Source organism: Lissotriton helveticus, chromosome 7 (assembly GCF_964261635.1).
Source record: "Lissotriton helveticus chromosome 7, aLisHel1.1, whole genome shotgun sequence".
NCBI classification, from domain to species: domain Eukaryota; kingdom Metazoa; phylum Chordata; class Amphibia; order Caudata; family Salamandridae; genus Lissotriton; species Lissotriton helveticus.
Genome location: NC_136068.1, coordinates 865,482,056 through 865,626,234, shown reverse-complemented (window position 1 = coordinate 865,626,234; position 144,179 = coordinate 865,482,056).

The window sequence follows — 144,179 nt, the reverse complement described above, 5'->3', positions numbered from 1 at the left end:
AATGGACGCATACCATGTACCTGGATGCTTTTGGATTCTTTCAATTAAAGTAATGATATCCGGTACTGCGACAGTCAAAGGGGGCGTATACTTATTCAATTCTCGATAATCAACAGTCATGCGCCAGGAGTTATCACTCTTACGCACGGGCCAAACAGGATTATTCCAGGCAGAAGTAACCGGAGTTATAACTCCTGCATCCACCAAATCCTGAATAGTGGTACTAATTTCTTCATGACCTCCTGGAATACGATACTGCTTCTGGCAAACCACTTTTGTCGCCTGGGGAATCTTTATGGGGGGCATTCTTAAACTACCAACCCGTACGGGTCTGGACGATATATAATGTTTAGTTCCAAATTGATAACATCCATCATCCAAATGTAAAGTCATTCCTTTCAAAATATCAATTCCAATGATATACTCTACGAGGGGCACGACTAATACAGAATATTCTTTTCTAGGAATTCTGCCTATTCTCATTTCAATTGTAGTTTGTACTGCGGGAGTTTCCTTCCCACCTAAACCAGTAATTGTAAAAAATTGGCCTTTAAATTTCTTTGATTTTCCATGAATAAGAGTGGCCTCCGCTCCTGTATCTACCAATGCTCGGGCCCTTTGAATATTACGATGTCTCCAAAAAATTTCAATATCTACATAGGGTCTATTATCTCGGTGAGCCCATCTGTGTACGGGAGCTTGACCTACTTCCTAGTCATTTTTACTGCGTTCTATCATCCAGGACAAATCAGGATAAAGGTTCTCACGTTTCTCAGGTATCAATATATCATGTTCATATCCATCTCCCTTACGAAATGGATTCCTATCCTCCGCATTATACTGTGAATTTCGATCAGAAAATCTGTGTCGATCCTCCCTCCTCCTCAACTCAGGGGACTGATCTCTTTCATCTCTACGTCGGCTGTTACCATAATCATCTCTCTCCCTTTCTCTCTCCCCCTCTCTCTCTCTCTCTCTTCCATGACGAGGGGACGCATCACGTACATATCGTCGATCATCACGACGATCAGAACGCACACGTCGGTTGTCATCACCGCTGTCATCAGAATACTCACGATCACACTCATTCGTCCGCACACGCCGGGCACCCTCCTTTCGATCCAAACCGCGCTTGCGAAACAAGTCCCACAAACGAGAAGTAGTTTCACCATCAATATCCTCCTTCCTCACACCATCAGCCAAAAGTGCCATAAACATGTCACGTCTAGTAAGCTTATTGTCTCCAGGAGTACGAGTGTCAGGCCGAGACTGACGGTCAGGTTTAAACCAGTCACCCAGCTCACCGAGCTGGCGCACAGATTCCAGTACCATAGACAACGCATTACCAGTCTGATTGATCAATAAGGTCATCATGACCTGCTTATAAGCAACCGGGGAGGAACGAATAATACGATTCCGCACAGAAGACGTCAACAAACCATCAAGCAATCTGTCAGCAGTACTCAGAAAAATCGCAGTTTTCTTCACCTCCTCTTTGAGACGTTGTGCAGCATCGCGCAATGTATACCACGGCTTGTCATTCACAGGCCAGTCAGATTCAGTAGGGTACTTTTGATTACACCCCTCAGTCGCCAACTGAAGCAAACTGATTTGACAACCACCATTATAATTACGAAAATGATCTTGTACAGTAGAATCCGAACTCAAGGAACAGAATTTCAAAGAATCGCCAGCATCCAACATAATGCCAGCAGCGCCCAGTTCATAAAGGCGCACCATCCACGTAAGCAAGGTCTCACCAGCGCGCTGTCGAAATCGCTGCAAAATATCACTAATTTCCTGTTGAGTAAAATCCTCCAAAGAATCCAAAGGAATACCGTTCGGATTACCGGGAGCCTGCTGCAACTTTCTACGAAAAACAGGGTGTGCAGAGACCGCAGGAAGAGCACCAGAAGAAGCCTGAGCAGTAAACCCAGGGGAACAATCCGTGTGAGAAGTATCAACAGAATGCAAAGAGCGAACGCAGTCGCGGGACTCAACATCTGTAGCACAAGAAGCAGATTTAAAAGCCTGTCCGGAGCGAGAAGACTCGCGATTGTTAGACTCCTCATCCGAGGAACGAGAATCACTAGAATTCCAGATATTACCATCCCATTCATCAGGATTCCAATCCAGTCCGGCTTTCGCCACGACCAATCGCACTTTCCGTTTAGAAACGTGACCCCGACGAGTCTTGTATTTATAACGTGCAATCCGCACAGCCGCCCTTTCGGCGATAGTCTGATATGTCTCAAGCTTGTCGGCAAGCAATTTATTTTGACACCGCAACAAAGTACGATCATTCTGAATTTCAACAAACGTCCGTTCCATGTCTACATGCTCCTTCTGCAATGTCAACAACCTCTCATGTACAAGTCTGTACGCAGACAAGACAATCCAACCCCTGCGTCCCAAAATAGGAAGCTCATCACCCTTCGCAACAGGCGCCTTCTGCAAACAGGAAATCACATCATCCGGCTCCGCCAGCCCCAGACAAGAATTCCAATTTTCACTCAACCCAGTAGAATCAGCCCACTCGCGGGCCAAGGCCTCATAAGGCGTTGAATCCCAGCCGGGAATATCAACAGGCAACTTAAAAATAGATTTCGACTTTCTCAAAAACATTTCGACAAAACAAAACTACACACACAAAATAGAAAAAGAATACACAAACGAAAGCACGTACACGCCGAGGACAAATAGAAAGACAACAACGACGCACACAGGTTTCGTAAACGGTTCGTGACGCCAAATGTTCTGCTTGGGTTCTCAGATTAGATAGAACCAGCTCATCAGAGCCTTACTAACCCAGCCAGAACGTTACCCTCTGCCCCTCCTTAGGACCTATTCACGACAGGTATCTACCCCCTAAGGACAGGGAATTCCTAAGATGCATACCATGTACCTCCTATAATATTAGCAATCAGTGGCCTCGCGGTCCCATTCGAACCCAGACCTCTCTACCCAGACGGCAGTATCAGAATCGGCGATCTCGCGGTCCCATACGAACCCAGATCTCTCTACCCAGACGGCAGTATCAGAATCGGCGGCCTCGCGGTCCCATTCAAACCCAGACCTCTCTACCCAGACGGCAGTATCAGAATCGGCGATCTCGCGGTCCCATACGAACCCAGATCTCTCTACCCAGACGGCAGTATCAGAATCGGCGATCTCGCGGTCCCATACGAACCCAGATCTCTCTACCCAGACGGCAGTATCAGAATCGGCGATCTCGCGGTCCCACACGAACCCAGATCTCTCTACCCAGACGGCAGTATCAGAATCGGCGATCTCGCGGTCCCACACGAACCCAGATCTCTCTACCCAGACGGCAGTATCAGAATCGGCGATCTCGCGGTCCCACACGAACCCAGATCTCTCTACCCAGACGGCAGTATCAGAATCGGCGATCTCGCGGTCCCACACAAACCCAGATCTCTCTACCCAGATGGCAGTATCAGAATCGGCGATCTCGCGGTCCCATACGAACCCAGATCTCTCTACCCAGACGGCAGTATCAGAATCGGCGATCTCGCGGTCCCACATGAACCCAGATCTCTCTACCCAGATGGCAGTATCAGAATCGGCGATCTCGCGGTCTCATACAGACCCAGACAACCTACCCAGACGGCAGCTTATCCTATGATTACCATTATATAGAGGGATCGATCTCACTATTCATCAGGGTTATAGAACTACAATGTCCCAGATCACACAACGGTTGCCAATTTAGATAATGTGCAGCGGGGTCGTTAATTCAAGGGGCTCCTCTCTCCCTTATTCAGTTACCACTTACCTGATCAGGGTTAGCATCTGTTCACATAGCAGCATCTGACTAGAAGAATAGGTTACCCTCTCATGCAAGAACACACGGCACATGTCGGTTCACTAAGAACTGGGGTACTTTATTTCCCATTATGCAAAACAAACATATAACACCATACTACAACACATAGCCTGCAAAGAAAAGTAAAAGATTAGGTTGTACGCTCTACTAAGAAAGGGTCGACATCACCTTATTAATATGCAGTCCACACTCAGCAGTCATCTAGGTTCCCCTCTCGTCTGGGCCTTGGCTCGTCTTGAAGTCACACCTCCGCAATCACGGGTACACGGCTGCACCGCTATGCGCTGTTCCCTTCACCCTTCTCCAAGCCCCTGGGACCTTCCTCTCATCGGCTACTCTCCTTCCCTGGCTGTTCTGCTAGGAGAGTATCTGTCTCTCGATTCTTCTCCGCTTTTAGAATGGTGTCTGTCTTCCCTGGAATAAGTAATAGGTTTGCTACTAACGGCTAGATGCCGCCTACGAACTGACTGCACAACTATCTCGGGCTTTCACTAATATAGAAGCGTGTTTCTTCATGGAAAATTCCAGCCAGTAACCTGCCGCCCACCAAATTCTTGTACCTCCCCGTACCAAGGACACGTTCCCAGCCGGCCGGCCTGATGTTGTGTCTTCGGCATGAAGAAAAATACAATCCTTCGACAAGGGCCGGCCTGAACCGGTTCTCTCCAAGCGAACAACACCTCGTAACTAAAACATTACACTTGACCTAGAAGCATCCCAAGCTGCCGGGGCAGAAAGAAAGATGGAGTCTCTCCCGTTTGAGGCCTACCAGGCCCGAATCCAGCATAACTCCATGGAAAGTATAATAATACCCTAACTAACGGACGGATTATCCCTGATACTAGCGAATCTATCCCCCAGCCTATAGGTATAAGCTCTAATCTAGGGAGGAGGATGCAGAATTACATCAAAGTGCCTCGTAAATAGGCTCTATCCACTACTCTGACCCTTGCACTGGAACGATAAGAGACTGAAGTCACCATCAATCACCTTTCCTCAAAAGAGGGCTGGGAAAATCGAGCAGAACAGAGGTGTAATAGGCTGATTTTTCTGTCACGATAAGGTCTTTATATATCGAGAGGGCGCTTTTGTAGGTAATTTTTTCTGATTCGTTGTAGTGGCGGCGCCATCGTCTTTCAAGGTTTCTACACTGTTGACGCTGCAGTCGAAGGGCTTCTGTAAACCAAGGAGCTGAGGGGGAATGTCTAGTACGAAAAAAGATTTTAGGGGGAGCTAGGGTGTGACAGGCCTTATTTAGGTTGTGAAGGTAATTAGCGGAAGCTAGAGAAGGATCGTGTTCATCGGTAATAATACTCTCAGATAGCAGAGCAGAAAGATGTGGAAGATCAATATTTTTCCAATTTCTGATGGTGATTGGGGAGTTGGCTGGTGGGTGGGAAGTCTTCCCTGAAGCAAAAGCAGTATTGCATGTGTTTCACTTCTACAAAGTAGAGGATCATCCAACGGAATACGTTCCTTTCGAGGACATTGAAATTCCACTAACTTACCAAGAACACGCACTCTGGTTTAAAGGTGCCCTACAACATCAAAATCACATTACCAGGCTCGGTCCACTAGGTAGACCAGGAGCAACATGGCCGGTACTAGCCAGCTATACACCACATCCTGAAATTGAAGAAATGTCAAGTGCGGAACTATTAGTTCAACTAAAGCAACGAATAAAAATACATAGACAATTGGTTCAATATGTCATGCGACTCTAACAGTCCAAGCTCCTATAAGGATTCCACAACAAACCCCTCACCAGGGGAACACAAATAAATTCAAACTACAGACTATACAATCAGTCATTGGTAAATTGCCCGAAAAAAGGGAACAAATTCCATTCTGGTTAGCTCAAAAAATTACTCAAATCGAGGCAGTATTTCCTGACAGTACACCTCATGAGAAACACAGAATTTTAACACTCTGTTTACCAATGGGGATCACACCACATCTGGAGGACTGCGACACTTGGGGTACAGTCTTTGCTGCAACCTACACAAAAACACATGGTGTTCCGTCTATGGCGGTAATACCAGATGTCCTGAAACATATTCAAAATGAATACGGGGCAGAGCCTGCTTTGAATCTGGGTATGAAATTACTGAAAGATTTCAAACAGGTCTCAGCTATAATATTAGCTAATATTAAAGATGAAGCAACATCCGTGGCGATCCGCCAAAAAATAAGAGAAATTGATGTAACTGAGCAACCATATGAACTGGCCAGAATAATTCAAAAATCCTATGAAGAACTAGGTAGAGATAGTTTGGGTGGGAAACCAGTAAAGCCCCAACTAACAGAAAATCCTGAAAAGGTCTTTATTAAAAACACTCTCACTACTCCTAAAAAGAAGTGGTAAAATACTAAACAAACTTCTAATGAGAAGCGTTCTCAGTCCCGAGGAAGGTCTCCCCAAAAGGAGCCCTCTGAAAAGAGGTATAACATCAGGAACAGGGATAATTTGAGAAAACCTGATAGATATCAAGATACTGATACAAGTTCCTCTCGTACCTTTAAGACTTCTTCACAGAAATCGGAAAGACTGTCAGAACACAAGGAAGAACGGGTGAAATCCAAAGAGGATCAACACGTTCCCAAAAAATAAGAAAACTCAATTCACCAAAAAGAAGGTAGCAGGTCTAAAAAGCAAACATGCGAAGGATCTTGAGAACACAACTCAAGAACGGGTAGTGGGCCCAGACAATGCTGGACAGCGCAGCAGACGTCACCATAGCTCGCAAGATCTTGAAGGATCATCTGGAGACAGTGGACTTGAATGAGTACATTCAAGTTGAAACAGCTGATACCAGGGTTAGTGTACCCCATAAGTTATATGAAGTAGCGCTCCGGATGGAGGGGAACATAACTAGGAAAATAAGAGCACTCTTTTGGGAGAAGCTCTCCAAGGGTTATGACATTCTTCTAGCTGAAAAAGACTGGCCACCATAATTTGTCAGGAAGTGCTCACATGGCAAAGACATCAGTATGCCAGCCTTCTCTAATCATATTCCAATTCATTTAAAATACACCTATGCCAGAAAATGTGCAGTAGCCCAGGCTCCAGCATTATACAAAAATCACGTAGGATGGGATGAGGATTCTCCTCACCATAAAATCCAGTTAAAAACTTAACCAACTGCACAGAGGCAGTATTCAGTTAAGCAAGAAGCTAAAAAACAGGTCAGGGAGATATTAGATCAACTTGAATACCAAGGGGTGATTGAAACATGCACCTTGTCAATGAACAATCCTTTGTTTCCTGTCTCTAAAACAAGAGAATACATATCATCTAGTTTTGGACTACAGACATTTAAACTCTTGTTGCAAAACCTTTGCAGTACAAAATTCACATAGTGCAGCACTAATGAATAACATTGTGCGCAAAAAATATAAAACCACATTAGATATTTCTAACGGTTTCTTCTGTCAAAACATTGCACCTTAAAGCAGGAACTTGACCGCTTTCTCAATTATGGGGACACACCATCATTTCTGTTGTCTTCCCCAGGGATTCAAGAATAGTCCGGGGTTATTTTCAGCCAGAGTAACAGAGTTACTACAAACGTATGATGATGATGAAGCATTATCTTATGTCGATGACATCTATCTAACAGACGATGACTTGGACAGGCACTTGAACAGAGTGAATACCATTATACTTGGATTCGCCTCTAAAGGGTACAAATTCAACTTTAAAAAATCAAGAATTGCCCACCTCAACGTCCTTTTTCTAGGAAATTAGTTATAAAGTGAAGGCAAAAGCCTGGCAGCCAACTTTTTAGAAAAGTGAGCACTGCTCCAACCTCCAAAAAACGCTGAAAAACTTACAGTCAATTCTAGGTTTCCTGAATTTTGGAAGAACATACATTCTAAATTACGCAGAAAGTGTTACATCTCTCTATGAATTAATCAAACCTGATTTCAAAACAAAAATATTGGACTCAAAAACACACACAAATTTTGCGTTCAGTGCAAACAGACATGTTAGCAACATCACATTTACAGACATGCGTAAACGTACGTAACCTTGTAATCAGAATAATCCCAGAAAAATGCGGATCCACGTACTTAACTTTTAATGAAGGTGAAAAAGTACCAATTGCTTACAAATCACACTTACACAAGCTGAAATGAAATTCATTTCAACAGAAAAAATTCTGACAGCGGTTCAAACTGCAGTAGCACAAGAGAAAGGTCTTGCACAGGGTAAATGCATAATGGCCGTTACCCCTAGACCTGCCTTAGAGGCAGTGACAAAAGCAAGCATTCCGGATGCAAAGGTTTTACATCCAAAATGGATACAATGGGTTAACTCTCTTGCTGCAACAGACGTTGAATACGTTTTTGAACCTTATTTGAAAACACAAGAATTTCTACAATACGAACAAGACGATCCTCTGCCAACTGAGATTCTGTCTCTGGAACAGTACGAATGTGTAATTTATACAGATGGATCAGCACAACCCGCAATTGGGGGTAAACAAGCTTATAGTGCTGCGTGTGCGATTGTTAAAGGTCGCTGGTGCTATGGTAAATTCCGACCTATGGTCACAAAAACACAATCTCTTGGAGACTGTACAGCTCAGCGAGCTGTACTACAGGCTTTCAAGGTGGTGCTTGAAAATACCGATCGCGAATTCCCCACACTCATAGTGTGCTATTTGTATTACTGCGTTCAATCTAACAATGAATACTTGCAGAACTGGGGTCAAAACGGTTTCAAAGATGCAAAAGGTGGCACAATCAAGCATAAGTTGCTTTGGGATGAAGTAGTTCAATTACAGAAAGAACTACAAAAGACTCACGTGATCCATACACTGAGTCATCAGTGTGATGGCGTTCATATTGCAGGTAATTCATTGGCTGATGAAGCCGCAAAGGCAGCTGTGCAAACGGCTTCCGTAGCTGCAATCACTTGTTCGAAAACAAAAATAGGCAGAGAAATAATGCAGGCTGTCGCCGCTTCTAATAAAGACAGCGGTAAAAGGTTACCAAAAGGCTTTCCACTCAAGTACTTACATATAACTGATATAAATAATGTTCCTTTTGCTCAAATCCCTGGAGTGGGGAATAGAGTTTTTCCAAACATGGAACATAGATTAGGACTAATCTTAGCAGCACATGAAGGGCTCGCCTCTGCACATGCAGGTGTTTCCGCCACAGTGTCATTATTAAAACAAAGATACTGGTGGCCGCGCATGAGGAAACAGACCAGAAACTATGTTTGGAATGTGAAATCTGCCAGAAAATGAAGGTTTCAACAGTGAAACGCCCGGCGCAGACGCCCCTTTTAATTTTAGATAAACCATTTGCTTGCGTTTACCTGGACCACTGTGGTCCCTTACAGAGGGAAGGTAACTACAAATATATCATGGTCGCAGTGGATTCATGCTCAAGATTGATTTGGATGTAGCCTCAGCGCTCGGCTGACGCCCGAACTGTTATAAAAGATTTGCGAGTCTTTATCGGCACATACGCAGTCGGCACGCTACATTCTGACCAGGGTCCTGCGTTTAGCTCCAAAGCTTACAAGGATGCCATGGCTAATCTGGGCGATGCATTGCTGCATTCAAGTCCATTCCATCCTGAGGGAAATTCTGTAGTGGAAAGAAAAAAACGGGACATTAAGCAATCTATAACAGCTAGGGTATTAGGCTCGGGTGACGGTTGGGTCAAACATCTAATAAGTGTCCAACGTGCTTTAAATAATCTGCCAAAAAATTCTCTGGGTGGAATCACTCCATATGAAATCCTTTTTGGTACTAGAATGCTTGTCCAGGATCATGATCGTCACACTTCAGTGGTAGAACAAAAACCCTTTGATATCAAAGCCCGTTTGGCTGTTTTGCAGCACTGAAATGAGAAAAGGAGAAATCAAAGCAACACAATACAGAAGCCAACGACCACTGAAGGAGAACCACCCGTCCCTGCAAGGCCTGTCTGGATTCCAAAGATTGGGGATGTAGTCAGAGAAAAGATCGCGGATAAGAAGGAGTTTGGGCCTTCTTACAGAAAACCGATACCTGTGCTAGCAATCCACGGACCAAGAACAGTGTTACTGCCGCCCCTTGCTGGAAGAAAGGAGAACAGGTTTGTATCTATTGACCTGGTCAAACCACATCATGTGGCCAATAATAAGTAGTAGGCCCAGTGGACTCCAAAGATGTAGCAGATGACCAAATCTTGCTACTATCCAAGAAGTTCAAACTGAGAGACTCATCACCTTTGAAGAATCTGCAGTGAGAAAAGAAGGACTAAGCAATAAATCCATGGAACTTGTGCCTCTTGAGACCAAAATAACAGTACGTCAAGAAACTCCTGTCTACAATGATGTAGCATCTGACTATACTAATATGACAAAGGATCCGGTAGCTCAAGTGATTTCAAGTAATCCTGATGCAATTCCTACAATTGACAGAACTACTTCTGGCTATTTCATTAACTTTGATACGTTTTCCGAGGATCCCAGTGAGCCTGAAACAACGCCAACAAATATAACTTTTAAAGAACAAGTAGCAGAACTTTTTCAGCAACTTGACAAAACTTATCTGGTTTCACCATGGGTTGAATTTTGGATTGTGCTAGGCGTACTTTTTCTCCTACTTTGGCTAATCCTTGTATTGACTTTGGGAATGCTGATAAATGGAAGATATGGTAAAATGGACACAGCAAGTAAGAACATCAACTTGCTTCTCAAGCCACACAAATGATCTCATCGTGAACAAAGAGAGTTTACATCAGTGAACATCACAGCCGTTCCAATACCTGGTGATGTAGCATGGGACAGAACTGATTAAGACATCTTTGGCCCTGCAGAGCTGTTGAAGATTCCAGATCCATTCAAGGTTTCCTTGAGTGACTTTGTTTCACCCAACACATTTTCTGATGATTGGGACTTTGAGACTGTTAATAAGATGTCTGCAAAATTTACAAAACATGAATACTTAGAAGGTTCATCAGATTATGCTCAAATGTACTATTATAATCACTATGGTCATCATTATTTGCAAAAATCTGCAAACCTTAGAAATGTTTATACTTTTAATCAATGGGAACATTGCCCAACGCCACCAAAAGGTAGCTCAAATTCTATGATAAATTTCCATACTTATCAGGTTTTAATACCACAAATCCGGAAATGTTTTACTTTAAAAAAGTTAATAAGACAGGAATGAAAAGTATGTTAACAAATACAAAGCAAATTTATTCTGCCGCCTTTTATGCCCAGCTGTCCTCATTAGGTTTCGACTTTTGGAGTGACAATATAGAAACAAAAACTGTCTGGGGCTCAAAAGACTGGCAGGTACAGGGAATAGAAGCTTTATTTCGAGACTGCATTATCCCTGAACAAATAATGTTTTTAAACGACACTGTGCAGCAGACATCCTGCCTTGGTCTAGCCAAGATAAAAGATTTAAACAAACCGTCCATACCGACACCTACACCTGATATTAAAAACACTTCAGAAGGAGGGGTTGAAGTAAAAACTATTTTTCTTAAAAACAGAACTGATCCTGATTGGAAACAATGGTTAATCTGGCCCACAGACACGAATAACTGTCAAGATAGATTCCTGAACAAGACACAAGGCTTTACATTAACTAGGCCAGATCCAAGATATGTCCAGAGACAACATCCAGGGATAGTAACAACATACATTGTAGGAAAACTCTGCCTTGAGTGGCTACCAAAGTCCACACTTACAGAGGTTAAACAACACTAATCTTTACTTAAAGATGGCGTTGATTTAAGGGACTTCTTACAAGGTCCTGCGAAACAACGTCATAAATGTTTTTTATACGCAGTTATATATGCCATTTATAATGAAGCTTGGAAAGTGACACAAGCAGAGACTGCAGAACGAATACGAGAAATTGATTGTATTAATTTAGAGAAAGCTCTCTCTGTAGTTGACAATGGGTTAACGACTCTGTCATCCAGAATGTATTCTTTGAACAGCATAGTATCCTTTGCCATAGACATAATGGAACAGGACTTGCTCATGCTACAGCATGGACAGTCACAATTACGTTCTATAATGCTTTTAGGCTGGACTTTGCAAAATCTTTGTTCTGGATATGTGCCATGGCGTCTAATCAACACCACGTCATTGTTTTCTGTATTTAACCTTACAGATAAACAAATTACTTTGGCACAGAGAGGAGCAGACTATACCGTGCTGAGCATTGAGAAACTGGAAAGATTACCATTAACTGTTTCAGAAAAACCTGCAACACAATGGCTAATACATGGGATAATCACTCTGCCTGTCACAATTTTCAATTATCAATACTGTTTGAAACATATACCAGCTGGCGTGTATGAAAGGTTGGGTAAAGAATACATTAAGTCAACCTGGGAATTACCATATACACACAGATGTTGGAGTGGGGGAAAAGAAGTATTTCTTAGTGGTACACAATGTAAAAGCGCACTAAGCGGTACATTTTTATGTCAGGGTATTAATTTACATGGAGCCTGTGACGGTTCTTTGACCAACTTATTCTGCCACCTGCAAGGTTCTCCAGCAGCAGTTATAGATTCAATTTTTAGGCAGCTTTCTAACGGAAGCTATATAATGTTGAATGATCACAGCTGCTGTGGCATGTTGCCAGGAACAGCCTATCTTGTAAGTGTGTTAGCCAGGGTCACTTGTTGTATGCAAGTATTGTTTCCTAAAGCTAAGACAGATGGGGAGTCGCCGTTATGGCATTCACTGAACATCTCTTCTATTCGAATTGATACTTTAAGCAGAATGAAAGCCATTCTTTTACAAAAAATGGGTCCACTGACCTCGTCCAAAGAGATGTATGAACTACAAGTTGCAAGGTCCTCTGCAGAGATACATGCCCTATTATCAACAAACTGCCCTGTACATTTCGTGGAAATATCTTAAACATGTCTGATACCAGTGGTATTGTACATGTATTTAAGACAGTTTTTTCGGGACTGTTTGCACAATTTGAAGCAGTCCTCGGCATTTTTCCAAACTTCGTGTTCTGCGGCCTGCCTCTCATTTTGGGACTCGTAGCAGGAATACTATTCTTGTTCCTTCTGCTCCGATATGGCAAATCAGGTCAGCAGCAACACCCACATTACCATAGAGAACACTCTCCTGGCAATGAAGTGTCGTGAGCGCATGATACAGATTCTGGGCCTGGCTCGTTTAAGAGACCTGACTACCACGTGGTTTCTATCATTCCGACCAATCTGGCAAGATTGTATCTTACCTGTTCTACAATGCCTGCTATGTGGAGAAGAATGCGTGTTGGACATCTGTCTAACACGTCCATCAGCACTGCCAACGGATGTTGATACTTTGCATGGTTCAGTAACGGCCCATGCATTGTGTAGTCCCCAGCGGCTACCAATCCTGATGACGGCATTCGTTGAGGTCTCACAGACGCAATCTGCTGACGGTGAGATACGTGGATCAACAGGCACACAGGTACCATCTCCATCTCCTTCGAACATTGCTAATGCGGCTAACGATGACGGCGATGCTTCACATTTTTGTGCAATCAGTTTACTTAACAAAGTGGTCCAACTTTCACCTACTGTGGTAGACCAATTCTTTACCAGCTTAGAGGTGTTGATGTTTTCTCCAAACAACGAGAATTACTTTTGAAGTTAGCACACAGCGTTCTATGGGACTCTGTATTCGACCTTCACTTTTCAAAACAAAACTTCCAACTTTAGAACTCTATTTTTCTGCGATTTGACTTTTTCCAAAATTGAACTTTTTTTGGCACAACGTAATCTGCTTAAAGTAGAACTATTCTTAGAGAACAAGAATTCTTTGAAACGTTTCCAAGAGACAATATTTGACCCTGTCCACAACCTAAACAGTTTATATATTCTGTCATGGAATGGTCTCGACTTTTTTTCTGTATTTAAGAGCCGTTTCATAAATGTTATTTCATGACTTATTCTGATAGCATTTCCAATGTCACACTACATGCTTTGAATGACAACATTGCTTTTAAAATGCATACAGCACAAATGCTCATCTTTCGTGTAGAATCATTTTGAATGCATTTTATGTATTTTGGGAGGGATTTTTACACATCATGCTTTAGATATGTTTTAAATGCTTAGAATTTAGTAATATCGAACATAATAAAGTGTAATGGGTGTTGTATAGCGTTATGCCTACACTTGCCCTAGCAAACACACGGTGGTTCGGAGCACCTCGACTATCTACTTGCCCGACGCAGCGCGCTACAGCAAGTGCCGAAGGAAGCCGACCCTCCAGCTGACGCACTGATCAAGAGGCTGAATTTCTCACAGCGAGAATCCAGCTTCAGTGTTTCCAAGCTCCCCTCGCGGGGTGTTGGGAAATCGAATCCTGAGACAGAGATACCAGACCTTCGTCATTCGACCTAGGTACGGAGCTGATTAGACCCTAAGAGAAATCTTGGTTAGATTCTTGGCAAAGAAAAACGAAACCTATGCTACACCTCACTTTTTCCCACGAAGTAGACTTAGGCTAGGTACATTAGGGTAGGCGTATTTTAGAAGCACCAGTTGTGTACTTTTTGCCTTTGTTATTTATGTATGTATTTAAACTATGGTTTAGAAACCATACAATGCTTTTACAGTATTATTTTATAATACTCTTCTTACTGTAAAGCATTATACTATGCAACCAATATTATGATTGTAGCAGTTCACTTTACTTGCATGAGAAAGAAGACTGTTCAATAAATCCTTTTATCGAAAACGCCCATCTCTCTATTTCTCTGCACCTCTGTTGAAACGAAGCATGCACGATTGACTAGGTAAAATATCAATCTATTGTTTCCACGACTCTGAAGATATGTTTATTCTTGGGGAAACAAAGTTGTCATGTTTATGCGGTTGTCAGAAACGAATCCCTTCTTGTGTATTCAAGAAAGTTTCTTGTAACCTCTGAGCTAGCTGGCACTCAGAATTAAGTCTAATATATGCGATAGAGACCTAGTAGACATAAGTCCTACGTCAAATCTATAGAATGTATTATTCCAATGTGCAGAGCTTATTGGGAATATAGGAACTACACTACACTGCCAGGTCAGAACTCCCAGCAGGGAAGTTCAGGAGAGCTGGGGTTGAAGTCTTTGTACCCTTGAGACTTCAAAAACAGGAGACAAACTCTACTTCTACTTCAAGGCCTTGGAGGGAACACAGCACAAAGCAAAGTCATTGTCCTTTCCTTGGCAGAAACAGTCACTGCAGGCCAACCCCAGAAAGCACACAGCAAAGGAGCAGTACTTCTCCTCAGTTTCTCCAGCTCTTCTCCTTGGCAAAGGTTCCTCTTGAATCCCAGAATTAATCTAAAATTCAGTGGTCTGAGCCTCAACATCTATAGTCCATTTCTCTTTGTTATCTGTGGCAGAGAAGCTCTTTGCCCAGTCAAAACCAGTTCCGTCTACTCTGGTGCAGCTTCCTGGCATGAGGTGGAGACAGCATTGTCAAAGGCAGACCAGCCTATTCAGGTATGAAAGAAATCTCCTCTCCCTACTCTAAATGCAGCCCAGGTCTATTGAGCACAGCCCTATCTCACCCTGGAAAGGCAGGACACACCTCAAACCCCCAGGTGGCTGTGTGAACAGAATACACATCCCCAGACCCTGTCACCCCAAAACAAGACAGTCAATACACAAACCTAGCAGAAGCACCCAGGATGGCTAAGCAAGAACATACCTACTTTCTAAAAGTGGTATTTTCAAACACAGAATGTAAAAATCATCTTCACTAAAAGATGCACCGTTATATTTTGAGTTCAGGCATACTAAACATTATCTTCGTATCTTGTCCCAATGGGAAGTTATATTTATAGATGTTATAAATGAACTCCCATTCTATCCTATGTGACAGATAGCCTTACAATAGTGAAAAACGAAATTGACAGTATTTCACTATCAGGACATGGCATACAGGTAATGGCATGTTCTTCCTTTCACATACACTGCACCCTGCCCACAGGGTCTACCTTCGGGGTAATTCACATGCAAGAAAAGGGAAGGTTAGGGCCTGGAAAGTGCCCACGAGGCCTACCTTAGGCGTGACTCACATGCAAGAAAAGGGAAGGTTAAGGCCTGGCAAGGAGGTGCAATTACCAGGTCGAAATGGCAGTACCCAACTGCACACAGACACTGCAGTGGCAGGTCTGAGTTACATTTACAGGCTGCTTATATGGGTGGCACAATCAATACTGCAAGCCCATCAGCAGCATTTGATTTACAGGCCCTGGGCATGCACAGTGCACTGTAATTGGGACTGACTTGTAAATCAAATATGCCAATAATGGAATCACCAATCCATAAACACCATTTACAGGGAGCACTTGCAATTTGGCACTGGAAAGCAGTGGCAAAGTGCCCAAAGCATCTAGACCAGCAAAAACGAAGTCCAACACACAGCAAAATAACAGGAGGCAAAAGCAAAAAATACAGGGGAAACCCACACCAATGATGCCATGTCGAACACGTGTCCCCCCAGCTGAAATGTGGGGAGAACTACCCACCATCTTGGGAGTTCTCTTAAGTTAGGAGGAAAAATCTGGACAGACCATCTGCATTGACGTGTTCAGTACCAGGGCAGTGTTCCACCGTAAAGTCCATCCCCTGTAGGGAAATGGACCACCTCAGCAACTTTGGGTTCTCATCCCTCATCTGCATTGCCCATCTGATGGGCTTGTGGTGGGTCTGAAGCCGGAAGTGAGTCCCAAACAATTAGGGCCTCAACTTATTCAGTGACCAGACCACAGCAAAAACCTCATGCTCAATCACACTCCACCTCTGTTCCCATGGAAGTAACCTCCTACTAAAGAAGGCTACAGGTTTGTCTAGGCCCTCTTCATTTTGTTGAGAGCACAGACCCCACACCATGCTCTGAAGAATCTGTCTCCACCACAAATTCCTTTGAGAAGTTGGGTGCCTTGAGCAAGGGTGCCAAGGCAGATTTCAGTGCATCAAAAACTTTCTGACAGGCGTCAGTCCAATTCACCTTTCAGGGATGCTTCCTGTAGGTCTCCTCAGACAAGGGGCAACAATGGTGCCAAACCCCTTGAAAAATGTCCTGTATTATCCGTTGAGCCCTAAAAAGGCTCTCACCTTTGTCTGGGTTTTGGGGGGTTCTAAAGCCAGAATAGTCTCAATTGTAGTCTGTAAGGGTGCCACATGGCTGCTTCCTACCTGGTGTCCTAATTACACCACTGATCCCTGCCCGATATGGCACTTCCTAGCCTTGATCGTGAGGCCTGACCTCTGCAGGGCCTTCAACACTTCCCAGAGGTGGTGCAGATGTTCCTCCCAAGTGGCCCTGAACATTGTGATGTCATCTAGGTCGGCCGCACTGAAATCCTCCAGTCCAGCCAACACCTGCTTGACCAATCTCTGAAAGGTAGAATGGGCATGCTTCAACCCAAAGGGCATCACCCGGAATTGGTAGTGGCCCTCTGGGGTTGAAAAATCAAACTTCTCCTTGGCCTCATCAGTTAAGGCAATCGGTAAGTACCCAGACGTTAAGTCAAACGTTCTGCGGTACGGGCAGATCCTAACCGATTCATGAGCTCATATGCTCTGGGGATGGGGTGTGCATCAGTCCTGGTGACAGAATTGAGCCCTCGGTAGTGCACACAGAACCGAAGTTATGGTGTGGCACTGGATGTGGCAGCCTTTGGGGCCAAGACCACTGAGCTGGCCTAAGGGCTGTTGGAGGGCTCCATCACCCCTTGGCTAACATCTTGGGGACCACCTCCTTGATGCAAGCTTTGACCCTGTCAGTCACCCTGTACATTTTGTCCTTCACAGGAGGACTGTCCACAGTGTCAATATCATGGACACATCACCGGGTGACACCAGGGTCAGGGAGAACAGAGCAGCAAACTGTCCCAACAGTTGGCAACAATCACTGCTGTTCAGAAGTCAGGACGGGGGAGAGGGTTACACCGTCCACTGACCCATCATGTTCCTTAGCAGACAGGAGGTCAGGAAGAGGCTGAGTCTCCCCCTTCATTCCAGTATCTGTAGCTAGGAGCATGCCCACTTTAGACCTCTCCAAGTGGGGCTTAAGGCGGTTCACATGTAGGACCCGCAAGGGGTTCCTTGGAGACTGCAAGTCCACCAGATAGGGGACTTTACTCTTGCTCTCCACCACCTCAAATGGTCCAGCCCACTTGTCCTGGAGCACATATGACTCCACTGGGGCCATGACCCGCATTTCTGGCCAAGCTAAGACTCGATCAGAGTGGCATTCTGATCATACCACCATTTCATCTCTTCCTGGCTGGTTTCCAGATTCACCTCAGCGAGTTGTCTGAAGTGCTTAGTTTGGTTCCTGAAGGCCAGCATGTAGCTATATATATATATACTTGGGAGGTTTACTGGGAGCCTTCTCCCAGCCTTCCTTGACCAGACTTAGAGGCCCTCCTACAGGATGCTCATACAGGAGTACAAAGGGACTGAACCCTAAGGGCTTCTGCATAACCTCCCTGTAAGCAAACAACAGGTATGGTAAGAGGACATCCCACTTACATCTCATGGACTCACCAAGACCCATAATAATGCCCTTCAGGGTCCAGTTGAATCTCTCATTAGGTCTATTACCTTGGGGTTGGTAAGGAGTGGTGAACTTATCCGTAACAATGCACTACTGCCACAGGGACTTCATATACGTGGATATGAAGTTGGTACCTGTGAGGAAAAAAATATATCTATATGGTTGCATCAGCCAAATAAGTGAATCAATCCCATATTCTCTACCACACTATCTCAGACCCACTGAGCTAACTAGGTCTGCTCTGACTAAACTGCTTGCTCTGTGCTCCTGAACACCCCTCCCCTTGCAAATCTATTAAAGCCTGATCCCACGACCTGTATTGCCCTCTTTGACACGTCCTGGGTTAACAACTTTGAAAAGCCTCTGAATATTGCAGGTTTGCTTAAACTTGCTTTCTGGTCCCTTGTGCCTTTATATTGCTCTATGTCCTGGGCTTGCATGACACTTCTATTTGTATATGTACAACCGTATTTGGCCTTGTCCACATCTTATGATTTTACTGATGACTGCACTTTCTGCCCTATATATTCTCCTGTTACCATCTATGAGGGCAGAAGCTGGTTCCAAGACGTGACACTGTGTCTGCCTTCTGCCTTGGCATACCAATAAACGGACAAAGGTGCAAGAACATTTCCTGTGTTTTGTGGCAGCTGGGATCTGTTTGCTTTGCTTTGCTCTGAGAAGGGTTGGAGAATTTATTACCCAACTTAATGGATTTATTACCCAACAAAGTGGCGTCAGAAGTGAGAGGCATTGAAGGACTGTAATGTCACCAGTTGGTAAGTAGGCTGTAAAGCTAAAATAGCTTGCTGGAGTGACCTTTCAGTGTTTCAAATGCTCAGTTAGAACATAGCGATTTTTTTTAAAAAGAGAAGAGGTAGTAACTGGCATCTAATCTAACTAGGGGACTGTAGAGAAACATTGATTGATTTTATTTCATCATTGATTGATTTATTTTCCATCGGTGATTGAAATTTTTATCATCATTGAAATCTTTCTCTGTATCAATACCTTGGAGTTGATATGCGACAGGGGTCTATGGGACCCCATACACGCAACAGGAGAGCCTGGCAAGAGAATAATTTATGACCCAAGAGTAGAGGGACGAAGAAATAAAAACAACTCTTCCAGAGTGTAGCGTGGGAAGCATTGACTATTGGCTGGCTGCAGGACACAAGGAAATGATTTTCAAATTTGCACTGTTCTGTCATTGTTCAATGACTGTATTTAATTATGTTTATGTGTTGATCTTTAAAAGTATTGTCCCGCTATGTTTTTTTGAAATGCGACTTTAAGTGATATCAAAAGAAATTGCATCAGAGAAGTCAAATTGTCTGAGTGATTCACAGCTGCTGATTTTTTTCTCAAGTCTCTATATCCAAATCTTAACAAATCTTTCCTTCCAGGAGATAAATCTGTTTATCTTATAGGGTTTGAAATTTTGAGTGAAGGGCACAATGGGCACTAGCAATTCTAAAGGAACTATGGAGGTGGTAAGGCTTTGCATGGTGAAAAAGACAAAACAATTGTTTAAACAACTGTCATTAGAGAAGGATTTTAGATTACCAGCAGATAGCCCTGCAGCTCAGGTTGTAAAAGATACAAATTGTTTAGAATATGTAACTCATTTGTGCGCGCTAGTATGGACGTGGAAATGGAATGAAGGGCTGTGGCCTAGATTTGGTTATCTTGAGATAGATGATATTGAACGCTTGACAGAAAGTATACACTTAAAGGGTGACCCATCATGGGATTCACATTATGTAAAAGATTGTTTACAGCAGTGGCTTTCAATTGCAAAAAATAAAGCTCTCCTTTCAAAAAAGAAAGGCCAGGGGAATGCCTCCACTGAATATAAAGACTGTTCTGCAATAGCAATGGTGAATAGTGAGTGCAAGAAGCCTACTAAAAAGAGGTAGAATTAGCAAAAGATTGGCCCACATCTTATAGCCAGTGTTTATTGGAATTAAGTAACTAAGTGCAAACAGAACTGCATTTGTTGTCACTATGGCAAAAGTGTGCGTTTTCAACAATTGAAGCAGACCGGGTTAAAGAAATATCAAATGCCACTACTTATAGACGGGCTGCTGCTCTGCTATGTATTTGGACGCACCGCCAAGTACATATTGACATAAATAAGTTTAAAAAACTGTTTATCGCCTCCAAGCCTCAAGGCCTTTTTGTCAAACTGGGGGAGGGAACAGACAATGAGCAAATAACTAGTAGCACATTGACTGAGGAGGAGATTTTGTTGCTTACTGAGGAAGAAAGGAAAAGACAGAGAGTAGATGCAAATAGTGAATTTAATTCCAGGGTCTCAGATAGAGCCAGCAATGAGAATGGCCACCAAACATTGGGACAAAACATCCAGTCTGCAGGGCCTGTTTCTCCTGCACCTCAATTCTCTTCCCCTCCTCCAGCAACTTCAATTTACCCAACACTTTCAGACCCCTACATACAGTGTGAAAGACATAACACACCTGAGCAAGCACTGGCTTCACAACCAAGCTTAGCACGTGTACCTTATTTCCACATATCCATGGAAGGTGATTTAACTAGGGTACCTGACATACCAACTAGCCCCAGAGAAGGCTTTTTTAGAACACCAGTCCTGAATGGGCACTTATCCTTAGGAGGGGACATGCTACATGTTTTTGAATCCCCAGCCCAACCTTCCACTTTTTGTCTGAGTGAAAATTTAGGGCAGAGCACAAAAGAGAGAAAAGATGAGGAGGAGCATGAGCAGTTGACACACCTGAGGATAGAGGCAGATGAGTTACAAAAAGAAGTAAACACTAATAGGGAGGAAATACAACGCTCCATTAATAAACTACAGGATAAGCTAGAGAGGAGGGAATGGCTGATTCATATACGGTCACGAACACGGACCCTAAAGGGAAAGGGTGAGAACTCATATACTGATGACATACTATTGAACACCTATCTAACTGCACCAAAAATAGTGTTGGGGGGGACAGCCATGCTAAAGCCATGGACCCCCTTGGAGGCAACCCAAATGACTAAGGACGCGCCTGACCCACTCACTGCCAGTGTAAAATATTCTGAGTGGCTTCATAAAATATGTATTGCTTATACCCCCCTCCCTCGAGATGTAAAAATGCTATTAAAAATAGGATATGGGAGCAGATGGTCTTTAGTAAAAAGTGCATTCCAAATTCTACAGGAAACGGATTGGACCATACTGACTAATAATATGGATGTCACAGAAAATAGATTGATTAATTGGTTAGAGTCTATCAGGGACACAATTAATGGCCTAGCAGTTAAACATGGCGATTTTTCTCAAGTCACTGCCATGTTGCAGAAGCCAGGTGATTCAGTAGCTGATTACATCTTAAGGTACAATGAAGCATGGGATAATAGTGCAGGGGTACCGCGCACCACAGAGACCTATAAGGTATTGGCTATGCAAACCCTTATGAATGGATTGCTAGCTTCTGTGGCCCACAGTTGTAAACTACGCCACCCTGATTGGTCCACTAAAGAATATCATGAGTTGTGCACGCTTGGAAAGAGATGGTATTTTTAAGGTAAGGAAAGACATCTCTAAAAATGACAAAGGAATGATGTTGCAGCAAGTACAAAGAGAGGAGGAGCCGGAGGGAGTGTACTATCAGGGGGCACAGCTAAAACAGGATAATGGACAAGGATACCAGAGGAGAGACAAGAGTAGGGATCGGTGCTATAATTGCCAGACTTATGGGCACTGGGGACGCAATTGTAGAAATAATAGAGGTAGAAGGGACTGGAATGAGAGAAGTGACCAGTATAATAGAAATGATAGAAACAGGAATGAAAGGTTTGACAGAAATGAGACCCAGCCATCTGCACCACCCATGCCCAGAGACCTGAAGCAGACTCAGCACTCCCTAAGGAATTCTTTCCAGGAGCAACATGGATCAGCATAGGACCACGCGGAGAGAGAGATGGGAAAAACTGCAGCAACCAGAGCCCAGTGCTTTATGATGAAGGTATCAGAGACACCAGAGGAGAATCCCATTTTTCAAATTAAGGTAGGAGATAAAGAGATCGATTTCCTAATAGACAGTGGTGCAACCCTATCCGCAGTTAGAAACAAGTTGGGTCCTGGTAGTGGTGAAACAGTCACTACCATAGCAGTAAATGGAATGATGATGCATGAAGAATTGTCAGAACCCATACCAGTTTCTGTTGATAACTTCACAATGACCCATCAGTTTCTGCTGTCACCAGATGCACCCACCAGTTTGCTGGGGAGATACCTCCTCTGCAAATTGCATGCAACATTATATTTTTCACAAAATGGGATTTACTTACAAGTATCTGAGGACAGGTGAGAATTGGCTAATAGAGCACTTACTGCTTGCAAATTAAGGGGCCGATTAGGATGGCGGTTAATCCGCATCCCCGGGCCGGCCCGCCGGCCTGGAGGATGCGGATTAACCGCCGCAGCCACATATAACACCCACCGCCAGATTAGGATGGCGGTGGGATTGAGGTTGGACCAGCGGCAGACGGCAGGTCCGTACGCTGCTGATCCGCGGGGTGGGGAGGGCCATTTGGTGACGGTGTCTGCAAGACACCGTCAGCCAAATTAGGATGTTCACGGAGACATGCTTTTCCGCAGCGGCTTTTCTGCCGTGGAAAAGCATGTGGACTTTGGCTTTTGGGGGCCCGTTGCGGGCCCCCAGGGTGTCGGGGGGTGGGGGTTGCACATGGGCATTTACATGCACAAAGCGGCAGGCACCGCGCGGTGCCTGCCGCTTTGTGCATGTAAATGTAATTCATGCATTTTTAACATTGCGACGGGTGCTGCTAGAAGCAGCACCCGCCGCAATGTTAAAAATACAGGATGTGACCGCCAGGGTGGCGGTCACATCCTAATTTGCATGGAGGGACCGCTGCTGCCCCTGCGGACGGTCCCTCCACCTCTGGGGTGGCAGACGGACGAAGGTCCATCCGCCATCCTAATCTGCCCCTAAGTGAGGACTCTGTGTTACGTGCACCCCCGTCTTGTCTCTCTCTCCAACACGTTACCAATGGACTCCATTACATGGAGATTTTTAAGAAAACATATTTCAAGAACTGTTTAAATACAGCTCTGCCATGGAGAGTGAATTGGTCACTCATTTATTGCAGTTGACATTAGTACCTGAGCCCATGCACTGTACTGCAGCATTTTTCACAGGAGCAATGCCTGAATGGTATGCCTACATGGCAAACAAACATTTGCACTGGACAATGGAGTTGCTTGAGCACACATTATATGTAGGAAAAGAAGGGTGTGCAGTGAGCATTGAATAGGACCACAGGAAATGAGGTTATTTCAAGTGCCAGATTCTGAACCAAATGTATCCATAGCTGTAGCACCAGGTTACTACCCTAAGGATTTGGGCCCCATGGTCAAACGCCTTCAGGACTTACCTAGAACTAAGGATTTTACATTTCCTTTAGGAATGGTGTCTGTGTTAGGAGATGGAGAAGGGTGGTGTTGGACGTTGTGTATGAACAGAAAGGACAGGACTGCAGTTTTTGACAAACTTGAAGGGAATATGGCTTTACAGCTGACTAAAAACAAGGTCCTAGAGCAAGTGAACTCAGAGGTTTGGGCAAAACACAAAAATGAGGCAGGATTATTGAAAACATGCCCTCCCCATAAAGTGACACTTAAAGAGAATGCTGAATTACCTTATGTCCGTCATTACAGGCTGTCACCTCAGGCAGAGGAGGGAATAAAACCTGTGATTGAATCTCTCTTGCAACAAGGTATCATTAAAAAGACGTCCAGCCCCTGTAATAGTCCTATTTTTCCATTATCCTAGGGGAATACTGGGCAGTATAGGTTCATACAGGACTTACAACAGATAAACAACATTGTGGTTCCCTTAGCACCTGTTGTGCCTGACACCAATACTATATTATCTTCTATACCTGTAGAGGCAGAGTAGTTTTCAGTCATTGATCTCTCCTCTGCGTTTTTCAGTATTAGAGTCCACCCAGAGAGCGAGTACCTTTTTGCTTTCACAGTGAAAGATACCCAATTTACTTTCAGAAGACTGGCACAAAGCTATACTGAGAGTCCTGGATAGCCAACACCTGGAAGGAGGTAGCATCATCTTGCAGTATGAAGAAATCAAACTTCCTTCTCAGGGGTCTCACTAATACAAAGAAGAAGTTGACACAGAAGCTGGAATATAAAATAACATCTGTATTAAACTCAAATGAGTGAGACTACGTCACACAGAAGCCATAGTAACTGATTGAGGCAGTCTAAAGAGTACAGAACACTGGGGTCTTATATATGTGAGGGTTACAAACTCAGCATAAAAGTAAGGGGCAGTCCTAGCTCATGCAAGCATGCAAGCATGCAAAATGCCTAATATGGACATGCAAGATCTGCCAAATATTAGCCAATAGGAAAACATTTAAAACAAGGCATCATGTAACCAGAACATCCCCCTTGAGTCATGTTTTTGTCCAACCCCATAAGTCAATCAATGACAGCACCTATAGGTCAATCAGTAATGGCAGGACATGTCTGTATGCTCCAAAAGAAAGGTTGTGGAATAGGAAAACACAGGGAGAGAATAGCGAAGGCCAAAAGATAAGATACGGCACGAGAAGAATACTAAAGGCTAACAGATAGTTGATATAGAAATTAGGTAGTCCAGACAAGGATTAGTTTAGGCTGGCTGGTGTCTGAGATGGGTTTCAAGACAAGGACGGAGGGGGTATTTGACACGTTGCAGTCCAAGGGGCAGAGACACTTCGTTCATCAAGCAGCCTGTGTAAAGGCAACACAAAATGGCGGTGAATGTAAAATGGAGTCGAAATTAAAGAACCTCAGGCCCTCCTTTTGCCATTACGCAGGCAAATCCTAATTCATTGCTAGGTGAAATGGGAATATCCTTTATCAGAGTACGGACAGAACACTACTTCAGGACAATTTTGGATGAACATATCCAACACCCACTTCATACAGTGGCACTGGAAACACTTGTGCAACCACAACTATACCCAAAGTCCGTTCTAAGCCTCTCTGGTAGGCTTCTATCATCCATCAAATCTGCTTCTATTGTCGCATTGGGCCTCTTGATTCAGGCCTTCCATGAAAATAGTGCTTCTCAGTATCCGTTGGAGTGCCCTCCTGGCAAACACTCACAGCTCACTCGAAAGTCTCAATGTCTCAATGCAGTACACCAGTGTCTCTCCTCTGCGGCAGACACTACAGATATTGTGCTCTTCATTGATCGTGGGCACAGATCATCTCATGCAGACCCAAGTACTATTAATTGGGAAAGAGCAACAGACTTTCACACTCAGCAACACTTTCAGGCTCCAACACTCGTTATTTAGTGTCAGAGGACGCTTGGGCTGCTCTTTCATTTAATTTTTCCTTTCATCATGGGTACCACAATGTAGTGCCTTTTGCCAATCTTGGATCCTCTGGTGCACTGCCCTTCTGTTGGAGCAAAGAAAAGGGGGGCATGTGGCCAAAACTTAGGCCAAGGGGCTCAAGGGACTGCACACTGTCAGAGGTTACTAGCACATGACAGGTAGAAAATTGAAGCCTCTCTTTCGCTCTTTTGCACTGAAACTCTGGTTTTGTGATGTCCAATTCCGTCTGATGGAGCAAGTACGATGCTTTGGAGATACCATTGATGGCGCGCTGGCGATCGCTGTCCTGCCTTGCTACTTTCTGGGTGCTGGGACTGTAGGGCCAAGACGTCCAGCCCTCATCTGTAGCTGTCACTGATGGGAATTAGGATTAAATCAATGTTCTGCAGGTTATTATGACTTGATACCGCAGAACCTAGTGACGTAGGAAATGTAACACAGTTGTTAGTTTCCTTCAATTTAGTACAAAAATAGTTCATTGTATTAAACAATGGGACTGCAAGCAGGTGGCCTGCAATCTGCGAGGGAATGGCCATACGCCATGGAACAATTCTGGTCTAGAATACACTGTCATTCTCAAAGGCAATACTTCTAATCTCTTCAATTGGGTACCCTTCATTATCCTCTGCCATCTAAGGGTAGATAGTTACATGGGAATTCTATCTGAATGGATGTCCTCACATATGGTGGCATTGCCTAATGGGGTAAACATTTTTTTTTCCAATGATTATGTGTAGGTGTTCCTAAATTCCTTATCTAGAACACCTCAAAAGAGAAATCACATGATACAGATCATCAGAGACATGTAGATACCTCCCTTTAATAATTGTGCATCAGGTGCACTATACAATACAAAGGCTAATGATCAAAATGTGGAAACAAAAGACAAGAACTAGAGAGTCCTGGTATTTCCCTGTAAGTAATTTTGCACCTCCATCTTATCCCTTTGAAGTGATACAGATGGATTACATTGAAATGGAAAGGGTGAATAACCTTAAATACGGAGCTGTGTCTTGCTGATTCCTGATTTCATTGGACTAAGGGCATCAGGCAGACAGGGCTGCGAGCGAGAATACTGCAGGACTCCAACTCCCAAGAGTCCCAGCAGTTTCCTTCCTTCACCGAACCCACCTGGTGACGCTCTCCCTGTAGGCCACGCCCCCCTGCAAATCAGTGAAAAGACCCCGGCCTTGGAACTTCAGTGGATACCATTCCTCTGTTACTTGCGGTGTTGAAGTTTGTGCCTGACGCTGGAGGACTGTGGAAGCGTCTCGAGGCTCACCTTTAGTGCATTGCAAGGCGCTACCTTTCACCGGACCCGCTCCGCGGGTCCCGCTTCACGGAGCTGTGTCTTGCTGATTCCTGATTTCATTGGACTAAGGGCATCAGGCAGACAGGGCTGCGAGCGAGAATACTGCAGGACTCCAACTCCCAAGAGTCCCTGCAGTTTCCTTCCTTCACCGAACCCACCTGGTGACGCTCTCCCTGTAGGCCACGCCCCCCTGCAAATCAGTGAAAAGACCCCGGCCTTGGAACTTCAGTGGATACCATTCCTCTGTTGCTTGCGGTGTTGAAGTTTGTGCCTGACGCTGGAGGACTGTGGAAGCGTCTCGAGGCTCACCTTTAGTGCATTGTAAGGCGCTACCTTTCGCCGGACCCGCTCCGCGGGTCCCGCTTCACGGAGCTGTGTCTTGCTGATTCCTGATTTCATTGGACTAAGGGCATCAGGCAGACAGGGCTGCGAGCGAGAATACTGCAGGACTCCAACTCCCAAGAGTCCCTGCAGTTTCCTTCCTTCAGCGAACCCACCTGGTGACGCTCTCCCTGTAGGCCACGCCCCCCTGCAAATCAGTGAAAAGACCCCGGCCTTGGAACTTCAGTGGATACCATTCCTCTGTTACTTGCGGTGTTGAAGTTTGTGCCTGACGCTGGAGGACTGTGGAAGCGTCTCGAGGCTCACCTTTAGTGCATTGTAAGGCGCTACCTTTCGCCGGACCCGCTCCGCGGGTCCCGCTTCACGGAGCTGTGTCTTGCTGATTCCTGATTTCATTGGACTAAGGGCATCAGGCAGACAGGGCTGCGAGCGAGAATACTGCAGGACTCCAACTCCCAAGAGTCCCTGCAGTTTCCTTCCTTCACCGAACCCACCTGGTGACGCTCTCCCTGTAGGCCACGCCCCCCTCCACTCCCAACCTATATCTAACGTGTCATATTACCGCTGCGCGGGAGCGCGCGGGAAGCACCCGGGAGAAGCCCGGGACAAGGGCGGGCCCTCTGAGGCCCTCAGAGGCACGGGAAGGCTAGGCTAGGCCAGTCCTCTAACATCCGGTCATCTTTATATTGTTTTGACTTCTTTGACCTATTTGAGATATGTTATAGAATGTTTATTTTACTTATATTGATTCTGTAGACATAGACTGTTTGATATAGGATTTGTCTATTAAATTCAGTTCCCAGGAAAACTACCGAGTACTTTAGTTTGGGTGTACTAATAGTAATTTCGCCCATATTTCTTAACCTTTTTCCATTGTCTAATTGAGATGATGACAAAGAAATTAAGGTCTGGGAGAATACTGGTAGGAAGATCAGGCTCAAAAACCAGATCGAATCCTCTGCGAAATAAACTCAGTCAGGCCTCTAATTTGAAAAGCACTTGCCAGCTTTTCAATCTCTGGGAAAGGGGCAAGAATAAAGCTACAGGGGTGGACAAGAAGGCAGAGGATATTAAGGATTCTGGAACTATCCATTTGGACACTTTACCCGATACCTTGCGAGAGATGCCTGAAAACAACAAGGTAATTGTGGACAATAGTTCAGCGGTAACAAGAGTAGCTCCACTATCCTCCGAAGGTGGCTTCTCTCCTCCTCTATTCTCCACAATGAAAAATAATATTGACCTTGTACCAGAGGTAGTTATAAAAACAAAGAAAGGCATAGAACAAAATGATTTACATATAGGGATAACTCCACACGATGATGCCCATCATACAGTAAATATAACACCAACAAAAGCTTCGTTCAACAATGGGCTGTCTCCAATGATCCTAGATAAAGACCTATGCCAAAGGTATCTAGACACTGTCCCGGTTAAAGCTGAGATGGACCAGAATACTCCGGTAACATCAAACCATGCCGGCTTGCATCTTTATAGCAGTACTCCTTCCAAGTCCTCACACTCAAATTTCTCCATGAGCCCGAACTTAAATCTGACCGGGATAGGTGCACTACAATATAAGGGGACAGACAAACCCCTTTCTGATTCCCTTTTTTTACTAGAACACTTACTGTCGTCCATCTTAAAACTGCTGGAAAAATATGTGGGGGGATCTGATTGTGTACTTGATACAGTGACCCAAATTTTGAAAGTCTTACTGGGGACTCAAAAAGAGAAGGATGCAGCCCCAAAGGAGCTATCCTCACCCTCTTTAGCATCAGATGAGGTAGGAATAAAAGATCATCCATCCGTAGATAACAATGCTCCAAATGAAATACATGAGGATGTAAAAACAAATGCTACCCAGTCATCCCCCACCCTAAATCGTTCTTTAGTTAACGATTCTGAAATTAAAGTTTATGGGGAACTCCCGTTAAAAACTGGGAATGACCTCTTCCCTATTTTCAAGAGGCAACAGGGAGAAGGGGACAGAGAGGTGGTTGCTATCCCGGAAGAGAATGGTAATAAAGGGAAGTTTGAGATAATAAAAAAGAACGGAAAGAAAAAGAGGAAACTATTGAGACGGATAGAAAAAAACAGGCGGAGGAAAATTCTCTTTCGAAAACATCTAAATTCCCCCTTACAGTATGAGGTAAACCAAATTCAGGCGGCAGCTGAAAAAGATAAAAACCCCGAAAATAAGATTATTACAGAAAATATCGCCCCCCCGCCCCTGGCTACTCCAATATTATTATCTACTCCCACCCACCCCCCATCCCTAACAATGGATACAAACACCCTTTGTCAACAAGTCACCACTAATAGGGATATAATTGGGTCTAAAAATGTAACACCTTTAGGACAAGTGCAAAACCCCCTTGGTCAAATAGCTCCATTACTTAACCCCTTAGCAACACCTTTTCTGGGAACAGCAGCAAGAGGTGTCTCATCAATAGAATCCAAGGAAAAAAATATAGATACCGTATGGGTAGAATTCTTTCCACTCTTTGATGCTGAGTGCATCTTGAACAGATCCCTCCTGCTTAAATATTTTCAAGAATCTGCCAACCTGAAACTTATACAAACAGCCGATCTAGACAGGGTTCTATTATTAAAATCAGAAGCGGGGATGATATCCAGAGTGAAGTTTCACTCTAAGTTAGTAGCCAACCTAATTCTGCAACGTTCCGAAGATCTGCAGAGCAGAGGAATAGATGTAATTCCGGTACTAGGGCATACCAAACAAAACAATGTTCCTATATTCCAAACTAGACAGAAGCCCCCCTTTTCTCTGCTGCAAGCAGCAACAGGTAATACAAATAAGGTGGGTGAGATTTCAGAGTTAAAAATATGTAAGTCTAGGGATTTCCGTGCAGTAACCTATGTGAACCCTACCTTGCCAGCTTATCGATCTGATAGTGGAGAGGAAAATACCCAATGGAATTGGCTTCCTAGAGTACTCGCTGAAAAATCCTTGAACAAACAACTATCTAACCCGCATCTTTATCAAAGAACTATCTATAATATCCTGGAATGCAGCTGGCCTAAAAAATAGTTCGGAAAAAACAGCATTCCTTTTGTCCCTGGGGGCAAATATAATATGCCTCCAGGAGACATGGTGCCCCGACAAAATCCAAATAGGGAAAGACTATTATGTATTGGAAGGTAGCGCCACTTCAAATAAAAAAGGACATGCCAGCGGGGGGATAGCCTGCCTCTTATCAAACCGAATAAATTGGAACTATGAGCATTTTATGGACCCGAGTAACCTCTTTCAGGTAGTAACTTTATCTGGGCCTGGTAATCCTAAAGCTGGCAATTGTCTGGCCCTGATAAATGCTTATATACCTCCGGAAGTCGGTTTTAACACAATTCTAAAAAAGGTCTTCCTGCATATTCAGAGTATCAGGGAGAAAGATCCAAGGACGGCTATAATTATCGTTGGGGACTTAAACTGTAAGATCTCCAACTCTAGCATAAACTTATTCTGCGATAAAATCAGAGAAGAAACCCTCCATATCCCTCGGGCAACGTTCCCTGAAAATATAAAAACAAACAAACGTGGCAAACTATTATTAAACGAATTGGCAGAAATGGACGGGATTATTGCAAATGGGAGACTCCCCTCAGACTGCCCGGCTAATTTTACGCACAAATCCTACCAAGGAGAATCAATTCTTGATTATGTAATACTGGGGACCCAATCATATAAGTTGTTGAAGGACATCAATGTTATTGATACATCGCTAAGTGATCATAGAATCCTCTCCATTTCAATGAATGTAAAGTCTTCTAAATGTGACCAGTGGTCTCTGAACAGTGATCAAACAAACTTTGGTACCAAATCAGGAAGGTGCTACTGGAATGCAAGGGCACATCGAAATTTGGAAGCAATGCTCGATGTAGCAATATCGGAGCTTCCTTCCTGGTATGGTTCTGAAATTTAAAATTTCTCCCTGTTCTTGAAGTCAGTGATAACAGGGGCAAAAAAGCTTAATAAGAAAAAGTCCACTGGTATATTCCCTAGCCCTCTGAGGCTGCTCAACATAGAAATTAATAAATTAGTAAGGGCCCAATATCTAAATAGATCAGGTGTTACAGCACAACAAATTACAATGCTAAAAAGGAAAAGGAGAAGGCTTTTAGCCACATTACGTAAAGAAAAAGAGGATGTCATCTGGGTAAAAATAAGAGAAGCTGCTATTAATGGGGAAATGAGGCAATTTTGGTCCCTTATAGGTGAGGGTTGCGGACTGAGAACTAGCCCTCTACCCATCCCTATTGGGGAACAAATATGGAGGGATTTTGTCTCTAACCTTTATGCAAGCAACAATACGGTGACCCCTCAAGTATGGCCAATCAAAATGAGTTTGCCTTTGGAGTCATTTACAGAAAAGGACATAGACTTAGCTATCGGAGAAATGAGGCGTTCAGGAGCTATGGGCCCAGATGAATTGCCCATTAACGTACAAAAACAGAATAGGGCTAAATGGAGCACGCTACTTTGCCCAATATTCAATATTTGTTTACTAAGTGGTAAGGTCTTACCCTCCTGGAAGGGAAGTATCCTGGTCCCATTGTTTAAAAAGGGAGATCGCCTATCCCCTCAGAACTACCGCCAGATTGCATTGTTGGATGCAATCGGCAAAGTTTTTACAAGATGTCTGCTTAAACGAATAAACGATTGGGTGGAGTTTTCTAATATTCTCCCACTTGAGCAGACAGGTTTTAGGAAAAACCATGGGACCATGGACAACTTAACCGCACTCCAGGTAATAACCGACAAATATATTGGAGCCAGAAAGGGGAGAGTCTATGCGGCATTCATAGATTTCTCCACGGCCTTTGATAAGGTCGACCGACAAGTATTGTGGAGAAAGCTTTATGCCTTGGGAATGCCTCATAGACTCTTATGTTTGGTACAGGAATTGCACAATAACACGTGGTGCAAAGTGCTTTTGGGGGGAGAAAGGGGTCTATCCCAGCTCATTCCATCGGCGAATGGCCTTAAACAGGGCTGTCTTTTAGCTCCCCTCTTATTTTCCCTTTACGTTAGTGATCTCCCCTTTACCATATCTGCGTGTGAAGGAATTGCGCCACGGCTGGGAGATAGATATATCTCTTGTCTAATGTATGCGGACGACATACTTATTTTAGACCTTAACCCAAAAGGCCTTAATAATCGTCTGCACTCATTATACACTTTCTCCGAAGAGCATTTCCTGAAAATAAATATCTCCAAAAGCAAGGTAATGTGTATGGAGGGGCGAAAAAAACTGAAGTTGGAACACATTAGCTGGGAACTGGGAGGCCAAAAATTAGAAAGAGTAAAAGCATATGTATTCCTGGGCAAGGTTGTTAATAGCAACTTGAGTAACAAACCCCACATAGAAAACAGCTCCCGCAAGGCAAAATCACAGGGAAATGGTTTAAGAACATTGTATAAATCAACCGGCAAAAGACACTTTGGCTACCTGTTGGAGGCCTTTCGGGCAAAAGTCCCCCCAACTCTGCTTTACGGTGTAGAATTAATCGACTTAGTCGAATGGGGCTTTTGGACACTATCGAGGGCATCCTCTTGAGAAGCTTAACTTCGGTCAATAATAGTTGTAGTGCAGCAGCTCTTCGTTTAGAATTCGGTCTAAAAAGTAGCTGGGCACAGGGCCTAGCAGGAGTCATTCGCTGGGTTATCTGTCTGATCAAAGGGAAGCCAGCCACTCTAAGATCCCTAATTACAAAAGAGTTGATGGGCCCCCTAAAAGAATACTCGATCCTTATAAAGAATTACAGGAAGGCCATTACACTGTTGGACTTAGAGGAAGCCACCCTTTTAGACCTTACTATGCACCAATTAAAATTAACATTAAAACAAGCTACATGGAAGCTGAGCTACGAAAGGGATCGCAATTTGATTGTGCAAAAGAAGGGGGTTATGCAAGCGGTTGATTCCTGTTTATTTAGACAAATGCAACCTTATGTCTCCTGGAACATTCCCCATGGTTTGCGCCGCTTTTGGCTGCTTCTTAGGCAGGATCTCCTTCCCCTGAATAAGTTGTTGGCCAAATGGTACGGCGTATCCAATGTATGCAACTTCTGCAATGCCTCAGTTCAAGATTCTTTACATGTCCTGCTAGTTTGTCCAGCTTTAATGGCCCACTGCCGTCGCTGGGTAAAGCCCGTATGTGTTCAGTTTGGTATTTTATCTGCAAGATCTCTGATAGATGCTACTTTTAGTCCCCCAAACGAAATTTTCTGTAACAGAATCTTTAATTTTTTAAAATGTTTTTTAGAACTGTATTAGATGAACGGTATGACAATTTGCATATTCTTTGCTAATATAAGATGTTTATATGTGGTTTTATTTTATCATATTTTGCCTGTTTCTATGTAAAATGTGGATCTCCAAGGAGTTCCAAAATCATATTTAAATAAATTGAATTGAAATTGGTATTTCCATGATTTAGAAAACATTTGATCCCACCGAAAATTAAAGAAGCAGGAACAAAAGGGTAAAAAACCAAATTAAAATAGTCATTGAAAATTTGTCATGTTTAAAAAATAACTGTAAGGTATCTCCTATTGAGGAGGAAAACTTGTCTTATTATAGTATTGAGTCAGTTAACCAGTCTATCACTACCCTGACAGTCAGACTAGAAAACATCGAAATAGGCCTAAAGAAAATTCTTGAAAACCAGTCTGGTCATACAAAAGGGAATTATACATAATATGGGGGTCCCTGGTACATTACTGCAATCTGGAAGTGTGAACCTGAACAATACACCAACAATAATAAAAAGGCTGACTGGTGAAAGGAATACGGAAAAGGGAAACGGGACTAGGACACAGCTAAAATCCCCAATAACTAGGCATAATGCGACATAAATCAGGGGAGAAGCGGCAAAAGAAAAATCTATAGGAAGAACAAGAAATTACTCGGGTGATAGTCAAGTTTGTGACACAATACCAAGAGTATGGGTGATACACAAAAGTCAAAATAGTACACAAATTCTAACTCTATCTCTGGCCGCTACATCATATACGGTAATCTCAGCTAATGTTCCAGTTCCTTCTTTTGGGAAAATGAAACCTGGTTTCCTTTAAGGAACAAAGCCATACACTACTTAGGAAGCAGAAAAAAACTGACTAATGTAATATAGAAATTAGGTCACCATGTACAAGAGTCACAGATCTATAATTTATCCTTACGTCCAATCAGGATACATAAATCTAGGGCAGCCTGTTCCTTAAGGGAAGGGGCAGTAACGTGACTAACTGCAGGTGACACACTTTGATCCTGTATATCTCATTTTATTTTCCTTCAATACCATTATAGCCAAATAGACATGCACTGGTGAAGTGTTGTCTCTCATGTTCACAGCATGAAATATCATTATCTGTGGAATTTAGTATCAGACTAAGTCCAACCAACTGTTGCGCAGCGATATGCATCGGAAGCAACAACATAAAACAAAAACATGCATAAAATTTAAAAAACCACACATGTCAAGCCATCAGATATACTTGCTGTATACCAAGCACAAAAAGCATAGACAAACTACAATAGCATATGTAAATAAACGGTGACACACAACACCATGTCATGTACTTTATGCACTGTGAACCTGCAGCCCAAAACCCAATATTCGGGCCTGCTTAATTTGTCAGGCTTAAAATCAAAATTACAATCTTTTTTTACTTTCCTTACCCTCCTTTTGACAGCTGGTCACCGGTTAGTGGTGATCGGCTGTCAAATACAACTTACTGTGTCGCTTCTGACACACAGGACCAGCAGGAACAATTCATAGAAGGACAAAATGTAAAAACATGAAAAACACACAAACATTTTTTTTATCTCTCAAAGGAGTCATACAAAAAACTCATCTCGTTTCAACATACTGCTGATACTTCACATAACACACAAAATATCAACTATAACCAACCATCTTAAATGAAGGCAACTACATGGACATTATTTTTCAAAAGCAGAAATACGAATGTATCACCCCCTTTGAGGCCCTGCTTTTCCAAGCAATGATTTCTCCATCTGTTTACACTCACTCCTAACTCCCACCTTACTGACCTCAAGGTCAAAATCTGCCTCGCGTCCTCAGCCCTCTCTCTCTCCTCACCCTGAACCTGTCAAAGGCAAAAAGCTTTCCTAACTCTTTCTAACTTGCAATAATTAACCCTATTTAAAAACACATGTTATATATATTACTTCTGTTAGGGGCTACAATTTATTTCTATTCTTAGATTATTAAAACAGTTACTGTGAATAATTCACAGAACAAGATAACATACCATACTAGCTTTAGAACAAATGTGTGTTACTACCCTATGCAACAGTACTCAGTTCATCAACCTTAAATGAATGAACGTCTCAGTAGGTCCAGCTAGAGTTAGAACCTTCAACCCTGATATTAAACTCAAACCTCTGCACCGGGCACATTGGCTCACTGAGCCATTAAAAGCAACCCCAAATGGGAACAACCTGCAGATTTGTATTATACCTAAATGTATGCATTTACTGAAGCCTAAGGCACTTTAAAGCTATTGTAAATGGCAAGAATGCTGTTTGAATAGTCGTTTTTAACCAATGTCGACTTAGATATTTGAGGCACTTAAAAATAAATATCCTATAATTGTGTTACATATTAATCATCCTCAGAATGTACTTTACAGATTGCAGAGATTGGACATTAGACATATCTCATGTAAATCCTTAGAAAAAAATTATTTTTTACGCCTGCGGCAAGTGAAATTCCATATGCAAATGTCCTCATTATGCAGTACAACACAACTTAAATTAAATTATAATGCTAGGAGGTCACAGTATGAGTATTAAGCTTTATAAATAGCAAAAAACGAATTTAGAAGCACTTATTTTTAATAATTCTTTTTCATAATTAATAATTATTTTTAATAGACCCAATCATGTTTGATAATTCCACATATAAAACCAAGCTGCATACCTTGCCTATCATTTTAGACGCATTCATTTATAAGCCTAAGCGCAGAAGCCTAACTTGAAACATGACAAATTTTTGCGCCACTTTTTTTAAAAAAAGGACAATTATTATTGAGCAACAGAACCAAGAGTATGCTTACAAAAATGCTTAAAGAGAGGAAAACCCTTAATTGAAATGTCTTCCTGTAATACAAAATAATGAACCTTATGTTTGTAACCTTTTTTAAAACACTATTCTGAAATGCAAAGTTTTCACCCGTGTTTAACTGAGGGCGAAGTCCTGGCTGAGTAAATATTCCTGTTTATTTAGCTTGTCTCTCAGTGTTGTAACATGAGCACAGTGGCAATCTTTTTCAAACTAAGACATATCAATGCGTGTTCTATAATATGCGTTTGAATTCAGCAAAGATTTACTTCAGCTGAAGTGTTTGCCTGTTAATATCTAATACAATGTATGTAAGTAAAAAATGCTATAAGTTTATTTTTCTACAAAACACACAATTTCGTTTTTGAGGCCTTTTTTATTCCTAGTGACCTTGAGGTCAGTAAGGTGGGAGTTAGGAGTGAGTGTTAACAGACTGAAAACATAAAAAAAACACAAACACACATTGAGCTCATTTCAGACATAAACAGAAAGGGGTCAAACACTCAGGACACACAATACAGCGTGCTTTAGCCATTTATTTCGTAAATAGCGCCATCGCTATTTACTCACAGAAGTTGCACTAATGGGAAAACCACATAGACATTTAAACACACATTTAACCCACAGATCAATACTCAGGACAGAAACAAAGGACAGCCCACGGACTGTACTTAAACCAAACCATTTGTAAATACTAGTTGTAAGCCATATTTACAAGAAGCGCTTCTCAATAGTGTTCCAAAAGACTGCAAAAACAGCCCAACAGACTGCTGTATATCCAAGAAGCCAAAATACACTCAATTCACTAGCTTTGGCTGGCAGAACACCAAAAATCGCTCTGCATATCTTCATTCATAAGATTGCACTGAACAAAGGATCCTTGTATGTATTATGTCTATATTTTAATTCCCTGGGGATACAGAATCACCAAGGAAGAAATATGTTTTTAAACCTAAACCTATTTAGGTATTCCCTCTAGGGGAGCCGGCTAATTTACTTCACATCACACTATAGTACCTCCAAAAAAAGCAACACATTCTTCGATGTGAGCTTGAAACAGGCATGCCAAAAATATTGCAGAATATGCAAATATTATAATCAAAGTAGTGCTTAAGGTACTCGTCGTACGTGCACCGTTCAACAAAATCAGATAGAGAAAAATCTCCTCATTACCTGCCTACACAAATTGCAATTTGCATATCAAATCCATACATATCCAAAGTTGGCCAACACAAATTCCAAAATTCCAAAGCTACAGTAAGCGTTACTAAACTACCTTACTCTTACCAATCAAAAGGTTGTCCAAATTCTAACTGCCAAGTTCTGAATGACCTAACGGTCTTTTTTAGAATACTCACGCCAAAAAGGTTCTCAGTCAGGAGTGACATCATGTGGAGGATCAAAATCAGGAAGAACAGAAATATAGTGGGCTGCAGAGACAAAGAATCCCCAGAATCTCCGTGCACAGAGTACCTCCTTAGTAGAGTCTTGTCCTGTCCTCCTCAGTAGATTTCAGTCTCTTGATAAGATCACTCCCTCAGATAGTCACTTCTCTGACGAGGCCCACGTTGACGCGCCAATTGAAGAAATTAATCTTCCTTCTCAGGGGTCTCACTAATACAAAGAAGAAGTTGACACAGAAGCTGGCATATATAAAAATAACATCTTTATTAAACTCAAATGAGTGAGACTACGTCACACAGAAGCCGTAGCAACTGAATGAGGCAGTCTAAAGAGTACAGAACACTGGGGTCTTATACATGTGAGGGTTACAAACTCAGCATAAAAGTAAGGGGCAGTCCTAGCTCATGCAAGCATGCAAAATGCCTAATATGGACATGCAAGATCTGCCAAATATTAGCCAATAGGAAAACATTCAAAACAAGGCATCATGTAACCAGAACGTCCCCCTTGAGTCGTGTTTTTGCCCAACCCCATAAGTATATCAATGACAGCACCTATAGGTCAATCATTAATGGCAGGACATGTCTGTATGCTTCAAAAGAAAGGTTGTGGAATAGGAAAACACAGGGAGAGAATAGCGAAGGCCAAAAGATAAGATACGGCACGAGAAGAATACTAAAGGCTAACAGATAGTTGATATAGAGATTAGGTAGTCCAGACAAGGATTAGTTTAGGCCGGCTGGTGTCTTAGATGGGTTTTAAGACAAGGACGGAGGGGGTTTTGACACGTTGCAGTCCAAGGGGCAGAGACACTTCGTTCATCGAGCAGCCTGTGTAAAGGTAAAGGTAACACAAAATGGCGGTGAATGTAAAATGGAGTCAAAATTAAAGAACCTCAAGTACGCTGACGATCTACCCGTGACATCTCCATCACTTGAAGCCTGTGAAAAAGACACTGTAGCACTGCTGAATCACCTCCAGGAGAGAGGACACAAAGCTTCATTGTCAAAATTCCAGTGCTGCCAAAAAGAGGTGACTTACCTGGGTTATGTGCAGTGGCGGCTGGGGACATTTGAAAGTGGTAGGGCGTAAAATAATTTTCGTACTGCACTGTGGCGAGCGACCCCAAACAACCTACCGGGGGAAAATTTTGAAAAAAGAGTGGACAAATGGAGCATTTTCAAGCAAATTTGAGGTCACAGAAACCCCTCTCGACTAATTTGCAAATGTCCACTTTCACCTCGACAATGTTAACACCAATGAGTGGCTAAACAAAGTGCTGTGTCTGACCTGCACAATGACGCCGTCAGAAGATGCATCATGCCTTCCGTGGTTTTACTGCCCCCATAACAACAACATTTCAAGTGTTCAGTGACAAAGGCTTGCCTGAAATGCTCCATCTTCTACAGATGGGTGTCTCATAAAGTAATCAGAAAAACTCCACCTTGTGACTAACACAACTGAACATGTTGGTATTGTTACTAATTGCAATCAAACCGCACTGTCAGCTGCATCAACCAAAACTACCTGTTTATAGGCAAAAGCACAAACTAGGACACCCCGAACACAGCCCAAATCGGTTCCTTTGGATAAAAAGGGAAACCCACACCCTCCTCGACATTGCAATATCGACCTCTTCCCCAACACCAATTACTGTCAAATTTCTCACACACACACAATCGCCCCAGCTATCAATCACAATAGCGGAAACTACATGTTTTATAGGACTTTCTGTGTCACATTGGTTTACCGGCACACTCATGTTCCACCAGTAGCACGCTGCATATTTTTTCTTTTTTATCCGTTGGACCGCTCCCTGCACGTATCGCGTTACTGCCCCTTCACCCCTTACATTGTATCGGCCTCGTGCCGATTATCACTGGTTTTTATTCTTTACCCGCTTAGTTTCCTTTATTTACACATATACGCTTTCTGTCCGTGGTTTTCATCAGTAGAAGCATGTTGATTTCTGTTTCACCGGTTCTCATTTCTACTTTGGTTCGACCTCTTTCAACATTCACGTATTATCGGTGTGACCCCTTTTGAATGCGCATTTGTGCCTCCCCCAGTTCCTGCCCAGCGTTATATCTACTGTTATTTTTAATTTTCTTGCAGACACTCCCCTGATGAAGAGCACTGCTCGAAATGCATTGGGGATGCATTTGTGACTGTATTGTTCGACTATACCTTGTTGGAAAATGACTTCTAATATTATTCTTGTGAAACATGCTTCATATAAACTATCCAACATATGACGTAATATGTCCTGAAGATTGGTTTAAATAAATCTTTTCAAATTTGAACAATTTTGATTAACTATCTTGTATTTTACACTTATTAGCGCGTTCTGACGCGATTGGAGGATTCGAGATTCCTATCTTACATGGCGTAAGATTTTCTAGAATGAAACAGGTTATAAGGTCACTTTGTTGTCTAACACCAATATCACCATTAAAAGATGCCCACCTGTTAATTTGGCAACATTATTACCTCCACTAGATGATTCAGATGAGATCCCTAACCATGACTGTGTTGAAATTGTAGAGACATGCTCCACACCCAGACCAGATTTGCTGCAAACACCATTAGAAAAGACTGACTATGAGTGGTACACTGACGGTTCTTCCAGCAGACTAACAGACACTGATTACAGAGGAGGGTATGTGTTATATCCTACTTATGTGGAATGTTTTTACAACACAAACTTGTGACCATTTTCATGTTCCATGTTATTTATTTCTTCTTACAAGTCGCACTGTTAGGCATTACTTTGGGGCATAGGTTAATTCTCACGAGACTATGTGATTCAGTGTAATGTTACTTTGGCGAATATGGAAATGTAACTGTATGCACTCTTCAGCATTTCTTTGGTGGTATTGCATTTTTAACACATCTAGCTCTGTGGTTTGTACTATTTTGTTTTCTCTTTCTTATAGGAAAGTGTTTCCTAACAACTACTCGGGTGAAACATTGTTCACTGGCGTGGGTGCAGTTCAGCGGTGTACCACTCATATTTGTATTTTAGGTTTTTGTTGTTGCAATGACACAATTTTGTGCATGTTTAGTATAAGCTTATTATTTTTCTTCTACTGCACATTCAAATGTCGTGATGTCACAGGTTTACGTTTCGCTTAGAATGGTCTTTCCTTGTTTCCTATGGGTAGTTATCACATTGTTCCCTTTCACGGGTGATGGTTACGGTCTAACTCTTATTACTTTTGACAGTTTGATACTCCTACTTGGGGGTATGTAACCTCTGCAAGGGGTTTGGGACATGGGCTAGTTCCCATAAGTATGTACCTAGATAAACTCCTATGCGGGGTTGGAAGTGGGTTTTAATCCATTTTACAGTTGTGCGCAGTACAATAGTACATACCTTTACAGTTGGTTCTATGGGTGACGACCCATTCATTTTTGTTTCCCTTACTCTTGGGATTGAAGTTGCAGGGTATTCTACCTTTAGCACTATTCAATGTTATGCTCTTGGGCATTTGTGTTGTGGGGTCTTTCACCCTTGTGTTATAGTGCTTTACGTTACAGTATATGGTACAAAATGCTACGTACTGGAATATGTTAAAATTCTCTTTTTAAGGGGGATGGGGGATAGTGCTATTCTAATGTATGTATCTTTACCATCCTTTCTTTACTTGATGGTTCTGTCTCCTGTGATGTTTTGTCTCCATTGCTGCATTCTAGAGATTTGTACTATTATTGATTTTTTTCTTTACTTGATGGTTCTGTCTCCTGTGATGTTTTGTCTCCATTGCTGCATCCTAGAGATTTGTACTAATATTGATTTTTCTTCTTTCTTCTTTGATGCATTGTCCATTTGCTGCATCTTTGAGATTCGTACAATGTGTCTGTGCTTTGATCTATTGTTTCCTTTATGTTTTTGTTTAAGGAAAAAAGGATAATGTTATATCCTACTTAAATGTAAAACATGTACTCTAGCCCTGCTGCCTCTAGCTGCTCAGCCAGAGTGTGACTTGGTTTTAGAATGTTGGTGTGCCTGTGATGCGTGGAATGCCTGGGTGACTGAGTGGGATGAATGTGGCAGTTAGAGATGGGCTGAGCAACTAGGCAGGCTGCTCCTGGTGGGGCTGGTACCACACTAGGCTGGCTGGAGTCAAGAGAGATGCAAACTGAACTGGAAGATTAATAAAGAAGACCTAAATATACATCCTGGCTCCTGGTGTCTTTCTACATAGGACACAACAGTATGCTATAACAACAGTAGACACCATAGTTGAAAGTGCAGCCCTCCCCCTGGCTCATCTGCCCAGCAAGCTGAGCTGTATGCTGTAACAAGAGCATGCATCCTAGCTGAGGGGAAAAATGTTAATATTTACACTGATTCACGTTATGCCTTTGGAGTTGTCCACGAATTTGTCCCGCTGTGGCAGTATCGTGGTTTCATAACAGCAGCAGGACGCCCCATTCAAAATGGCCCCTCAGTAAAGAATTTGCTACAGGCAATACTACTACCCAACCGAATGGCAGTAATAAAATGTGAGGCACATACAGGAGCTAATACTGATATATCCAGAGGTAACGCGATGGCTGACACAGCAGCAAAAAAGAGCATGTTACAGCCAGTACAGATGGTGCCTTCAATGGCAAAAGGTACTCCAAAAATACAGCTGATTCAGAGACAATTGTTGCTAGCTGATGTGAAAGAAGCACAAAGGTCTGCACCTCCAAAGGAAGAAAGAGCGTGGATTGATGCTGGATGTGAGCCAAATTGTGAGGGATTGTAGATCCACCAGGATGGGAGGCCTGTGGCCCCACGCAGTATGTTCCTGCCCCTTACAAGGCTTGCCCATGGACCCACTCACATGGCTCAAGGAGGGATGAATACTTTGATTAGATAAGAATGGTTTGCATCAGGGATAACAGCTTTCACTGCACAATTCTGCTCTCAATGTCTTGTCTGTGCCCAACATGCTAAAGGTCGGTCCCCTGCTACCCATGATCACTTGCCACTACCAGAGGGTCCCTTTACCAACATTCAAATAGACTTTGCCTATATGCCCCCAGTGAATGGATTCAAATATTTGCTGGTATGTGTGGATCAATTTTCAAAATGGGTGGAGGCATTTGCCACTAGGAAGAATGATGCAGCAACTGTTGTGGGATGCTTGATGAAAGATTGAATACCCCGATTTGGGGTCCCCAGAGCACAAACAGTGACAGAGCGGGTGAATTTGTTGCTGCCATTGTGGAAAAGATGTGTGACTGTTTGGGAATAGACTAGAGTGGAAACTGCATGCCCCTTACCACCCACAAAGTTCAGGCCAGGTGGAGAGAATGAACGCCACAACAAACATAAATTAGCCAAAACAACTGATGCAACAGGCCTGAAATGGCCAGATGCGCTGCCTTTAGTGCTGCATGCCATAAGAGCAACACCATCTAGAACAACTCTCTTGTCCCCCCATGAGGTATTGATGGGGCGGCCTATGTCGGGGTTTGAGGTTGGCTCTCACAGCATCCCAAGCAGCACTACTGTGGACGGATGAGCAAATTTCTGACTATGCTGTACAATTGTCAGTGGTATTGAGGCATCACCATCTCCAGGTGAAGGAAGCTTTGCCCCATCCTTCCTTAGAACAAACACACCCTTTTAAACCTGGTGACATGGTCATGGTGAAAAAAAAAATGTTTCTCTTACGTCTAGGTGGACTGGACCCCACATTGTGCTCATGGTTACTAGAACATCACTAAAGGTGCAGGGACGTCCCGAGTGGCTGCACGGAACACGATGCAGGGCTGCACCAACAACGCCTGAGGCAGAGGCACCTTTAACAGATGAGCACCGGCCACAAGTGGAGCAGCGCGAAACACATGACAAGGGGGAGACAGACCAGACCTTTCCTAACAAGAACGCTGAGGGTCCATCATCCAGTGTCCCGGAACGGTGACACCAACTGATGCTGTTGAGTGAAACACGCAGGGCAGGTCCGTGAAACCGCCCCTGAACAAGACGACTACGGACCAGGAGAATAAGCAGAAGACAGCGCACCACAATAAGTTTAATTATTGACACCTACAAAAAGTACCCTGGAACTGAGACAGAAAGACACTGCCTAACAACATTTTAAATTCTGAAAGTGACATTTACCACTATCGAGAAAATGCATTACATTATGCTAACGATCTTTTTTAGTATCTTAATTATGTGTGTGGTACCTGTACTGCAACAACCTGCTGACCATCCCCTCATTGCAGTACAGGAGAAAGTTGCCCAGGCCTTTAGATCTTCAAAATTGCTGGATTTGTAGGGAATTATCCAGACACCCCAATGACCCAATTGGCCTTTATGAAACACCAGTACCTATACAAAATTATGCGCAAGGAATAGGATGCCTCATATCAATGTAACCTGGGATTGTGGAGAAGGAAGGATTGGATGGTACCCACGTTGTACCATACTGCCAAATATTCAAGCCCAATACCAAGTGTCTCCTACAGTAGAATACAAAGACAAGGAAAAAGCATTTCCTGTATGTTTAAAGCATCATGTTTCAGGATATAACCCAGCTTCGCGATACTTAGGACATTTAAAAAGTAGCCAGTGTCCTAACATATGAGAATTTGATAATATCACAGGAAATTGGAACATAAAAGACAGACAGTTAGTAAGTAGGAACTGGACAGCTAAGGTACGAGGAAAACAAGTAAACTATACTTTGCATTACTGGAACATCACTGTAGATGGAGAGACACTATTAATAACACCTGATGGTCTTCCATATGATCCATTTATTGAGCAAAAGAATAAGCATGCTAGGGCACCAAATGTGATGTCTAAAATATTAGAATACCCCTCATGGTCAGCCCGCTGCTCATACATGGCACCATGGGCAAATGTTACGTTTATAAATTCTTCATGGATTGATTACAAATGGTGTGATCAATTCCAAAACACTTTTCCTGGAGGGGTAGGCCTTCCACTCAGTAAATATCACACATTAGACACAAAGTAACAAGGCTGAATGTATTTTATTTGTGGCACTAAAGCATACAAGGTGCTTCCCTGGCTCTGGGAAGGCATGTGTGCTATTTCTTATCTTACACCAAACATTTCAGTCGTGCCACACATTGCAGCCCATGAGCCACTAAATTTGGGGAGTTTTGCTCATAGATATAAAAGAGATATACATGCACCTATTCTAGAAACTAGACAAGGTCTATTCTTTGAACTAATGCTTATATTTATCACTAGATATGGGGTATATGATTTATAATTGGCTCTAGTTAATATGTCTGCTGAGCTAGCTGTAGCATTCAATGCAACAAGAGATGCACTTCAACAGTTGCAGATGGAAATTAACTCAGTAGCTGCCATGACTATTCAACACCAAATTGCAATTGACCTCCTGACACTACAACAAGGAGGACTGTGTATTTTATTATATTCCTCTTGCGGTTATTTTTTTTAAAACGTGGAAACATAGCAAGTTACGTGGCACAAATTCTGAATGCAGTTCAAATATTCCATGGAGCAGGGAAAATTACAGATTCTGATGACTGGTCCTGGTTATGGTCATGGCTACCAACAGGATGGTTAAAGCACTTACTTTTAGCGCTTCTGTGTATCTTTTTAACAATAGTGATATTTTTGTGTTGTCTTCAGTGTTGCTGCTCCATGGTACAGCAATTGTGTAGTAAAAGCATCCATTCAATTTCCGCAGTTAAAATTCTACCTCCTACAGAGGAGGAGCTAGCCTACAAATATCTCCAAATACAACGGGATGTAGAGAAAACACACAAAGAAACATTTCAATTAATGGCTATAGATATATAATATAAATGCATTGAGTATTAGTATATGATTTTATCTATGTTGAAAAATGAATACCTCTTGGATGGGGCTACGCCAATATATGCATGTTATTTAAACACTGTGTAATACTAGTCAAAGATATGTACTTTTTCTATACTTTATATTCTACCATATGTATATATATATATTCATATTTTTCTTACAGTGGTATTTGATATTGCTATCAAAAAGGAGGGATATTGTGAGGAAAAAAATATATCTATACGGTTGCATCAGCCAAATAAGTGAATCAACCCCATATTCTCTTCCACACTATCTCAGACCGGATGTATGACGTTACAACGCATACTTTTACCACGCCTACCATTACCACGCATTTTTTACAACGCAGGATCCATGACAACGCATACCATTACCACGCATGTATTTACAACGCATATACCTTTACAACGCATACAATTACAACGTAAGTATTGGTAAGTATATAATATTTTTTAATATTTAATTTAATTAAAATTAATACAATGTAATTTAATTTAATTTAATTTAATTAATTTAATTTAATTTAATTTAATTTAATTTAATTTAATTTAATTAATTTAATTTAATCAATTTAATTTAATGTAATTTAAATTTAATTATATTTAATTTTTACACTGTACCCTTTTACCCAAAAACCCAAAACTGACCCTGAACCCAAAAAATACCCCTTTTACCCAAAAACTCAAAACTGACCCTGAACCCTAAAAATACCCCTTTACCCAAAAACCCAAAACTGACCCTGAACCCAAAAAATACCCCTTTTACCCAAAAACCCAAAACTGACCCTGAACCCTAAAAATACCCTTTTACCCAAAAACCCAAAACTGACCCTGAACCCTAAAAATACCCCTTTACCCAAAAACCCAAAACTGACCCTGAACCCTAAAAATACCCATTTACCCAAAAACCCAAAACTGACCCTGAACCCTAAAAATAACCATTTACCCAAAACCCCAAAACTGACCCTGAACCCTAAAAATACCCCTTTACCCAAAAACTGAAAACTGACCCTGAACCCTAAAAATACCCCTTTACCCAAAAACTGAAAACTGACCCTGAACCCTAAAAATACCCCTTTACCCAAAAACTGAAAACTGACCCTAAACCCTAAAAATACCCTTTACCCAAAAACTGAAAACTGACCCTGAACCCTAAAAATACCCCTTTACCCAAAAACTGAAAACTGACCCTGAACCCTAAAAATACCCCTTTACCCAAAAACTGAAAACTGACCCTAAACCCTAAAAATACCCCTTTACCCAAAAACTGAAAACTGACCCTAAACCCTAAAAATACCCCTTTACCTAAAAACTGAAAACTGACCCTGAACCCTAAAAATACCCCTTTACCCAAAAACTGAAAACTGACCCTGAACCCTAAAAATACCCCTTTACCCAAAAACTGAAAACTGACCCTAAACCCTAAAAATACCCCTTTACCCAAAAACTGAAAACTGACCCTGAACCCTAAAAATACCCCTTTACCCAAAAACCCAAAACTGACCCTGAACCCAAAAAATACCCCTTTACAAAAAAAACCAAATAATATTTTTAATAAAATAATATACTTACCAATACTTACGTTGTAATGGTATGCGTTGTAAAAGTACCTGCGTTGTAAATACATGCGTGGTAATGGTATGCGTTGTAATGGATCCTGCGTTGTAAAAAATGCGTGGTAATGGTAGGTCGTGGTAAAAGTTGCGTTGTAAAGGTTGTATACCTCTCAGACCCACTGAGCTAACTAGGTCTGCTCTGACCAAACTGCTTGCTCTGTGCTCCTGAACACCCCTCCCCTACAAATCTATTAAAGCCTGACCCCATGACCTCTATTGCCCTCTTTGACACATCCTGGGTTAACAGCTGTGAAAATCCTCTGAATATTGCAGGTTTGCTTAAACTTGCTTTCTGGTCCTTTGTGCCCTTATATTGCTCTATGTCCTGGGCTTGCATGACACTTCTATTTGTATATGTACAACCGTATTTGGCCTTGTCCACATCTTATAATTTTACTGATGACTGCACTTTCTGCCCTATATATTCTCCTGTTAATATCTATTAGGGCAGAAGAAGCTTGTTCCAAGACGTGACACTGCGTCTGCCTTCTGCCTTGGCATGCCAATAAACGAACAAAGGTGCAAGAACATTTCCTGTGTTTTGTGGCAGCTGGGGTCTGTTTGCTTTGCGTCACTCTGAGGAGGGTAGGAGGATTTATTACCCAACTTAATGGATTTATTACCCAACAGTACCCCTGTCAGACACCACCTCTCTGGGGAATTCCACACAGGAGAAGATCCCCATCAATGCCTGACCCACCACGTGGCCGTCACAGTCCAGAGAGGGATGGCCTCGGGGTACCGGGTGGCATAGTCCACCAAGACTAGGATAAACCTGTATTCCATGGCTGTCTTGGGATCCAGAGGCCACACAATGTCAATAATCACCCTCTCAAAGGAGGGTGCTGACTACAGGCAGGAAAATGTTGGAGAGGAGCCTTCTACTTTTTTCCACTCTTACCACTTGCCTGGCAAGTCTGGAAAGATCTACAATGGATGTCAGAGTTTCTGAGCATTTGGGGCCAGTAAAAGTGGGTGACAAGTCTTTCAAAGACTTTGTCTGGTCCCAAATACCCTGCCAAAGGCACATTATGAGCCAGACCCAGTAGGAAGGCTCTGAAGCACTGGGGTACCACCAGCAAAAGGGCTAATCCAGGCTGAGCAACCTTAGGTTCACTATACAGGAGATCATTCTCCCAGTAAATCCAATATGATCCAGACTAAACACCTGCTGCCTGGTTTGCAGCCTGCTGCCATAAACCAACAAGAGAGTGGCATTCCTGCTGCTCCTTGTAGAATTCCTGCCTGCCAATGGGTCGGCTCAGGTAGGTCCCCCAATTAGGTCAGTTGCTCCCCTGTAGGCTCCAGGGCATCCCCCTAAAGGTTTGCCGTCTCCTGTACGTGAGAACTTCAGGCTGGTTTCCTGCGCCCTCTGCCTCTTCTCTTTGCTCTCTGACACCTGGGCCGTTCTTTCAGGCTCCAGGTCTTCTTGATTGCCCTTACCGGCTGCCATAAGAAAAGTGGTCATTCACGCCCAGTCAGGCAGACCCAACATCTCCAAATGAGACTTATGCTCCACCTTCTCCCAAGAGGAACTTTCCAGATTGTTGCCTAGCAGAAGCACTCTGAGTTGTCATCTGCAACTACTGTGTAAAGTACATGGGGGATCACCTGCTCTTCAGACACCAGCCGACAACTGACAGCTGTCACACTGGCTCCAGTGTCTCTTAGAACCTTCACCCTATGGCCATTTATGGTCACGCACTGTCTGTATTTCTTAGTGTTAGTGGGCAGGTGGGTTCCTGGAACATCTCACTGTCTCCTAGTGAGACCAGGGTCAACTCTGCTGGCACCCACCCTTCCTGGGAACCCAACTCCTCCCCCAAGGCTACACAAGTTAACTCACAGGGCGGTGTACCTGTGGGTGCAGTGGTGGCCTTCTTGGGACACCTATGATTCCCTATGAAGTGGCCCAACTGTCCACAACCATAACATGCCATGGGGCCTTTCTGGGCAGGCTTACCTACAGGGACCCATGCTTTTTCTCACTGGGGTCTGGGAACCTTTCCCTTGGTTCCCTTGGGAATTACTTTGGGGCCCTTTTGGAACTCCTTCCGTTTACCCTTGTCCTCCCAGCTCTTCTGCTGGGGAACCTGCCCACCTTTTGTAGAGTCTCCCACATGACCTTTGTGGACCCTGGTAGTGACCCAGTGGTCTACCTCCCCTGCAAGCTTCCTGGGGCCAGTCAGCTTACTGTCAATCAAATGATGGTGTAGCTCTGAAAAACAACTACCAGACAAGTGCTGCCATGCAACAAAACCATAGAGTCCCTGAAAATCATTTACCTTGCTACCCTTCACCCAACCATCCAGTGCTCTGCACAAATAGGACACATACTCCACCCAAGTGTTTGACTCCAGCTTCTTACAGCCCTCAACTGCTGCCTGTAGAGTTCTGTGGTCAGCCCATACCTTCAGATCAAGGCCTCTTCCATGGGGGCATAAGACATTTGCTCCTCGCTTGGTAAGGCTAACAGAGTTTCCCTCTCCTCTGTCACGAAGCAGCTCCACAACCAAACTCCCCAGTCCTTCTCAGGGGTCCCGTGGAACCTCATTGATACCTCATATGCCTTAAACCACTGGCCAATACCCTCACTCTTTACAAAATCATTAATCACTTCCTTGGGGATGTATACCTTCCCTTCTCCAGGCACTGCCAACAAGCTGCCACCATTGGAACTGAGTGCCATACTCTTGGCTTTTATGTCCAGTTCCTTCAAACCTCTCTCATGCTCTAAGAGCATCCTCTTTTCTTCCTGGACCAATTTCTGCTTCTGTAACTCCAGTTCCCTATCCTCCTTCCCCATCCTGAGTTTTGTAAGCTCCAGTTCATGCACTCTGCTTCTCTCTCTGTCCTACAACTCCTCTCGAGGCAGCTCCTTTGAAGGCACACTGCATCCAGCCAGGGCGGTAACTTCCCTCCAGGCAGACCCACTAGTCCATCCTGCTGCCCATCTAAATTCTCAGCCTCCACCATAAGTTCCTCGGTATGCTCACTGGCATTCCTTGATTCCAACCAGGCCCTCAGTGCCTTTTGGTATTCCTCCTTTCTGGTGAGGCCTTTAACTGAGATTTTAAATTTCTTGCAGACAGCTTTCAGTTGTGGCACAGCGTAGGTTTCAACCCTATGCTCTTCAAATTCAATATCCACAGATGCAATTAATGCTGGTTTTGTCATGGCGAGAATTGGCAGCTCTCAAGTTGCAAAAAATTCCAAGAAAAAAAGCTCCACCAATTGTATGTGGTTGTGTAATGGCCTACACTATACTAGTAGTGCACAGCAATCACTGTATGTAAGGCACAAATGCAAGTCCGGATCCTCACCGCTGACCACCAATGTTAGAAATTGGGGTTTCTAGTTGGCAATGGCTTGCACCTTTGTCCAAATAGGGACCATTCGTCCTAGTCAGGGTAAGGGGGATACACTACTAAAATAACCCCTGCTTACCCCCTTGGTAGCTTGGCATGAGCAGACAGGCTTATCTCAGAGGCAGTGTGTAAAGCATTTGTGCACACACACAGTAATACAGTGAAAACACTACATATGAACACCACACCAGATTAGAAAAATATGTAACTTTATCTAAACCAAACAAGAGCAAAAATGTCAAAAGTCCACAATACAGTAATACAAATATGACTTTCAGAAGGTAGAAACAATTATGTTCCAAGCAAATTGCAGACGCACCACTTTTCACACAAAGTACTTTGGATGGGTCACCCGCACAAACAAAAACTGTCGCAGGGAAGGTTATGCGTAAGTTCTTTACACCCAGGGAAGGTGATGCGTTAGTTCCTTACTTCAGGGGAGGTGATGTGCCGGTGCCATACTGCTATGCATGGGCGGTGATGTGCCGATTCCTTACTGTGCGGGGAGGTGATGCGGCGGTCTCTTACTGTGCGGGAAGGTGATGCGTCGGTTTCTTACTGAGCAAGGAGGTGAAGTGTCCGTTGCTTACTGTGGCCCTGGAGTTCTTGCGGGCATGGTGCCCAGATGTGATGCGTGTGGATCGGGGATGAGTCAGTTCCTGCAGCCGGGTTCCCCCAATGCGTTGGTTCTTGCAGCCGCACAGCCGGACCTGCGTTGGTATCAGAACGATGATCTCGGACCCCATAGATCGGTGCACTCGATGTGGCATGCCGCAATTTCTCGAGCCGCGGCCAGGAGCTGTGTCAGTTTCTACATCGATGCTTCGGAAACAGGTGCGGATGCATTGCACTTCTCATCGTTGCGTTGCTTTACCAGCTCCCAACAACAGGAGCAAGGTCTAGAAGCCCAGAACAGCAGCAGGCACATCCTGGAAGGTCAGAACTCACAGCAAGGAAGTTCAGGGGAGCTGGAGATGAAGTCTTAAAACGCCACTGCAGGGCAACCTCAGACAGCACACAGAAAAGGGGCAGTACTTCTCAGTTTATCCAGATCTTCTCCTTGGCAACGGTTCCTCTTGGCTCCTAAAAGTAGTGTAGGGTTCAGGGGTCTGGGACCCAACATTTATAGTGCATTTATCCTTGTTCAGTGTGGCAGAGAAGCTCTTTGGCCAGCCATAACCAGTTCTGTCCTCTCTGGTGCAGCTTCCTGGCGGGATGTGGAGACAGCATTGTCAAAGGCAGACCAGGCCCATTCAGTTGTAAAAGAAATCTCCTCCCCCTACTCTAAATGCAGCCTAGGTCTATGCGGTCCAGCCCTGACTCACCCTGGCAAGGCAGGACACACCTCAACCCCTCAAGTGGGTGTTTGAAAAGAATGTACATGCCTTGCCAGCCAGTTAATACACACACCTAGCAGAGGCGCACATGATGGCTAAAATATCTACTTTCTAAAAGTGGTATTTTCAAACATAGAATGTAAAAATCATCTTCACTAAAAGATGTACCTTTATATTCTTCAGGCATACTACTTGTTATCTTCCTATCTTGTCCCAATGGGAAGTTATATTTATAAGATGTTGTAAATGAACTCCCATTCTATCCTATGGGACAGATAGCCTTTCAATAGTGAAAAACGAAATTGGCGGTATTTTCCTATCAGGTCATGTCACACAAAGGGCATGTCCTACCTTTCACATACACTGCACCCTGCCCAAAGGGTCTACCTTAGGGGTGACTCACATGCAAAAAAATAGAAGGTTGGGGCCTAGTAAGCGGGTGCACTTGCCAGGACAACATGGCAGTACCAAACTGTGCACAGACACTGCAGTGGCAGGTCTGAGTAACATTTACAGGCTGCTTTTGTGGGTGGCACAATCAGTGCTGCAAGCCCAGTAGTAGCATTTGATCTACAAGCCCTGGGTACACACAGTGCACTGTACTAGCGACTGACTAATAGCTTAAATATGCCAATCATGGATTCACCAATCGATAAACACCATTTACAGGGAGAATTTGCACTTTGCACTGAACAGCATTGGCAAAGTGCCCAAAGCATCTATACCAGCAAAAACGAAGTGCAACACACAGCAAAATAACAGGAGGCAAACGCAAAAAAATACAGGGGAAACCCACACTAATGATGCCAGGTCTAACTTTGACCACGCAGTAAGTGCCTTGAAGCGTTGGTATTGTTAGGCAAGCACTGCGCTTTTGCCATTAAATACAGTGGAATGCATCGTTGCAGTTCTTAAATGACCGCCCCCTCATAGCTTGTTTTTATTCAGAACAGTTGCTCTTTGCTCCCTCTTCAGTCTGCAGCTGCTTCCTCCTACCTCCTGCTTGTTGGCCACTTTTTAGGTTGAGCATAGTGCAGCACGCATGCACTGCTCTAGAAAATTACCTCTTGGAATCACTTCAGCTTTTCAGCAAACTCGTGTGTGTGGCTAAAAAAGCCACATGCACAAGTTTGCTGAAAAGCTGAAGTGATTGGCCATTGCATGTGGCTTTCAAAAATTTAAAGCCCGCAATTGGCCAAACGGTGGGTGCATGTCCCGCCTTCTCTCTAAACGTTAACTCTCCTGGCCTAGGGAGCTCTGGAGCAAGCAGCAGCGCGGTCGGATGCCATTCCTTGTTGACTTATACTTTACAAACATAGCATTGGAAGTGGATGTAACGTTAAAGTAAGAATTGTGTAGTTGGGGAAGCAGGTCAGAGTCTCGGCACTCCTAAATCCTGGGCACTCATACTGTGGTGTGTTTCAGAAAAAGATCATTTTAACGTAAATCCATGAGAAAGTTCAATTTTAATAAAGTTCGCAGAAGAGTTGTTTCTTGTTCTTTTTTATTTGATTCGCGTTGAAAAGCAATCAGCACAAAACAATCAGCCAACACCTGTTTTGTCTAGGAGGATACCCCCATGACTTCTTCAGGGCTTAGATCCTGGAAACAAAGCGGCGTAATTGAGATGCCGGTGTTAATTCAGAGTCTCGACTTCATAACAACAACACCTGATTCTGAACTACTTCCTTAATCTTTCTTTGCCTCAAAAAGTAAAGCAAAAATGATGACCTTGCGTAATGTAAGTGATGCTCATGTGAAGCGCTCAAATTTCGTCGGGTCGAGTTTGCTCTATATAAAACTATAAAAACACAGCAGTGCGCATGGGGTATAGTTTGATGTTTTACGTGTTATTTGTAATTTGGTTAATATCTAAGGTTTCGCAGCAAGTGTACATTAAAGCAGCTTTGGTTTGTACTGGCTTGTGTTATGGCATTTGTACTATGGAAACAGGCTTCAAGACCTCCCAGGAAAAAAAGAAGCTGCAAAGTGTTTCGCCTGACACTAAGATGGCTGTCACGCAGTTTAAAGATTCTTTATACAGAGAGCGTTTACTAGTTCGAGTAATGGGTGTCTAGAATCTTTCAAAGTGAAAGTGACAGTGGTAATGAAGAAAACAGCTGTGCTTAAACGGTTGGTTCATTAAATTGGTATGGCTTATTTATTACACTAGGATATCCCAGAGGATGCAACACTATTTGAACATAACAGGTGCCCACTTTGGAAGTGGAGTACTAGGATTGGCTTTAAATCCAGTGGTTCTTAAAAAATTGCTTTACCCCCCCACAACGTGCCTAAAAATGTGACCATGAGTCATGTAAACAGCAAACAAAATTGACGTGGTAATTTTATGTATGAGAATGCGGCAATACTGAACGATTTACATTGCATGTAGTATATTCTTTAAAAAGGCATACTTAAGCAAATGTCTGTACTGTGTTAAAGTTAACCGGACTCTAGTAGACTGGCTAACCATTGAGTTCAGAATGTGGGATAAATTGGAAGCTCTGTGCTTGTTAGTTGGACGATGTCCCTCTCAAATATGCCCGCCATGTAAAGGATACAAGTAACACTAGGTTCTGTCGGGTCAAGCAATTTATTTTCCAGTTTCAATGTTCAAATGAAAACAACGTGATTAATTCGGAATAAACAACATGAACACACCACAAAATAAACAAATTAATCTTGTTCAAAGAAAAAGATTTTACTTCATATTTGCACATTTTTATATAAAGTAAAAAAAATGTTATCAAGTCATAGAAGCTGTCCGATAAACCAATTAAAAAGCGGCGCATGTAGGCGTGATTATAGTGACAAGGTGAGTGAAGTGACAAAGTGACTGGATTTGTGTATTATACAACAAGGTGGACAAATACTGTACAAGTGATTACATAAAAAATACTGAAAAAACTGGTCCACTAATCTATCAGATAACGGCGGTCAGCCTAGCAGTGTAAATAAATTACATAAACTGGTGCACTAGGGGGCCTGAACCATGGACCAAAAGAACTGTCGAAGTTTCGACCCTGACAATCTGCATAAATTAACAATGTCAACGTGGGTCTTCTTCAGGACAATGGAACACGGTGGACAGCCAGTACTCCGTGTTTCTTGGGATGTACGACAAAGCTCAACCCCAAATCCTTGGGGAGAGTATACCAGGGGTCCAGTCCAACTGGTAGTGGGATTGGTGACCTGAAGAATAGGAATCCTTATTGTTCAACAAGTCAGGGGCCAGAGGGCGGGTACATTTGCTGTATAATGTTAGCCCTGGGGAAAAGGCAGGCGTTGGCTTCTGGGAAGTGCCAAAAGCAGCGTGGGGAAGGAGGAATTTGGGGGCATATTATCAAGGGGGTTTATCTCCGCTTTTTTGGCTTTAAAAGCCAAGAAAGCGGAGATAAAATTATCTCCTTATTACCTAGCTGTCGCTAACACCAGTTAGTGACAGCTAGTAGGAGATAGCGACCATCTTGGGCCCCACTTTGCATGTCAGTGATATTTATCACTAATGACATGCAAAGTGGGCTTGCCAAGATGTTAGCGACTGGAAACAGTCGCTAACATCGCTATCTCCTATTACCAACTTTTGGAGATATTCGCGCTAAGCGCGAATATCTCCAAAAGCTAACACCTGCCCTGAGCAGTTCTTAGCTATGTTATCCAATGGGAGGTGGATAACATGGCTAAGAGCATTAGCTCGGTAATGCATGAATATCGCTGACTTTTCAGCGATATTCATGCATTGCGGCCGTTTTTTATCGCATTTGCGATAAACCTTGGTAATACCAAGGTTTATCTGCGATAAAAATCGCCGCAGCTCAGCGTTAAAATGTTGTCTCTAACCAAGTGATAGGTTTTAGTTTTCTATGCCCCGCCCACTTCCATAGTGTGCTTATAAGTTAGCAGAGTGTGTCTAACAAATGATATGTTCGTTTATGCATTTTCGTTTCTATTCTAACGATAGTTATTCATTTATGCGTGTGACATTATTACAGTTGTTCTTAGCTTAGCCTGTGTGCCACCATTTTGAAGCATCTCTCTTTTCGTGCGCGTTGCACTTGCTCATTCCCCCTCCCGTAGGAATAGGAATATTCCACATGTCAGCATTTTTGCCTTTCGGCCCACTGTGACTGAAACTACTAGCGAAACCCCTTATCACTCTGTTCTCATGTGCTGGAGATGCTAAGGCCTGGCTCCGTGTCCTTGGATTTAGATAAGAAAATGTTGCAATTCCAGGTGCAGATGCCTACTGTATGAGACCATTGTTCACCATCTCAGGGGTCCAGTAATTTTCCACAAATGGGCGTGCCTTACTCTGCTTTTCGTATTATAATGTGTTACTGTAATGATATGAGTCAGTCCTTCTCGGCGCACTCTTAGGGGTGAGGTCGAACAGGGCCCTCTCATATGGGAGTTTGTGGCCTAATAAATTGTTTTCATTATTCTTCTCCACTGTCCGGCTGACTTATTATTGGGTAACTATAGGTGAGTGCGGTAAGTCACTCGGGTGGAATTGAGCCACGCTTATCAGATGGTGCCCGAATAGGGACTCCGCGATTAGGACCTTTCTCACCCGTAAGTGGGTAGCAGAAGGCCGGAGACCCTCTGGTCGGCACGGTGGGCTCGGGTACCCACTTGATGCCGAGCTTGGTTCTCGCAGCGCTGCCCCGCCCTGCTGATCGGAAGAGGTCCCGGTCCATGATTCTACGCCGGAGTCCGGAAGGCGGAACTTTGGAGCTGACCGTGTTGGTCCTGGCAGCCGGAGGTGGAGAACGGTAGAGGTCGGTACCGCGCATAGAAGGTGAGTGGTCCGACTGTTGCTTGGAGGAGCCGGAGTGTTCCGAGAGACCGGTGCGTCTCTGGTGATTGGAGGAGCCGGTGTGCTCCTGGGGCTAGTGTGCTCCGGGGAACTCAGAGTGCAAGTGGCGCTCTGACAGACTTGATGGAGATTGGGTGGACGTTGGTTTGTAATAATCCGACTGGATAATACTGCAGTCGGCGGGCAGATTGCTACGGAAGGATCTCGGGGCTCACCCGAACCCCTAGGGTGAGGGTTTGCGGGAAGAGCGCCGAGTCCCATGTGGTGTAGCGCATGCCGATCTGTAGTGTTGCCCAGGAGACGGATTTGTTCCCCAGTCTCGGAATAGCGGGTGTGCGCTGTTCGGTCTGCGGTGGAGTCCAGGTTCCCCAGGACTTGGTCGACGGGCCTTGTCCCATTTTGGTAACACGTGTTTTGGTACGGATTTCATGTAGCGTGCATTGAAGCTGTGAGTGTGATCTACCGGTAAGCGAGTAAGTGTGCAAGTGTGAGCCTTTATGTGAGAGTGTGATTGTGTGAGAGCAAGATGCCGTGTTTCAGTAAATTACGGTGTTTAGGGTGCTGTGGTGAGGTTTCAGACGTTAGACTGGCCGAGAGCCAACCTGCACCAGTGGAGGGTTCTCCGAATTTCGACATGTACGTTAAGCATGGTTTACCCCAGAGTTTGTTTTCTACTTTGTGGCATAAGTATACAAAAGATAATGTGGATTTGCAGTGGCCTTTGCTTGGCTCTTTTGATGGAGCAAAATTAGATTATTTACAAGACAGATTGTTTGCTAGGCGCAGCCGCCAGAGCATGTTCGATTCTTTGCGGATGTGGCAGAAGGAGGTACGAGAACGGCAAATGAGGGAGGAGAAGGTGGCTCAGAAGAGAGCGGTGCAGACCATGGCGCAGATGGCTAGGGAACACATTAAGAAAGAGAATGAGCTGCGAATTGAGCGCGCAGATAGACGTTTTAGGCTATTAGAGAATAAGAGTTATGTAGTGAGAGAAGACGACCAAGATGAGATGGAGGACATTTTGAACACTCGACCCCCTCCCCCATATGCCCCGCAGTCCTTGTACCCCGTGCTGGTGGATTCCGCCTCTCAGGCGGTGGTTTCAGTTCCCCAAGTCAGTGCCCCTCCCTTGTCCGGTACACCTGCTTCCTCCGTGGTTGGACGAACTTCCCCCTCTGCCACTGCACCCCTGCTCCCCTTCTCTGCGACGAGCCCAATTGCGTCAGCTGTGCTCTCCCCGGAGCACTCCGCTGGTCCCGCTATCCCCACTGTTTCTGCCAGTACTACCCCTCAGAGCGCGTTGCTAACTCCCACTAGAGGAGCGGGAGGAGGACTATTTACTCAGGTACGGAAGTTACTCACGCGTTCTAATGTTGGGTTGGATGAGAAGACAATGGTTGCTAATCAAGCTTGTCAATGGGCCAGGAATAACATTTATTCATTAGAAGACATTTGGTCTACCATGAAAGACTATGAGCCTTTGATGCAGCAACACGCTTTATGGCATATGTCGACGTCATTGATAGCGTTGTGGGAACAGGGATATGGTGGGGAGGCGCCGGCGATTCTTCGTGATATCAAGAACAATGCTTACAGGGCTAACACTGGAATAAAAGAGGTGTTCCGTAGTCTGAGGTTTTTGTTAGAATACAGAAACGAGTTGCCAGCAGCGGGTGAACCCCATTTCCCTGGGATACACCCGATGCATGAAGTGCATCCTGTATTTCACCCTGAGGTACCTGAAATAATAGACCCGACAACACAGGTTGTGACCCGAGCTCGTATCGACGCTCATTTCCAGGAACAGTGGGTGTATACACCCTGGAAAAGGAGCGAGTATTAGCTTTGAAGGCTCAGTTGCCTGACTCGAGAAAAAATCCAACGGCTTATTACAAAGAATTAACAGAGGCAGCTTCCTTGACGGTTATGACTTTGGCAGATATTGAATTATTTTTCGGATTATTGGTTCCTGTGGATGTGTGGAGACAGGTGAAGGGTTCGGATCATAGGGAGGAGCTGGGTGGTACTTGGGAAGAATTCAAGGATTTGGATAAAGAACGAAAGCCAGGTGAGAAGCCGAAGGCTGAGATACTAGCATTGCCAGGGCGTATAATAAAATACATGCACTCACTCATCCCACCTAAGAAGGTAGATTGGGATAAGTTAACGGCCTGCAGACGGATGAGGCAGTCTCTGATTTCTCTACTCGTTTTGAGGAAACGTTCATGGATTTTAGCGGGCACGATATATCTCAAGATGGAGGGCTGCGTCTTTTTGTTAACAGATTTGTAACGAATCTGTTGCCAGAAATATCAGCCCGATTGCAAGCGTCAGAGAGTACATGGACGACATCCACTCCTTCTGGGATTTTGAGTATGGCCCAATATTACGAGCATAGAGAAAATGAGAATAAGGACAGGCAAGAAAAGGAGCCTAAGGATTTGAAGACGAAGGTATTGTTGCAGCAAGTGGCAAAGGGTCGGGGACGTGGAGCCCCGCCCGTGACGACTGGTCGAGGAGGGAGCAGTTACGGAAGGGGAGAGAGAAGAGAGCGTTTGGGACAGAACCAGTGCGCCAACTGCAAACAGGAGGGGCACTGGTGGAAAGACTGCCCACTGCTCCGGTCCGCTGCTGGTCCCGGCAGAGGACGGGGACGGGGAGACGCGAATAAGGATGTTCGACAGTCTGAGGAAGGCAGGAGACCAGGAGGGAATTACTTTGACGGAGGGAGAGATAGACAACACTTTCAAAAGGAGGGTGACGATTGCAGAGATCGGCAGTTCTACAGCGATGCATATGCTATGGATGACTTGACAGAATTCTCTTATAACTAGGACAGCGTAGGGCAGAGCGAGGGACCTGTTTCTGTGGATGTTGATCAACGTGGGCCTTATGTAACGGCAGATTTGTCGGGATCCCCACAGAAATTTTTTGTGGATACAGGTGCTACGAAAAGTTCTGTGGCACGTTCCCAGGTCCCAGGGGCGGCTCTGTCTGGCAAGACTAATATTTCCGTGGGGTTCTCCGGTACCCCCATGGTTAGCCCCATCTCTAAGCCTCTTGCACTTACGATTGGCCCTTTCACTGTTGACTCTCCTTTCCTTTTAACTTCAAATTGTGGTGAGAATTTAGTGGGTTTGGATTTGTTGAAAAGATTGAATGCTACAATTTACTGTTCTCCAGATGGTGTGTACCTAAAGTTGGGTCCTTCCGTCGCGCGTGCGCAGCAGTGTTTCTCAAAAGATGAGCCCCTCCCGGTTGAGGTGGAGGGTGTTCCTGCGAGTCTGGGGGCCAGCAGCGATACTGATGTGGGAAAGATGGACATTGCCCCAGTGTCCATAAAAGTTAAGGTGGGAGCGAAGCTACCTCGAATACCCCAATATAAAATATCTAGGGATGGGGAGAGGGCTCTGTTGCAAATAATACAGGATTTGATTCGGTCTGGGGTAGTCGAGGAAACGGATTCGAACAGTTGTAATAGCCCCATTCTTCCAATTCTTAAGAGACCCTCCGGTGATGCTGGCGAGAGTACACCTGATGTCTATCGTTTTGTGATTGATTTACGCCACATTAACAAGGTGGTTGAGCCTCAGTATCCGGTAGTCTCTGATATCACTACTATTTTGACTGTGATACCTCCCTCAGCTAAGTATTTTTCTGTACTGGACCGTAAGAATGCTTTCTTTAGTATACCTGTGCATCCAGATAGCCGTTATCTCTTCGGATTCTCATTGGCTGGCCGAAGTTTTAGATTATGTAGAATTCCCCAAGGTTATACGGAAAGTCCTAGTATTTATAGTCAAGCTTTGAAAGCACAGTTGGATGATTTGGAGCTCCCACAGGGAAATGTCTTCTTGCAGTATGTGGATGATATTCTCATTGCCTCAGACACTGAGGAAGGATGCCGAGAGTCTACTGTTAAATTGTTACATCATTTGGCTCATAAAGGACACAAGGTGTCTCTTCCTAAATTCCAATACTGTCGACAGGAGGTTACCTACCTCGGTCATCTCCTATCGAAGGACGGGAGAAGGCTGATGCTGGAGCGCATCAAGGCGATAACTAACATGGCGGTACCTAACACGCAGCGAGAGGTGCGCGCATTTCTGGGCATAACATCGTACTGTCGCCAGTGGATACCTAATTACGCTTTACTAACAAAACCCCTTCTGTATCTGACTACCAAAGAAGTGCGCGAACCCCTACCTTGGACCCCTGCATGTCAAGAGGCATTTGAGTTACTAAAAACTGCTTTATGTTCTGCACCTATTTTGGGAACACCCGATTACCAGAAGCCCTTTGTACTTTACGTGCACGAGGCGGAAGGTTGGCGTTGTCTGTCCTAACCCAGAGTTTTGGTGGGAAACAGAGACCTTGTGCTTACTTCTCTGCTATACTTGACAACGTGGCAAGAGCATTGCTGAGCTGTCTAAGGGCTACAGCGGCTGCTGCGGTCTCAATAAGACAATCGGCAGGGATCGTACTGGGTTCAGCTCTTACAGTAATGGTACCACATGCTGTGGACATTTTGCTAAACAGGACACAGACGCAGCATTTAACTAGTGCTCGTTTAACTGGTTATGAGATGACATTATTTGCCCCACATGTAACGATAAAGAGATGTGCCACCCTGAACCCAGCCACACTATTACCTCTCCTTTCAGATGCGAAAGACGATGAGGTTCATGATTGCTTGTTTCGGACAGAGGAGGAAACAAAAGGAAGAGTAGATTTGACGGATAAGCCCCTTGATGATCCTGATGGGGAGCTGTATGTTGATGGGTCCTGTTTTAAATTAGCAGATGGTACCACAACGGCAGCATACACAGTCACGACCTTACAAACAGTGGTGGAGACTTCTAGAGTCCCGTACAACTCAGCTCAAGCTGCAGAGATAATAGCATTGATGCGTGCGTGTGAATTGAGTGAAGGAATGGATGTGAACATTTACACTGACAGCCAATACGCCTTTGGCGTGGCTCATAGTTATGGGAGACTGTGGGCAGAGAGGGGATTTTTGACATCACACGGATAGAAGATTCAAAATGGCCCATTGATATTACGACTGTGGACAGCCCTGACACTTCCCAGACGATTAGCTGTGATTAAGTGCAGTGCGCATAAAGCAGTGGTGGATGATGTAGGATGAGGAAATGCATTTGCAGACCAAACAGCTAAAGAAACTGCTAGGACAAAACTTCCACGAATGTTTGTGGCAGGACCAGCTAGGTGGGTACCAGATGTTAACATGTTTGCAGACACTGTGCAGAGTGTGCGGAATATACAAGAGAAAGCGACTGAGGAGGAGTTGAAACAATGGAAGGATGGAGGGGGGCGGTTGGACTCGGATGAATGTTGGACGGATGTGTCAGACAAAAGACGATGGTTGCTCCCGAATGCATATGTCCTCCCAGTAGTGACAATGGCTCATGGACCAGCCCATATAAGCGCCAAAGGAATATGCAAATTATTAGATCCGGTGTGGAGTAATAAAAATATTTCCAGGGTGGCGACACATTTGGTACAGCAATGCATGGTTTGCATCAGACATAATCCTGGGAAGGGAACACCTGTCCCTGTCCAGATTAATTATCGCTATTGCTTGGTAATATGCCGCTTGATTCCTGGCAGGGAAGCGTTGGCGTGTCAATCATGCAACGCGCAGTGTTGTGAAGACTCAGGACAGTTTTGTCGCTTATAGCTGCTGGTTCATGTCTGGAATCCGTTGTGTAACTTGTGCCATGTAAAGGAGGCTTCCTTAGTCCTCTCTCCATTATGAACATCCCGCCCTCGCTCTGCGTCCTCGGCAGCAGCAACGATCGTCCAACACTGGTTGTTGCTGTGGCGTTTGCAGGTGAGAGAAGAGGGTTGTAGTGTATGGCAAGCAGGGGATGCATGTAGCGTCGGCCTGCTGTTCATTTGATATTGTGTTACTGACAGAGTGGTTCTTTTTGTGTCCAAAGAGCTGCTCAGCTCCTTGGCAGCTCAATGCAAGAGACCCTACTTACTGTTGGTGACTCAGAGTTCTTTGAGGGTCAATAAAAATAATAACATTTTTTAAAACCCCACACCTCCCCCGTTTAATATGAGAAGAGAACTCCATTGCTAGTTAACCCCACCCGCGTTATGGACAGCTGAGGATGCAGGTTTACTTCACTTTAAAAGTTAAAGCGCTGCGAGCAAATGTTTTTTTTTATGCGTTTTTTACCGTCACTTCCTATTCCCTGTGTGGAGCACGGACCAAGCACAAATTGATTCATTTTAATTAGTGTCCAACCACTGCTTGTATTCGGATTCAGGTACTATTTCCCACCCACCACTCTCCCATTGTCCATGTCTCTTTCCCGCTTTCACTCCCACCCTACGTGGCCTGTGCCATCCACATATCCCCTTCTTTAAGAAGAAACAAAATCTGGATGCATCTTAGTGCTTTTTTTACTCTACATCCCTCCAGTTGTGCGTTTAGTTCCAGCCTCCCTCCTGTATTGTCCACTTCCATCTGCCATAAGAAAAAAATTGTTATGACATGGCCAGCGGCAGCAGCATCATAGCATTTTTTTCCTTTACTTTTAACTCTACTTCTCTGTCAATCTGACCACAGTTCTTCATAGCAGAACCCAAAAGGAAACCATCGTCCTCTGAGAATGATAGTAAGGGGAAGTGGTGTTTAGACTTTGAATAATTTGTTCATTGACACAAGTCAGCTAGGGCTGGTCGATTTAATGCCCAGACCACATACACTTTAAAGACACTGGCCGTCTTCCATCCTAAGGGAAGTCTTAGTGTATGAGGCAGTCTCTTTTGATGAGATGTTTAGACATGTTTACCACCCTCCCTTTTGTTTCCGCTGAGTTGCTGAGCACAAGGTACAGTTTCCTTTTGTGCTTTACTTGAAAAGATCTCCTTTAAATTCCAACAGAACCTTATAACAAGCATTGGCATAGCCAAAAGGTCTCGCCTGGGACCTTATAAGTTTTTAGCCATGCAACAGTTGATGTTGTTTCACCAAGGATATTGTGCTGCATAACGAAATACGTATAAGGTCCCAAAAGCGAGACCTATTGGCTATGCCAATGCTTGTTTCCCCTGCGGCCTGTGTGGGACTGCCCTTGTTGTAACAGTGTAACTGTGTAACTGCCGCTAACAACTGGATTCTTGTTTGGCTTTCTGCAGGTGAAGTTACTTTTTGTTATTCGAAGATATCAAGTTTCTGGGTATGAGTTTTATTTGCTATACATAACAGAGCACCTACTTAGTCGAGCACACAGCAAGCGCCTTGAAGCTTTGGTAGATTTAGGCATGTGCTGCTCTAATGCCATAAAATACAGTAGAATGTATTGTTGCAGCTTTGGGCTTTGGTCGGCTCTAGGTTAGATTATTCTAACATTCTTTACCTGGGCCTACCAGAGTATCTGTTGCAGCGGCTCCAAGTCGTGCAGAACGCTGCCGCAAGGGCGATTTTTGGCTTGAACAGACGAGCAAGTGCTGCGGGTTTGCTACAGACGCTGCACTGGCTTCCCATCCGCAAACGGATTGCTTTTAAGGCATTGACTTTGGCCTATAAAGCTCTCCATGCGGTGGGAGCAAAGTACCTCCAGAAGAGACTTGCCTTTTACCATCCGGCTCGTTCTCTGAGGTCAGAATCTCTGTTCCTGGCGGTTGTCCCGCGAGTGAAGAAAGCCCGCCTGGGTGGCCGCTCCTTTGGATTGCTGGCGCCACAGATGTGGAACACCTTGCCGCTCACACTCCGGGGGGCCACTAGTTTACTTGTTTTTAGGAAAGGCCTTAAAACCTGGCTGTTTAGCCAGTAGGCCGCCCCGCTGTTTTGCTCTTTCTATATTCTTTTTCCCTTCTTTTTTTTACCGTGTTATGTTATTGTGCTGTAGTTCTCCTTACTTAAAGCGCCGGGACACTCTTTTTGAGTAGCCGTGCGCTATACAAGAAAAATAATAACATAACATAACATAGCAGCTCTTAAATGTGACCTATTTACAGAGAGATACTGTATCTGCTGTGAAAGGAGAAACACAAACTACAACTCTCAAATGGCACACCTCGATTTCGAGCCTCATGCAGTTTTTTTAATGCACGTTGTATGACGGCCTGGAAGTTTGAACATCATGAAATTATAATTATTGCAAAATATAAATTTCAGTTACTTCTAAAGCAGTTTCGTGTACATAAAGACAGGCTCCGTTTTTATTATTTGTGTTGTTTTCAGACCAAGTAAATAATGAACATTTATGTTCACTCTGCTGTCTCATGCATAAACCACCTAGCAAGTTTTGAATCATTGATGTATTCTTTTGTTTTACAAACGACGAATACACATCATAAACCAGACAATCAAATACAGAGGCCTTCCAAGCGCTTACTATTTATATGCAAAAGTAAACTGAAAGTACCCGTGAAGGGAGGCCTCCTAATGTCATGACATTCTTTGTAGTGTCATTGAAAGCCCAAGCATGCCTTCGGGTACCTCTGAAGGCCTTGCAAGGGTTCACCGTGTCAGGACGAGAGTATATCTCAGAATTTGTGAAGCCCATCAGCAAGCTATCTCGTGGACTGCAGTCAACTGCGCAAATATGGGATGGCACCTTTTGTGCCCTTGTCCTTGCTGCGATGGGTCAACACGACTGGCCTGATCATTCTGACAGACAATGCTTTAAGAATAAAGCTATTAGCGCCATCTGAAACTTTCATTTCCCTTATCAATCCTGTTAACAGCTGCTCTGACTCTTACAAGTAAGACACATATGGATGGCTTTTGACAAAGGTAATTATTACACAAAGGGATAAACACAAATCGGTGTTCGTAATGTTGTTATAGTGACTCTAAAAACAGTCACAGGACACTTTTTTGTTTATGTATAAATCAAAAGGATTCATGCACAATAAATGTGTGTAATTGACGTTGCAGAAGCGCACAGCTGCCAAAAGGCCGCGTTATAATTACCGCCTTCTGCCAGCCCTGGCACAAAGCTTTCTGTAGTTTTACCATTAACATTGCAAGTACAGTCTCAGTACTCTTAGTTTGGAAAGAGGCATTGGCTGAAAGGTCAGCAATGACTGAAATAATTTCAGATAAAATGGGCATTTAATTGCTACTGCAGCACAGTGAGGTTTTTGTTTTGTCTTAAAATTTGTCGGTGAGGTGTGTCATTACCTTTTCATTCAGAAAGAGGGTAGGCGTATATTGCTTCACATCCCGCCACTCAATTGCCCTGCATCATGCACTCTTTCTACTAGTCTACATAGCGTTCATTCACCACTTCATACACAAACTACCTATCACTCTCAATCTTACTTTCTATCTATTTTATACAGCTGTTGCCCCTATCTATTCACCATACTACATATTTCCAGTACATAAATAAACTACACACCACTCAATTCCACTGATGGAGCAAGGTTGCACACGTAAAGTGACTTGCTTGTATTCAACCCTCTCGAAAATAATATTAATGTACTAACTAACATGTGTTTGTCATATTAATATTGCATTAAATGACATATTAGATATCTAGGGGAAGCTTGTTAATGTGCTTTTACTAACTATAATCCGCTTGCATTAAAATGGCTTCTTCTACGTGGGATTTTCTATTGCACATGCGTTTGTCATACTCACGTGACATGCTTGGTGGGAAACTTAGGCTTCTGTGCACTAGAACTAAGATGGCTGTTCTGTGTACTAACGTGCAAGAAGCTTGCATCACTGCTTTGCTAAGTTGTTTGTTTTGCTTAACATTTAATGCAATAGTTTATATAAAATAATGGGAATAGAGTAGAAAGAAGTGGTATACAGTGCATTCATTTTATTTTGTGTCTCTAAAACTGTTTCTTTTCTATTCTTGCATGTATCGTATTTGGGCCTAAATGTACCTCTGAACTCCATCTTTGGAGAGACTGCGCCTGTGCGAAAGAAACCCCAAGCTGCTGAAGCTGTGGCATTGAACCCATGCCAAACTGACATGGATGGCAAGAACTATGAGAAGAGTGAACTTCTCACCCAGCCAGAGGAAGCTGAAATTGAATAATTTGTTTGAATGTCTTATTGATACATTTTACTACCGGGCGGAATAAAAGTACATGGGAAGATAAAGTCATGGGAGGTAACATTTGAATACATGATTGACAAGTTACCTCATATTAATATGGTGTGATGACTACTCCTCATCCTATTGTCCAATAAAATTGTGGGATTCACACATTTGCAACATTTGGGGTGGTACACTGATCTGGAAAACAGTATAACTAGGGTAGGCTTAGCTAGTTAGATTGTCCGACTTGTCCGAATAGCTGACCTGTCACTGACCCAACGCACTCAATAGGTGATCGAGAGCAGAGTTGCTGGCGGAGCACTCTGTCAGAAGATTCGATAACCCAATATGGGTTTTGGGAAGGAGATTTCGATGACCTAATCAGGGTTCGACTTTTAGCTGCAGAGAGGGTTTACAATGCTGGCGTTTGAACTTTAGCTGTGGTGCTGGTCTTAGCCTGTGATGGTCCTGTCCTGATCCAATTTGGTCCGAAACCTGTCCTGATTCTGATCTGCACCTGTTCTTTCCTGCTAGCACCTGTATTTTGGGATTCTTATTCTTTGGCTCAGCCCCTGGCCAGGGTTGGTCACCACACCATTCTAGGTAACTATAAAGTGTGGGTTTGTCATTGTACTGTTTTCCCTTTTCTCTTTACCCACCCTTTGTTTCAAATACGTAATGATATTTTCTTTCAAAATTATTTGCATATGTTTGTTCTAATCTACATTATTCTAAATAGAACAAGAAATGATTGATTTCATAGTTTTCAAACTTTCAAAGATTTACTTAGATAAAAGAACTTAAACCTTTCCAGAGTTTGTGGTTATTTATGAAATGCTAAATGTTATTATACTACCTATTTTCTTGGTAACTCCCTTGATCCTTTAGGACTATAGGTATCGGTGACTTGGATTGGTAAGACAATTGGTATAGATCCCGAATGGTAAACCTTAAGAATTGATTGAGTGTAAGTTTACCAGTTTAAATATATGCTTAGTTTTATGGTGAGTATGTTGAGCAGGTGAGCTTGTGCTCTATTAGTTATTTTGGTAGCAGAGGTAAGGTTAGGGATTAGTTAAGATAGGTAGTTAGTTATGTATTATCGATTATTGATTATTGATTGTATTGATTTTATGTATTAACCAAAACTGTTCGTACCTGTTTTATGTTTTGTCTGGAAACCCCGGGGCAGAATATCAGGTGGTAAATGGAAGCCACTCTGTAGTGAGGTCACTTGCCCGATGAAGTAAGTGCATGGTTAGGTAAAACCGGAAGCAATGTTTTAGGGAATTTTCTGTATTAATGTGTGAATAATTGATAGCAAAGAGTTCGATAGTAAAACTTTGGTGTGATTTCACCTAGAAAGGGTCACACTGATGGGGTAAAAGGTTCTTCTGAGCTTGAATGACAGCAAAGGGGTTAGTTTGTGAAACTTTGGCCTTACATAACCTAGAAAAGGGTAAGCCCGAGGGAGTAACAGGTGATGCTTGCGTGAAAGGTAGACGGAAGGGATCTACTTGAAGTGTATGAAGAGTAAACGGAAGGGAGTCACCTGCAGTGAAACAAATCTTTTTCTTTGAATTAGTTACTCAGGCACAGTGGAGAGTTTTTTTACGTTGTTAATTAATAAAAATGAATATTTAAAGTGAATAAAAGGAAGTTCTCGTATTACCTTGCAAAGGTGGGAGTCAGTTACAGAGCTACGCTGACGTCACTCAGAGCCACGCTGGTATTGGTTGAGACAGCGGGTGTTTAGCTGAGGTAATTCTGTAAAGGAGGGGTGAGTACAGAAGCGTGAGAACTTGTTTTACGAGAAAAGCCGCAAAATTATTGGCTGGATTTATTTGAATTCTAATCATTGATTGGTCATTGAAAAATAAGAAACGCATTGGTATTGGCGGTTTTTAGTAAACAAACTGAGTGTCATCACAAAGTAAAGCGGCATAAAATATATGTGGCATTTAGATCCAGGAGTCATAGGAAATAGACCTGATAGAAGATATCTAGGTTTTGCTAAAGAACAGATTATTAGAGGGAGACCTTATATCATGTGCAGAGATAAAAGAAAAATGTCATTTGTTAAGAAAGTTAAAAATTTCTTTAAAAAGGATAAGCTGATAAAAACCAGAGAAGGGATTATTATTCCACCACGGAATACGTCTGCATCATACATGATGGTTGAAAGGGGCTATCACACTTGCATATGGTTAGAAAATTGGATAGAATATACAAAAGATGATGACATTTTGGCATTTCCAGAAAATGGTACCTTTAATGGTAGAGTTTTGTAGAGATAGCATGAATGAATTAGATCCAAGACCTAGATTAACCCAATATCAAGCATTAGAGGAGTGGGAAACAGAGGCTTTCGAACGAGATAGATCTAGAAGTGATAAAAGTATAAATACATTTTATCCTAAATTTCCTAAAGAGGCTAGAGATAACCAGATGAAACAATGCAGACAGTCCATGTTAGTGGAAGGATTATATCCTGTCCAAGCTCTAGAAGAACAAACAGGGAATAAAAGTATCGAGAAAACTAAAAATCTAATGACAGGTGCTGATCCAGAAGATGATTACTTGGAGGATGTGCTAATGAAAAATCCACCACCTTATAATGAAGAGCAAAATCAAGTTAATCCTAGTGCTCCGTTCTTGAATTCACCTTTAGTTCCACAAGTGATACATGAGGCATCATTAGAAAAGTGTTGCAGGAAAAGGAACGAGAAGCAATAAATAAACAAAAGAATGAGTTAATTCAGAAAATTACATAATTAAATATAAGTTCGGAAGCCTTGACAATTCCAGTAACTTTAGGTACTGTTGTTCCTTTATATGGAGATAGGCAAACCAGTCGTAGACCTCTTGTTTTAACTACACCTGTAGTGCAGCCAAGAAAAGAAACACTAATAGTGGATGATCAAGCAAGTGAATGTGAGTCAGACATTTCTTTGATGGATTTACCTATAAGAGAACCAGTAAGTAGCTCAGCTAGGAAAACTACACCTGTAATATTCCAGAGAGGTACAAATAGTAACTTCTTCAGGTAGGAGAAGTGCTACTGTAGTTACCCCAGAAGAAATTGAAAGATGGTCTTGTGAAATAGAAAAACCCAAATCTCAGCCAAAGACATTGGATATTTTTAAATTAAGAGTTGAATTGGAAGAACTGATTGCTGAGAATGTGGGGTTAGACCGATTAAATGCATTAAATGAAGATTTGTTGTTTATATGTCGAAGTATCACTCGAAATACAAAAACATTTAATGAAAAGTTAACGAGTTTGGCAAATGAAATGGGAATTGACATTGGTAAATCGAAAGTGTTACAGAAACCATATCGAGCTGAATTTTCTGACAAAGATTTGGAAATTATGAATGTATCCGGTCGAAAATTACAGATCAAAGAATTACTATCACTGTTGCAAAAATGGGGTGATTTAGATAGATGGGAAGCAAAATGGATAAAGAAAAAGGATGAAGCTCAAGGGAAAAGCACTGCATCAGAATGTATGCTGAAAGAAACAGAAAAAGTGGAAAGGTTGTGTCCAATGAGAGAAGTGCCAGGTGGAGGTTATGTACATGTCCCATGGTCTCGACAGGATATTTTGTCATTTACAAGTGATTTCCCAAAACCTGTAGAATGGTACAGGCAGGTTGAGAGATTTGTAAAAGTCTCAAAAGTGTTGTTAAAAGATGTAGATGGGTTATGTGACATTGTTCTTCCTGTCGATTTATGGACTGAATGCAAAATTGCAGTAGACTGGCCAAGTGATGAGTATCCTAGAGAGCCAAAAACAGGAGCACCATCAGATGAGGTGATGAAAAAGTATAATCAGGTAATACTGTACTTAAAAGGAAAGGTACCTCCAAAAGAGACAGACTGGACTAGAATAGACAGAACTACAAAGAATAAGGCTGAATCTGTGCATGCATATTATGAACGCCTATTACAAGTTTTTAAACAGTATAGTGGATTAGAAAACATTGACACTAAAGACATGACGCATTTTATCTATTGGTTTGTGTCTGAATTAAAACCAGACATTTCGGGGGAGGAGCTTCGCGCGCATCCATGATGGCCGCGTGAGCACAGGGCTCCCGAGGACCCTCACTGCCTCCCGCATTTATCCTGTCCAATATCCTGATCTGATGGAAGATCATTGAAGACATAACCCGGCTGATGTACTAGCAGGTTTTTCGATCGAAATCGGACACAGGGTCCCTGAGCTCTGCCGTCTTGAACTTTGCGGCTTTCTCCGTGGACCATCCTGGGACTTGAGTGGTGGCAGTGCCCGGGTCGTAATTCAACAACAACGGCTCAAGGAGGTCGACCCTTGGCCTCACTTCACTTTCAGGGTCGTTTCTCCGGCGCACTGCCTCGTATAAGCGGTGTGTCTGTTGATCGGACTGATGCCATCTCATTGAGTTTCGAACAGACGTCTGTTTGGCTGTTGTCTCCACTTGGCACAACTTGGTCTCCTGTTTTCCCATGTGTGACTTTTACGGAGCCATTTGGACCAGATCCCAAGCCTCCCTCCGGGGCACCCGAATCGCCATGACGGGCAAGCCTGAGGGTGAGAAACGGAAGGTTAAGACCACCATCCGGGGTGGTTCTACCCAGACTAACGTCATGAATCGCTATACACTTTCTAAAGGATCCCCGGGTGGCGCACCTAAGACCCGGGAGGAGGTTGTCGATGATCCTGCCGTTGAGGTTCCGTAAAAATTATTACGATGTTCTGGGCATTGCCGAATATGGATAAGTTTGGTATCTACGAACCGCAAATGACGAGTTCAGCAGGTGTGTGTATTTTCGCTACGCTACCTGCCAGGGTTCGTCTAATATTACGCGCTCTTCATCTGAACCCTCGGGTTCCATTTTAGATACGGCATCCATTTTGTTTCTTGCCCTCACGTAGTCAGCGAGCAGGTAACTGTTCGCCCCCTTGACCCTCTAGTTCCCAAGCCTTGCGGAAGACGCATATTCCTTTCATGCGTCTTTATGGCCGGAGGAATGACACAGCAAAGGCAAATGGCTCAGCTTGAGGGTAATCTGGTCGTGCCGGCTTATTGTGACAGCCTTGCAGGCGATGGATCCAACTCTTTGATCCTACGATCATGCTTCCGATATTACCCCCACACTCTTTTCTCTACACGTGTCTGACTTCCTTGCAGCTGCTCTTGTCTCTTCTTCTTTGTCATTTACAACTCTAATGGGTGTGCCTAATGGTGGGAAGATGTACTTTTACAGTTGGGAACCGGTATGGCTATTGTAATCATGTTCCGGGATTCTGAACACATGAAAGCGACCTTTTTGAAGTTTACTGTGGGAACTGGATTGTAATCTTTTGTCCACATGTTATGCAATGGCAACATTATGTATAAAAGGGAGCGACCTACAAACACAAATTGAAGCAGACTTGCAGAACTACTCCATGTACTTCTTATGACTCTTGTTTCCCTGCAGTAATAAAAGCTGATCTTTGACGCCGAAGGAAGTGTCCCGTGTCTCTGTAGTTTGTGCGCCGAAACAGGTATCCCATGAAGGTTATAGGTGTTGTTCCCTGGCACCGCTGGTACTGTTAAAAGTCCAGTCCTTCAGTTGGCGCCCAACGTAGGGCGAATTCAGCGGTACCGGTCCAAAGCCTGATGATCGTGAGGAACTTCGTGTGAAATCTCCGAGGGAAGGTGCACCCCGCTTCATCGATCCTGTTATCGAAATAAGTGGCCCGAAGTTTTTCCCTGCGAAGATTCCCGCCTCCTGACGGCTGCGACGGACCGATGCCCTGACTGTCGACCTGTCTTCGACGCCCGGCGCAGACCTTACGTACAAGCGAGACGATAGACGGGCCTTCCTGGTGACGCCATTGAAGTTCTGAGTTAAGTATTTTGAGGGTCGCTCCCAGTCCTTAGTGGTTGTTCTAGCTTTTTGAAAGCTTTGTTGTTAGCCTTTAAGGCTTTGTTGTAATAGCTCACTGAGCTTTGTAATAGCCTCCTCAGGCTTTGTGGTTAGCTCTCCGAGCTTTGTGGTAGCCTTAAGGCTTTGTTGTATTGCATGGTTCCATTGCATTTGTGGTTCTTAGTATTGGTTCTTAGTATTATTTGACAGTTGCAATTGCCAAAAACCGAGGGTTTTGACTTACACGAGGTTTTATTGCTTCGGTAATCCTTGAAGTTTGATACTAGGTTAGTGTGCACGATGCCTAGCCATAGTGGTTTGTTTCGTATTTTCCAATGTTGCGCAATGGATTCCCGGTTGGAGGACTCGTGTCCGATACCTCCAGTTGGAACTCCGATACATGATCTTTATAGTCGGCATGGGGTGGGTCCTATAATATATAATGATTACTGGGTCCGCTATACAAAGAAAGACGGTGACCTTAGATGGCCACCACATGGAACTTTTGAACTTTCAATTTTAGACAATCTTGAGGCTAAATTATTTTTGAAGAAAGCTAGGCCAGCTATGTTTGATTCCTTTCGGATATGGCGTAAAGAGGCCAAGCAGAAAGAAATCAAACAACTTAAAAAGGATCAAAAGCAAGGGTTCGTTCCTATAATTCAAACTATACGAGAATGTAAACAGGACAAAGAAGAAAAGGAAATGGAAATCTCTACTAGATTGCATCACATGAAAATAGATAAATGTTATCCGGTTTTATCGAATAATCTAGAAAAGAAAGAAGAAGATTTGAAGGAGGATTCCTTGTTGTCATATTTGATGAAATCACCACCTCCTTATGTACAGGGTGCTACTGCCCCTGTAGCTGCTCCTGTAGTACCTCCTGTTGTACCCCTTGTTGCTCCAGCGGCTGCGGGTCAGCCCGTTGTAAACCCTACGTTTGTTCCACCACCTGTCCTTGTTCCTACTGCTCCTGTATCTGTATCTTCGCAGACTGTTGTTTCTGCTACTCCGACTATCTTGTCAGTTCCTACTATGTCTCCTTTCACCTCCAGTGTTGTTGCCCCTGTTTTTCTTTCCCCTTCTGTTCGTAAGCGTGTTCCTAACTCTGTTGCTACCCTTTATTCACCTCTTTCTGGTCCATTATTTTCGTCTAATTTATCTGAAACTCCTCAGAGACGGAGTCAGATCCCTAGTGGTAGGGAGAAAGAAACGTTAGTAACCATGGCACATAGGTGGATAAGACATCCTGCCAACTACACTCCTCGTGTGGTCTTTGACACGTTTTCTCAGTTTAATGAGCCTACGCAGAGATTCGTGTTTGAGGAGATGTGTAACTTTTTGAGGGAAGAATGGTATAATGATGATGTAGATAATGTACCGTCTGACATAATTGAACTTCAGAGTCACTTTTCGAACGGTATGATTATAGGAGCCGATGTACGACGTGCCGTGGAACGCTTATTAGCGTTTAGATCCACAGCACATTCTCGGGTGTCCTCAGATGATACCACTGAGAATTGGAAAGCGGTTCCTGGTCAGTATCCTATGAGAGAGGTTCCGCCACTTTGGGTGCCTGGTGACCCTGCTGCTAACCCTCCGGTTCTACCGCATTTTCGAAGGGTATGGATACATCTTCCATGGAAACGATCGGAAGTTTTGCAAGTGAAGCAATCCTTACCCGATCCGCGTAAAAATCCGGCTGGTTATTATAAGGAGTTATCACAACTGGTAGAAGCTTCTATTATGAACCTTGCCGACATCGACATGTTGTTTGGCAATGTTGTACCGCAACCAGTTTGGGCTAAAATTCGTCAAGCCAATCACGCAGTTGAATTAGGGGGTGATTGGGCTGCACTGCTAGCGGCTGATGTATTACAAGTTGGTGGGGCTTGTGGAAAAGTAAATTTTGCCATGTTCTGTGTCCCTACGTGTCATCCATCATATGTTATGTGTGCATGATTAAATATGCATATGCATTCCCCATGTTCGATTAATGACGCAATTACAGTTGTGTCCACCTCTAATATGCCAGTTTCCAGTCCTCGTGAATACTACGAATATCAGGCCTATGTAAAGCTACGTTGCCACGTTTCTCAGTGTGCACGTTATTCTATTATAAAGTCTCCGTTTCTAGGCCTCAAAAGGGCCTGGACACCAGATTCAGCTCCTGTCTCCTGAAGCCTCGCTGAGGAGCGATACAGCCCCCACCTGTATCCTCGACCCTTCACTTACTTCCTGCCTCGCAGTGCCCGGCCCAGCCTGGCTCAGCCTCTGAGTCTGCCAAAAGTATGTTATAGTTCCAGTTATCAGTTCAGTCCTCCTTCTCTGCATTCCTAAGCTACTGAACTGCATCAATAGTTTCCGTCATTGTCTAGCCTTCACGTCTCCCCGTTAGAGAAATACTGCATTTAATGGTCATTTAATATTCTTCATCACGCACTACATGTAGAATAATGCATGGTCCAGTCTTAAGAATCAAGTCAGCCTTTCCCCTCCTAACTTCTAGTTTATATCAACATGTTCTCTAAACATCAGATACTAGATAGGGTTTAGGTACATGTCGCCCTGACTCTCCAGACTTCAGTCTCTGCTCCTAGCACAGAGTTCATAGCCCCCAGCTTCTCCTAGTGATACGTCATTGCTAGTTTGCGCGCACCATCAGGTTAGAGGTCCCGGCTCCTTAGGTAGCCCCCTCCATGGTTTCCGCCCCATTCATGACATATTCTGTTACGTTTGCATCACATGTCTATGTATACGCCCAGTTACACCCACTTTCGCCCTTATCTTTCGCGACTGCTACGCGTCACGCCTTCTGCTCCACCCACTGCTACGCCTACTGCAATGTAATGCTATGTGTTTGCGTTATGTATATATGCTCATGTATTGTTATTAAAAGTCAGCGCGCTCATCCCAGATCCAGCCCCAGCAGCTGCTGGGCCCTGCCATCCTATTCCTATGCAGGTTGTCCTGTTCCTGTCCTTATGCTGTATTAAACCTGCAAAACTCCTACTACCTCGAATCTTGACTCTTATTTATTGAGCTATCTGTTATGATATATGTCTAGTCAAAAAGAGAGGTATTATTTATTTATTTACCACATAATGGCGCCCGAATAGGGACTTGCCCTTTCCCCACTCGTCGGTGAAGCCACGCCGACCCCCTGACCCTCTGCAGTCGTGACGGAACTCTTCTGTGCACCGGCAGATATTTCTGCTTCAAGTATCCCTCAGGCCCACGGAGGAGACGGAGGAGGCGGTCCAGCATCCAAACGAGACGGTGGAGGAACGCGGCGAGTCCCGACCAGAGCCCAAGCCGAGAGTTCAAGGTCCGAGGTATCCGGAGGCCCACCCGTAACTGAAGTCCGAAGTTCGTCGTCCGTCGTCGTAGCAGACCAGTCCAGTCCGAGGCCTTCCGTTCTTGCTGCCCGGTGAGTACCATTACTGGGGTAGTATCTAGACAGGGTCAATCTAAATTGACTCTGGTCCGTGGGTTGGTGGTACACAGACTCACACACGAAGTGTTCACCTAGGTGGATACGGGTCTTGATGCGTCCCTTTATGGGACCGGTATGTTCCGTACTGTTTCAGCAGTGCATCCAGTAACTCTAGTCTGTTCCGTTCTCGAGAAATTCTTGTGTTTCTGTTCATGGTATTCCAGGTAATATTCTGTCCGAACTGTTATGTTATGATGTTGTTCAATGTATTTCCAATGTCGTGGTATGCCTGAATTGTTCTCCCAATTGTTATTGTTCCTCGTGCATTGTATTGTGTTCCGATTCAAGTTTACAATGTCTCTCTTTTCGAGATTACGTCAGCTAAGAACTAGAAAGGGTTTGTTAGAAGAAGCAGTTCCTGTTCCACCGAGGGACAGTCCAGGTCACTTTATGTATCAGAAGCATGGCATAAGCGCCATATTGTATCTAGATTTATGGGTAGAGTATACCAAACAGTTAGAAGAAAAGTATAGATGGCCCGTATCGGGTGCATGGGATGCCGAGTGCATCATGCGAGTAGAAGAAGCATTATGGAAAAAGAAAGCCAGACAGTCACAGAAAGATGCCATCGAGTTATGGCGCAAAGAAGCTCATAAAAGAACTGAAAAGGAAATCAGAAAGTCAGAATTAAGTAGAGAATCCTTAGAACGAGCACAAGAAAAAGAACTAATCGAGATAGGTGAACAAGTCAAAGCCGAACAGTCAGACAGACAGAGGCATGCCCTTGTTAGGGGTATGTATCCTCTTCTTGCCGAGGGCTTGCCAAAAGCGACCCCAGAGGCATCCAGTAATTTCCCGCCACCATTAGTTCCGACCAAGCTACGTCACAAACAGACCGCAGCTGATATTTTTATTTCGTCCTATTTGGACGACACAGTCCCAGAATATGCAAATCCTGTTCGCGCTCCGCCAGTCCCTGTGAATCAGGCACTTCCCGCTCCTCCAGACACCGGAGTACCTGTTACGGTACCCCCGGTCCAGCCCGCCATACAAGTCCAGCCTACATTTCCATTTCCCACTCTGCCAGGACGAAGAGCCTCAGTAGACGACTCCAGTTTAGGGGCCGCAGGAGGAGGTACTCCTCAAACCCCGCCGCCACACAAGCGTTTAACGACAGCCGAATTACATGCACAAGCGTCACAGCGTACGCCCAGACATCAGACTGTAGCAGAAATAAGAAAATCCCTTGCCGAATGCGGCTATGATCCAGTCCCAGGCGAGGATAATATGGTTTTATATTCATTCCGCGTAAGAAAGGTGGCCGAGTATCTAGTCACCTTACCGAATATGAAAGAAGATCTAGACAGAATATATCGTTTCATCCGTACAGGGGATGATCCAGAAAGTATTAGCGAGGCCATGTCTCAAAGGAAAGCCGAGATCCAGCTCATGATATTAAAGTTTCTAATCAATTGTCTAATAAGAGAACAAGATTACCCGTCTAAAGATCCGGCCGAAATGAAAACCCTGACAAGGTGGAGTGATAATATAGCCGAGGGTAAGCACAAGACCGTCGGTGCTATGGAGAGTATGTACAAGAAAATCCGTAGAGAAATAATAAAGATACACGAACAACGTAAAGCAGCACAAGTAAGCGAGAAAGAAAGTAACTCTGATACTGAAGAGGTAGAGGACGAGAATCCCGCCAGAATAGCGTATGTAGGAAAATCTAGATTTCCAGATCGCCATTTACGCCTAGAACACAAGTCTATTTCTCATTCTCCAGCACCAGAACAAGGTTCTCTAGAACAAGTATTCCAAGCTACCGATCACATTCTGAAATCACGAATCGGTTACAGTGAGTTAAGTACCATGCATGAACAAGAACTAGCCCGATCAGCAGTCCGATGGATTACTGATTCTACCACTTTTCCAGACGAAATAGTGGCACAAATGTTTCTGAAAATGCCCCCAGCCGAGCAACGACTGGTGGGTATGTATATGATCCAGCACCTCATTACTTTGTATGAGGGTCAGCACTCTGATCCAGGTCCGTTACACGATGTCCTGAACGAGTTACTCCAGTATAGATGGAAAGGTCTAGGTACCGACTTAATTAGTGTCATTCTAGAACAGCGTCATAAATATAGAACGTTTCTGAACCCACATTTTGTTCATGTCTCGCCCCCAGAAAGTAAACCATTTTACATGGAGAGACAGAATCCGTTACGAGAAGTCCACCCAGTTAAAGGAACGGGTGGCGAAATGCAGCGAGTGTTTGTTTACACTCCGATTACAAAGATGGAACTCCTCGAGATGAAGAAATTAATTCCCTGTCATGACAAAGATCCAGCAGGGTTCCATAGAGAATTAAAAGACATGCTCCGTATGGGAGAATACACATACCCAGATATAATTAAAATGTTAAAGGTTCTGCTGCCCGCAGGGGTGTATGAAAAGCTAAAGGAAAAAGAATGGGAGGTGGGAGAGAAAAAGATCGATTGGGCAGTTCTAGAAGCTGAAGACAAGGCACGAGTACCAGGTACCGGTCTTGGAGATAAATGTAAAGAATTACCAGAATTATTAATACAAGTTTTACCCAGATTATTGACAACTAGAAAAGAAGACTGGGATGCAATCTCAGCCTGTAAACAGAAGCAAGATGAGGATATTAGTGATTTTTATTCTAGATTTGAAAAATGTTTCAGCATCAACAGTGGCCTCAAGACAAGTAGTGAGTCATACCCTCACCTTTTTGTTACTAAATTAGTCGAGAATTCAAGCCCACAAATTAAAAATCGAGTTCTGAAAGTCGAAAGTACCTGGCAAGCTAATACCCCGTCCCAGATGTTGCAGATGCTTCAGTATCACCAGAATAGAATCAGAGAAGAGCAAGAACACGAAAGAAAACGTATGAAAGACACGAAAATGAAAGTACTAGTTGCACAATCTGTTCCTCAAGACAGTCAGAAGAGGGGTCCGAATCAAGCCAGTCATCCTGCAGCTCCCGTTAAAGGGAATTGCAATTATTGTAAACAGCCAGGTCATTTCATAAATGAGTGTGCAGTTCTGAAACACAACATAGCTACTGGTAAGACTAAAGAAAGACCACGTCCGCCTAGACAAGAACAAGTTTCACAGATTCCTCAGCCACAGAATGCACCACAGACAGTTACCGCACCGCAGCCTATTGCTGCAACACAGCACGTTACACAGCAGATGTACCAGTATGCACAGTCTGAGTATCCAGAGTACCAGCAGTATTCATGAAACAGCCTAGAGAGGGAGGTAGGCTTGCCTCTCATCGAGATACCTGTAGATCAAGAAGGTCCCTATGTTCACAGTCAAGTATTAGGGAAAGACAGAAAGTTTTTGATTGATACAGGGGCAAGTAGGACCACAATTAGTCACGCCGAAGTTCCAGGGGCTCCGCTCTCAGGCTCAAGAAATGTTTCCCTTGGATTTTCAGGAAAACCTATCGTAAATGAGATTTCAAAGCCAGTTACTCTAGAAGTAGGTCCATTGTCCCGCACTACTGATCTGTTACTTACTAAGTCATGTCCAGAAAACCTATTAGGCATTAAGACACTGAAAGAGTTAGGTGCAGTTATATGCTGTTCCCCAGAGGGAATACGATTGTTCCTACGTGACTTCAAGGGTCACTATGTATTACGAGATTTTGATTCAAGATTGTCTAATGTTCCACAGCATCTATGGGCGCAAGGTCCAACTGATGTAGGTTACATGCAAATCACACCCTATCGTGTGACTCTCAAGCCAGGTGTAGTGTTACCACGAATCAGACAGTACAGATTGCCACCTGAGGCTGTAGCAGCCTTATCCAAAATTATTGACGAGCTCATGGCTCAAGGAGTGGTTGTAGAAACTGACTCCAATGTATGTAATTCTCCGATCATTCCAGTCATGAAACGTACTGATCCAAATGCTCCCCCAGTATATCGATTAGTGATTGACCTACGAGAGCTTAATAAATGTATTATTCCGCAGTACCCAGTTGTCCCAGACATCTCTTCCCTATTAACGGCCATTGACTCCGAAGCCACGTTCTTCACTGTCATAGACCTCAAGAACGCATTTTTTAGTGTTCCAATTCATCCAGACAGCCAGTTTCTTTTCGGATTCTGTTTAAATGGAAGGAGCTATATGTTTACACGAGCTCCTCAAGGTTTCACAGAAAGTCCTAGTATTTACAGTCAAGCACTCAAGAGACAACTAGACAACATTCACATGCCAACTGACACTGCCCTGCTCCAGTATGTCGATGATCTACTGATCACAGCCCGTTCTGAACGTGATTGCGAGCGAGCGTCACTAACGGTTCTGTATTTCCTGGCCGAGATGGGCACAAGGTGTCCCCTTCGAAGCTTCAATTCTGTGTCCAGCAAGTGGTATACTTAGGACACTTACTGTCCAAGAGGGGTAGGCAGTTGACACCTGACCGTATCCAGTTAATAGCGAGTCTTCCTCAGCCCAAGACCCAGAAGGAGGTACGTGCCTTTATCGGCCTTACTTCTTATTGTAGACAATGGATTCCCCAGTATGCATTTCTAGCCAAACCACTGATACAGTTAACGACACAGGAGGCAGCCGTATCGACTGTCCTCCCTTGGACATCTGAACATACACTTAGTTTCAATGAGTTAAAGAAAGCTTTATGCCAAGCTCCAGTTCTAGCAACACCGAACTACAGTAAGCCTTTTACACTTTTCGTTACTGAACGCGAAGGTACAGCATTATCTGTTCTCACACAAGATCAAGCAGGACAATACAAGCCCTGTGCTTATTTTTCGAGCACATTGGATCCTGTAGCCCAGGCTCTGCCTGCGTGCCTCAAGTCAGTCGCAGCCACAGCACTAGCTATCAGACAAAGTGATTCCATAGTCTTAGGACACTCCTTGACAGTACAAGTTCCACATTCTGTGGAAGTTCTTTTAAACCGAACACAAACTCAGCACTTGACAATTGCACGTTTAACAGGTTATGAATTGACACTGTTCCAGCCACACATAGAAATCAGACGCTGCAACATTTTAAATCCTGCTACACTGTTACCATCAGTTAATTCAAATTCTGCCACACATGACTGTGTGGAAGTAGTTAACATTACGACAAAGCCAAGACAAGATCTGACAGATATTCCGTTACCAGATCCCGACCTGACACTTTATGTGGATGGTTCATGTATGAAAACAAGTACAGGAGAACTAGTCGGCGCGTATGCAGTGACTACTGACACCGAAGTTATTGAAACACACCGTATTGATACCCTGTCCGCTCAAGCAGCAGAGCTAGTTGCTCTGACACAAGCCTGCATACACGCCAAGAACTTGAAAGTTAATGTTTACACAGATTCACGCTACGCATTTGGAGTTGTACACGACTTCGGAGTGCTCTGGCAGGAGAGAGGTTTCATGACTTCTCATGGAACCAAGATTCAGCATGGTCTCCTTATTCAAGCTCTGTTAGATGCCATACACTTACCGACATCTATCGCTATCATGAAATGCAAAGCACATACGAAAGTTACTGACACTATTTCCCAAGGTAATGATCTAGCAGATCGCACAGCCAAGCTTACAGCACAGACTCCAGACATTCAAGTTAATCCGACACAGACACATGCTCCAGATCCGACTACATGTATGACAGTTAAGGACCCTACACAAGATGTCATAGATATCCAGTTACATGCTACTCCCGAAGAAATCAAGAAATGGTCCGAACAAGGAGGGGTCCAGACAGATCAAGGATGGTTAACGAAGGGTAGAGCCACATGGTTTCTCCCCGACTCTATGGTTCAAGTCATTATTAATACCGCACATAGTCCAGCACATTTAGGAGAAAAAGCTATGTTAGACAGTATCCAGAACATTTGGTTCAACAAGCATTTACGAGCTGCAGCCAAGCAGAAAGTCCGTACCTGTATGATATGTTGTCAGTTTAATCCAGGTAAAAGTGTCCCGGTGGAACAAGGTGGTTTCCAGCCCCCTGACCACCCTTTTGAAGTCCTCCAGATGGATTATATTCAGATGGAGCGATGTCGAGGTTTCAAGTATGTCCTTGTAGTTGTATGCGCTTTGTCCAGGTGGACAGAAGCATATCCAGTCCCAGATTACACAGCCGCGACCACTGCCAAGCAGTTGGTTCGTGAGTTCTTCCCCCGTTATGGACTCCCTAGAGTCGTATATTCTGACAATGGCCAGCCATTCTCATCTGAACTCATGAAGCATGTTTCCCTTTTGCTAGGGTACCAATGGAAGTTCCATTGTGTACGCCACCCTGAAGCAGCCGGTCTCGTAGAAAGACATAACCAGACTCTGAAAATCCGTATTGCAAAAGTGTGTAAAGAAAAAGGTGTGGACTGGCTAGTAGCTCTGCCAGTCGCTTTGTTTTATATGCGCATGGTCGCACATTCCAGATCAGGTCTGTCCCCGTATGAGGTCGTTTTCGGCCGCCCCCCTAACATGTGGGGTACTCCTAGACCCCGAAGTATTACCGATGTTTCAAGTAATATGCTGACAGATTACCTAGCTTCCTTGATGTCTGCCCTCAACTCATGTCGTTCACAGGTTGCTGCCGCATTTCCAGACAATACCGAGGTGGCACCGCATGAAATCGTTCCAGGATCCATGGTGATGGTCCGCAACTTTGACAGATCAAGTCCGCTGGAGCCTCGTTGGAAAGAGCCCCGACAGGTCCTCCTCACCACCCGTACAGCCGTGAAGTTGGAAGGACGCAAAGGCTGGGTACACCTTTCTCATGTCAAACTTTTTAATGGACTGAAACCCGTCTTAAAGAACATTTCCCAGGATTTGAAGGATTGCCAAGGCATTGTTCTCAAGGACTGTCCCGCAAAAGACATTGCTACAACCCCTCCCCTGTTAGAGAAAACTCCGCAACAGGAGTACAAGCTAAAACTTCGGTCTAGTAAAATAAGTCAGTCAGTTTGATTGTCTAAGTCCTCCCCTAGGTGAAACGGTTAGACTGTTTCTGACATGTATAAAATAGACCCCCATAGTGAGAGAGTTAGTCAAAACTCAATCCGATGTATCGTTTTTCTATGTTTCATATTGTTTCTCAGCATTATGATTTCCTGCACCAGTTATGCATTTTACTTGTACTTCCCAGTTTTTCATGTAAATAAGTCTGCTAATGCTACAGTAGAGCACACGTTTAGTGATCTGCCTCCTCATGAACTCTCTTACCGCCTCGCCATGCGTAATAACTCATTTATCCGCATGTTACATTACTCACACCAGACCAGCAATGCCACTAATTGTTGGGTGTGTGGTCGACTCCCCCCTTTCCAGACCCCGAAGGGAGTTCTGCCACTTTTTCCTTATCCATTTTCACATAATGGTTCGTGTGGAGCATGGTCCACGTTAACGTCATCCTCAACAGATATGTCTTTTCTTAACAGTACATGTTTTCCAGACAAGCAAGGTCTTCCCCACAGAACAGGTTTAGATCTAGAAAATGAAGTATATAATTTAGGTAATTATTCGTCGAATTTCATGGTCCTGAATGTTCAGTCTGATACTACTCCAGACTTACCTGCTATTTCAGTACTACCAGTCAAAGGCGAATTATGTGTCCGAAATTATGGTTCTGTACATGTAGGACATAGTGATTGTACTACTATTGTCAAGTATAGTGACAGTGGGAAATCTATTTTCAAAGCTTCACGTCATTCTTATTTTATTTGTGGTCAAACCGCATATGTTCGTTTGCCCCTCGATTGGGAGGGAACCTGTTACATTGCCTTCCTACTGCCACCAGTTTTCCTAGCCCCACCTGATTATCATAGGAATACACATCTAGTACACGTTAGACATAAAAGGGAGTCCCCAATTGTCGATTATACTGAAACTGCTCTAGAACAGTATACAGATTTCAACAGAGGTTTCTTTTTCTTTATAGGACCTATCCAGAATAGTAAACTGATCCGTAGGTTAACCAGAACCCTCGAAGCTGTAGTAAATGAGACTGCCTCTGCTCTAGGTAACTTAACTGAAGAGCAATCTGCTATGAGATTTGTCGTTTTACAGAATCGTCTCGTCCTTGACGTCATACTGGTCGATAGGGGCGGGGCCTGTAGAGTCATCGGATCTAGTTGCTGCATTTTCATTCCAAATAACGCGCCGTCTGTTTATTCAGCTATAACCAGACTCCATAAAATTGCCCATCTGATACACCAAGACCCAGGCACCTGGACATGGTCCGGTTGGTTCTGGAATATAATTTCCGCATGGGGATGGAAAATATTGTCCTTTCTAGGTATTGCAGTAGCGATCATATTCAGCTGCTGCCTCTGTATACAATGTGGCCCTGCGATTTGCGGCATTTGTGCTACCTCTTGTATTCCTAGTCCCAAGCCCCGTTCTAAATCCCGTTCCAGGATAATTCGAGACGAGCAAATGATACTGTATGAAATGATAGATGGTATCATGAATATTGATGTTTCCTGATGGAAACGTAGTGACAAGGAGGGAATGTGGAAAAGTAAATTTTGCCATGTTCTGTGTCCCTACGTGTCATCCATCATATGTTATGTGTGCATGATTAAATATGCATATGCATTCCCCATGTTCGATTAATGACGCAATTACAGTTGTGTCCACCTCTAATATGCCAGTTTCCAGTCCTCGTGAATACTACGAATATCAGGCCTATGTAAAGCTACGTTGCCACGTTTCTCAGTGTGCACGTTATTCTATTATAAAGTCTCCGTTTCTAGGCCTCAAAAGGGCCTGGACACCAGATTCAGCTCCTGTCTCCTGAAGCCTCGCTGAGGAGCGATACAGCCCCCACCTGTATCCTCGACCCTTCACTTACTTCCTGCCTCGCAGTGCCCGGCCCAGCCTGGCTCAGCCTCTGAGTCTGCCAAAAGTATGTTATAGTTCCAGTTATCAGTTCAGTCCTCCTTCTCTGCATTCCTAAGCTACTGAACTGCATCAATAGTTTCCGTCATTGTCTAGCCTTCACGTCTCCCCGTTAGAGAAATACTGAATTTAATGGTCATTTAATATTCTTCATCACGCACTACATGTAGAATAATGCATGGTCCAGTCTTAAGAATCAAGTCAGCCTTTCCCCTCCTAACTTCTAGTTTATATCAACATGTTCTCTAAACATCAGATACTAGATAGGGTTTAGGTACATGTCGCCCTGACTCTCCAGACTTCAGTCTCTGCTCCTAGCACAGAGTTCATAGCCCCCAGCTTCTCCTAGTGATACGTCATTGCTAGTTTGCGCGCACCATCAGGTTAGAGGTCCCGGCTCCTTAGGTAGCCCCCTCCATGGTTTCCGCCCCATTCATGACATATTCTGTTACGTTTGCATCACATGTCTATGTATACGCCCAGTTACACCCACTTTCGCCCTTATCTTTCGCGACTGCTACGCGTCACGCCTTCTGCTCCACCCACTGCTACGCCTACTGCAATGTAATGCTATGTGTTTGCGTTATGTATATATGCTCATGTATTGTTATTAAAAGTCAGCGCGCTCATCCCAGATCCAGCCCCAGCAGCTGCTGGGCCCTGCCATCCTATTCCTATGCAGGTTGTCCTGTTCCTGTCCTTATGCTGTATTAAACCTGCAAAACTCCTACTACCTCGAATCTTGACTCTTATTTATTGAGCTATCTGTTATGATATATGTCTAGTCAAAAAGAGAGGTATTATTTATTTATTTACCACAGGCTAAGCCCGACCAGCTAATCTTAGACTTGCCGCAGAAAATCATTACGCTCATGAAAACTATTATGCCAGCGATGAAGGTGAACTGGGATAAGTTATCAGCTTGTAAGCAAAAGAAAGACGAGAGTGTCTCGGATTTCTTTACAAGGTTTGAGGAAGCGTTTGTCGACCACAGCGGCCAGGACATGGGCGCTGAGGGAGGCCAGCGGTTATTTGTTGACAAGTTTGTATCAAATCTGTTGCCTGAACTAAGCAACAAATTGAATAATTCAGAGAGTGCGTGGGCAGTTTCAACCCCTGCGCAAATACTAGCAACAGCCCAGTATTATGAGAATAGGGAAAAGGAAGAAAGTGATCGTGTAGAGAAGAAAACGAAGGAGCTCAAAACGAAGGTTTTGTTGCAGCAAGCATACCCTCCACGATCAAACCAAAATGATTCACAACAGCAGTATCGACCACGAGCACAGCCTGATAGGATGCAGCCGCGTTCTGATAACTTTGATTATAGATCTTCACTTGGGTATAATCAGTGCGCATATTGTAGGAAAGAGGGACACCTAAAATATGATTGTCTTGCCTTACGGGACCGCCTGAATGGTGTGTCAACACGTGGAAACCGTGGTGGTGGCCCCCAACAGGCATCACGTGGTAGAGGTCGTGGTTCATCCCACAATCAGATTGATCGTCATCAAAATCAATCGGATGCGAATAATTGTTTTGACCAGCGAAATATGGGGTCAGTCCGATCTGCACAGTATAATGTGGATGATTATTACGTAGAACATGAGACTGTTGTAAATGACCACTACTAGGACAGCCAACGACAAAGAGAGGGAGTAGTGTCAGTTCCGGTCGATCAGAGTGGGCCTTACGTTGCAGTGGCTACATCGGGTGTAGTTGAGCCTTTTCTGTTAGACACTGGTGCGACGAAAAGTTCCATCATGCATTCGAAACTCCCTGGAGCACCTTTGTCTGGCTTAACGAACGTTTCCGTTGGATTCTCTGGCGCCCCTGTTAGTAACCCAGTCTCTAGTCCTTTGCCTCTTATGATTGGTCCTCGTGAGCTAACGGCTCCACTAATTCTATCTACAGGTTGTGGTGAAAATCTTTTGGGCCTGGATTTGTTGAAACGATTATATGCAACATTGTATTGTTCCCCCGAAGGAGTGGAGCTTACATTGGGACGGAAAGTGATCTCTCCCATGTATTTGTCGGTCGATAAATTCCCACCGGAATTGAGTTCTCTCCCTGTGTCCCTATGGGCCACAGGTCCCAACGATGTGGGCCTGTTAGACATTCCACCCTATGTGATTCAATTAAAACCAAATGCGCGATTACCACGTTTACCTCAATATCGTATTTCTCTTGAGGGCGAACGAGCGCTGTTAGCAATCGTTCATGATCTCATTGGAAAAGGTGTTGTTGAAGAAACTCGTGGAAATGTGTGTAATAGCCCTGTATTACCAATTCTGAAACGAACTGATCCAACTAAACCTCCTGTGTATCGTTTCGTAATAGATTTAAGAGAGGTGAACAAAATAGTGGTTCCACAATTTCCTGTGGTTCCTGACATTACGGCCTTACTAACAATGATTCCGGCATCTGTCTCCTGGTTCACGGTGATCGATCTAAAGAATGCCTTCTTTAGTATTCCGATTGCCGAGGAAAGCAGAGACCTATTCGGATTCTCATTAGGTGGTCGCAGTTTTAGGTTAAAACGCGCTCCACAGGGCTACTGTGAGAGTCCGTCAATCTACAGCCAAGCACTTAAAGGCCAACTTGATGCCTTTGTATTACCTAAAGGTGCAGCTTTAATTCAATACGTTGATGATCTTTTAGTGGCAGCTGATACAGAAGCTATTTGCAAAACAGCTACAGTATCATTGTTACACTATCTACATGACTTACACCACAAGGTATCGCCTTCAAAGCTACAGTATTGTTGTCAAGAAGTAACCTATTTAGGTCACTTATTGTCAAGAGAAGGGAGAAGGTTGACCCCAGAGAGAATTGCAGCAATTTCCCGAATGACTGTGCCAAAAACCCAGAGAGATGTTCGCGCCTTTTTAGGTATTACGTCCTATTGTAGACAATGGATTCCAAATTTTTCATTGTTGGCGAAACCATTGATAGCCCTTACGTGCAAGGATGTTTCATCCCCATTGCCTTGGTCTGAAGAGTGTCGGAAAAGTTTTTCGGAATTGCGTGATGCGTTGTGGTCGGCTCCTGTGTTGGGCACTCCTGACTACAGTAAGCCGTTTACACTATACGTTCACGAGAGGGATGGTTGCGCGTTGAGTGTTCTGACACAACCTTTTGGTGGTAAGCAACGCCCATGTGCCTATTTTTCTTCGACTTTAGACCCAGTAGCAAGAGCCTTGCCAAGTTGTTTAAGAGCAACAGCGGCAGCTGCGGCGTCCATTCGACAGTCCGCAGGGTTAGTCATGAATAATATGCTCACGGTAATGGTTCCGCATGCAGTTGACACTCTATTGAATCGAACGAAAACTCAACATCTGACGAGCGCAAGATTGTCTGGATATGAGTTGACGTTGCTGGGCAGTCACATACGGATAAAACGATGTAATATGTTAAATCCAGCAACATTGCTGCCGATCGACACAGAATCAAGTGGTGAAGCAGTACATGACTGCTATCTCAGAACTGAGGAGGAAACTAAGGGTCGTATTGACCTAAAAGATACTCCATTGACAGATCCCGATGGTACTTTGTATGTGGACGGTTCCTGTTTTAAGTTGCCGAACAGTGATGTGACGACTGCGTATGCTGTAGTAACATTGAGAACGATTGTGGAAAGCAAAAGACTAAGTCAGAATTCGGCTCAGGCTGCCGAGTTAATCGCTTTGACGAGAGCGTGTGTGTTGTCTAAAGATAAACGGGTGAATGTGTTTACAGATAGTCAGTATGCGTTTGGTGTGGCACATAGTTTTGGACGATTGTGGAGAGAGAGAGGATTCCTTACGTCACATGGCACGAAGATTCAACATGGTCAGCTTGTAAATGATCTTTTAGATGCACTCACATTGCCTAAACAAGTGGCCATAGTCAAATGTAGTGCACATCAGAAAGTAATAGATGATGTGGGTCGTGGAAATGCGTTTGCAGATGAAACGGCTAAAGAAACGGCTAAAGATTTGACGAACAGAATGTATGTTACGAGCTCAGTGAGATGGCCAACAGAGACTGGTATGTGTGAAGACACATTTGAAAGTGTGAAAGGAATACAGAATGAAGCCACTGAGACGGAAAGGACTAAATGGAGAGAGAGCACGGGAAGATTGGATGAGAATGGATGTTGGGTTAATCTATCAGAGAAGCAGAGATGGATGTTACCGGATGCGTATGTGCTCGCTGTTGTTACAATGGCTCACGGTATGGCACACATCAACACAAAAGGCATATGCAAGCTGTTGTCTCATGTATGGAAGAATGATGGGATTACTAAGTGTGCCGAGAGAGTGGTCAAGAATTGTATGGTGTGTTTGATGCACAATCCTGGTAAGGGCACTCCCACTCCACCTGGCCATTTTGCCCCTCCTACATACCCTTTCGAAGTCATCCAGTTGGACTTTATCCACATGGACCGATGTAATAACTTGAAGTATGTGTTGGTTGTGGTGTGTGCATTCTCTAGGTGGATTGAGGCCTACCCCCTTAAGGATAATACGGCTTTATCCACGGCAAAAATCTTGCTCAAAGAGTATTTTCCCCGCTACGGAATGCCTCGGGTCGTATGGTCGGACAACGGAAGTGAGTTTGTTGGGAGTGTGATGAAGAGTGTGTGTCGTGGTTTAGGGATAGTACAAAAATTTCATAGTGCAAACCATCCACAATCAGCAGGCTTGGTGGAGGGATATAATGGCACTCTAAAACTGAAGTTGGCTAAAATTCAGGCAACAACTGGTTTATCTTGGCCCGACGCTTTGCCTCTGGCTCTCCTGTCGACCAGGGCAACTGTACACTCTCGAGTAGGGCTCAGCCCATATGAGATTGTGTTCGGTCGTCCTGCTAATATATGGGGAATCCCAAGACCTAAGGAAGTTGACAGAATTGAATACCCTATGTTGATTGATTATCTCTATGATCTGACTGCTAAATTGAGTTTGATTCATCAACAGGTCTTTGAGGCTCTGCCATCACAAACAGAGGGTCCTGGTCATCGACTTCAACCAGGGGACTGGGTCCTCGTCAGAAACTACGGACGAAAACGAAACCTTGAACCAAGATTTGTGGGCCCGTTTCAGGTACAGCTGGCTACGAGGACGGCGGTTCGACTACACGGACGTCGGAACTGGGTACATGCTACCCACACGAAGAGAGTCCCGCTTCCTTTGCCATCGGACACCTGGATAAGAAGAGGTCTTTCTTCATCTGAGACCGACACTGCACCACGTTTCGTTCCATTCAGCGAAGCTCGGCTTGTATCTGACACCGTTGTTGATTCCCCTCAAACAATTTCCTCCACGTCAACCTTGGAAAATTTGACTGTTGAACAATCGCCTGAACAATTGAACACTCCTTTGCCGTCCAATCCACTGTTTGAAGATCAGACTCGCCCTGGAAGTAGCCGATATTTTCTTCGTCCACGAACAAGCCACAAATAAAAAGATTTTTTTGTTTCTAGGTTCTACATTGCTCTGAAAACAGTGGACATTATATATTGTGTATTTTTTTTCGTACAGCCAAGAACATTATTTAGCTAGAACCTACCATCCAGGTTGACCGTAAGGCCGTGCGGGTACTTCCTTCTGTTTAGCAGCTATCGACACAAGGTTGGTTTCTATTATCGATTTCTGGGAACTCCTGGAAATTGATAACCGCTACTCAGAACGAAGTGCGTCAAGAACGTCGCGGACGGTCATTAGGGGATGGAAACATCATTGTCTGAGCTGTCGAAAAGGGAGGAAATTTTGGCGCAAAAATCTGCAGTGCATAAAATATTTAATACGAAATGGGTTTTCTTACAGGTGGTCATACTGTTCCTGACTATATCTATGTTGCTGGTGGGGGGAGTATATTATGGGTCCCAATTCCTATTGTCTTCTGCTACATCTACTCTCCCATCTCGTGATCTATATTTCGTTTCTACTGTCTCTCCACATTCCTTTTATCCTCTGCCTCAACACGAACAAGTCAGACGTGCGGAATTCAGAAACAACTCTTTTATCCAACTCCTGCATCAGCATCAGTTGGTGGTAAACATTACCAACTGTTGGGTGTGTGGGTTAATGCCACATACCATGGATAAGGGTATTCCGTACTTAGTTCTACCTTATAGTGCACAAGGGTCAGCTCGAGCATTACAAACTATGTTCCGTAGCGCACTAGATTCCTACCCCCATCGAGAACCACGCTCAGCAAACTCTGGTCCTGGCCCGTACCACAAGACTCTGGCGAGAGCTATTGCAGACTTAGATAGAGATATTTTTGACGCATCGCTCATCCCAGAGGAAGAGATGCGAGCATATAAGGAACTAAGTGAGGCTGAGTACAGCTTATCAGTGGGTGAGAGGCAGCTTAAAAGCTTGCCACCGATATGGATTGTACCTCACCTTGGTAATTTCTGCTTGAAGGGTCTTGGTCGAAATCCGAGAGCTCAGTTTGGGGAGAGTGCTTGTACCGAGACGTATGTCTTACCGACGCTCTCTTCCCCTGTTTTCCTGCCTGCCAAGGGTACCTACTTTGTATGTTATGATCGAGCCTATACGTGGTTACCTCATGACTTCTCGGGTACCTGCTATATTGCGAATCTTTTGCCTCCCACTTTCACTGTGGCCTCTGATTATCACAGAAATAGAATTGTGAGAGGTGTGGTTAGCAAAGAAGATACTTCCGGACAAGAAGCGGGAGACTTCTTTAAGGGTTTCCTACCGTTCTGGGGACCGATGGTTAATAGCAGGAACTTGAGGCAGTTAACTCGTGTAGTAGAATCAACTGCCAACATAACTGCAAATGCCCTTGGTAATTTGACAGCCGAGCTCCAAGCGGATAGACTGATGACGTTGCAGAACCGTATGGTTCTAGATATCGTTCTAGCAGATAGAGGTGGGGTTTGTAAAGTCATCCATTCGAGCTGCTGCGTATTCATACCTGATAACGCCCCAACGGTTTATCAAGCCATCTCTAAATTGCACAAAATTTCGGAGTCCATACACGTGGACGAAGGAAATTGGACGCTTCTGGGGTGGTTTTGGGGTCTGATATCAACTTGGGGTTGGAAGATTCTGATGATCATAGGGGTTGTTGTGACATTTCTGTTTTCATGTTGTCTTTGTGTGCAATGTGGTCCTGCCTTATGTGGCCTTTGTGCTACGACGTGTATAAGACAGCCCGTTGTCACCAAAGAGGCATTGAAGGATAGAATAATGTATCAGCAACATCTGAATGATCTGATGAGTATCGAAATCGATTATGATTCCGACTAGTGCTTGCCTACATGAGGGCAAAAGGACCGTCTGAGGTTCCGTAAAAATTATTACGATGTTCTGGGCATTGCCGAATATGGATAAGTTTGGTATCTACGAACCGTAAATGACGAGTTCAGCAGGTGTGTGTATTTTCGCTACGCTACCTGCCAGGGTTCGTCCAATATTACGCGTTCTTCATCTGAACCCTCGGGTTCCATTTTAGATACGGCATCCATTTTGTTTCTTGCCCTCACGTAGTCAGCGAGCAGGTAACTGTTCGCCCCCTTGACCCTCTAGTTCCCAAGCCTTGCGGAAGACGCATATTCCTTTCATGCGTCTTTATGGCCGGAGGAATGACACAGCAAAGGCAAATGGCTCAGCTTGAGGGTAATCTGGTCGTGCCGGCTTATTGTGACAGCCTTGCAGGCGATGGATCCAACTCTTTGATCCTACGATCATGCTTCCGATATTACCCCCACACTCTTTTCTCTACACGTGTCTGACTTCCTTGCAGCTGCTCTTGTCTCTTCTTCTTTGTCATTTACAACTCTAATGGGTGTGCCTAATGGTGGGAAGATGTACTTTTACAGTTGGGAACCGGTATGGCTATTGTAATCATGTTCCGGGATTCTGAACACATGAAAGCGACCTTTTTGAAGTTTACTGTGGGAACTGGATTGTAATCTTTTGTCCACATGTTATGCAATGGCAACATTATGTATAACAGGGAGCGACCTACAAACACAAATTGAAGCAGACTCGCAGAACTACTCCATGTACTTCTTATGACTCTTGTTTCCCTGCAGTAATAAAAGCTGATCTTTGACGCCGAAGGAAGTGTCCCATGTCTCTGTAGTTTGTGCGCCGAAACAGGTATCCCATGAAGGTTATAGGTGTTGTTCCCTGGCACCGCTGGTACTGTTAAAAGTCCAGTCCTTCACCGTGTTGGCAGACTTGACACTACAAGACGTGATGGGCGCCATTGCTGGGATACAGTCCTCCATCGGCCAACAATATGAAGCCCTGGCTTTGAAGTTGGACATGGTCGCTATCGATGTCAACCTCATTCGCACTGACTTAGCCAAGATGAATGAGAAAGTGAAATCATTGGCCCTGAAGACATCAAGCCTCACCACAGACGTGTCCGATTTGCAATTGGAAAAGCGCAACTTAAGATCTGCCAATTACTTTTTTGCTCGTCGCCTGGAGGATTTTGAAGGCCGTGCGCGGCGCAATAACGTGCGTATTATTGGGGTCCCGGAAGAATCTAGTCCACTCGCCATTGATCTTCGAGTGGAGGACCTCATTCTAAACCATCTGGCTCCTAAGGGCCTAAGCAAATTTTTTGCCATCGAACGCGCGCACAGAGTGCCAGGGGGACAAGCAAAGCCTGGTTTCCCCCCCCCCGTCCGATTATTGCACGGATCTTCAATTTTAGAGATCGCAACGCCATTTTTCAGGCGGCACGGACAAGCGGCCCTACGCAGTTCAAAAACACTGCTGTGAATTTTTATCCAGACTTCTCTCAGTCGGTCCAGAAACAACGCATGGGATTTCAAGGTGTGAAAAGGCTGTAGTGTAGCTCCTATTTTCCCAATAGGCTCTGCGCATTGGAATAGTACCTACAGCAGTAAAGGCCTAGGCCAGACGTTAACTAGGTCTACTACTGTCGATACTAGACTTAATTTTTGGGTTTGCCAGCTAAGCTCAGAGTTCGCTAGAAACTTTCTCGAATGTTCAAGGAAGGAATTAACTCCCCTGATTAGACAAGAAGGGATTTAGTTTCTGACAACCATAGAACATGACAACTTTGCTCTCCCCTAATCAAGAGTCAATCTCGAGAGTCGTGTGAGCACAAGGCAATTATTTTACTCAGTCAGTACGTGCATTCTTAGTCTCATCAGAATGTAGAGAAAAGGAAGAGACGGGCGTGTTCAATAAAAAGGTGTTATTTATTGATCAGTCTCTTTTCTCATACATGAGAAATGGATCGATATTATTGCAATACTTATAGTTAAGTAAAGTGCATACATTAAAAGCAATAGTATAAAATAATACTGTAAAAACATTGATATGGTTTCTGAGCCATATGATGTTTAAAATGATTAAAATATATTTACATACACATATACATTTTGACTAAACGTGCTCAACTGGTGTTTCTAAATACGCCTACCCCGTGTACCTGACCTAAGTCTAATGCGTGGGCGGGAATAGAAAGTTACAGTTTAAGTTAAGTTTGTTTTTGCCAAGTGAATAACTAAAGAATTCTCTGTGAGGGGTTATTCAGTTCTGTACCTGGAATTTAGGATGGATGAGGAATAGTATCTCTTTCTCTGCTCTCGATATTCCAGGCTGCCTGCGAGGGCTGCCCGAAAGCGCCGGTGCTGGGTCTCTCGGCTTGAGATAGCAGCGCGTCTCTCAGCGCGTCAGGAAGGCGGGGCTGCTGCCAGCGGGGTCTGCTTCTGCTCTCGGCTTCGGCAAGTATGGCTGCTCCATCTTGTCACCACGCGTGTGTTTGCATAGGGCAAGGTCGGCAATATTTATACCTTAAAGGTGCCGAGATTGACGTAAGGATGGACATAGATACGTCAATAAAGATGTCATACGATTTGCTCGTTAGCACATTCTTTACTAAAGTTCTCTGTGAAATCAAAACAATGGCCGCACGGATTTTCCAGGTTGTCATAGGTTTGATTTGTTATGAGAACGTCGTATGCCTTATCAGGGGCTGGAGGAATGTCGCTTGTCTAATTAGATCTCAAGCGTTATGACCTAATCAGATAACACGTTCCTGTGCCGTAGTGTGACTGCGTCAGATAACGGTATCTGCATCATGGGGGCTGTTCTTGCCTCATGGGCTGACTGTTAGTTAACTTGATAGTTAGTTTAACCAGAATAGGGTCAGGAATAGGGGGATCGATTCAGAACCTATAGAAATACACGACACCCACTCCACGCTAACTATGGTCATATCTACTAATCTATGCATAGTATAACATAGTACAACATACTATAGAGTATAGTGTATACCTTACCACCCCAAAATACATAAATGCATTTCGAAATTTTCAAATATACTGAAAAATTGCAGTCATATATATTGTATGCACTTAAGCTATGAATTAAATGCAAAAGTAAACACGCATTTTTATGTATTATTGCTTATTGGTATATGAGAAATACACATGAAATGGCTCTTAATATGGCTATACAGAAAGGAAGTTCGAGACCATTTCATCACATAATAAAATATTCGTGAACATCCCAGCGAGCAGCTAAAGTCTATAAAGTATCTAAAAATAGAAATTTTAGTTCTCTAGGAATAGTTTCTTACTTTAAGCAGAAGATCAGTGTCCCGGAAAAAAATATGTAGAAAAATATTTTAAGGGGCTTGCTGAAAAATATTGCTGTCCGTGAGCTGGAGTGAAATTGTTCATGTGACTTTATTTTTAAAGTTGAAGGCCGAATTCAGGGAACGCCGTGTGCGAGTTTACTCAAAAGTCTCTATTTCTGTTCTGGAGAGAACATCATATCATTCAGGCTTTCGAAAAAACTGTCAACAGCTTCATGGGAAAGTTCCACCAAGTCGGAAATAGGGGTAACCATGCATTCGTGCGCATGATTGTCTCCATTGACATTCTGATTCGCATTGCTGACAGAAGGTTGTACCTGTTCGATGCTGCTTTCACCTTGAACTTCACTACTCTTCAATCGTAGTGGTGAAGATTCCAGGAATGCCGTCATCAGGATTGGCAGCCTTTGAGGGCAGCACAAAGCGTGAACCTTGGTAGGAACCAACAGTGTATCTGCATCCACTGGCGCATCCGATTGTAGCGTCAGACAGGTGTCTAACACGCATTCTTCTCCGCATAGCAGACACCTTAGTACAGGTAAAACACACCTTTGCCACATTGGTCGAAATGATAGAAACCAAGTCATGTTCAGGTCTCTAAGCCGGGAGAGTCCCAGGATTTTTGATATCCGGTCCCGGTATCCAATGGCTAGGATCGTATCTTCCATTGTCGCGAGAGTTTGATCTGTGACATGGGTTGCCATAACGAAAAATAAGGACTAGGAATAGGATTCCTGCAATCAGTCCCAGGATCAGGGGAAGTCCGCCAAAAATCGAATGGACGAAATCTGGAAAAATACCCAGTATGGCTTTGAATGGTGTTAATGCCATCGAAAATACTGTCTTAAATACCTTTGAGACCCCAGTGGTATCAGAAATATTTAAGATTTCGCTTAGGATTTCCGCGAAATGTACGGGGGAATTAGTTAATAATAATGTATGTATCTCTGCAGTCGTCCTTGCGACTTGTAGATCATACGTTTCTTTTGATGACGTGAGCCTTGTAGGCGTCTGAAGAAGCACTGTTTTCATTCTGCTTAAAGTATCTATTCGAATAGAAGTAATTTTCAAATTGGGCCATGCCCTTGCCTCCCTGTCTGGAAAGGAGCTGGGGAATAAAGAACGTCCACAACACTTGACCTTCGCCGTAGTAGTTACTAGATAAGGAGTTCCGGGCATAAGACTGCAACATCTGCGGTCTACAATAAGAATGTAACTCCCATTATAGAGTCTTTGAAAGAATGTTTCTATTTCAGTTGCAGGTGCGCCTTGCTGGTGACATGAAAGGTTGTATGAATTCCCTTCACAGGCTCCATGCAAACTAATTCCGTTACACAGAAGCGTGCCGCTTAGTGACATAGCACAATTGTTGCCACTAAGAAACACTTTCTGTCCTTTATTACTGACACATGCATGTGAATAGGGCAGGTTCCAAGTTGTTTTAAGGTACCCCTTTCCCAATTTCTCGTACATGCCAGCCTGTATATATTTTTGGCAGTATTGAAACCTGAAGGTTGAGATTGGAATATTTAGGATTCCGTGGATTATCCATTCACTGACAGGTCGTTCTGACATTGTCATTGGTAATCTTTCTAGTTTTTCAATGCTCAAGATTGTATAATCAGCACCCTTTTGCGCCATACCGATTTGTCTATCAGTAAGGTTAAAGATTTGGAATAGTGACGTTGTGTTGATTAAACGCCAAGGCACATAGCCTGAACGCAGATTTTGTAACGTCCAGCCAAGCTGTACAATAGAACGCAATTGTGACTGACCATGTTGTAATAACAGTAAGTCTTGCGATAATATATCGATTGCTGAAGACACAATGCTGTCCAATGAAAAAATTCTGGAGGACAGAGTCATTAACCCATTGTCCACTACAGAAAGTGATTTTTCCAAATTGATACGGTCAATTTCCCGTATTCTTTCTGCTGTCTCAATTTGAGTAACCTTCCAGGCCTCATTGTATGCTGCATATACAGAGGCTGCTATGAAACGCTTTTGACGCTGTTTGCGTGGTCCCAGTATGAAATCACGCAAGTCAGCACCATCAGTAAGTAAAGTTAGGTGTTGCTTAATTTCAGGCAGTGTGGAAGTCTGTAGCCATTGAAGGCATAATTTGCCCACACTGTAGGTTGTTATTATCCCTGGGTGATGTCTTTGGGGATATCTAGGGTCTGGCCTGGTCATTTTTAAACCCTGTGTTTTATTCAGGAATCTATCTTGACAGTAATTTGTATCTGTGGGCCAGATCAACCATTGTTTCCAATCAGGATGTGTTCTGTTTTGGTTTAGTATATGGTTTACGTCTATCTCTTCATCTGTATCAGAGCTATTGCTAAACATTGTTGGCTTCGGAATAGACGGTTTATTTAAATCTTTGATTTTGGCTAAGCCAAGACAGGTGGTTTGTTGAACAGTGTCATTTAAAAATATCATTTGTTCTGGGATCATGCAGGCTCTAAACAAAGCTTCTATACCCTGTACTTGCCATTCTTTTGTACCCCAAACACTTTTCAAATCAACATTTTTGTCCCAATAATCAAATCCAAAAGTATTCATTTTTTCGAAGAATGAATCTGAATATATCAATTTTGTGTTGGTTATCATGGTTTTCATCCCTGTCTTGTTTGACAATTTAAAATAAAATGTTTCAGCATTACTTATGTTAAAACCTGAAAAATATGAATATTTGTCATAAACGGTTCTAGAGCTCCCTTTTGGAGGTGTAGCACAATGTTCCCATTGATTATAATTTAAAACATTTCTAGGTTGTGCCGATTTATGCAAAAAATGGTTACCATAATGGTTATAGCAATACATACTATCATAATTTGTAGAACCTTGCAAATAATCATGTTTTGTAAATTCAGCAGACATTACTAAGTCAGACATCATATTGTTGATGCTTTCGAAGTCCCAATCATCAGCAAATGAGTTTGGTTTTGCAAAGTCACTCAAGGAGATCTTGATTTGGTGTGGATATTTCAGGATCTCGACCGGACCATAAATTTCATAGTCAGTGTTGTCCCAGGCTACCCCACCAGGTATCGGATTGGCTGTGAAGTTGGCTGAAGAAAGTTCTGAAGAGAGTTCTCTTTTCTCGACGTGTGAAGATGTGTGTGGTTTGAGGACCAAGTTGATGTTCTGACTTGCTGTGTCCATTTTAGCATATTTTCCCTCAATGAAGCGTCCCAAAGTAAATACCATGATGAGCCAAAGTATGAGGATAAATGCACCAAAACCCACCCAAAATTCAATCCATGGAGAAACCAGATATGTTTCTTTCAGTTGTTTCAAAAGTTCCTTCGCTTTGTCTTTAAAGGATTTTGATGATGGCTGCGTCTTTGATTCACTGAGGCTTTCAGAGGAATCATCGAAGTTGATGAAGTACCCGGATGCAGTTCTGTCAATTGTTCCAATTGGTTCAGGATTTTTGTTTCTTGCATTGTCACTCGGCACTTCATTGTAGATTGGTGTGTCTCTGCTAAATGTCTTTATTTGGGTTTTAAGAGGTCTGAGTTCTATTGCATTGTTGCATAGTCCTTCTTGTTCTTCTTTAGGCGTTTCGAATGTGATGAGCCTTTTTGTTAGGACCTCTGTGCTGGTAGCAAACCTTGGTGTTCTGCTACTTATTGGGAGTCCACTTGGCCTACTGTTTGTTATCGGCCACATGTTGTGGTTTTACCAGGTCGATGGATACAACTCGGTTCTCCTTTTTACCAGCAAGTGGCGGTAGTACAACTGATCTTGTCCCGTTGACAGACAAGACAGGAACTGCTTTTCTGTAAGCAGGCCCAAATTCCTTCTTTACCGCGATCTTCTCCCTGACTAGATCCCCGACTTTTGGAATCCAGACAGGTCTTGCTGGGACAGGTGGTGATTCTTCAGTGGTTGTTGGCTGTTGTTTCAACTGTATGTTGCTCAGGTCTTTTCTTGTTTTGTTTAAGTCCTGCAAAATAGCCAAACGGTCTTTGACATCAAAGGTTTTTTCTATTACCACTGAAGTCTGACTATCAAGGTCAGAGATCAACATCCTAGTTCCGAATAATAATTCGTACGGACTGAATCCCTTCAGAGAATTTCTTGGCAAGTTATTTAGACTACGTTGGACACTTATTAGATGTTTGACCCACCCAGCTCCCGAACCTAATATCCTTTCTATTATAGATTGCTTTCTGCCTTGGTTTTTTCTTTACACCATCCCGTACCCTCAGGAAGGAAGTGAGAAGATTCCCGCTGGGCTGTGCTCATTTGGCCATGTTTCCCCCTAGGCTGGTATGCCTGAGTGAAAACAATGGTCAAACGTAACATGCTCTTAGCGTATATGCCATTTAGACTCGCAAATCTTTGTATAACAGTCCGGACGTCAGCCGAGTGCTGAGGATATACATTATAAGTGGAAACTAGCCTGTATATGTTAATCGCAAGCCATTCTTTTTACTGGTAATATTATCTGCCTTGATACGACGAGGTATTAAACTGTTTCTCTCCCCACTGCGATCTCTGTTGCAGTTTGGGCAGTTTTTTACAAACATGGTGTAGTGCAGGCTCATGCCTGGCCACCAGTACCGTGATTGTAATTCTTCCAGAGAATTTTTCAGTTTGAGGTGTCTGAGACCCTCGCCCATGTGTGCGTCTGCGATTAACAAGCTTCTCCTGTCCATGTTTGGAATCACTCTATCCCCCACTCCAGGGATTCGAGCAAAAGGGACGGAGTTTGCATCGATTATGTATGTATAATTGAGTGGATAGTTGATCGGTAACGCTGAGCAGTCGCCTTTTGATGATGTTTTCACTGTCAGCATTGTTTCACCGTCAATGTATTTTAATGTACGCTTTTTTCGATCTACGGGAGCCGGTTTAGTGGCTGCCGCTGCGGCTGCTTCAGCCAATGAATTCCCCACAACGTGAACGCCATCACGCTGATGACTCAGTGAGTGTGTCACGTGAGTCTTTGGTAGTTCTTTTTTCAAAAGAGCTACTTGTTCCCAGAGCAGTTTTTGCTTTATTGGTGCATCTGTGTCATCTTTGTAACCGTTCTGAATCCATGTCTGCAAATCCTTGTTATATGCTTTGACGCAGTAATATGAATCTGACACTATAAGTGTCGGGAATTCGCGATCCGTATTATCTAGCGCCATTTTCAAAGCTATTATTTCAGTTTGTAGTTCTGAATTAGTTTCTACTGAGTGTGATTTTGTTAATAGAGGTCTTAGTTTACCTCCGCGCCACACTTCTTTTGTAATCTCACATGTGGGGTTGTATGCTTGTTCTCCCCAAACGGAGGGTTGAGCATGTCCGTCTGTATAGATTACACAGGCGTAATGTCGTAGAGGCAGAATGTCGATTGGCAGAGGATACGTCTTTTCATATTTTAGATTTTTTAATTCTTCAAGTTCTGGATCAAAGTAGTAGTATACTTTGTCCGTTGTGATTGAATTCACCCATTGTATCCATTCCGGATTCAATGTTGTTGTTGGTAAATTACAAGGTGTTGTTAGTGCCTCAAAGGCTGATTCTGCTGTTCTGACTGTGATATGTCTACCGTCAGCTATGTCTTTTTCTCTAGCTATTGCGGTTTGAACTGCACGAATTATTTTTTCTGTATTACTGAATTTCTGTTCAGCTTCTGTATACAAGTGTGATTTGAATGCAATTGGTACCTTTTCTCCCTCATTAGAGGTCAGGTATGTGAATCCGCATCTCCCTGGGATGACTCGGATCACAAGGTTGCGTGTGTTATCACGTGTTTCTAATTTTGTTTTAATTAGCATGTCTGTTTGTAATGATCTCAAAATTTCTGTGTGTGTTTGAGTCCAATTGGATCTTTTAAAGTCTGGTTTAATTAGATCATAAAGGGGTTTGACCCTTTCTGCGTAATTTGCAATGTATGTTCTTCCGAAATTTAGGAAGCCTAGAATTGACTGTAGGTTTTTTAGTGTTTTAGGAGCTTGGATTACGGCACATTTCTCTAGGAAATTGTCTGCCAGGCTTTTGCCTTCACTTGATAACTCATATCCTAAGAATAGGACTGTCAGATGGGCAATTCTGGACTTTTTGAAGTTAAATTTGTAACCCTCTGCAGCGAACCCAAGTATTATGGTGTTCACTCTTTTCAAGTGAGTATCCAAGTCATCATCTGTTAAGTAAATGTCATCGACATAAGATAATGCTTCATCATCATATAGTTGTAGTAATTCTGTTACTCTCGCTGAGAATACCCCTGGGCTGTTCTTGTACCCCTGGGCTAACCGACAGAATTGTTTTTGAGTGCCATTTACTGAGAATGCAGTTAAATATCTGCTCTCTGGTGCTATGTTTTGACAAAAGAATCCATTGGAGATGTCCAAGGTTGTTTTGTATTTTTTGCGCACTATGTTATTCATTAGTGCAGCACTGTGTGAGTTTTGCACTGCAAAGGTTTTGCAACATGTGTTAAGGTGTCGGTAATCCAAAACTAGACGATATGAATTGTCTGGTTTGGAGACCGGAAACAAAGGGTTGTTCATTTGTGAGGTGCAAGTTTCAATCACCCCCTGGTATTCTAGCTGATCTAGTATTTCATTTACTTGTTTTTTAGCTTCTTGCTTAATTGGGTACTGCCTTTGTGCAGTAGGTTGTGATTTTAACTGGATTTTGTGAGGAGAGGAATCCTCATCCCATCCTACATGATTTTTATATAAAGCAGGTGCTAAGGCCACTGCCCACTTTCTAGCAAGTGTGTATTTTTTATGAATCGGGATCTGATTCGAGAAGGCAGGCATAATTACTTCTTCGCCATGAGGGCACTCCCTGACAAACTCTGGTGGCCAGTCTTTTTCAGCTAGAAGGATGTCATAACCCTTTGAGAGGTTATCCCAAAATAGTCCCCTTATTTTCCTAGTCTTATCTCCCTCTATACGTAATGTTATCTCGTATATCTTGTGGGGCTTGCTAACTCTGGTGTCTGCAGTTTCCACTTGAAGGTATTCATTCGTGTCCACTGTCTCCAGATGATTCATAAGGACTTTGCGAGCTATGCTCACCTCTGCTGCGCTGTCTAGCATTGTCTGAGCCCATTCTCCGTTTTTCAGTTGTGTCCTCAGTATTCTCGGCATTTTTAACTACCTTGATACTGGCTACCTTCTTTTTTGGAAATTGTAATTTCTTTTTTAGCTGAGCAGGTTCCTTGTCTTTGGACTTGGCGTGCTCTTCTGATCGTCCTCTTCTTTCCGATTTCTGCGAGGAATTCTGAAAAGATTGAGAGGGACGTGTATCAATGTCTTGATATCTATCAGGTTTTTTAATATTATCCCTATTTCTAAGGTTATATCTATTCCCAGAGGGGTCACTCTGCGGTGACCTCTGTCTTTGGTTTGGAGATTTCTCTCTTCGCCTAGGAGACCTTCCTCGGGACTGGAATTTCTTTTCTTTAGGATTGGATTGTTTGTTTCCATCCCAGTTCTTTTTTGGTGAATTATTATTATTAAAAAATATTTTTTCTGGACTTGTAGTCAGTTGCGGTTTTACTGGTATTCCACCTAGGCTATCTCTGCCTAGTTCCTCATAGGATTTTTCTATGATTCTGGCAATTTCAGCTGGTTGGTCTGCTATATCTGTCTCTTTTAACCTCTGGCGGATCGCCACGTTTGCTGCTTCACCTTTTATGTTGGCTAATAATATAGCCGAGACCTGCTTGAAGTCTTTTAGTAATTTCATACCAAGGGTTAAAGCAGGTTCTGGACCGTATTCATCTTGAATTTGTTTTAGCACATCTGGTATTACCGAAATGGATGGGACACCGTGCGTTTTTGTATAGATGGAAGCAAAGACTGTACCCCAAGTGTCACAGTCCTCAATGTGTGGTGCGATTCCCATTGGGAGACATATAGTCAGAATCCTGTGTTTTTCCAGCAGGGTGGTGTCAGGAAACACCGCCTCTATTTGGGTGATTTTCTGTGCCAACCAGAATGGTATTTGTTCCCGTTTAGCTGGAACTTTACCTAGGCAGGATTGGATGTTCTGTGGTGTGATTTTATTTGTGTTCCCCTGGTGAGGGGTCAGCTGTGGAAGTTTAATCGCTGGCTGAATTGTTGAAGTCCGCATTACATACTGAACTAATTGTCTATGAATTTTTAGTAGTTGTTTTAGCTGTATTAACAGCTCTGCTGCAGGCATTCTATCGATGTCTGGATGCGGTGTGTATCCGGCTAAGACCGGCCACGTTGCTCCTGGTCTTCCTAAAGGACCGAGCCTTGTAATGTGATTGTTATGTATTAGGGCGCCATCAAATAAGAGCAAATGCTCTTGGAATTTGAGTGGTACTTCCACCTCCTCGAAAGGAGTGTATGTTTCAGGAGGTTCCTCTACTTTGTAATAGTGGAAGTACTTTGTTACAGCATTTGCTGCTGGAAAATGTATCCATGAATAGTATACCTCTGTCTGCCGATATTCGTGTGCCTCAATTACGAATATGACTGTGCCACCTCTAGGTGTCAGTCCATTTTCTATAAGTTTTAAGGTTATAGATCTCCTTTTAAGGACCGGAATGAGTGTTATATTCGGGTCTGCTGCTTGCATGGTAGCATCAGCATCTGCGAGTTCAGTAGCTAATCTAACTGCCTCTCTTTCTTCATCACTGTCTCCCATTTTACAGACAGGATGGTATTATGTCTATTTGCAGATCAGGTTTCTTTATGGAACAAAGATTAGATGCACAATATTTTGGAACTGTTTATCCTTCAACGTTGACTTGACCAAGAACCATACATAGGAGTTCCCTCCTGCGAGGTTTTGGAGGATATAACCTTTCACCCACTCCAGACGTCTTTGGAGTATTTGGGAAAAGGGGTCTGAGTGAGAAAGCACGACTGAGTTACTTTAAATGTCTTACGTTAGTTTTATCGCCCTTTCCAAACGCGTTGGGCGCCATGTAGTGTAGCTCCTATTTTCCCAATAGGCTCTGCGCATTGGAATAGTACCTACAGCAGTAAAGGCCTAGGCCAGACGTTAACTAGGTCTACTACTGTCGATACTAGACTTAATTTTTGGGTTTGCCAGCTAAGCTCAGAGTTCGCTAGAAACTTTCTCGAATGTTCAAGGAAGGAATTAACTCCCCTGATTAGACAAGAAGGGATTTAGTTTCTGACAACCATAGAACATGACAACTTTGCTCTCCCCTAATCAAGAGTCCATCTCGAGAGTCGTGTGAGCACAAGGCAATTATTTTACTCAGTCAGTACGTGCATTCTTAGTCTCATCAGAATGTAGAGAAAAGGAAGAGACGGGCGTGTTCAATAAAAAGGTGTTATTTATTGATCAGTCTCTTTTCTCATACATGAGAAATGGATCGATATTATTGCAATACTTATAGTTAAGTAAAGTGCATACATTAAAAGCAATAGTATAAAATAATACTGTAAAAACATTGATATGGTTTCTGAGCCATATGATGTTTAAAATGATTAAAATATATTTACATACACATATACATTTTGACTAAACGTGCTCAACTGGTGTTTCTAAATACGCCTACCCCGTGTACCTGACCTAAGTCTAATGCGTGGGCGGGAATAGAAAGTTACAGTTTAAGTTAAGTTTGTTTTTGCCAAGTGAATAACTAAAGAATTCTCTGTGAGGGGTTATTCAGTTCTGTACCTGGAATTTAGGATGGATGAGGAATAGTATCTCTTTCTCTGCTCTCGATATTCCAGGCTGCCTGCGAGGGCTGCCCGAAAGCGCCGGTGCTGGTCTCTCGGCTTGAGATAGCAGCGCGTCTCTCAGTGCGTCAGGAAGGCGGGGCTGCTGCCAGCGGGGTCTGCTTCTGCTCTCGGCTTCGGCAAGTATGGCTGCTCCGTCTTGTCACCACGCGTGTGTTTGCATAGGGCAAGGTCGGCAATATTTATACCTTAAAGGTGCCGAGATTGACGTAAGGATGGACATAGATATGTCAATAAAGATGTCATACGATTTGCTCGTTAGCACATTCTTTACTAAAGTTCTCTGTGAAATCAAAACAATGGCCGCACGTATTTTCCAGGTTGTCATAGGTTTGATTTGTTATGAGAACGTCGTATGCCTTATCAGGGGCTGGAGGAATGTCGCTTGTCTAATTAGATCTCAAGCGTTATGACCTAATCAGATAACACGTTCCTGTGCCGTAGTGTGACTGCGTCAGATAACGGTATCTGCATCATGGGGGCTGTTCTTGCCTCATGGGCTGACTGTTAGTTAACTTGATAGTTAGTTTAACCAGAATAGGGTCAGGAATAGGGGGATCGATTCAGAACCTATAGAAATACACGACAAGGCGACTAAGGGACATGGAACTAAAATATGCTATGTTATTCCCGGCCCGACTACGTGTTGAGTATGACAATCGAACATTTTTCTTTGTCAGGCCTGAGGAAGTGAGTGATTGGTTGGACACTTTGCCGACACGCCGCGCTGGCCAAGAACATGCTGGTGGTGCGGAAGGGGGACTGATGGACCAAGAATGACTATGGTGACTGTGTCCAGAACCATTTTCAGCGTGATCGGCCGGAGTTTCACTGACTTTCTTTGATCCTTCCATTCGTATCCTCGGAGGTAGCGGGGATGGAGGGACCCTTTCCTCCTCTGGGGTTTTCTTTGTGTAGATTAGTTCATGTTTGTCTTTGCTAGGGCGACAGGCACACTGCAAATTGGGGTGGCTTCTGAGTCGGTGCAGGGGTGCAGGGTGGGGGGAAGTTGTGCTGGGAATTTTGGGGTTGGGAGGGACAAGTTCAGGGATTGTTTGTTTTTTCTTTTTCTTTTTCAAGGCAAGGTACTTTCATTATCATTGACGTTTGTGTGGTGCTCATTTTGCGATGGGAGCTCAATTTGGATTTAGATGGGGGTAGAGGGTTGAAGGTATTATGCTGGAATGTGAATGGGTTGGGTGATCGCATAAAGAGAGGGGTGGTTATGCAGCTGTTGCGGCGCCTCTCGCCTGATGTTGTACTGTTATAAGAGACGCATTTGATAGGGAACACTTGCCATGCTCTTAATAGGAGGGGTTATCGTCTGGCTGCCCACTCAGGATTTACGTCTAGTTCTAGAGGAGTGGGTATTTTGCTTAAGATTTCCCTCCCCCTCGAAGTTGATGATGTGATCCTCGATGCCAGGGGTCGATATGTTGCACTAGTCGGGCGGTGGGAGGGAAAGCCAATCTCGTTGGTGTCAGTTTATGTTCCCCCGGGCTTGCAATCCACGACATATACGGATCTGGGGCGGATGGTTCTGGGTCTCCCCGAGGGTGTTCTGATACTGGGTGGTGATTTTAACTCCGTCATTTCTGGCAGGATTGATCGCTATCCCCCCCGAGATCTTCCTTCTGCACAATCCTGGTTAGGCGACTTCCTGGAAACCCTGGGCCTCGTAGACTGTTGGAGACTAATGCACCCAGAGCAAACACAGTTTACTTTTCACTCGGGAGCTCATGGCAGTCTTTCTCGATTAGATTACATCCTGATACCGGTGGCACTGTCCCCCTCGATTGGAGAGGTTAGACACCTGGCCCGGGGCATATCAGACCATTCCCCTATTTGGTTTCATTTTAATCCTAGCATCGGGGCCGAGGGCAGGGTGGCTCCAATTAACCCATGGTATCTTCTCAACCCCAAGACGCGCACTGAATTGATTAAATCATTTGATTTGTATTTCGCTGAAAATGTTGGTTCTGTATCATCACCTGTCTCGTTGTGGGAAGCTTTTAAGACTGTGATCAGGGGACAGGCGTTGTCTTTGGTGGGGTGTGCTAAGAAATGTAAGAACGAGGCAGTTGTTCAGCTCGAAACTGAAATCGCAGACCTGGAGACTGCATTGGAGCGGGGGGTATCTCGAGAAGCCTTACATGTCCTCCACCTTAAACAACTGGAATATAAAACTTTGGTTACTGATGCGGCAAAGATGATGAGTAGGGAACAGCAGGGACGGCTATATGACGTGGTTGATAAAGCAGGGAAGTTGATTGCCTGGCTGGACAGAAAGGTGAGAGCGAATCGAGTGGTCCCGGTGATTGTAACGTGTGATGGTGTGAGTGTAACTGATCCAGTTGACATTGTTGAATGCTTTGCTGAGTATTTTCGAGAGGTATATACTTCGGTGTCTGACAGGCCTGAAGGGGATTCGCACTTGTTACTTCGGGACATAGCACTCCCGTGTTTGTCTGACTCGGAGCGTGATTGCCTGGATGCCACGCCCTCGGTGGATGAAGTGGCTCTCGCGCTGCGCTCCCTTCCCTCTGGCAAGGCTCTGGGTCCCAATGGCCTTCCTGTGGAACTGTATAAGTTACGCTCTGATACTTTAGCTCCCTATCTGCGTGCTATGTTTTTGGCTGCGCGAGACAATGGCTCCCTCCCTAGAGATCAGCGTCTTGCGACCATTGTGGTGATCCATAAGGAGGGTAAACCACGGGATCGTTGCTCGTCTTATAGACCCATTTCGCTCTTAAATGCAGAGCCCAAGATCCTCGCCAAATTGCTTGCTAATGGTTTGATTACAGTTGTCGGCGACTTGATTCATCCGGATCAATCCGGTTTTATCCCGCACCGGAACACGGCACTAAATTTACGACGTCTGCATGGTGTTCTCGCGAGGGCCCCGACGCTGCGTGAACCGGCCATCTTGGCGTCATTGGACGCCACGATGGCCTTTGATACAATCGAGTGGTCTTATCTCTGGGCGGTACTCGCCAAGTTTGGTTTCGGTGCCGGTTTTATCGGTTGGGTCAAACTCCTGTTGGAAACACCACTAGCTCAGGTGGTGGTTAATGGCCGCGTCTCCGTGCCTTTTACTCTAGGTAGGGGCACGCGACAGGGCTGTCCGTTGTCCCCGCTCCTTTTTGCTCTGGCGTTGGAGCCTCTTGCTGCTTGGCTGCGGTGGGAGCCCTCGCTGAAGGGTATACGCTGGACGCCGGAATTTGAGGATCACATTTCCTTATACGCGGATGATATTTTATTGTATCTTACCTCTCCCCAAAAATCGCTTAATGTGTTGTTTGATGTACTTACCTCGTTTGGGAAGAACTCGGGCCTCATCATTAATTGGTCGAAATCCTATATTTATGTACTCGCGGGTGATGTCCCTCGTTTACCACGGGGCTGTCCCATCCAGCTGTCACAATCTGGCTTCAAATACCTGGGTGTGTTTATCTCTATGGATCCGGCGGTTCGCTACGAACGTAATTTACTCCCCCCACTTCAGCGGCTACGCTCCGATGTGGCGCGTTGGCGTAAATTACCGTTGTCTCCACTAGGGTGTGCGGCCCTTTTTAAGATGATGTCCCTACCTTGGTTCCTATATGCCCTCCAGAATAGTCCTGATGTCATCCCGTCGACGTATTTTCGGGAAATAGAATCGTTACAGAGGCAACTAATATGGGACGGACGTTCGCGTATAGCTCTTCCGAAATTGACACTCCCCTGGTATGATGGCGGTATAGCGCTCCCGGACATCCGTAGGTATTATTGGGCTTCCCACCTTGCGGCTATCAACCACGGGATGTATGGCCCGGCGTTGAACCCGGCATTTGAAATGGACAAATGGCTGCTTCCGGGGGGTGATTACTATAGGGCACTTTATTCGAGACCCTCCCGTTCACAGCTCACGGGACCTACCGCTATAACGGTGCGAGTATGGCATAGGGCGACGGCGGCTATGGGCTGGAGTGATACACTAACGGGTGCCACGCCGCTCTATGCCTCCGCGAAGTTGGGTAGCCTCTGGAGGACGAAGGGATTTGATAAGTGGGACGTGATCGGTATAAGTAAAGTGCGTGATCTCTGGGTTAAAGGAAAGGTTAAGACTTTCTCTGAACTGCAAACAGAGTATACGCTGAGTGACAGGGAGAGATTTCGTTACATCCAGGTGCGTCATGCACTGAATTCTGTGTTGCCAGTGGGTAGTGCTGTTCTGGATTCCTCCCCTCTCGAAGATCGTATACTAGACGGTTATGTGCCGGATAGCACTATCTCACTGTTCTACAGAAAAATGATTAATGATAGATCGGGTCTGCTTGATCGCCTTCGTGAGGCCTGGGTTGCTGATGGTATTGAACTGGATGATGAGGATTGGCAGTCCGCAGCCTCCTCTCCCAAGGAGGTGGCGATTCCGGCCCGCCTCCGTCTGGTCCAACTCAAGATCCTCCACAGAATCTATGTCACTGGAGCCCGTTTAATTCATATGGGTTTTTCTACAGATGGCATGTGTCGGCGTGGGTGTGGTCTCCTTGGCACATACCTTCACATTCTTTGGGAATGCCCTGAGGTGGTGCGATTCTGGAAACGTATACATGAGATTATGGATGAAGTCACGGGTGTTGTTATGTTACCGGAAGCCCGGCAATGCTTATTGAATGTATGGGGTCCGAATGATTATGACATGTCACAGGTTCGGTGGGTGGCCTTGGCCAATATGGTTACGAAGAGAGATATTGCCCAGTTGTGGGGATCCCCGAGGCCGCCTACAGTGTCTGTCTGGAAAGAGAATCTGGACTGGTGCATGTTTCGAGAGAAAACAGTGTATATTGCAAAAGGCAGACCCCGAAAATGGGGGAAGATTTGGACTCCTTGGAACGCATACCGTGGAGATATTTGTACACCCCCGCTCACCGCCTCCCAGAGTCCTCCGCAGTCACCCTGACCTACCACCCTTCCAGCTGTGATATGCAGTACTGTTCCTATGTAACTCTGCCTGTGCCCCCCCCTCATCTTTGTTCAAAGAATTTACTTCTCCTGTTAACATGTGTCTCCCGTCCTCCTTGAGCACATTTCTGATGTCTGTATTCAATAGTACTGCCTTGCTTATTTGTTTGATGTTTTGTTCCTTTGTGTTTCAAATAATAAAAAGTTACAAAAAAAAAAAAACAGACATTTCACAATGGATTAAAGATCATAAGATCTGCTGGCAGGCCAAACCTATTGATGAAATACTCAAATATGCTAAATATTGTGAAGATGAATTGGACAATAAGCGAAAGAATTTAGAGGAAAAAGTAATGTGGGCACAAGTAACATTAGCAGAGCAACAAGAACTTCAAATGAAAAATATTTAGACTCGAGGAGATGGAAATGGAAATGGAGGTAAACCTAGGGGAAAATATAACCGTGATGAAGCTAAAAAGAAATTTCCTTGTCATTGGTGCGGCAGGTTGGGGCATTAAATAATAATGTGCAAAATAATAATTTGAATTCACAGACGCAGAATGAGGTATTGAAAAATCAGCAACAACAGGTAATACAAAACCAGTTGCCATTGGCGCCTATGCCAAACCCTGGGAGTCGTACAAAAGGGGGTGGTGATGGATGGAGCATCTGAACCAATCAAACACTCACACCCAGTCAACAGATCTGGGTTTAATCCATCACCGTTTTTTAGCTCACTCTGCCACCCCAGTTCAGACATGGCCATATGCAAATCAGTCTGACCCTGTGCCTCATGGGAACAGTTCAGCCCGAACTGCCAAGCCATGCCTTCCCTGGACCGGAATCAAGCTTCCTAGGACCGGTTTCTGGCATTCAGCCGTCTTCAGCCAGGCTTGCTTGAAGCCAGTGGCAAAGTGAGCAAGGGACTCAACGTCTGAGCATACCCTGCCAACTTATGGCGAACAAAGCTGTACAAAAGGGGGTGGTGATGGACGGAGCATCTGAACCAATCAAACACTCACACCCAGTCAACAGATCTGGGTTTAATCCATCACCGTTTTTTAGCTCACTCTGCCACCCGAGTTCAGACATGGCCATATGCAAATCAGTCTGACCCTGTGCCTCAGGGGAACAGTCCAGCCCGAACGGCCAAGCCATGCCTTCCCTAGACCGGAATCAAGCTTCCTAGGACCGGTTTCTGGCATTTCAGCCGTCTTCAGCCAGGCTTGCTTGAATCCATTGGCAAAGTGAGCAAGGGACTCAACGTCTGATCATACCCTGCCAACTTATGGCGAACAAAGCGGTACAAAAGGGGTGGTGATGGACGGAGCATCTGAACCAATCAAACACTCACACCCAGTCAACAGATCTGGGTTTAATCCATCACCGTTTTTTAGCCCACTCTGCCACCCCAGTTCAGACATGGCCATATGCAAATCAGTCTGACCCTGTGCCTCATGGGAATAGTCCAGTCCGAACTGCCAAGCCATGCCTTCCCTGGACCGGAATCAAGCTTCCTAGGACCGGTTTCTGGCATTTCAGCCATCTTCAGCCAGGCTTGCTTGAATCCAGTGGCAAAGTGAGCAAGGGACTCAACGTCTGAGCATACCCTGCCAACTTATGACGAACAAAGCCGTGCAAAAGGGGGTGGTGATGGACGGAGCATCTGAACCAATCAAACACTCACACCCAGTCAACAGATCTGGGTTTAATCCATCACCGTTTTTTAGCCCACTCTGTGAGTCAGCCTACATACAGTGTAGATACCACAAGTTGGGAAGGAAGTGGTAAGAGGGACACAGTGACACCCCAATTTCTTTTGAGTGACTCATACTTTGATGACAACAGTTTCTGACGGTGCCTGAGGGGGGAGGACGAGGCGTGCGTACTTGGCGCATCCTTGCAGGTAGATCAGTCAGGTCCATATATTGAGGGAAAGGTTGAAGGAAATGATGTTACCTTTCTGTTGGATACTGGTGCTACCCGTTCTACTGTGAGAACAGCAGACGTTCCAAACCTATCCCTCTTGGGAGAGGCAATCCAAGTAGTGGGCGTTTCTAACGCCCACTACTTGGATTAGTACTTGGATTAGTAAACAAATTAGTACTCCAGTTACAGAACCAATGGAAGTCAAAATAGGTAATTTTAAAGAAATGCACAAATTTGTTGTATGTGACTCCAGTCCGGTAAACTTGTTAGATAGGTATTTGCTGTGCAAAATGAATTGAGAAATAGAGGTATGTTTGGATCAAGAGGCCTCTAATAGCTCAATTGTTCAAGCCTTTGAATCCATATGTGCCCAAGTTATGATGGATTTGACTGTTATGCCCTCTAAGAAAATGTCTAGTATGTCAAGATGGTTTGATGCTGATTGTTCACGGATACATACTCGTTTATTGCATGCACTAAAAGCTGTACCAAGGGACAGGCTGCTTATTGCCAGCCTGAGGAGAGAATACAAAAAGACTTTAAAGGGAAGAAAGGATGAAATTAAAAGTGAAGCGTGGGATAGACTGCTTTCTGTTGATGTCCTGCGTGACAGCAAAAAATTCTGGGAAATTATTAATCATCCTTTCTTTGCAGATGAATTAAATGTAGCCACCGACTGTGTTATCCCGGACGAGAAGTGGGTGGGTCACTTTAAAGATATTTACGGTGAGAAGAATGGTACAGTCCAGCATTGCCATTTGATAGCGCAGGCCGCCCCCCGATAGTCTTTTCAGAGGAGGAAGTTTTAAAGGCCATTTTGGAGACATCAAAAAATAAGGCCCCGGGGGCGGATGGTTTACCTGCAGACCTATATAGATACTCCCCGAAAACCTGGTCAAAGATATTAACTAAAGTCTTTAGGGCAGCAAATGATAAGGTGTTTCCAAACACCTGGGCAATCTCCATCATAGTGCCAATTTTTTAAAAAGGAAAACGCGATGACCCGGGGTGTTATAGACCCATTTCCCTTCTGGACTCTGCCATTAAGATCCTGGGCAGAGTCTTATTGGCTAAACTCAGGGTAAATTTGGAGACCTGCGGAGGGCTATCAAACATACAATATGGGTTTAGGGAGAAACGAGGCACCCTGGACCAATGCTTGAACTTGCACCTTCTAATTGCCAAGTATGTGGTGGCCGGGGAGGGTTCCCTTTATTTGGCCTTTATGGACCTCTCCTCGGCCTTCGATTTGGTAAATAGGTCCAAACTATGGTCAATCCTACTCGAGATGGGGATAGATTCTTCCCTGGTCGCTTTTTTAGCCTCTTTACACCAGGAGTTATTCGCCAAAGTAAGGGTCACAAATGAGGGGAGATGTACGGGGACTTTCAGGTCAGAGAAAGGGGTCCGCCAAGGGTGTATCCTGGCCCCCCTCCTTTTCACCATTTAGATAAATGGGTTGGAAAAACAGCTGGAGGAAGGGGGTGCAGATGTGCCGCGGGCGGGAGGTCAGTCGATTCCGGCCCTCCTATATGCAGATGATGCGGTACTGATTGCCCGTACAGGCATCGGTCTGCAGACTCTACTGGATTGTTTTGGCTCCTTTATGGAAAAACTCGACCTGAAAGTAAATGCGAAAAAATCTCACACTATGATAGTGGGGAAGCAGAGAGGGACATTAAAATCTAAAACCTTTAAATGTAAGGGGGAGGTGGTTTCCAGGGTCCCGGTTTTTCCCTATTTAGGGGTCCTTTTTGACGAAAGGGGGTCTTGGGCCCCACAGTTAAAGGCAAAGAGTTTAGCCTTGGCACGGTCAACAACTGCTTTGCTGGGTTTTACCAAAAGGTTGGGGGCCAGGCCAATGGAAGCACTTTGGAAGGTTTATAACACCAAGTGCATCCCCATTGCCTCCTATGGGGCTGCCCTGTGGGGTTATGTTACCCAAGAAAACATCCAAAGGGTAGAAAACAGGCTAATTAGAACATTGCTTTCAGTGTCAAAATCGACCCCCACATTCTCTATCTATGAGGAAGTAGGTTTGGGTTATATTACAGACAAGCTGAACTTGGCTCCTCTTTTACTTTGGGCAAGGACATGGCTGAATCCAGAATTAACTTTAAACCATCTTATTCTGGAGGACGTAATGACTTTGGACCATGCCATGAAAATACCCTGGTTGAAGTATTTAAAAAACACTTTTTCAGCTTTGGGTAGAGTGGAACTTTTCTTATCTCCTCGTAATATTAAGAGAGAGGACGTAAAGTGGATTAAAGTTCATTTTACAGATAGGTTCCGCCATAGTAGAGAGGGGAGGAAAAGGATGAAACCATCTATAAGAGCTCATGCCATGTTAATTACTACCCCAACTCTGGAACCATATTTGAATTTTGTCACAAGACCCCTTCACAGATTTTTATTAACAAGATTCAGGTTCAATTTAATCCAATTCTCTCTAGGTTATTATCCTTCATGGAATCATTCGAAAGATGCACCCCCTTGTGACTGTGATACATTTTCTGAGCAGGATACCATGCATTTTATGATGTTCTGTGAGTTTTATTCTGCTGCTAGGAAAAGACATCTATTACCTGTGCTGAGGGAGGCGGGTTTTATTCAAGTTAGACCTGCCTTACTTTACCTCCAGATGTTGGGTAACATCTATATTACCTTTAGTGTGGCTAGTTTCCTAGCAGAAGCCTTTCATTTTAGAAAAAAACGAGCTCCACTGAACATTTTATTGTGAATAAGGTATCTTTTATTAGTATCTGAAGTGATGTAGCTTAGTAAAATTTTAGGTCAGTTAGTTGTATTACTTAATTATGAATTGTGATTTTAATGTATATGTATTGTATGTGCTTTTTATGGTTTTTTTGAAAATCGAATAAAGCGTGCTTTGACTGACTGACTGAATTGCACTCTCTTCTGTACACCAAATGGTGTTGAAATTCAAACTCCAGATGGAATTTTTAAAATCATGTTAGCAAAACAAGAAACTGAAAAACAAAAGTTTACCATAAAAGACTTGCCAAAAGAATTACAACATACGGTAGATCCTAAAGTGTGGAATTTCACAGGAAAAGATGTAGGATTAATGGCAGATTTTGACCCAGTAAAAGTGATGGTAAAAGAAGGTGCAGTTTACCCAAATATTCGACAGTACAAAATGAGAGAAATAAAGTGTCTAGTCGAAGCAGGAATTTTGCAGGAAATAATGAGCAGTCCATGTAATTCACCCATAATTGACATAAAGAAGCAGAGCGGAAAGTACAGGGTCGTACAAGACCTTCGCAAAATCAATACAATTGTTGTCCCATGTTGTCCAGTTGTGCCAAATCCTGCTGTGATTCTGTATCAAAAACCTTGGGCAGCAGGTTGGTTTACTGTAATAGATATATGCCATGCATTTTTCTCCATACCATTACATCCAGATAGCAAGTATCTTTTCTCGTTCAAATTCGATGACCATATCTACGTTTGGAATCGCGTCCGTCAGGGGTACCCGGAAAGTTCATCGATTTTAAATCAGATTTTGAAAAAGTGCCTTGAATCTCTGGTATTGCCCGGACAATATATAGATGACCTTTTGGTGGCATCTAAGAATCGAAAAGACTGTGTTACTGATACTATTGCTTTACTGAATCATTTAGGTAAAGGAGGACACAAAGTATCACCTGAGAAATTGCAATATTGTGCCACATCAGTGAAATATCTGGGGCACCAGATAGAGAGAGGTGTCAGAAGGGTTACTTTTGAAAGAATCAGAATAATTCAAAACATGAATCTACCTCAAACGCAGAAAGAAATCAGAATGTTTCTTGGAGTTGTAGGTTACTGCAGGCAATGGATTGTGGGATTCGCAGTCCTAGCAAAACCATTGATACAAATGACAAAGAAAAGAGCAAAAGACCCAGTAGAATGGGATGATGAAAGCATGTCATCTGTTCTGAAATTACGAGATTGCCTGTGTTGAGCTCCAGCATTAGGGATGCCTGATTATTCGAAAGATTTTGCATTGTGTTGTGATACACAAGACAATTGTGCACTTTCAGTTCTAACTCAGACCCATGGTCTGATGAGACGTCCTGTTGCATATTTTTCTTCTACACTGGATCCAGTGGCAGCAGCATTGCCAGGATGTCTGAAAGCAGTAGCAGCAACGTGCATGAGGCTTGAGCAAAGTGAGTCTAATATTATGGGACATCCAGTAACAGTATACGTCCCACATGCAGTTGTGATTTTGTTGACCAGGACTTAAACTCAGTACCTAACACCTAGTCGCTGACTAAATATGAACGAATTCTTGTAGGTGCAGAAAATGTGACTATTGCTAGGTGTAATATTCTGAACCCAGCAACATTATTGCCTGATTTGCACTTTGCAGAGGTTAAAAATGAAGACGAACATAATTGCATTGATCTTACAGAATATTGTACTAAACCTCCCCCAGATATAAGAAAAGAGCCATTAATAAATTCAGAACATGAGCTATTTGTAGATGGTTCATGCATGCGACATGAAGAAGGAGGTTTGAGTGCTGCTTATGCTGTTTGTACTCTATGGGGTCCAGTTGAAGCATCATATTTACCTGGAGTCAAATCTGCACAGGTAGCGGAACTAATTGCATTGACAAAGGCTTGTAAAATTGAAAAAAAAATTGAAAGTGACTATTTATACTGATAGCCAATATGGCTATGGAGTTGTGCATGATTTTGGGCAACTCTGGATGCAAAGGCAGTTTTTGACTTCATCAGGCATTCCTATTACAAATGAAAATTATGTGAAAGATTTGCTAAAAGCAATCCAATTACCAGAAACAGTAGCTGTGGTCAAGTGTGCTGCTCACCAATCTGGCAACGACAGAGTGACAGCAGGTAACCGATATGCAGCTCAATTTTGTGCCAAAAATAAAATGGCAATAAACAAGAAAATTGAAACAAACAATGGAAACAGCTGCCAACTTATGTTGCTTGAGAAAGTGAAAATGTGGGAAGAAGTGAAAGACTTGCAAAATGATGCAAAACAGGAGAAAAGGGAAGAATGGGCGAAAATAGGTTGTCAGAGAAGGGCTGGAGATGGTGTCATTGTTTACCTTGATGGAAGGCCTGTGTTGTCAAACGGTATGCTTGCTCCTATGGCTAGGATGTACCATGGTGATTCTCATCTAGGGCGGGACGCCATGACTAGATTATTCAGACAAACTTGGTTCAATGCAAAGTTCAGGAATGTTGCAGAGAGTCTTTGCCATAGGTGCTTAGTTTGCCAACAAATGAATCCTGGGAAAAGAACTGTAGTTTTGCCAGGAAATATTAGAAAAGCAGAAGGTCCTTTTATTCGACTTCAGATTGATTTCATTCTGTTACCCCCGTGCAGAGGAATGAAGTATGTCCTTGTCATCGTCTGCCTATTTTCAAAATGGGTGGAAGCTAACCCTACACATAGGAATGATAGCATCACAGTAGAAAAACTACTACTAAGAGAGCTCATACCACTTTCTGGTTTTGCAGTAACAATTGAATCAGACCGAGGAAGACATTTCAATAATGAAATAATTGGTCTAATCTGTGAAGCATTTAAAATTGAGCAAAGGCTGCACTGTGTATACCGCCCAGAGGCTTCTGGAGTGGTAGAACAACTGAATGGCACAATCAAGTCAAGATTGGGAAGAATATATGAATCAACACGATTAGAATAGCCAGATGCTTTACCTCTTGTTCTGATGGGACTCAGAAGCATCCCAGACAGAAAAACAGGCTTGAGTCCTCATGAAATACTCATTGGAAGAGCAATGAAGCAGGCATGGGTGCCAGAACATAAGCTGATAAATATAACTGATGATTTAGTACTAGAGTACTGCAAAGAACTGGCTGACCAAGTGCGTTCTATCTCTCACCAGGTTGGAGAAGACGCTGTCACCAGGCAAACAACTCCAGCACATGATTTGATTCAAGGTGACTGGGTTGTAGTAAAAAACATACATGAGAATCTTGCCTAGCTCTGAGGTGGGGAAAGCCAAAACAAGTGATATTGGTTACCCCTACAGCAGTAAAATGCGAAGGAATTCCGGACTGGATCCATGCAAGTCACACTAACAGAGTAGCTGAACCTGATGAAACTGAAGCTGAAGTTTGTGCAACTAAGGAGTCTCCAGAAAGTGATTCCGAAGTAGTTGATGATGAACAACTGAGCACCAGTCACGATGAATGGATTCCAGTGATTGACATTCCTGCAGATGTTGTGAGAACCAGAAGCCAGACTTATTTAGATAGACAGAGTGATAGTGAGGATGAGTCAGGAATAGAAGAACGTACTCAGATTACAGAAATCCAAGTCAATAGTAATTCTGAGGAGGGATAGATAAGGAGAGATCAATATACTCAGACATTCCAGATACCTGTCACAGTTCCAGAGTTTGAGGAGGGACAGATGGGTAATAGGGTGAAGGCTCGGGAAGAAGAAAACCAAGAGTTCGAGATACCTGAGCAGGACCAGATAGATGTAGAAAAACGTGTCCAGGAAAAAGAAAGTGAACCAAATCAAAGTCAATTACAGAACACTCCTGAACAAGGCCAGATTAACATCCAGGCAGAAGAAACAGAAGCAAGACCTGGACCAAGTCAGCTAGAGAGGGATACAGATGACGAAGATGTACAAATTGTGCCACAACTGAATGAGAATAAAAGAGCAATTGAAGAAAAACAAAGCACAGTGCCAGCTAAAAGACTCAGAAAGGGAGATACGTGGCCTGGATTTGTCAAAAGACTGAAAATTCGTCTTAAATCAATAAATAAAGAACCAGAGCAAGTAAACAAAATATCAAGTCAAACTTGGCTTTCTACAGAACAACCAAGAAGGAGAAGTCCACGGTTGAAAAGACTGAATATTAAGTTCATAGGCCCTGAATGGACCTATGTCATCCTTGAAGATTTCGAAAATCTAGAATTGAGTGATGAGAGTGATGACAAATTAATTGATGATCCAACAGACGAAGAAGTGAGACCAACTTGAAAATTCCACAAGTTAAAAAATCTGTGAAAAGTCTCAAAGAGGGGCTAAGTCTCCTTAATATAAAATGGCTGATCATACTGTTAATGGTACACCGAAAAGAAACCGCTTAAAACATGCTGTAGAGTATGCACATGTGGTGTAGTAATAATAATCATAGTATGGTTAGGACTGACAGTAGCTATTCCTTATCTAATGAGTAAAAGTGAGAAGAATGTCAGTAACATTCCCGAGAAAGTAGATGTACCTGAAAATTCAGATATACACATAAGAATAGATCATTTTAGGCAGCAAAGAGTAGAAGTAAAAGCATCAGATGAGGAAGGATTGCATTACGATAAAGTTAGAAATAGAACACGCCTGAATGTATTCACAAACCTGTTAGTACATTATGTAGAGGCAATGGAAATAAGCGATTGCTATGTGTGTATGAAGCTGCCATTGTCTGTAGAAGAAGGCGTTACTTATCACCATTTGCCCCTGACATATGGTATTTCATGTAGTATTTTAGCTACTTTATTTTACAAGAAAGGACCTTTACAATATTATTATTCTAATTTAGATGTGATTTTTTCTGAACTTCCTATTCATAATAACCTGAATCCTGTACATAGTAAAAGTAACATAGCTCGTTATATGGAAGAATATTTTCTAACAATAGGTACAATAGATATAGCTGAAGCACACAAGAATAATTTAACATGCATTTTACATGAAGAAGAGAAGATATTTTTTTATTTGATTGAGAAAAAGAGAGAGGATTTCCAGAGAATAGCTACAGAAAAGAAACGTAAAATTCCTAAATGGGCAGAAAATAAAGAATACACCTTGAATGGCAAAACCCATGCTGCTATGTTGCTGGCCTTTGAAAAGAAAGGGAAACTCTGTCTCCACAGGGAGAGAACGAGTTATTATAACAATAAATTCATTAGTTCTAGTGAATGTGAACACAATTATAAAGTAATTGGGGGTTGGGGTTTGAAAGATGGAACTGAGCCGGTGTTTCCTGGAATTTATTATATCTGTGGGAACAAAGCATATTACAAATTGCCTGATCATTGGTATGGGAGTTGCTCTTTTGGAATAGTATTCCAAAAGTATATCCTGTAAACACAATCACTGGAAGCAATGAATAAACTAATGGACTAATACGTAGTAAAAGAGCTAGTTTTGCAGAAATTGTAGGTTATATATTTAGTGCATTGATACCTTCAGTGGGAGTGGTTTTGAATACTCAAAGAATTTGCAAATTGTCAACAGTGGTGTATCGTTTATCGACTGACTCTCTGGGGGTCTTTTAATGATCAATACTGAACTAGTTGCGGTGAGGTCAATGGTTTTACAAAATCGAATTGCTATTGATACATTGTTAGTAAAAGAGGGTGGAGTCTGCAGAATGCTGAAAGCGCAACATTGTTGCACTTACATACCTGACAAAAGTGTAGAACTGAAAGGGTATGTAAGGAATATTACATATTTAGAAAAAGAACTTAAACCACTGGAGGTTGATAGTGCGTGGAAGAGACTAACAGATGCTCTCTCCTCTATAGGTAGTTGGTTTTCTAACGTAGGAGAAAGTTTGGTAGGTAAAATACTGATGCCAATGTTAGGAATAGCCCTAATGATTTTAGAGATAATGACTTGTTGCAAATGTCGCTAGCATAAAAAGACATATACAGTGAATAAGAGAGGAAAGAAAAGAAATATTAACGAAATTGAGTTAGAAGAGCATAATGGACATTTTTACAAGAAAGTGAAAGACCTTCATATGAAAAATGGAAATTTTTTTAACAGAAAGTTTGAAGAAATTGAGTTGGGTGAAATGTGAAAGTTGGCATCTGTTTCATTAATTAGTGATGATATAAAATATCATCAAAGAGGGGATTGATGGAGCAAGATTGCACACGTAAAGTGACTTGCTTGTATTCAACCCTCTTGAAAATAATATTAATGTACTAACTAACATGTGTTTGTCATATTAATATTAAATTACACGACATATTAGGTATCTAGGGGAAGCTTGTTAATGTGCTTTTACTAACTATAATCCGCTTGCATTAAAATGGCTGCTTCTACGCGGGATTTTCTATTGTGCATGCGTTTGTCACACTCACGTGACATGCTTGGTGGGAAACTTTTGCTTCTGCGCACTAGAACTAAGATGGCTGTTCTGTGTACTAACGTGCAAGAAGCTTGCATCGCTGCTTTGCTAAGTTGTTTGTTTTGCTTAACATTTAATGCAATAGTTTAAATAAAATAATGGGAATAGAGTAGAAAGAAGTGGTATACAGTGCATTCATTTTATTCTGTGTCTCTAAAACTCTTTCTTTTCTATTCTTGTATGTATCTTATTTGGGCCTAAATGTACCTCTGAACTCCATCTTTGCAGAGACTGCGCCTGTGCGAAAGAAACCCCAAGCTGCTGAGCTGTGGCATTGAACTATGAGAAGAGTGAACTCCTCACCCTGCCAGAGGAAGCTGAAATTGAATAATTTGTTTGAAAGTCTTCTTGTTACATTTCACTACCAGGCAGAGTAAAAGTACATGGGAAGGTAAAGTCATGGTAGGTAACATTTGAATACATGATTGACAAGTTACCTCATATTAATATGGTGTGATGACTACTCCTCGTCCTATTGTCCAATAAAATTGTGGGATTCACACATTTGCAACATTTTGGGGTGGTACACTGACCTGGAAAATAGTATAACCAGGGTGGGCTTAGCTAGTTAGATTGTCAGACTTGCCCGAATAGCTGACCTGTCACTTACCCAACACACTCAATAGGTGATCGAGAGCAGAGTTGCTGGTGGAGCACTCTGTCAGAAGATTTGATAACCCAATCGGGGTTTTGGGAAGGAGTTGGATGACCGAATCGGGGTTCGACCGTTAGCTGCAGAGAGGGTTTGCAACACTGGCGTTTGAACTTTAGCTGTGGTGCTGCTATTAGCCTGTGGTGGTCCTGTCCTGATCCAATTTGGTCCGAAACCTGTCCTGATTCTGATCTGCACCTGTTCTTTCCTGCTGGCACCTGTATTTTGGGATTCTTATTCTTTGACTCAGCCCGTGGCCAGGGTTGATCACCACACCATTCTTGGTAACTATAAAGTGTGGGTTTGTCATTGTACTGTTTTCCCTTTTCTCTTTACCCAACCTTTGTTTGAAATAATTAATGATATTTTCTTTCAAAAATATTTGCATTTGTTTGTTATAATCTACATTATTCTAAATAGAACAAGAAATTATTGATTTCATAGTTTTCAAACTTTTAAAGATTTACTTAGATAAAATAACTTAAACCTTTCCTGAGTTTGTGGTTATTTATGAAATGCTAAGTGTTATTATACTACCTATTTTCTTGCTAACTACCTTGATCCTTTAGGACTATAGGTATCGGTGACTTGGATTGGTAAGACAAATGGTATAGATCCCGAATGGTAAACCGTAAGAATTGATTGAGTGTAAGTTTACTTGTTTAAATATATGCTTAGTTTTATGGGCCCAGGTGAGTATGTTGAGCAGGTGAGCTTGCGCTCTATCACCACAATTAGGAATTACAATTCAAAACACATAAATCCACTCGAAACAACATACATCCACTCCATTACAGAGCAAATAGCTCTAAGTTTCATAAATGCGAGACCGATTGCATTGCAAATGCTTGTTGGTATATGGGTGCACTACAAATGTCTCTGAATCTCACCTGCTGATCTCCAAAACTTTTCCATTAAATTTCACCTACTTTTCTCACCAGCCAGACCTGCTTGTGTTACTGTCAGCTCTATCTGTCTCCTTTGTGCTACTGCGAGCTGTTGGAAGGCAACACGTGAAGACACTCTGCTTCTCATGAACTGTGCAGACTACATCAAGCTGTCGTCCTCTCTAGGGTCGGACTGTGATAGACAGTAGCAGATGGCATGACTCGCAGGTGGCAGGGCGGGCACAGGGGTCGCGGAGGGGGGGTTCGCGCGGGCGCGCAGATAAGGTATTATCATTTTATGTTTCTCACTGCTTAAAACCAGTGGGGCGACGCACCTCCATAGCGTGGGAGCAGCCCCTGGACTGACAGAATGTAGGATTGAGCACCAAAATAAAAGTGCCTCCCCCAATTAGTGAATTAGAATGCTAATGTCTCACGTTTGCAAATGGGGGCTGTTTTAAACATGTAAAGACACGCTGTATAAGTGTTTTGCATGGTATGGAAGATGTGAGCTTACAGCAGACCATTAAAATAAGCCCTGCGGATTCTGGCTTGCTAAAGCGCTCCTGAAATGCTCCTGATAGCGCTTCGTTTGCTATGACCGGCATTTAGGTTTTGGGTCTCTGGGCACCTTGTAGGCCGCCCGACTCGTCGCCGCAGGTGACCCTCATAAGAGGGCGGACACCGGTTCACCCGGCAGGGGAGGGGCTATCCTCTCACCACAACCGCTAAGCACCGTCTGGCCAAGGCCGCGGGCTACTTGGCCTATCAGGTGGCAAGCTGCGAGGGGCGGCGTGCCTTTGGATCATCTGTAAGTTAACCCACCATGTTTTGGCATAAGTATGCTAATAAACCTGCAGCTACTTTTTCCCAACAACAAGTTGTCTTGTCTGCTTATTTATTGTTGTACAACATGATTATTGGGGGGTTGGTGTGCGGGCCGATATTGGCACTTTGCAGATTTGAACTTTTCATTGCTGTCTTGCCCAGGGAAAGCAATGGGAAGCAGAAAACATACTTGCAGATTTACTTTGCACTCCGATGATTTCCGTGGTTTTGTTCGGTGAGACTAAAGAATTCCCTTACGACTGAGCATGGAAACCTGTTTTTAGTGTTTTAGTTACCACGTTTTCACGAAGAACGAAATCAGCAACCTTTGTTAACCCCTGTCACAAAGGTGAGGATCCAGCAGTGTCTGGGTTCTGAGATACCTGCAGCTAATCCGTGCACGCAAGTGGTATATCAGGTTTCGGATCGATTTACTCTACCTGGGAAAACCGGAATAGCGAGCCGTGGCCTAACAAAGCCTTACTCTTAAAGCGGCAGGCGTCACCCGCTTGCAAGGTGTTGTATTTCACAACCCACCTGTGCAGTGGCTTTCGGAAGCAGATACTCTAAAACACCAATTGAAGAAATATTTTGCTGTTTTCCATGTCCAGAAACAACGTGATTTTAAAGCGGTAACTGGGGCGATATTCCTAACACTGGATAACTTAACCTGTTCATACCAACCTGATTGTGTACCCTAAAATATAGTTTGAAAGTTCTCCAATACAATTTTTCTAGAACAGTGAAAATAAAAGTGACGTTACCTCTGTTCGTTCGGCTTTGTCTGTCATTTCTGTGGCATCTCAGCCCCGCTTGGGCAGTCCCACCATCACTTTTCAGATGGGTTTGAGATTTCCAACACAGATGTTAAATTTAAAGAGAACAGATGCACCACGGCAGGTTCTTGTACCTGAATTTATTGGGCAATGAAGAACAGAGTCTGAGTGTGTACAGTACCTCTGACACTCTGACTGTTAAACAACATTTCATCAACCAACCGTGCCTCAGTCTCTTCCACCACAGCATTTTGGACTAGAATATTACACACGTGAAGAAAATCACTACAGACATCAGTGCCAGGCATGACACGGTGTGCAGACAAACAACCTTAATATCCCTGCCCTCTCGCACTCCTCCTTTTATCACAAAAAGTATATTTCTCTAACTCCCCCACCAACCATCCTCCATCTGCAGCTAACCATTTTCACAGCCAAATTCAAATTTCGATCTACCTTTCTTCACTAGCCTAGGATGTTTGACCTCACCCATAGCACCCGGTTCTACACACAGCCGTTTGGTGCACACTGAACTCATCTCTTGCTTTGATGTCACTCTTTGTCTGACCACCTTCATGTCCATCTCATCACAAGCCAACTTGTCATGAAACAATATTCACTTCACCCCTGAACCTAATCCATTGTGCTTTGCAAGTGTGGGTTCAGATCCTATCCTCGTCGCCAGTGTTAAATTGAAAAGAATGATTCAACACTGCAGATTCTGGTAACTGAACTTATTAAGTCCTGGAGAACTGTTCCTGAGAATGTACCTCTTACAGAACACCACTGAGCAACTGCTAACTGACCCAATCCACATTCAGTTAAACAAGCACAGTGGAACATGCCGCTTGAAGGAGCTCTTTAACGCGTCTCACCTGGTAAAGCAGACACATGTTCAACCACCAAAAGTCCGCATACAACAACAGACAGCAGTCTGATTCAGTTTGTAGAGATGTGTGGTCAGTGGAGAGAATGATTATGTATCCCTATTACGTGAATGTACCAGTGTTGGAAAAAGAGGCAGTATCTGTGAGGCCCGCACAAATAACATGACTACATTTGTCCTTCACTGGGAACCTGACACCCCATTTTAGGGCTTGACTCCCAGAAGGTAGCATTGGAGAGCAGTCTAAGGCTTACTCAAGGGAGGTGGTGTGGGCTAGTAATCGCCATTTACCAGTACGCAGAAATAACACTCAATAATTGATTGTCCAATCTGTACTTTGCTTTATAAAAGGAAGAGCACATTTATTAAACACACACACTACTCAATAGTATGCAACAATTTACAAATATACATAAGCTGTTGGACTTACTTCATGCAAATGCATCACATTTCCACCCCTCCCGCAGAGGGTGTGGGGTCTAATACCACCACTCTCATGTATGCACATCATCTTGACCCCTAATGCAGTGGGTTGAACATAACCTGGAGTGAGGGCCCTGCCCACTGGATCCATTCCAGGGGCGACCCACCCCATTATCTCAACAAGCATGTAAAATGGGCAGACCTGCCGTGGTGACACATAACCTTGACTAACCATCTCATACTGACCATACAGTATACACCTTTACATCTTAGTGGCTATGAGTCTGGGTTGTTCTTCACCAAACGCAGCAGCAAGAATTAATGTTTAGGCATAATTTAAAATGACAGTACTTATCATAGCTGATAACAGTTATAATGCAGTGCAATTAATGCCCCTAAAAGGCATCACAGTTATAATCACTGGATTAAGCATATACAACCAGACAACCTACCAGGAATGTCCAGCACATAACCCCAAGTTGACTATGACTTCACATCAAACAAAATAACATCAGGTAAATGCACTTCTCATGCAATTGCACCTCTTCACCTCCAGGGGATGCCCTTCTCCAGACATCCCCAGTTCAGACCTTCACCACTTGGTGCAGTCCCGAACGCACCCCAGCAAAAGATCAAAAGTTCCAGCCTCAGGATTCTGCTGGCGCATGGCTGAGCCCTTGAGGAGTTATTTCTGTCAAGTCCCCCAGAGACTTAGGGAGCGACTTTCCTAACGTCGTGCTGTGGGAGTCTGCGTGCCCCTTATCTCCTCAGGTGAGGTTCCATGCAGCTTGGGGAGCCCACCCCCGGCTGCTCCTGCTGGCTTTCCATCTGGCCTGCACCCTCATGTGCAGCTGCGAGTGCCGGAGTGTCCATTTTGGTCTGCCCGCTCCGGCGGGCAGACACAGAGGCTGATTCTTCCTCAGCCGGTCCTTGGGGGAGTGCAAAGGCACTCCCCCCACCTTCCCGCTTCTGTGGGGGAGTGCAGCTGCACTCTCCCCTCTGTCCGCACACCGGGGCATGGAGTTGGGGTCCAGGGCTCCCAGGGGCATTTTCACGGGGAGCGCGACGACGCTCACTGACTTCCTCCCATTCTTCAGGGCCCGGAGTTTGGGTCCCAGGACCCCAGACCTTCTTCGGTTGGGCTTGCGACGGCAGTGCCCCACTTGTCTTCCTGGCTTCAGGGCCCGGAGTTGGGGGTCACAGCCCCCTGGAAATTCTTCACGGGGAGTGCGACAGCGCTCCCCGGCTTGTCTTCCTCCACGAGGGGGGGCTCTATGGCACTCCCTCCTCCTCCTCACCACCATCACCAGGGCCCGGAGTGGAGGGTCCCGGGGGCCTGGAGTTGGGAGACCCTGCCCCAGAGCTCTCTTCGAGGGGGGCACAACAGTGCTCCCTCTCCTGCAATGTCTTCGGGCCAGGGTGGGCTTCTGGCACCCCTCCTGGGAAATTTCACGGGGAGCGCGACGGCGCTCCCTGACTTTCCTTCTTCTGGGGGCAGCCCCCGGGACCTGACCCACCCTGGAAGCATATTTGAGACCAGCGGCAGAGCCCCATGCGATTCGTCATCGGTCCAATTAGAGGTCAAAGGTCGCCTACCTTCTGGGGGGTGAATCTTGGCCCCCAGGTGGCCGATTTTCACCATTTTAGCCTTTTCTTGCTCCAGATGACCAGCTCTCACCATCTGGAGCACTTTCCTTCGCCCTCCTGGCCTCCAAGAGGGTGAACTCAGCAGGAAGCTGTCTTCACTTGCTACCTGCGGCAGCCTTTTACCTGGCTCTTCTCCTGGGCCTCTCTTCTTCTTGCGCAGAGGCCCAGGCTTCTGCTCCCTGGCCCTGGACTCCCCTTTTGGCGCAATTGAGGTTCCTGGGACAGTCAGGGTGTTCTTCCTTCCAACTGCCCATGGCGCCAGGCTCCAGCACCAGTCTTCCTCAGCAGACCACACCCCAGAGAGAGCTCCTCCTCCTGTCCAAGACCTTTAAAAAGAATTTGGAGGGGGCTGACAGGAAGGCTCCTCTGCCCTATCCGGCAGTGACACATCACCTCTCTGCCCCTGCTCCCTTCTTCTTGCCCAGGCCTCAGGGATAGTTCAAAATGGCATCGTCCAGGGGTCTCATGACACATGGTCCATGAAAAACCCTGCCCCCCTTGATACTTTCTCTCCAGAGCAGATTGGTGCCTGGCACCAGGTGACAGCTGCTGATGGATAATCTCCAGCTCCACCCACCATCTCTCCCTCTTGGAGAGGAGACCTTCGCCCTTGGAATGCTTGCAGTGAAGAGCTAGGCCTCTGATGCTACAGCTTGGGGAGGAAGGTCATTAATCCAGCCTGGCAGGGTCAAACTCAGCCATGCTCTGGTTATGAGTAGGGGTGGGCGGACATCTCCGTTCCGCCCACAGAATATGCGGAGATTTGCCCTTCCGTCCTTGCGCAAAGAAGGCGGAGATTTGAGGCAAATCTCCGCACATTCGGGGGCGGAACGGAAGTTGGCCGCCCGCCCGCCGCCCTCCTCCCGCCCGCCTTATTAAATTATATTTAAAAGCCTAAAATGAAACTTAAATAAAACGTATCTTATTGCGGCCGCATCCTTCCCCATCACGGCTTCATCTGGAAACTGCGCATGCGCGGGAGCCTGCGCATGCACAGTCCTGGCGAGGAATGCGCATGCGCAGGCTCCCGCGCATTTGTAGTTTCCAGATGAAGCCGCGATGGGGAACGATGCGGCCGCAATAAGGTAAGTTTTATTTAAGTTTCATTTTAGGCTTTTAAATATAATTTAATAAGGCGGGCGGGAGGCGGGCAGGCGTCGCCTAACAGAAATATGCGGAGAGGCATGGAGATTGGTTCAATCTCCGTGCCTCTCCGCGAAAGTCCATTACGCGACTTCCGCCCACCCCTAGTTATGAGCTGAGTCAGAGAAATATGACATTTCTGGATGACCCATAAGCAGTACAGATATGGCTTTGGACTCAGCAGAATACTTCTTCTCACACAACTTACAGTGTACGTTGGTGTGTGTCTGGAATTTGTAGGCCCTAGGGAAGTGAAACTACCCAATGTGGTCCCATCTTCATAGGAGAATAATGGAGTATTCCTTCAATGAAAACAGTAAAGCATACTGACTTTCACTTACATGTGTCTTCCCATAGTATAAAGCCCATTCCATGTTACCACCCAACTCTGCATAATTCCGGCCACACCATTCTATCTGTACCTGCTCCTGGGCTGTGCACACCAGGAATCTCCCCCCGCGCAGCCCATACACGTGTGCACATGCATGTACACACATGTTTGCATGTAACCAGCCCAGTGCCCCTTACTCCAGCTGCAGCGCAGTGGCCACCCTCACGAGGGGGGCACCGGTAAAATCCACATGAAGTCTCTTTCATCATGAGTTCACTGTGGGTGAGTTCCAAACTATGAGGCTCTCCCACAGTAAAAGCTCAACAATTAGGTGTTCAAAAAGTGAAAAATCCAGGAGGCTCAGATGGTCAGAACCACCTTTTAACAATCAGCACTAAACAATGGGATTTCTTTAGCAACTCAGCCATCCTACAATTACAATTTTGCTTTTCAAAATGTTAGCATAGGTCCAATGTCCCACTTTCCTGCAAAACCGCACAAATAGCCTGAGGTTAGCTGGCTGAGACAGAGAGGCAGGCGCACATTCTTGCCTCAACAGTCTGCGGCATGCCTGCTTAGGACAGCCCACCTTGGCAAATATACATGTAATGCCACCTTATAACTCTCATTATGTCTGACATTTTATATTATATTTTTAGTTTGCGGAGATTCAGTAGGAAAAGAATTTATCAGTAACCCCTTGTTATGCCCATAGTATTTACTTTCTTCCTATATTCTATTACCACTGTGCGATTTTTGCTACTGTTATTTTGTATATGTTCTCTAATAGCTTAGCTCTATGAAAAACCTCAAATATTACTGTCGCAGATGTCTTTTGTGTGTGCTATTTCTGAGTAAATGGTGAGAGGAACCCAGAAGGATATACTCTCTTCTCTTTCCTTTCTGCACACATATCACTATCCTTTTTTATACTGGAAATCCTTTTTGAACCCTAGTTACAATTCCACATTAATCCTAAAATCCTAATCCTATAGCTTATTGAATAAACATGAATCTATACTCCACTAAAGTTATTTTCAGAAAAGTATTATCAGCTCTGTCTTAACTAAATTCATGTTCAATTATAACCATCCTGATTATTTCAATGCACTTCAAAGATTTGAATTAATCTAACAATAAAACATTTTCTACTTTTCTACCAGAAGGATAAACCTGCTGTCCTGTCAGGTTTGTCTATTCCTAATGTGGATCCTTTACTTTTAGTTGGAGTGATAGATCACCATGAGTGGGTGCTTCTCCATAAGGTAGGGATGAATAAAACTATCTGAGCCTGAAGGGGGAGGAAGGTCCGAGCAGGCCTCCGCTTGTCAGGTGGTGGCCGGAAATCGCATCAAGGAACGGCACATCAACTTCCCTGCGACCCTTTTGCTTGTTTTGCAAGACGCATCTAAGGTACTTTGAGAGTAAAGTGTTGCATTTACCTTCTGAATTGAACTAAGCTATTTCTACCATTTTAAAGTCTATTCTTGATTTTAGTATTGTGGATTCTTGTTGTTTGGTCTTGTGTTATGTCTAGTAAAGATTACCTATTTTTCTAAACTGGTGTGGTATCAATTTGTAGTGTCTTCACTGTATTACTGTATGTGTTCACAAATGCTTTACACACTGCCTCTGAGAAAAGCCTGTCTGTTCATGCCAAGCTACCAAGGGGGTGAGCAGGGGTTATTTTAGAAGTGTAGCCCCTTACCCTGACTAGAAGCAAGGGTCCCTCATGTGAATCTGGAAGCCAGACAGGAGGAAATGAAGCAGTGGTACGATCAGAATACCACTCTGATTGAGCTTCAGCCTGGTCAGAAAGGTTGGGTCATGGCCCCCATGGAGCCCAGTGCGCTCCAGGATAAGTGGACCGGACCATTGGAGGTGGTGGAGCACAAAAGTGATGTCACCTACTTGGTGGACTTGCGGTCTCCAAGTAACCCTTTGCGGGTCCTACATGTCAACTGCCTGAAGCCCCACTTAGAGAGGTCCAAAGTGGGCATGCTCCTAGTGACAGATGATGGAATGGAGGAGGAGACTGAGCCTCTTCCTGACCTCCTGTCTGCAACAGAGCAAGATGGGTCAGTGGATGGTGTAAACCTCTCTTCCACCCTGACCCCTGAGCAGCAGAATGACTGTCGCCAGTGGTTGGGCCAGTTTTCTGATCTGTACTCCCTGACCCCCAGTGTTACTGATTGGTGTGTCCATGATGTAGACACTGGGGACAGTCCTCCTGTTAAGCATAAAACTAACAGACTGACTGACAGGGTGAGAGCTTGCATCAAGTAAGAGGTCTCCAAGGTGCTTGCGTTAGGGGTGATTGAGTCCTCTAACAGTCCTTGGGCCAGCTCAGTAGTCTTCGTCCCAAAGGCTGAGGCACCGGTTGCCACGCCAGAACTGCGGATCTGTGTGGACTACTGAGGGCTCAATTAAGTCACCAGGACTAATGTGCACCCCATCCCCAGAGCTGATGAGCTCATTGATCGGTTAGGGGCTGCCCGGTACCTCAGTACTTTTGATTTCACGTCTGAATACTGGCAGATCGCCTTGCCTGATGGGGCCAAAGAGAGGTCAGCATTCTCCACACCAGATGGGCACTACCAATTCCTGGTTATGCCCTTTGGGATGAAGAATTCCCCTGCCACCTTTCAGCGGTTGGTCAACCAGGTGTTGGCTGGACTGAAAGATTTCAGTGCCGCCTACCTGAATGACATTGCAGTGTTCAGCACCAGTTGGGAACAACATCTGCGCCACCTCTGGGAAGTGTTGATGGCGCTGCAGAGAGTAGGCCTCACGATCAAGGCGAGTAAGTACCAGATCGGGCAGGGTTCAGTGGTGTACTTGGGACACTAAGTTGGGAGCGGCCAGGTGGCGCCCCTACAGCCCAAGATTAAGACCATCCTGGCTTGGGAACCCCCCAAGACCCAGACAGAGGTGAGAGCCTTTTTAGGACTCACTGGATACTACAGGAGGTTTGTCAAGGGGTATGGCTGCATTGTTGCACCCTTGACAGAGCTGACTTCCATGAAGTAGCCCAAGAAAGTGAACTGGACTGACACTTGTCAGAAAGCTTTTGATGCCCTGAAGACTGCCTAGTGCACAGGGCCCGTGCTTCTGGCGCCCAACTTCTCTAAAGAGTTCCTTGTACAGACAGATGCTTCAGAGCATGGTGTGGGGGCTGTTCTTTCACAGATAAAGGAGGAAGGCCTAGACCAACCTGCAGCTTTCATCAGTAGGAGGTTAATTCCACAGGAACAGAGGTGGAGTGCAATTGAGCGTGAGGCATTTGCTGTGGTCTGGGTACTGAAGAAGTTGAGACCATACTTGTTTCGGACTCACTTCCAGGTTCAGACAGGCCACTGGCCCCTCAGATGGTTGATGCAGATGAGGGGTGAGAATCAAAAGCTGCTTAGGTGGTCCATTTTCCTACAGGGGGTGGACTTCACGGTGGAACACCGCCCTGGTACAGAGCATGCCAATGCTGATGGTCTGTCCAGATTTTACGACCTTAGTGAAGAGAACTCCCAAGGGGTGAGTAGTTCTCCCCACATTTCTGCTGGAGGGTACGGGTGTTAGACCTGGCACCATTGGCGTGGGTCTCCCTTCCATTTTTTCACTGTTGCCTCCTATGTTTTACTTTGTTTTTGCTGGTCTAGATGCTTTGGGCACTTTGCCACTGCTATTCAGTGCCAAAGTATAAGTGCTCCCTATTGTAAATTGTTGTAATGGATTAATGACTCCATGATGGGCTATTTGATTTACTTGTCAGATCCTAGTAGAGTGCACCATGTGTGCCCAGGGTATGTAAATCAAATGCTGCTGGTGGGCTTGCAGCACTGGTTGTGCCACCCACAGAAGCAACTTGTAAAATGAGGCTCAGACCTGCCATTGCAGAGCCTGTGTACAACCTGGGCCTACCATGTCGACTTGGCAAGTGCACCCACTTGCCAGTCCCTAAACCTTCCCTTTTCTACTCTACATGTTAGTCACAGCTAAGGTAGGCCAAAGGTACCCCCATGGGCAGGGTGCATTGTATGTAAAAGGTAGGACATGCCCTGATGTGTATGGCATGTCCTGATAGTGAATTACAGCCAATTTCATTTTCACTATTGCAAGGCTACCTGTTCCCATAGGCCAGAATGGGCAGTTTGATTATAACATCTTATAATCCTAACTGACCCAGGGAACTAGGTAGAAATTCCTGAACTCTGAATGTTAAAATACATCTTTTAGTGAAGGTGGTTTTTACATTCTGTGTTTTGAAAATACCACTTTTAGAAAGTAGGTATTCTCTTGCCTAACTATCCAGCATGCCTCTGCCAGGTTTGTGTATTCCTTGTCTGGTTTGTGAGTGACAGAGGGCTGGAGAGGGCCTTGGCTCCAGCAGTCTGATGGGTCAGGGCTGGGATGAAAAGGACCTGCATTGAATAGAGAGTTGGGGGTGGAGATTTCTTTTCACTGACCTGAGCCCTCATAGACTAGAGAGTAGGGGGAGGAGATTTCCTTTCATCTACTTGTGCTAGGTCTGCTTTCAACAATGCTGTCTCCACCTCCTGCCAGGAAGCTGCACAGAACTGATTTTGGCTGGGCACAGGCACCCTCCGTCTTTAGAGGACAAACGATTTACTGGACCCCACAACTTTAGATCACTTCTGGGAATCAAGACAAACTTTTGCCAAGGAGAAGAACCAAGGAACCTGAAGGAGGAGACTGCCCTTGTGCTGTTTTGCTATTTCTGGGGTTGGCCCGCAGTGGTTACTTTATTGCCAAGGAAAGGAGAAAAGGATCTTTGTGAGTATTTTAACTATCTTGAGGAAGATCTCCAAAGGCTTGAAGCTGAGCTTGCCTCCTCTTCTGAAGACTCAGGGACACAAAGACTTCACCACCAGCTCCCTCTGAATTTCCTTGCTGGGAATTCTACTTGCAGAGAGGTGTCTACTGCTGTTTGGGCCCTCTGAAAAGACTGCATGTCGCTGGGAGCTGGAAACGTGACGCAATTAGGAGAAGCGTGTCGCTGCCGCATCAGTTGCCGTCGCATCGCCACAGCTGTATACAAAAGATTGGTAGTGGTGTTCCCAAAGAAATTGGAATAAACCGAACATACACTGCTAGAGGTATATCGAAACAATACTGGATTAAACAGTCAAAAGAATCTCTCCAAATATTAGAGACAGAGTGCTGCAAGGACCTATATCCCCCACTACCAGGAAGGATCAAAAACTCTTAATCCAAAGGATTTACAAGTATGTACATAATCAAACAAATAGGTCAGGAAAGCACAATCCTATAAAGTAGTTGCGTACAAACTGATATAATATACAGTCAGAGTACCATGTAGCTGTAAAACAGGTCAGAAACTACTCAGGCGTAATAGGACGAAAGGAAAAATAAAGTTCAAGTTTCAGGTCTTCTTTTTCTTTATTAATTGTCAACGTGATTCTCAAGTTCATAAAACAACAGCCGACACGTGTTTCGTCCGTACTTGAAATAGGTACAGGGACTTTTTCAAGGCAAAATGGGGTAGAGTGATATGACGCATATAGTGTCAGTCAATCTGAAGAATGCGAAATATTAAAGGTTCCAGCAGAAAACCGAAAAACCCCCAGTCCAAAATAATTATGAAGTGCCATTACTATGTGGTGCCTATCTCTTCAATACGTTTGATGCAGTTCACAAGTGACCGTATAGCACGCCGATGTTACTAACACAATTTCGAGAGATACGACCACTCCGGTCCAGGGCCACTATTACCAGATGTGGTCTGTTGTAATGACTTAATCAGGATGTGTGTGAAACCTTTGGAGATTAACCTCATTCCGTTATCCTTCTTGCTGTTCAATTACACGGTCCACATATACGGACATTTTGGACTGGGGGTTTTTCGGTTTTCTGCTGGAACCTTTAATATTTCGCATTCTTCAGATTGACTGACACTATATGCGTCGTATCACTCTACCCCATTTTGCCTTGAAAAAGTCCCTGTACCTATTTCAAGTACGGACGAAACACGTGTCGGCTGTTGTTTTATGAACTTGAGAATCACGTTGACAATTAATAAAGAAAAAGAAGACCTGAAACTTGTACTTTATTTTTCCTTTCGTCCTATTACGCCTGAGTAGTTTCTGACCTGTTTTACAGCTACATGTTACTCTGGCATCGCCACAGCTGTTCGACACCGCATCACCGAAGAAGAGCGTCGCTTCACCGGAGAAGCGCGTTGCCGCCATCGAGGTTGCCGTCGCTTCACCGGAGAAGCGTGTCGCAGGGCCTGTCGCGGCTCAGAAGTTACTGAGTTAGCCACATGGCCATCAGGCGTGCACGCATCGTATCAACGTTTTCGCATCGCATCAAAGACGCCATCTTGTCGCATCGTTACCGGGCCACAGTAAGAAATGACGCATCAACTCCCCACACAGTAAGCAAGCGAGCATCAACTCCCCTACGCAGCAGTAAGGAACCGACACATCCACTCCCCGGAGTGTAAGGAACGGCACATCAACTTCCCTGCGACCCTTTTGCTTGTTTTGCGTGATGCATCTAAGGTATTTTGAGAGTAAAGGGTTGCATTTACCATCTACATTGAACTAAGCTATTTCTACCATTTTAAAGTCTATTTTTGATTACAGTATTGTGGATTTTTGTCGTTTGGGCTTGTGTTAAGTCTAGCAAAGATTACCAATTTTTCTAAACTGGTGTGGTGTCCATTTGTAGCGTCTTCACTGTATTACTGTATGTGTTAAAAAAACTGCTTTACACACTGCCTCTGAGATAAGCTTGTCTGCTTGTGCCAAGCTACCAAGGGGGCGAGCAGGGGTTATTTTAGAATTGTAGCCCCTTACCCTGACTAGAAGCAAGGTTCCCTATTTGGTCAAAGGTACCTACCTCTGCCAACTAGAGACCCCCAGTTCTAACATGCTGTTACTAAACAAACACCAAATACTAATATAGATCAGATAGATGAAAGTATTTATCATCAGGATAAATCGATTACTGCTTTCTCGTTAAATGTTTTCCCAAAACTACTTTATGAGTATGTGGACACGATGGATGTGAGTGACTGTTACATCTGAATGCAATTACCTTCATCTGTCTCAGAGGGTGTAACCAACCATCACTTACCCTTAACGTATGGTGTGTCATGTAGTGTACTAACAAGCCTGTTCTATGTGACGGGGAAGTTGGAATTCTATTATTCTGACATGGATTTACTACATTAGAAATTCCTATTAGAAAAGACATGAATAAGGTGTATAGTGGTAGAAAAGCAGAATTTATGGGAGAGTTTTTCCATATTACTTAGACTTTGGATATAGTATATGCACATAGAAATAACCTTACATGTAGTTTGAAATCTGTGGAAAACAATTTTATTATTATGGTAGAAGATAGAAAACAGGATTTTCAAAGAAAAGCTGCCAAACAGAAGTCACATGTACCACCATGGGCTTGTAGAGAAAGAAATTATAAAAAGGGTGAGACTTATGCTGCAATGTCTCTGGATTGGTATCATAAAGGGAAACTTTGCCTGCTTAAACTAAAAACTGACTATAATAACTATTTCATTGGTACTAGTGAATGTGAACATACTTTCTTAATAACTGCGGATGGGGATTGAAAGGAGGGACGGATCCTGTTTTCCCAGGAGTATATTATGTGTGTGGTAAAAGTGCCTATTATAGGCTGCCTGCACATTGGTATGGTAGTTGTTACTTTGGGATTGTATTTCCCAAAGTGTACCATGTAGATAGAAATAACAAATTAAATGAAATAAAGCATGGACTAATACGCAAAAGTTGAGCACGTTTTTCTGAAATAGTGATATTTTTGGTGCACTGATACCTTCAGTTGGAGTCATTCTAAAGTCACATAAAATTCGAAAATTGTCTACAGTGATTGATTGTTTATCGACAGATACAGCTGGTGGGTTCTGCATGATTGATACTGAAATGGTTGCTATTAGACCAATGGTTTTTGCAAAATTGACTTGCTCTTGATATTTTATTGGCAAAAGAAGGTGGAGTCTGTGGCATGTTGAAAATCCAACACTGCTGTACTTATATCCCTGACAAAAGCCACAATCTAAGAGGGGTATATTAAGAATATTACAAAATTACTTGAGGATTTGACCCAACTAGAGGTTGATGGTGTTTGGGAGAAACTTGGTAAGAGTTTTTCCTCCGTAAGTAAATGGTTTTCTACCTTTGGAAGTAGCTTATTAGGGAAAATAATAATATCAATGATTTTCAATGATGCGGCAGATGCTGACCTGCAAGAGTGTAAAAAGTTACCAATTTGTTGCATGGTAAAGGAAATGTGCTCAGTGGATGTAGTAATGTCCTGGGAAGTCGCATTAAACAAAGAACTCTATAAAGAATATGAATGAGACTATGGTGTTGTGATCAAACACCCCTAAATCAACCAATAAACGACTGAGTTTCTGAGAATGTTTCGACTACTGTGGGTTGGACATGTAAGTTTTAGGGTATAAGTGGGGTGCTACGGGATGTGTGTGGGAGAAGGCTTCGTTCGAGAGTAGAGGGAGATCGTCGCTGTCTGTCGGTTTGCTGATAGAGGCCTACCTGTTTCTGTTATCCTGTATCCCGATCTAATCTATGTTCCCTGAACCTGTCTCAGGGGACCCTTTATCATCTCCGTGGCCGGGGGGTGGTATTTCCTCTATTTCATTAGGTTAGTATTAGCTAAATGAACAGTACTTTGCACAATAATTTGCAAATGTATTTTGTCTCTGAAACTTTTCTTCTCTTCACCTATCCACTCCTTCATGTGCATTTATTCATTTTGATTGAGTTTGACACTGTTTGCATTGATATATGGTCTCTCTCTCTGTGTTCAGTACATTGATCGCCGGTGATTCTGTTCATTTTTGAGCTCTTACTTTACAATATTTGAAGATAAACACTATTAACCTTTCACTGAATTTGTGGTTATTTAGTGTCATGGTTAGATAGATACTATTATTATTACCATCAACTTCTCAACTTTTGGTCCATCAACCAGAGGAAAGAAGTTTGATATGCAGGCTCAGTTAGTTATTTAGTGTGTTGGATACAAGCCTGTATAATGAACAGCTGATTTTCATTAGTGTTCATTTAGTCTTGATAACTAAGAAAAAATATAGAGTGTCAAGTACAGAGGGTTGTGTGGGGTAAGTGTGTGAATTGGGCACGTGATTGTTGTGTTGTGTTATCGACCCCCTGATTTTGGCGCTGGATCAGGGGTGTGGGCAGTGAGGACACTATAGAGGCAGAGATTACACTAAAGAGCAGTCCAGAGACTGGAAGAAGAATAGATGGCACTGGTGGATATTTTGGGAGACTATGGAAGCAGAGATGGCAGTGAGGAGAGTAGTAGCAAATGTGGCTCAAGGGGGGAAAAGGTAGAGATTAGAGGAGGGCGTGGCACCAGAGGGGGTAAGAGCATGACTAGAAGCAGAGGTGGCACTACACAGGGTAAGTGGAGAATAAAGGCAGAAATGTCACTCAAGGTCGAGAAAGGTACTAGAGACCAGTGCCTAGAACATAAAGATACATTGGAAGCTCACTGGCATGGACTGATAGCTCTGTCCCTCTATCTTGTAAGAGATGCTGCCTGCTCTCCTTGAAGGACACTCACTGGGGCACCAGGAGCAGGTTCCACGCCTTTTTCTTTTATGCTTTAGATAGACATCTCACAAACTCTCCATTGTACACCAAGGGAAAAAGTAATAGAGCGCTTAGGGAGTGAAGAAAGGCTGCTCCTCCTGCCCCTTTCCTCCCAGCCCCAATGGGAACTCTGGGATTTAGTAGCACCATCTTCAGACACCAAAGGCCAGGCACTGAGTGCGGACTCAGCATGGGTATAAGTCTGCTGCCAGCAAGAGGTGAGGTGGCTCTTCATCCTGGGTGTTGATGGTCACAGCTGACTTTCTATACATATCTGTGGTGTTACCAATGGTTAGTATCGCCACACATGCATTAAATTGGCCTACCACCCCCACACAGGCTGTGCAATGTGTATGGTGCTAACCCACCTCTAGCTTGCTTTGTCTGCACTCCTCCTTCCTGGTCTTAAAGTTGTTTCCATTAGAGGCTGTGGGTGGGGAGAAGGAACAAAATTCTCTTTAAACCCAAGAGGAAACCATCCAACACTGCTACCAACTGATGGGGCCGGGTTCCACGTTCTAGATTTACTCAGAACCCCTGGTCCATAGATCGTTGTTTCCTGCTTAAAAGTGTAGAGGGGAGAAATATCTTGTCCAATCAGATTTTTAAATTCCAATAAACCGTGACTCCAAAGAATCACCGGCTGCAGGCCCAAGTTTAGTTAGTTTGTTACAAAGCCAAGAATAATTGGACATACAAACACCTCAAGATTAGGGTGCAGAAATACATTGGAACTAATACAAAACCAAACCTATGGGCAAAATACAATCTGTGAAGCATACAAAGGATAACCAGTTTTAGAATCAAGAAGCAGAAGATAACTGCGCCAACATCAACAGTCTTCTTCATTGGAGGGTTATAAATAAAAGCATTAGTCAATCCCTACACTACAACTAATATGGCATCCCTATTTAGCAATCCCCAGGCAAGTTCAAGAAAAGGTGTCAGCGCATGAAGACTTCCTAAGAAATGCGCTCACGTTGAATTCACACTCTCAGTCACTGAAACAAGTAACAGTCTGCCTATCAAATGACCGGACAGTTGCATAAACAAGTAATTATCTGCCTTTCTTCAAGATCGATAGAATTCAATCATTCAAGAACATTCATGCACCATGATCCTTGACCTGCACTGGCCACTCAAATTGCGGTAGCCCACCTCTCTACACAATGCTTCCCACACAATTCTATCAAATCCACTCACACAAAGTTCCGTGTCTCAGGCGGATCGTCGATAGTGCTTCATGACTTTCCAACTAACCAATGGTCAGACAATTACAACAAATCAGTGTCTTCTACACCACAAATCTATCCTGGAATCTTAGTCTACTCTTGAGCCTGACATCAAATCAAAACCAAAACCTATGGACCGTGCGCGTACCGTCCGAAAACCACTTTCACTCAACTCTCATCCCAACTCCGCAAGTCATCACACAATCAATTCATCACCGCAACCTAACACACAACATCCCTATTCATACTCACGCCACCGTTCACTGCTGTCCTCACCACACCGTCATTCTCTGTCAGTTTCCGCTATAGTCCGTTGTTCTCCGCTCTCGATCTTTTGGGCTCTCATTCTTTGGCTCTGAATCTTTCTAGAATTTTATAGATTCTCCCCTCACTTCAAAAGGAAACCATCCAACACTGCTACCAACTGATGGGGCTGGGTTCCAAGTTCTAGATTTACTCGGAACCCTTGGTCAATAGATCGTTGGTTCCTGCTTAAAAAAGTGTAGAGGGAAGAAATATCTTGTCCAATTAGATTTTTCAATTCCAATAAACCATGATTTAGAAGAATCACTGACTCCAGGTTCTAAGCTTAGTTAGTTTATTACAAAGCCAAAAATATTTGGACATACAAACACCTCATGATGAGCGTGTAGAAATACATCCAAACCTACAGGTGAAATTCAATCTGTGAAGCATACAAAGGATACCCAGTTCTAGAATCAAGACCCTGAAGATAACTGCGCCAACATCAAGAGTCTTTTTCATTGGAGGTTCGTAAGTAAAAGCATTAGTCTGTACCTACACTACAACTAAAGCGACATCCTTATTTAGCATTTCCCAGGCAAATTCAAGAAAAGGTGTCAGCATGTGAAGACTTCCTAAAAGAAGTACACTCACGTTGAATGGGTCAAGTAGCATAAAGTTACGGAGCTCATTTTAAGATGCTCCTTCTCTCTCCGTCAAGTCTCCTCCCCTAATTTCATTCCTCGGGGCACTGTCCTTGGACCCAACACCCAAATCTTAAGACACACCCATTATCACATCATACGATAGTCCCATCCAGCTAGACATCTCCTCGTGGGTGAATTTCCATGTAGTTGTAATGTTTCCAGTGCAGGCTTGATGACCTTGATTCCCAGGCCATCTCAAGTGCGAAAGAACACCATCTCACATTATCGGCACCACTTGTTCAAATGTATCCTCTCTTCCCTAAGTTGTTCTAACTAACAAAGATGAATTTCTCCACCTGCAACGGAAATGTGAGAAAGAAAAAATTCTGCATAAACATGAATATTATGAACAACAGTTTTTAGAGAGCCAGGGGAAAATACACACGAGGCCTACAAATTCGGCTAACATAAGTATCAATATGAAACTTCATAAAGCACAAGTGTACATGAACATTATTACTGTGCATGTTTAAATCAGGGTGTTACACGTTAGCAAATTAATTTCTAATTAGTAATATGTAAAATCGAACATTAACTTTACCATGTAGAAACCAATTACAATGTTACTTTCTCCACATTTCACAAAATGTCTCTATCACTTCAGTTTACATGTTATTACATTACACATTCTAATAACCAAATTTTAACACAACAAACGATTTATATGTTGGTGCGAATAACTCATTATTGTAATGCATTCTTACAAATTAAAGAGCACAGTCACACTCTATCAGTCCCTCCCTCTGATGACAAATGTCATCACAATCAATTACATCTCCCTGTAGAAAGAACCAACTTAAACAGAAGTTGTAGCCAGTCTTCTCTGTCAAAGCTTTTCTAGGTTCTTGAGATTCTCATAGTGACTGTCCTGCAGTCTCTCCATTTTCCTCTCACGTTGCCTAAGAGAATTCTCAACCCGTCTTGCCTTATGCCACCTATTTGCTCCAAGCAAAAGAATCACAGTAATCACAACTAGTATGATTTGCTTCAAGATGTAACCAAGAAATCCCTTCCCAGGGTCTGCAAACCAACTTTCAATCTTTCTAAATCCATTGCCAAGTTTGTCCCAAACACCTTCTTTTGCCAGGTCATGTATTTCATGGTCTAGCTCCGTAATGTTACTTATAAATTTTCTCAGATCCTTGCTAGGGTCATGGATATATACGTGCAACACTGTTGAACCCTCAGCATTTTACAGACTCCGCCCTCTTTTGCTAACAACACTTCTAACGCAAGATGGTTCTGTATCACCATAGCTCTTATTGACACCATCTCTCCATCTCCTAGTAACAATGACTGAGCTGTGTTCGCTGATAACTTATCCACAATACTTGAAAACCTTCTAATCTTTATGTCATTCAGAACCACTCCCAAACTTGGTATCATTGCCCCAAATACAACTCCAACTATCTTTGCTTCACTTGTACCTCGCTTCTCTCTATGTATGACCCCCCATCCAAGGGTCCCAAATCTTCAATGTGGTATATCTTGGGAAACACAACAGCCACATAACACCTGCCATACCAATTCAGTGGCAATCGAACATACACATTTTTCCCACACACAAAATACACATTCTGCAACACTTGGACCTCTTTTTGCAAAAACTTCTTTGCAGTGGCTACCATTGTGAAAATATGATCACTTACAATCTGTCCAAAAAAAACTTAACATAGTAGGCTTGCACCTACCTAATGCAAAGTTTTCCTGACTGTTCAAAATCTAAAGCTATTGGACCATAACTCCCTTTCACCTCATGTGCTAATTCCTCCTTGTCCATTAAACTGTTAATTGCCTATGTCTATCCTCTACTTAATCTACAAACTTCTCTATATCAGTCAATATACAGGTCAAATTTTGGCGGTGCGCATAAGCTGTCTCTAATATATCATAAGGTATGAAGTACTTCCCTATCCTCTCTTCCTGCTTATAATAGTCATACTAATTCAGGTGCTTGTAAGCTGGAACCTCTGAAAGCACTACATCGTAGTTAGAGAAATTATATTCATAATAACCCTTATCATAAAACATGCCAAGCAATAAGCTACATGTGATACTATACATCAAAGGCATGTGGTGATAACGAATCCCCTCTTCAACTGATGCAGGCAACTGCATATACACATAACAGTCTCTCACGTCCATCGTCTTTGTCAGAACCACGTACCAGAGCATGGACTTTCACAGGAGCAGAAGAGCTGAACTTCACTGCAGCTGAAGAGCTTTTTCCAACTCCTCAGCACCACTGCGAGCTAGATATAAATCTGCCCACAGTAAAGAGGGTGAATGGGAAGAGAGGAGAGACTGCCACTGGGGTGCCTCTTCTTGCAGAATATCCCGAGACGGGGCTTCCCTGCACCTGAAACCACAAAGCACAAAATTACTCCGTATACTGGCCCTCCCTGCAGAAAATACCTTCTTCAAACAACTTAATTCTCTCTAATATTCAATACCTGAATTACACAGTAGATTAGCTTCTCTCCTATTGTGGGTTATAACAATGTCCTGAAATAAGTGCTTTAATATATTTATGCTTTTCAATTTAAACAGTCTTGTTCTTCTTACATTGATGGTACGGCCTGACTCAGTAGACTAGTTGCAAAGGTTAAAGGTGGTAAATACATATATATATATATATATATATATATATATATATATATATATTTATAGTTACTATGTAATGTTACAATGGGTCTGTTAGTAGGTGAATAGAATTAGGTGCGCGGCAGTAGTAGAGGGCTGTCACTGCACACATTTAGTTCTTGCGGATTAGTCTCTTTAAGAAATTGTCGTTGCGCAGTAGTAAGAAAAGGTTTGTGACAGCACACTTTAAGTTAGGCTATTCAATTCTTATTAAAGGTATTCAAAGTTCCAAGAGCAAACTAACAATTCCTCTCTTCCAAGTGCTCGAGTCGAGACGAAGAGAACCGAAGCAAGACTCTGACGTATTGCCCCAGGAAGCTGAGTTTCTCACTAGTCTAAATAGAAGTTATTTGTCAAAGACAAACACAGCCTCCGAGCATCTCCCCAGAAGCAAGGAAACTCTCAACGCCCCAAGAAATACCTGTTGTTCTAACGAAGACTTTAGTAGATGAATGCGGTATTACAGACCTCCAGGGCTAGAAGTTGAGACAGGCTGCAACACAAAAATGCGAGCGAAAATATCCTTGCGGAAATTTCCTGACAAAATACGACGCACACTGACTCA